Source organism: Oncorhynchus gorbuscha, linkage group LG10 (assembly GCF_021184085.1).
Source record: "Oncorhynchus gorbuscha isolate QuinsamMale2020 ecotype Even-year linkage group LG10, OgorEven_v1.0, whole genome shotgun sequence".
Lineage (NCBI taxonomy): Eukaryota > Metazoa > Chordata > Actinopteri > Salmoniformes > Salmonidae > Oncorhynchus > Oncorhynchus gorbuscha.
The window spans coordinates 27,084,643-27,207,165 of NC_060182.1; the positions used below are offsets into that span (position 1 = coordinate 27,084,643).

At 41.4% G+C, this 122,523-nt stretch overlaps 6 protein-coding genes and 1 pseudogene across 14 annotated transcripts; 5 read left to right on the top strand and 2 right to left on the bottom strand.

Annotated features, from left to right (window-relative positions):
- Window positions 1–8,978: 8,978 nt before the first annotated feature.
- LOC124045786 (myelin transcription factor 1-like) lies at window positions 8,979–27,703 on the bottom strand. 5 transcript variants are annotated; one of them, XM_046365409.1, is made up of 23 exons: window positions 27,567–27,703; window positions 23,861–23,955; window positions 23,679–23,733; window positions 23,487–23,517; window positions 23,171–23,236; window positions 22,416–22,654; window positions 21,175–22,242; window positions 20,944–21,063; window positions 20,736–20,826; window positions 20,506–20,631; window positions 20,047–20,261; window positions 14,082–14,290; window positions 13,565–13,783; window positions 13,093–13,247; window positions 12,808–12,870; window positions 12,424–12,492; window positions 11,929–11,991; window positions 11,730–11,813; window positions 11,339–11,563; window positions 10,950–11,041; window positions 10,594–10,697; window positions 10,290–10,433; window positions 8,979–10,149 (listed from the first exon to the last, which is right to left on the bottom strand). In XM_046365409.1, the coding sequence occupies exons 3-23, from the start codon at window positions 23,731–23,733 to the stop codon at window positions 10,006–10,008; spliced, it is 3,582 nt and encodes a 1,193-aa protein (XP_046221365.1). In that variant the 5' UTR covers window positions 23,861–23,955; window positions 27,567–27,703; the 3' UTR covers window positions 8,979–10,005. The 5 variants fall into 5 exon arrangements, with proteins under 5 accessions (XP_046221365.1, XP_046221367.1, XP_046221366.1 ...); XM_046365411.1 differs by lacking the exon at window positions 27,567–27,703 and adding an exon at window positions 27,260–27,560 and having other exon boundaries at window positions 23,171–23,233; XM_046365410.1 differs by lacking the exon at window positions 27,567–27,703 and adding an exon at window positions 27,260–27,560 and having other exon boundaries at window positions 8,979–10,146.
- A 6,625-nt stretch (window positions 27,704–34,328) lies between these two features.
- Window positions 34,329–40,829, top strand: LOC124045064 (protein-serine O-palmitoleoyltransferase porcupine-like). Of its 3 annotated transcripts, none has more exons than XM_046364291.1 (14): window positions 34,329–34,484; window positions 34,563–34,637; window positions 36,656–36,815; window positions 37,070–37,265; window positions 37,362–37,405; window positions 37,564–37,745; window positions 38,023–38,153; window positions 38,470–38,595; window positions 38,786–38,886; window positions 39,027–39,103; window positions 39,322–39,385; window positions 39,495–39,580; window positions 39,785–39,895; window positions 40,024–40,829. In XM_046364291.1, exons 3-14 carry the CDS (start codon window positions 36,683–36,685, stop codon window positions 40,123–40,125), a joined length of 1,353 nt encoding a protein of 450 aa, XP_046220247.1. In that variant the 5' UTR covers window positions 34,329–34,484; window positions 34,563–34,637; window positions 36,656–36,682; the 3' UTR covers window positions 40,126–40,829. The 3 variants fall into 3 exon arrangements, with proteins under 3 accessions (XP_046220247.1, XP_046220246.1, XP_046220248.1); XM_046364290.1 differs by having other exon boundaries at window positions 34,345–34,484; window positions 34,560–34,637; XM_046364292.1 differs by having other exon boundaries at window positions 34,345–34,484; window positions 34,560–34,637; window positions 37,073–37,265.
- A 1,883-nt stretch (window positions 40,830–42,712) lies between these two features.
- On the top strand, window positions 42,713–45,759 carry LOC124045065 (organic solute transporter subunit alpha-like). The gene is made up of 7 exons (XM_046364293.1): window positions 42,713–43,182; window positions 43,558–43,709; window positions 43,812–43,885; window positions 44,016–44,171; window positions 44,403–44,514; window positions 44,628–44,880; window positions 45,035–45,759. The coding sequence occupies exons 1-7, from the start codon at window positions 43,116–43,118 to the stop codon at window positions 45,457–45,459; spliced, it is 1,239 nt and encodes a 412-aa protein (XP_046220249.1). The 5' UTR covers window positions 42,713–43,115; the 3' UTR covers window positions 45,460–45,759.
- A 1,828-nt stretch (window positions 45,760–47,587) lies between these two features.
- On the top strand, window positions 47,588–52,886 carry LOC124045067 (histone-lysine N-methyltransferase SUV39H1-like). The gene is made up of 6 exons (XM_046364294.1): window positions 47,588–47,663; window positions 48,298–48,443; window positions 49,156–49,818; window positions 50,034–50,180; window positions 50,563–50,692; window positions 51,727–52,886. Exons 1-6 carry the CDS (start codon window positions 47,645–47,647, stop codon window positions 51,858–51,860), a joined length of 1,239 nt encoding a protein of 412 aa, XP_046220250.1. The 5' UTR covers window positions 47,588–47,644; the 3' UTR covers window positions 51,861–52,886.
- A 6,191-nt stretch (window positions 52,887–59,077) lies between these two features.
- LOC124045068 (probable G-protein coupled receptor 173) lies at window positions 59,078–71,088 on the bottom strand. The gene is made up of 2 exons (XM_046364295.1): window positions 70,104–71,088; window positions 59,078–60,471 (listed from the first exon to the last, which is right to left on the bottom strand). The coding sequence occupies exon 2, from the start codon at window positions 60,239–60,241 to the stop codon at window positions 59,078–59,080; it is 1,164 nt and encodes a 387-aa protein (XP_046220251.1). The 5' UTR covers window positions 60,242–60,471; window positions 70,104–71,088.
- Window positions 71,089–78,294: 7,206 nt separating this feature from the next.
- On the top strand, window positions 78,295–92,785 carry LOC124045069 (forkhead box protein P3-like). Of its 3 annotated transcripts, none has more exons than XM_046364296.1 (13): window positions 78,295–78,349; window positions 86,768–86,939; window positions 87,219–87,296; window positions 87,482–87,602; window positions 89,887–90,055; window positions 90,332–90,436; window positions 90,527–90,614; window positions 90,774–90,848; window positions 91,003–91,171; window positions 91,396–91,472; window positions 91,789–91,890; window positions 92,000–92,121; window positions 92,272–92,785. In XM_046364296.1, exons 2-13 carry the CDS (start codon window positions 86,775–86,777, stop codon window positions 92,327–92,329), a joined length of 1,329 nt encoding a protein of 442 aa, XP_046220252.1. In that variant the 5' UTR covers window positions 78,295–78,349; window positions 86,768–86,774; the 3' UTR covers window positions 92,330–92,785. The 3 variants fall into 3 exon arrangements, with proteins under 3 accessions (XP_046220252.1, XP_046220255.1, XP_046220254.1); XM_046364299.1 differs by having other exon boundaries at window positions 91,006–91,171; XM_046364298.1 differs by lacking the exon at window positions 78,295–78,349 and adding an exon at window positions 83,433–83,515.
- Window positions 92,786–111,758: 18,973 nt separating this feature from the next.
- The window catches only part of LOC124045787, a 42,178-nt pseudogene continuing 31,413 nt past the window's right edge, over window positions 111,759–122,523 (top strand).

The window sequence follows — 122,523 nt, forward strand, 5'->3', positions numbered from 1 at the left end:
CCGACCCCTCTTGTCTCAGCCTCCAGTATTTATGCTGCAGTAGTTTATGTGTTGGGGGGGCTAGGGTCAGTCTGTTATATCTGGAGTATTTCTCCTGTCTTATCCGGTGTCCTGTGTGAATTTAAGTATGCTCTCTCTAATTCTATCTTTCGTTCTCTCTCTCGGAGGACCTGAACCCTAGGACAATGCCTCAGGACTACCTGGCCTGATGACTCCTTGCTGTCCCCAGTGTCCCTGGCCGTGCTGATGCTCCAGTTTCAACTATTCAGCCTGCGGCTATGGAACCCTGACCTGTTCACCGGACATACTACCTGTCCCAGACCTGCTGTTTTCAACTCTCTGGAGACAGCAGGAGCGGTAGAGATACTCTGAATGATCGGCTATGAAAAGCCAACTGACATTTACTCCTGAGGTGCTGACCTGTTGCACCCTCGACAACCACTGTGATTATTATTATTTGACCCTGCTGGTCATCTATGAACATTTGAACATCTTGGCCATGTTCTGTTATAATCTCCACCCGACACAGCCAGAAGAGGACTGGCCACCTCTCATAGCCTGGTTCCTCTCTAGGTTTCTTCCTAGGTTCTGGCCTTTCTAGGGAGTTTTTCCTAGCGACTGTGCTTCTACACCTGTATTGCTTGCTGTTTGGGGTTTAAGGCTAGGTTTCTGTACAGCACTTTGAGACATCAGCTGATGTAAGAAGGGCTTTATAAATGAATTTGATTTGAACTTCATAGTGAAAAAAACTGGACATTTGTAAAAATAAAAAAAACTATATAATAATAATAATAATAATAAAAAATAAAAATAAGTTTTATCTATAAAAATTTAACAATTAAATAATTGTGTTGGATAACTGTTCCACTCTCCTTGTAATAGCAATCCTAAATTAGCTCAGGTGTAACCGATCACCTTCAAAATCACACAAGAGTCCAATGGCAACTTTCTTATTTTATGGTATTACAGCGGTCTGCAAATAAGCCAACGGCAACTTTGAAAGAGCTACAAGCTTTTATGGCTAAGATTAGTCAAAGTGTGCATGTGACAATATCCCAAAGCACTCCACAAATTTGGCATGTATGGTACAGTTGCAAGAAGGAAGCCATTACTCAAGAAAGCCCACCTTGAATCCTGTTTTTAAGTATGCAAAAATATACTAATTCTGTATCCATGTGAAACAAGTTGTGGTCTGACAAAATTGAACTTCTTGGCCTAAATGCAAAGCATTAGGTTTGGCGAAACCTAACATGGTACATCACCTAATGAATACCATCCTTACTGTGAAACATGGTGGTGGTAGCATCATGTTATGGGGATGTATCTCATTGTTAAGGTCTTATCCAGATAGAAGGGGAAATTAATGGAGCAATGTACAGAAAAGTCCCTGAGGAAAACCCAGCATAAATCCAATTGAACATTTGTAGCATGACTTGAAGATTAATGTCCAATGCTCCCCAATGAACTTAACAGAGCTTGAACAGTTTTGTAAAGAAGAATGGTCTGAACTGGCCAAATCTAGGTATGCAAAGTTGGTAGACCTATCTGACTCACAGCTGCAATTGCTGCCAAATGTGTTTCCACAAAGTATTAACTCGGGAGATATGCAGTTATGATATCAGTTTTGTATTTTTAATATATATTTTTAAAAATCCACACAAATCCCCTTAAGTGTGGGGTATGGTGTGTGTAGATAAGTGGGAAAAATCCTCATGAATGCATGAAACTGAGGCACTGGAAAATGTGAAAAAAGTTCAAGGGATTTTCTATAGGCATTATATATACAGTGCCTTGCGAAAGTATTCGGCCCCCTTGAACTTTGCGACCTTTTGCCACATTTCAGGCTTCAAACATAAAGATATAAAACTGTATTTTTTTGTGAAGAATCAACAACAAGTGGGGCACAAGCATGAAGTGGAACGACATTTATTGGATATTTCTAACTTTTTTAACAAATCAAAAACGGAAAAATTGGGCGTGCAAAATTATTCAGCCCCCTTAAGTTAATACTTTGTAGCGCCACCTATTGCTGCGATTTCAGCTGTAAGTCGCTTGGGGTATGTCTCTATCAGTTTTGCACATCGAGAGACTGAAGTTTTTTCCCATTCCTCCTTGCAAAACAGCTCGAGCTCAGTGAGGTTGGATGGAGAGCATTTGTGAACAGCAGTTTTCAGTTCTTTCCACAGATTCTCGATTGGATTCAGGTCTGGACTTTGACTTGGCCATGGATATGTTTATTTTTGAACCATTCCATTGTAGATTTTGCTTTATGTTTTGGATCATTGTCTTGTTGGAAGACAAATCTCCGTCCCAGTCTCAGGTCTTTTGCAGACTCCATCAGATTTTCTTCCAAAATGGTCCTGTATTTGGCTCCATCCATCGCCCCATCAATTTTAACCATCTTCCCTGTCCCTGCTGAAGAAAAGCAGGCCCAAACCATGATGCTGCCACCACCATGTTTGACAGTGGGGATGGTGTGTTCAGGGTGATGAGCTGTGTTGCTTTTACGCCAAACATAACGTTTTGCATTGTTGCCAAAAAGTTCAATTTTGGTTTCATCTGACCAGAGCACCTTCTTCCACATGTTTGGTGTATCTCCCAGGTGGCTTGTGGCAAACTTTAAACGACACTTTTTATGGATATCTTTAAGAAATGGTTTTCTTCTTGCCACTCTTCCATAAAGGCCAGATTTGTGCAATATACGACTGATTGTTGTCCTATGGACAGAGTCTCCCACCTCAGCTGTAGATCTCTGCAGTTCATCCAGAGTGATCATGGGCCTCTTGGCTGCATCTCTGATCAGTCTTCTCCTTGTATGAGCTGAAAGTTTAGAGGGACGGCCAGGTCTTGGTAGATTTGCAGTGGTCTGATACTCCTTCCATTTCAATATTATCGCTTGCACAGTGCTCCTTGGGATGTTTAAAGCTTGGGAAATCTTTTTGTATCCAAATCCGGCTTTAAACTTCTTCACAACATTATCTCGGACCTGCCTGGTGTGTTCCTTGTTCTTCATGATGCTCTCTGCGCTTTTAACGGACCTCTGAGACTATCACAGTGCAGGTGCATTTATACGGAGACTTGATTACACACAGGTGGATTGCATTTATCATCATTAGTCATTTAGGTCAACATTGGATCATTCAGAGATCCTCACTGAACTTCTGGAGGGAGTTTGCTGCACTGAAAGTAAAGGGGCTGAATAATTTTGCACGCCCAATTTTTCAGTTTTTGATTTGTTAAAAAAGTTTGAAATATCCAATAAATGTCGTTCCACTTCAAGGCAAGGCACTGTATATATATATATACATTTACATTTACATTTACATTTACATTTACATTTAAGTCATTTAGCAGACGCTCTTATCCAGAGGGACTTACAAATTGGTGCATTCACCTTATGACATCCAGTAGAACAGTCACTTTACAATAGTGCATCTAAATCTTAAAGGGGAGGGGGGGTGAGAAGGATTACTTATCCTATCCTAGGTATTCCTTAAAGAGGTGGGGTTTCAGGTGTCTCCGGAAGGTGGTGATTGACTCCGCTGTCCTGGCGTCGTGAGGGAGTTTGTTCCACCATTGGGGGGCCAGAGCAGCGAACAGTTTTGACTGGGCTGAGCGGGAACTGTACTTCCTCAGTGGTAGGGAGGCGAGCAGGCCAGAGGTGGATGAACGCAGTGCCCTTGTTTGGGTGTAGGGCCTGATCAGAGCCTGGAGGTACTGAGGTGCCGTTCCCCTCACAGCTCCGTAGGCAAGCACCATGGTCTTGTAGCGGATGCGAGCTTCAACTGGAAGCCAGTGGAGAGAGCGGAGGAGCGGGGTGACGTGAGAGAACTTGGGAAGGTTGAACACCAGACGGGCTGCGGCGTTCTGGATGAGTTGTAGGGGTTTAATGGCACAGGCAGGGAGCCCAGCCAACAGCGAGTTGCAGTAATCCAGACGGGAGATGACAAGTGCCTGGATTAGGACCTGCGCCGCTTCCTGTGTGAGGCAGGGTCGTACTCTGCGGATGTTGTAGAGCATGAACCTACAGGAACGGGCCACCGCCTTGATGTTAGTTGAGAACGACAGGGTGTTGTCCAGGATCACGCCAAGGTTCTTAGCGCTCTGGGAGGAGGACACAATGGAGTTGTCAACCGTGATGGCGAGATCATGGAACGGGCAGTCCTTCCCCGGGAGGAAGAGCAGCTCCGTCTTGCCGAGGTTCAGCTTGAGGTGGTGATCCGTCATCCACACTGATATGTCTGCCAGACATGCAGAGATGCGATTTGCCACCATATATATATATATATATATAGATATATATATGTAGATCGATCGATCTCTCATTTGCATGTGACATTGACATGGAATGCACTGGAATATGTATCCACCGTTAACATTATGGCTGGTGGGACGCACTCTTTGATGGTAAACAAAACGAAGTGGTTTTAATTTCATTGAACAATTGCAGATATGCTTCATGATATTAGCATTTCCTGAACTGGCCGACAGATGTCATCAGAGCTTAGCCATAGGTTATAAACCACCATGTAATATATGTCTGTTCTCCTTTAAAAAATATATATATTTGTTTTTTGTTGTTGTTATTTGTATATATATATATATATAAATAATATACTATTTTTTATAGCATAAAAAATAGTATACATACAAGTATACAAACAGACAATGATAACATATGCTAGGGGGTACATTAAATTACAGATTATACAAAGACCTTAAAAGATGCACCCATATTGATTGTTTTAACAGCTTTCTTATTAGAATAATGTAGAATGGTCTTAATGTACTGCTCGAATTCCTTATAGATAAATTGACATTTACATTTATGAATATGACATTTTGCCATTATCACAATTAGATTTGAGGTCAAATTGTTTTTCTTTATCCTTTTTATAGTTAAGGAAACCGAGCAGCACATTCACCCATAAAAATAAAAAAATCATCAAGAAATTTAACAATTATTAAGCTATTAATATCTTGCCATCATTTCTTTACATGTAGACAATGCCAAAATCAATGCAAAACTTTTTCTGGATTCTCAACACAAAAAGTATTGATAATGTTAATGCATTTTGAGTTCCTTCATGATTCGCAGGGTAATACTTATGGACCATTCTGAAAGAGACCTCTTTGACCTCTTTGACCCAGGTATTTGTGTGGTAATAACCAGACTTTTTTTCCCAACAGATATATATGTCTGTTCTCACCATTTCAATAGCTGCATTTCACAACCTGTGAAAACCTTTGGTGGTAAAAGGACTATCTTGCTGTAACTGTTGGTTTGAGATATAGAGGGCTATCGTGGTGGTGTGTCCATTAAAACACAGATGGTGGTTTGCGGTTCAATGGGCTGTTGCCCGGTTTGTTATTTCAATTTAATTGAGATTAAAGGATGCGATGGTTAACAAGGATATAAAAACATACATGCATAAAGCAAACAAATTTATCAAACAGTAAATGTTCTCAATAAAATTATAGTATAAATTAAGAAATAAGAACAAACTTACTTTGTCATAAACGCATCCAAAATACACAATATTACAATGGAAAAGTTGCCTTGTAACCAAACACTGAAACTGAAATAGTACAGTCTGCCACACTAATTATTCTTCTTCTTTGGGACTAGGTTGGCGGATCACATCCAACTTAAAGGTGCCTACACTGCCACCTACTATGCTAAAGTGAGGCCAGTCACGGCGTACCTAAATTCAATTATCTTAATTATTCCTGTTCCTAAAAATAAAATAAAAAGTGCAACACCAACTAACCCTACACCTATATACACCACTATTTCATAAAAATATAAATCACCACCCCATTAACTCTTCTCCAGTAAAATATCATTGAACCAGGTACTTCTCTGCAGTTGCCATCTACACTCAATAAAACCCCACTACCCCGTTCCACCACTTTGACCATATCTGCCCCTGCCAACAGCCTGGGAGGATGGGACACAAATAACTGATGATTGGCTGAGAGAAATTGATGATAAAAACATTGTGGAGGCTGTTTTGTTAAACTTCAGTGTGACATTAACGATCATAGTCTTCTGCTGGAAAAACTTATGCTTTATGGCTTTACACAACCTGCTACATTGTGGATAAAGAGTTACCTGTCTAACAGAACACAGAGGGTGTTATTTAATGGAAGCCTCGAAATAATCCAGGTAGAATCAGGAATTCCCCAGGGCAGCTGTCTAGGCCCCTTACTTTTTTCAATCTTTACTAATGACCTGCCACTTGCTCTGAGTAAAGCCAGTGTGTCTATGTATGCGGTTGACTCAACACTATACACGTCAGCTACTACAGTGACTGCAACACTTAAAGAGCTGAATTTAGTTTCAGAATGGGTGGCAAGGAATGTTAGTCCTAAATATTTCTAAAACTAAAAGCATTCACTAAACCCTAAACCTCAGCTAAATCTTGTAATTTATAATGTGTAAATAGAGCAAGTTGAGGTGACTAAACTTCTTGGAGTAACCCTGGATTGTAAACTGTCATGGTCAAAACATATTGATACAACAGTAGCTAAGATGGGGAGAAGTCTGTCCATAATAAAGTTCTGCTCTGCCTTTTTAACATCACTATCAACAAGGCCGGTCCTACAGACCCTAGTTTTATTGCACCTGGACTACTGTTCAGTCGTGGTCAGTTGCCACAAAAAGGGACTTAGGAAAATTGCAATTGGCTGAGAACAGGGCAGCAAAGCACAGAGAGCAAATATTAATAATATGCATGTCAATCTCTCCTAGCTCAAAGTGGAGGAGAGATTGACTTCATCACTACTTATATTTATGAGAGGAATTGATATGTTGAATGCACCGAGCTGTCTGTTTGATCTATCGACGCACAGCTTGGACACCCATGCATACTCCACAAGACATGCCACCAGAGGTCTCTTCACAAACCCCAAATACAGAACAGACTATGGGAGGCAGTACTACATAGAGCCATGACTACATGGAACTCTATTCCACATCAAGTAACTGATGAAAGCAGTAAAATTAGATTTAAAAACATAAAATACACATTATGGAACAGTGGGGACTGTGAAGCAACACAAACATAGGCACAGACACATGCATACACACACACGTATACATGGATCTTCTATTGTAGATATGTGGTAGTGGTGGAGTGGGGGCCTGAGGGCACACAGTGTGTTGTGAATGTATTGTAATGTTTTTCAAATTGAATAAACTGCCTTAATTTTGCTGGACCCCAGGAAGGGTAGCTGATGCCTTGGAAGCAGCTAATGAGGATTCATAATGAATAAAAATACAAATACACCACGCCTCAACTCACCCTGTAACGTAGGGGTCCTCGAGGGCCTGATTGGTGGTCCACTTTTTCTCCATCCCTGTGAAACACAGCTAATTGCATTCTAAACTGAAGATCATGATTAGGTGATTATTGGAGTCAGGTGTGTTAGCTGTAGCTGGGGAAAAACTGTGACACCAATCAGGCCCTCAAGGACTGGAATTGCCCACCCCTGCTGTAACGCTTCTGAAGTTAAATCTCATCTACCCAAATACTTCTCTGCAGCTGCCACCACAACATCTATTTTCTGTGATTTACTTTCCATTTCTGCGGTACAGTTGATAACCATTACTATGAACTCTAAGATGCCAACCTTACTGAAAAATAACTCACATGTTACCCTATCCCTCTGTATTGGCTCAAATCTACTTCTCACTGGGATCCTCTCAGGATCCCTCACCTTTGACCCATCCTCCTCCATTTTCTTCACTGCCTCAGCATATGACACCCTCTGCACTACTCTGACTCTGGCCACTTCTATCTGCCTCTCTCGCAGCTGACACTTCCGATCTCCAGCAACATGATCACCCCTACAATTGAAACACACACAACTTGATCCTCCGAACCTTCTCAATCCTCTGTCCTATGGTTGCCTCCACACTTCCCACATCTTGGAGTCTCCCTCCTCCATACTGCTGCAACATGACCATAAACATTGCACCTGAAACAGCACAGTGGAGTCTGGACAAAAGCTCTAACAGGATAATTGATGTATCCTAACATGACTTTGTCTGGTAGACTGACTCAAAATGACTGACAACGATTCCTCTATCTCACCATGCTCCCCACCGGGTCTGCGTCGCACCAAATGGTGGGCATCACAAACACCAGGAATTTTCAATTGCTCCACACATAACTCAGAAATCACTCTTTTCGATACAAAGTCTTTGTTGCCAACCGTGTAACTAAAATCCTGGATCACACATCACCTCAGGACTGGAGGTATGTTGACACACAGATCAACCCAGCAGATGACATCCCCAGAGGAAAGATTCTGGCTGAGTTGTCGGCTCCACACAGGTTGAATCATGGCCCTCCATTCCTTCCCCTACCCCCTAATCAGTTACCAAAGACTCCCTCTGTAGCACCACTGGAGTAACTATAAGAGTTGAGAAAAACACTGTGACTCCGCTGCCAGACGCCACTCACTTCAATACCTGGAATGAACTGATTGAAGCCATTTACAAGTCCATCAACTGAACTCCCCCTCAAAACTCTGGTTCTACAGCTATTGACGGTTCTCGATGTGAGACCCTGCTCCTCCAGCACTCCCAGAGAAATTGCTTCCCAGAAGACCTCCATATAACTGGAAAGTGGTAAAGTAGTCCCTTTGAAAAGCCGCCTCCAAAACCTCTCTCCTGAATTGGACAAGTCTACAGGTCTCATTCGAGTTGGGAGCATTCTCCGGAGAGCTGAGACTCTGGAACCAGAACCGGTGCACCCAGCAGTGCTGGATCCGAAGAACGCAATCACTCGCCTCATCAAACACTATGACAAGCTTTCCCATCCTGGTGCCGATAGGTTGTTTGCTGATATCAACTGCCATTTCTAGATTCTGAAGGGTCAACAAAATATCTGTAGCCATAAACAATATTCATACACTTTCACAGTAATTACAATTCAACATGAAATATTCCATGATGCTTAGTTATGTTAGCACAGGTTTTCCTTTATTTCAAAATCAACATATGGGCAAAGACTAATCCATACACAGCCATTATCACTAACACGTGACATAGACAATACAAAATAAATATACATCAACATCTCCATTCACTTTGTTCTTCATTATCAAATAAATATTAAATACGTTCATCATATTTTTCCTAGTTCATTGCAAAGGTGTCTCAAAATACTTTATGGAAATAAAAGAAATGATATAAACAAAAATCTAACTCTTTAAAAAATTATCAAAACTTGTCGGTTACAAAATATTTGCACTTAAAAAAGATCCCAGTATTTCAAATAAATAAGATATATAAAACAATTTATAGTTGATATTTTAAAATATTTCCTCTTTTTCAACAATGCAGAGGATAAACAAGTCCTCTCAGTTGCTGTTTAAAAATGTCTTCAGTGTCATTTTTTTTTGTAAAAATAAATAAGTCAATAAATAAATGCTGAATAAATAAGCAAAATTAACACAACATGAATAAATAATATATTAAACAGACTCAAATTCATACACAACAATAATAATGAAACCACAAACTATTCCTGGAAGTGCAATATCTATGCCCATAAATACTATCAACATTACTCAATAGGGTTGGAACACAAGTACACTATTTTGGAGTGTATGTTATGATGGGGTATTAGAGCCAGTATACTGCATTCTTAGTCTGTTCTGTACAATTAAAGTGGATGTCTTTTTTTATTATACCCCTCGTAAGTTTCCCAAACACCCACACCAACACAGTTTACTTCAATGCGCACAAAAAACACTTGTGTGTCCATTGATCCTGTTAACCTTCATGCAAACAGGGAGGGGAGCAACATGAAATGGACAACATATTTTCTCCAAAACAAATAAGAGAAAAACCAAGTATATATTCCAAAAGCAAGGGATGATTATTTATGGTTGTTGGGTTTTGTATACCCAGACACCATGTCACCTTGCCTCCTCTACCCTCTTCTACCTCCCTTTCGTATATTCCATTATGTCTCACCACACTTTTAGAGACTACACTTCGATGCCTTTTACTGCTTGGTTGATGGACTCCAACAGAGCGCGGTTCTCCGGGTTTTGGTAGCAATCTTTATTGGAGAACATATTGGTCAAGGTGTCCACGTAATTATCGAAGTTCTGGTCCGACATAGGTTCCTGCTGAAGTAAACACAAGTAATGCTTTAAAGACAAGTTGTATGCGTTAATTTGTAAGCGAGTGCCGTTGCATTTGTGGAGAGTATGTGAGTGTGTGTGAGTGCATGCATACTCTGAGTGATCCATCCCTATGTGTAACTCACCATGTGTGGCAGCCGGATGTTGGACAGGCTGCGGATCAGAGCTTGGCTCAGGCCAGACAGCTCCATGTACAGGGCATCGTTCCTCTCCTCAATCTGCTTGTTTTCCTCCTCCATACTCTTCAGGTTCTTCTCCATGGATGAGATCTGGAGCAGAGAACCATCAATCAATCAACCACAGTTCTTCAGTCAGCCACAAACCAGTCAGAAACACTTTTTATACAATCTGTTTTTGATTTTGAATTGAATTAGGAATGTATGGTCGGGACAGTATTTAGTGGGTATTGTTAACAAGTGTCAGACTCACTTGTGTGTGCAGGTTCATCATATCATCCTCCATCTCTGAGTTGGACTCACTCAGTTCCCCGATCTCTTTGTTCAGCTGCTTGATATCTTCATCATTATCCAGAACTGGGGAAATTAAGCAACCAGTAACAACCAATAAAACAACTAGAAACAGTCAAACATAATTGAAGATCATCCCGTTTTACTGATGTATTGTTGACTTGACCCAGAACTCATAATGTTGGGACAAATCCTAACTTCCACTGAAATCAATGCATGACTAAGTGAAAATTTGAGTTAAGTGGAAATGACGATTTTCCCTGTTATGCAGAAACTGTCAGATGAAACATTTAAGGTACTGTATACCCCCAGACTTACCATCGCTGGCCTTGAACTTTGCTGTAATGTACTCGTCTCCAGGGAACCTGGTTCTCTTCTTATTAGCGGAGGCTCTGGGACAACCAGAGAGACTAGGAGCAACAGAAGAGGAAAAGAGAGATGAGGCTAGTGATGGAGCACTGCTAGAATAGGGCCAGTTAGTTTAGTTCATTTTAATATGCCAATCAGTTTTTTGTCCAATATGTTTTGCTGTGCTTTAAAAACCGGACTAGATGTAAAAATCTATCGAATGAAATGAAATCATAAAATAAACAAACTCAATAATAACCTATAATAGGTTAATTATATTTCAGGTTTAGGCCCAGCTTTGTGTAAAGTGTTTGCTCGAACCCCGCCAAAAAACAATTGGATTTGATTGAGTGTAATACCTGCGGTGTGTGAGGAAGCTGCCGTTGGCGTGTCCTGATCCATCACAGCCGGGGGTGGGACAGGTGGGGCCCTCCGTCTTGAAGGACTTCCAGGAGAAAGGAGAACCGTTGAGGAGCCCCTCCTTCTGACGCCGCGCTGCCAGCGGGCACCCATATGCACTACGGTGGGTGGCATACTTCCCACTGATGTGGCCCAGGCTGTCACAGCCGGGCACCGGGCATCTACTAATGGAGGGGGGGAAGCCAGGGACGACAGGGAAGAAGAGGGGAAAGGATAGAAAGAGAGAGACAGAGGAAAGCAATCAGTAATAGTTTGAAAACTCGAGGCCCGAATAAAGGGTGGTCTGTTGTGTGGATGGTAAAGAAAAGGAATGGTTTGTCGTGGACCAACCTTAAAAGCTCAGGGTCTTCCTTGTCATCCTTGGTGGGTGTTGTCTTGACGGCACCTTTCTTAGCACGGGGGCATCCAGACAAACTGACAGAGACGTAAAGAGAAATTTGAATAAAGTCCTTTTTTAGATTATCCTCCAGTTGGATTTTCTAGGATTACATTGTTTTTAAAACAAAAGCAATAAATGATCTGTGCATACCTTCTATGGGAGGCGTAGTTTCCAGTGATGTGACCTGATCCATCGCATTCAGGGGTCGGACACCTGGGAGTCAACCAGAGAGAAGTCAGGTCAGCATAGCACTGCATGTGATATTCATATTTGTTGCAAATGTAGAGATGATATGAAAGCGCTTTGTCATAAAAGTAGCTAACACTTTCTCTATGGGATAGAATTTGTTTGATACAGATCGCAGAAGAGGGAAAACACATCCCCGCACATTGTAGTGACAATACAAAGGCTTCAGTCATGTCAGTATAAAGTAGGGTTAGAACAGGGATAGGAAACTCTGGTCAAGGAGGTCCGCAGTGTGTGAAGGTTTTTATTCCAGCCCAGCACTAACACACCTAATTAAAATCCTTGATGTCAGACAACAATTAAGATTTTAGGTGTGTTGGAGCTGAACTGGAACCATTGCCTGCACACATGCCTGGGTCAGAAAGAAGGAAGGAAGGGGTAATACAAGCACAGACATACTTCAGTTCAGCAGAGTGGGCAGCCATGAGGGTCCGAAGAGACTTATCAGCAAGAGGACAGCCTGACAGACTAGAAGATATGGAAAATATATATATATAGACAGAGTATATTGTGTAGTCATTTAATAAGGGCAGAATAAAGGAAAGATCTCGATCACAATCATAACAATGAATATTGTTTACAGGACTCAGAGTAGCACATGATAAGAGCAATAGAGTATAGTAATAATTGAAAGTTCACAATTTTTTATACAGATGTGTAGATTAGTTAACATTCAGTGTCAGTGCCTGAAAAACACTATGAATGCAGCTGTAAGACGTACAATGTGAATCAGCGCTACCGACTGCATTGGTTGTAATGCAGGGGAGTAGGGCTGTGTCATACCTCCGATGTGAAGCGTAGTTTCCAGTGATGTGCCCACTGCCATCACAACCTGGGGTGGGACATCTGGAGATAATTGGGAATGATTAGGAATTCATTAATTAATTCGTTCAAAAACATGAGGTTGGATGGCAGTACTACTTTGAACTGAATTCTATATAATGGTGATGGGTCAGCCTTGATATTAGAGTACTAGGTAGAGAGACATAGATAATTCAAATGTAGGTTATTTTTTACTTATAACGTTGTTATGAATGCTGGATTGAAGTTATTTTAGAGTATTCTTACAGTAGAACCTCTTTTTTGCAGTCTTTGGGTGAGAACTGGACCTTGAAGCTGGACGTGGTGACCTCGCCTGGGTACTTCTTGTCCTCCATGCTCTCCTGGGTGATGTCATCATCTTCTGCGTCAGAGGAGGTGTAGGAGTGGGCCACATAGTCCATCTGGCAGAAGGTCAAACAAACACAGGTAAGGATGGAGATTATAGTTTATCATTTAATCCACCCTTTATTCAAACCAGGATGTCCCATTAAGGAAAAAAGGTATTTTACAAAGTACATCTGGCAAAGATGACAGCTCCAGTATAAAAAAAATCATGCAATCAGAACATAATCACACAAGTCTCACCTTGCCATATTTCCAATTCTCGTGGATCACTGGAAGCTGAGGCTAGAACACACACTAACCTCTCTCAAGACTATTACATGATCATAATTCCAATGGTTTGGTGTTAGTCGCAGACTTGGCATAAAGCAGTTACCTCATCCTGCTCCTCCTTCTCTTTGGGACAGTTTGGCTTAGTGAAGTCCAGAGGCCCCTCCAACTCCTCCTGTAGGTGGCCCTGGGACGAGGGAACGTCTCCCGGGTGCTGCGAGGAGGAGGAAGAGCAGGGGTCTGGTGATTGCATCCCTTCCATCTTGATGGGCTTCTTCATGCTCAGGTCCAGCGTCCCATTCTCATCCACTTCAATATCTATGTCCTGAAGGTACAAGGACTATGTTAGTGTGTGTGTGTGTGTGTGTGTGTGTGTGTGTGTGTGTGTGTGTGTGTGTGTGTGTGTGTGTGTGTGTGTGTGTGTGTGTGTGTGTGTGTGTGTGTGTGTGTGTGTGTGTGTGTGTGTGTGTGTGTGTGTGTGTGTGTGTGTGTGTGTGTGTGTGTGTGTGTGGGTAGTAATGCAGTGTGTCTAATAAATCATTTCAAGAGGGAAGAATATATTCTTTATAAAGTCAACCACCAACAGGCTAGGCTGGGCTGTGCTGGGTAGCAGAGAGGCCTACCTTGCCAGCTGGGTCCTGCTGTTTGGTGCGAAGGTTCTCTGGACTCTCCCAGCAGCGTGTGGACAGGTTCAGAATGGCAGTGGCAGCCATGTGAGCAGCCTCGGCATCATGGGTGTAATCGTAGCCACTGGAGGACGAGGAGGAGCTGCTCTTTGCATATCCTCCCGAGAAGCTATGGCCCGGGGACGTGGCCTTAGGGAATGGTTTAGCTGTAGAGGAGAGAGAGGGTGGGTGTGTGCAAATTAGAATTTACCTTCACAGTATAACACGCACCAAGCCGCAATTACAGTTCTCCTAAAACCAGCAGGGTCGTGATCCTAGACTACCAACCAATTTCTCTCATGAATACTGATGTGAAACGAAAAAGTTATGTTTTGTTAGTTAAAGGGACAGTTCACCCAAATTACAAAATTACATTCGTTTCCTTACCCTGTAAGCAGTCTATGGGCAAGGTAAGACAGCAACAAATGCCATAGTTTAGTTTCCCTGGCACTGTTTTCACATGCTAACGTTTAAGGAAGTCATGAGACTTATGTTTGCATTTTTCATGCATCATGTTCAACTCATCTATGTGACTTTGTTGAGCTTCAAAATCAATTGGGGGGAGATGCTCTACACCCAAACAGCTACAGACCTATATCTATCCTACCCTGCCTTTCTAAGATCTTCAAACAGATTACCAACCATTTTGAATCACACCGTACCTTCTCCGCTATGCAATCTGGTTTCAGAGCTGGTCATGGGTGCACCTCAGCCACGCTCAAGGTCCTAAACGATATCATAACCGCCATCGATAAGAGACATTACTGTGCAGCCGTATTCATTGACCTGGCTAAAGCTTTCGACTCTGTCGATTACAACATTCTTATTGGCAGATACAACAGGCTTGGATTCTCAAATGATTGCCTCGCCTGGTTCACCAACTACTTCTCTGATAGAGTTCGGTGTGTCAAATTGGAGGGCCTGTTCTCCGAACCTCTGACTTTCTCAATGGGGGTGCCACAGGGTTCAATTCTCGGGCCGACTCTCTTCTCTGTATACACCAATGATGTCGCTCTTGCTGCTGGTGATTCTCTGATCCACCTCTACGCAGACGACACCATTCTGTATACATCTGGCCCTTCTTTGGACACTGTGTTAACTAACCTCCAGACGAGCTTCAATGCAATACAACTCTCCTTCCGTGGCCTCCAACTGCTCTTAAATGCAAGTAAAACTAAATCATGCTCTTCAACCGATCGCTGCCCGCACCCGCCCGCCCATCCAGCATCACTACTCTGGATGGTTCTGACTTAGAATACGTGGACAACTACAAATACCTAGGTGTGTGGTTAAACTGTAAACTCTCCTTCCAGACTCACATTAAACATCTCCAATCCAAAATTAAATCTAGAATCGGCTTCCTATTCCGCAACAAAGCCTCTTTCACTCACGCTGCCAAACATACCCTTGTAAAAAGGACCATCCTACCGATCCTTGACTTCGGCGATGTCATTTACAAAATAGCCTCCAACACTCTACTCAGCAAATATCACAGTGCCATCCGTTTTGTCACCAAAGCCCCATATACTACCCACCACTGTGAGCTGTACGCTCTCGTTGGCTGGCCCTCGCTTCATACTCGTCGCCAAACCCACTGGCTCCAAGTCATCTATAAGTCTCTGCTAGCCAACGTCTACCGAATAGACTCACAACCCGGTCGCATTCACAGGTTGTATCACATTTTCATCTCATTTCATTACAGTACAACGGTTTGATTTGTTTGATCGTAGCTAGCTACAGAGCTAGCTACATAGCCGTCTTTGTATCAAAGATAATTGTGTAATCTAGAGCGATTTTCTAGGTTAGCTAGCCAGCTATTGTCGTTCTTTTAACGCAACGTAACGTAAACAACACTGCTAGCTAGCCAGCTAGCCCCCGAATAGCAGCACTGTCGAAACTATTACACTCAACGGAACGACTTGATTAGTGTAGTGTCAACAACGCACCCACTGCCAGCTAGCCTACTTTAGCAGTACTGTATCATTTTAATCATTTTAGTCAATAAGATTCTTGAACCTGGAACAGGAACGGATCACAAAGGAATAAATAGGGAGTCTAATCAGGGGAAAGGATCGGGAACAGGTTAACTTTCTGAACATTCGAGACGTGTAGTCCACTTGTCATTCCAATCTCCTTTGCATTAGCGTAGCCTCTTCTGTAGCCTGTCAACTATGTGTCTGTCTATCCCTGTTCTCTCCTCTCTGCTCAGACCATACAAACGCTCCACACCGCGTGGCCGCGGCCACCCTAATCTGGTGGTCCCAGCGCGCACGACCCACGTGGAGTTCCAGGTCTCTGGTAGCCTCTGGAACTGCCGATCTGCGGCCAACAAGACAGAGTTCATCTCAGCCTATGCCTCCCTCCAGTCCCTCGACTTCTTGGCACTGACGGAAACATGGATCACCACAGACAACACTGCTACTCCTACTGCTCTCTCTTCGTCCGCCCACGTGTTCTCGCACACCCGAGAGCTTCTGGTCAGCGGGGTGGTGGCACCGGGATCCTCATCTCTCCCAAGTGGTCATTCTCTCTTTCTCCCCTTACCCATCTGTCTATCGCCTCCTTTGAATTCCATGCTGTCACAGTTACCAGCCCTTTCAAGCTTAACATCCTTATCATTTATCGCCCTCCAGGTTCCCTCGGAGAGTTCATCAATGAGCTTGATGCCTTGATAAGCTCCTTTCCTGAGGACGGCTCACCTCTCACAGTTCTGGGCGACTTTAACCTCCCCACGTCTACCTTTGACTCATTCCTCTCTGCCTCCTTCTTTCCACTCCTCTCCTCTTTTGACCTCACCCTCTCACCTTCCCCCCCTACTCACAAGGCAGGCAATACGCTCGACCTCATCTTTACTAGATGCTGTTCTTCCACTAACCTCATTGCAACTCCCCTCCAAGTCTCCGACCACACTACCTTGTATCCTTTTCCCTCTCGCTCTCATCCAACACCTCCCACACTGCCCCTACTCGGATGGTATCGCGCCGTCCCAACCTTCGCTCTCTCTCCCCGGCTACTCTCTCCTCTTCCATCCTATCATCTCTTCCCTCTGCTCAAACCTTCTCCAACCTATCTCCTGATTCTGCCTCCTCAACCCTCCTCTCCTCCCTCTCTGCATCCTTTGACTCTCTATGTCCCCTATCCTCCAGGCCGGCTCGGTCCTCCCCTCCCGCTCCGTGGCTCGATGACTCATTGCGAGCTCACAGAACAGGGCTCCGGGCAGCCGAGCGGAAATGGAGGAAAACTCGCCTCCCTGCGGACCTGGCATCCTTTCACTCCCTCCTCTCTACATTTTCCTCCTCTCTCTCTGCTGCTAAAGCCACTTTCTACTACTCTAAATTCCAAGCATCTGCCTCTAACCCTAGGAAGCTCTTTGCCACCTTCTCCTCCCTCCTGAATCCTCCACCCCCCTCTCTGCAGATGACTTCGTCAACCATTTTGAAAAGAAGGTCGACGACATCCGATCCTCGTTTGCTAAGTCAAACGACACCGCTAGTTCTGCTCACACTGCCCTACCCTGTGCTCTGACCTCTTTCTCCCATCTCTCTCGAGATGAAATCTCGCGTCTTGTGACGGCCGGCCGCCCAACAACCTGCCCGCTTGACCCTATCCCCTCCTCTCTTCTCCAGACCATTTCCGGAGACCTTCTCCCTTACCTCACCTCGCTCATCAACTCATCCCTGACCGCTGGCTACGTCCCTTCCGTCTTCAAGAGAGCGAGAGTTGCACCCCTTCTGAAAAAACCTACACTCGATCCCTCCGATGTCAACAATTACAGACCAGTATCCCTTCTTTCTTTTCTCTCCAAAACTCTTGAACGTGCCGTCCTTGGCCAGCTCTCCCGCTATCTCTCTGAATGACCTTCTTGATCCAAATCAGTCAGGTTTCAAGACTAGTCATTCAACTGAGACTGCTCTCCTCTGTATCACGGAGGCGCTCCGCACTGCTAAAGCCTACTCTCTCTCCTCTGCTCTCATCCTTCTAGATCTATCGGCTGCTTTCGATACTGTGAACCATCAGATCCTCCTCTCCACCCTCTCCGAGTTGGGCATCTCCGGCGCGGCCCACGCTTGAATTGCGTCCTACCTGACAGGTCGCTCCTACCAGGTGGCGTGGCGAGAATCTGTCTCCTCACTACGCGCTCTCACCACTGGTGTCCCCCAGGGCTCTGTTCTAGGCCCTCTCCTATTCTCGCTATACACCAAGTCACTTGGCTCTGTCATAACCTCACATGGTCTCTCCTATCATTGCTATGCAGACGACACACAATTAATCTTCTCCTTTCCCCCTTCTGATGACCAGGTGGCGAATCGCATCTCTGCATGTCTGGCAGACATATCAGTGTGGATGACGGATCACCAGCTCAAGCTGAACCTCGGCAAGACGGAGCTGCTCTTCCTCCCGGGGAAGGACTGCCCGTTCCATGATCTCGCCATCACGGTTGACAACTCCATTGTGTCCTCCTCCCAAAGCGCTAAGGACCTTGGCGTGATCCTGGACAACACCCTGTCGTTCTCAACCAACATCAAGGCGGTGGCCCGTTCCTGTAGGTTCATGCTCTACAACATCCGCAGAGTACGACCCTGCCTCACACAGGAAGCGGCGCAGGTCCTAATCCAGGCACTTGTCATCTCCCGTCTGGATTACTGCAACTCGCTGTTGGCTGGGCTCCCTGCCTGTGCCATTAAACCCCTTCAACTCATCCAGAACGCCGCAGCCCGTCTGGTGTTCAACCTTCCCAAGTTCTCTCACGTCACCCCGCTCCTCTGTTCTCTCCACTGGCTTCCAGTTGAAGCTCGCATCCGCTACAAGACCATGGTGCTTGCCTACGGAGCTGTGAGGGGAACGGCACCTCAGTACCTCCAGGCTCTGATCAGGCCCTACACCCAAACAAGGGCACTGCGTTCATCCACCTCTGGCCTGCTCGCCTCCCTACCACTGAGGAAGTACAGCTCCCGCTCAGCCCAGTCAAAACTGTTCGCTGCTCTGGCCCCCAATGGTGGAACAAACTCCCTCACGACGCCAGGACAGCGGAGTCAATCACCACCTTCCGGAGACACCTGAAACCCCACCTCTTTAAGGAATACCTAGGATAGGATAAGTAATCCCTCTCCCCCCCCTTTAAGATTTAGATGCACTATTGTAAAGTGACTGTTCCACTGGATGTCATAAGGTGAATGCACCAATTTGTAAGTCGCTCTGGATAAGAGCGTCTGCTAAATGACTTAAATGTAAATGTAATGTAAATGTAGGTAAAGCCCCGCCTTATCTCAGCTCACTGGTCACCATAGCAGCACCCACTCGTAGCACGCGCTCCAGCAGGTATATCTCACTGGTCACCCCATAATCAATTCCTCCTTTGGCCGCCTCTCCTTCCAGTTCTCTGCTGCCAATGACTGGAACGAACTGCAAAAATCACTGAAGTTGGAGACTCTTATCTGCCTCACTAGCTTTAAGCACCAGCAGTCAGAGCAGCTCACAGATCACTGCAACTGTACATAGCCCATCTGTAAATAGCCCATCCAATTACCTCTTCCCCATACTGTATTTCTTTATTTATCTTGCTCTTTGCACCCCAGTATCTCTACTTGCACATTCATCTTCTGCACATTCTACCATTCCAGTGTTTAATTGCTATATTGTAATCACTTCGCCACCATGGCCTATTTATTGCCTTTACCTCCCTTATCCTACCTCATTTGCACATGCTGTATATAGACTTTTTTTTTATAACTTTTTTTTTTAATGCTAATATCGGTCTCATGACTTGAATAAGATTGGTGCCACAAATGTGGAAACAGTGCCAGGGAAACAAACCAGAGTATGAATTGCTGTGATACCTTGTCCATAGAATGCTTACAGGGTAGAAAAAACTATGTCATTTTGGTTTCCAACAGAAATTCAACAAATGCCAAGATCATCTTACATTTGAAGGCTTTGGGTGAGGTTTGACTGGTGGCGGGTATCTTTGGAACCAGCAAAGGCTTCCCAAACACCTGGACGTCGAAGCTTGCATAGTCGAAGGAGACCTTGGAATATTTCTCCAGCTCTTTGGCCAGGTTGGCACGGGGTGTGGCAGGCACCATGTTGGGTCTGTAGCCGTACTGAGGGATCTCCAGCTGCTTCACAAAACACATAGGTCTGTAGGAGAGAGAGAGAGAGAGAGAGAGAGAGAGAGAGAGAGAGAGAGAGAGAGAGAGAGAGAGAGAGAGAGAGAGAGAGAGAGAGAGAGAGAGAGAGGAGGTGAAAGGTAAGAGACAGAGGTGGTAAAACAGTCAGAACATTTTGTATAAGAGAAGGGGTAAAAGATTAGTAAAATGCATCAGATGGACAGCTATTGTCATAAGTGGAGATATGGAGAAAGGGGGGACCAGAGAGGGCTCACCTGAGAACTCTGTCTGAATGGGGGCTCCCAGTTGGGGCCTCGCTGACTGAAGGCTGGGGGTGACTGGGGGTGACATGGCCCCCCTTGGAGAGTTTCTCTGCAGCTGCCATGGGACAACCGGAAAGACTGAGAGGGACAAAGAGAGATAGTGAAATGTATAAATTTTCTCATAGAATTCCACCGGAAATAGAAGGTCAATGTCAGGTTGTAATTGTTGGACAGTATAATACCTGCGGTGTGTGTTGCGATTGCTGTTTACGTGACCCTGGCCTATGCATCCTGGAGTTGGACACTTCAGCACGTTCTCATGCATGGCCAGTACTAGGGAGAGATAGACACAGAGATATAAGAATGTGTGTCAATTGTTCAAAGGAGTATGTGTAATGTTTCGCTATTAGAACTTTGGTATTAGAGTGTTAGTGCTCTGCTAGTACTCACTCTCAGGTGGGATCCTATCTTTGTGAGGACACCCAGAGAGGCTGCGGTGGTGGGGGTACAGCCCAGTCACATGGCCCGTCCCATCACACCCAGGGGTAGGGCATTTCACCTCCTTCTTTTCTGGATAGGAAGGGGAGAGATGTTGAGTGAGCAAAATTCCTAACAATTGGAACATGATTTTGATTCTATGGCGGGTTAAAAGGTATCCTGATAAAGCATAAACTGTCCTACCTTTGCTGTGGTGTCCTCTTTGTCGCATGGCTTGGTCCATGGCTTTGCTGGCCCTGTCGTCGGGGCTGTGGTAGTGCTGGTGCTCTGGAGACTGTTGGTCGACATGCGGCCCTCTCACCTCCTCTGCCTTCAGGGCGATGGCTTGCTCCAGCAGTCCCAAGTTCCCCCGGGTCATATCCCAGGTCTCTGAGTCATCTGTCACACCCGAACCCTGTGAGAGACAGTCATCTTCCTCCTCCTCTTCCTCCTCCTCTTCCTCTTCCTCAGATCGTATCTCAATGACCACTGTGGTAGGTGGGGCTTTGTGAGAGTCATGGTCCTCTTCTTCCACCTCCCCTGCTTCTGTTTCCTCCTCTTCTTCCTCCTCCTCTTCTTCCTCCTCCTCTTCCTCCTCTTCAGTCAACGGGGAACCAATCTTTACCTCCCCCGCTGCCACTTCTGTATCCTCACATTCCTGAGCAGGAGTACTAGGGGCAAGAGGGATGGCAGGCTCCATGTAGACCACCTCATCCTCCTCTTCCTCCTTTTCTTCCTCTACCTCCTCTTCCTCCTCTTCCACCTCCTCATTCTCTTCCTCCTCCTCCTCCTTTTCCTCTCCCTTCTTCTCTTCTTCCTCATCTCCCTCCTCTTTTGCCGGATGCCTGCTATAGTCGCCACTGGAATACTGGTGATCTGAGATCTCCTGACTCACAAATTGCCTCTCCTCCTCTTTCTCTTCCTCCCCTCCTCCCTCCTCCTCCTCCTCTCCTACCTCCTCCTTTTGCTTCTCCTCACTCTCTGCTCTCCCTGTTTCATTGTCGCCTTTGGGATGCTCTATTGTTCTGTGTGCATCAACTGTATCCTCATCTTCCTCATCCTCCTCCTCAGCGGCCTGTATCTCTGCCACTACTTGCATCTCCTCTTTGTGTCTGTCTGCCTCTGCCTCTGCTTCTTCCTCTGTGGAAGCTTGCTGTTGGGTTGTGGTGGCTGTGTCCTTCTGCGAAGTCCCTGCTCCAGGTGCAGCTATGGTGTCGGACTCAACAGATGTCTCTTTTTCGGTATCTTCGGGTATCACCTGTGAGCAATCGGCTGTGTACAGTGCAGAGTTGATAGGTTATTGCTAAATAATGAGCTCTCCCTGTATTTGTCTTTCCAACAATACTTACTTTAGTATCATTATCAATCTATACCACTGCAATAGCCAATAGCAATCCATGATAAATGTGATATGTTCCTTGGATTCTGGTCTTCTCTTGACTCACCTTTCATGGACATGGCTGGGTTTGGCATTTTGCTATTTTCCTTCTCTTTCTGCTCCTCCTCCTCTGACTCCTCCCCCTCTTTATGCTCTGCCTCACTGGCGGCGTCACTGTCTGCTATGTTGAAGCCCTCGTCCATGGCCAACTTCAGGGGCAGGGTCTTTTTCTTGGGGGCGGGTTGATTCTCTTCTGCCTCCGCCTCCACAAGTTTCCTCTTCTTCACTATTGGGCATCCAAGAATGCTATGGGTGCAAGGTGAGGAGATGGGTGTTAAAGTCTTACTCCAGTCTCCTTTTCATCTCATTTAACACCTGATTTACTTAACAAAAGGCACATCTCAATAGATGGTCCACGTATCCTCATGACATGGTCGCAAGTGGGGGGAGGAGCCTTTCCTCTTTGGTTCTCTACTGTTCCTTGAGCAAGGAGGGTGGCCGATGACATCACAAAGTCACCATCAGACCAATGCCCTACTCCTTGAAGTTTGCAGTTGTCTAAAAAACACTATATTGCTCAAAACAATTTTTTTTACCCTTTAGTGTATGTACTGTATTTATACATGGGATATTGTTTTTCAACAGGTAAAGTTAAAAAATCACTGGAGAACTGGAGAATGAATTACCCTTAATACCACTATATGTGGTATTTTTAATGGAGCTTTTTCTCAATTTAATAGTATCTGTATTTAAAAAACGGTGTTAGCAAAGGAACTTGAGAGCTAAGAGTTGGTGGTGGTTAGTCTAGTTAGTATATCATACCTTCTGTGTCGTGAATATCTCCCAATGACATGGCCTGAACCATCGCACCCGGGGGTGGGGCAGCTACTTAGTGATACAAACAGAAAACAAACATTTGTTTTATTCATTTTGCACAATGAATACGTTCAAACTTTGTATGTGCTTTTCAGTTCATTACCAGCCTAGTTTATTTACTCTGAATTTCTGCATGCTCTGGTTTTAGTGCACCCAACCAGTCTAAAGCCATATTGTATTTTTCAGGACTACATGTATACAGTAATAAGACAACTGTGTGGCTGGATTCAATACAGTAGCAGAAAAAAAACTATTCTCTCACCTTAACTCTGCTCCCACGAGTTCAACGGGTACTGGGGAATAAAAAGACAGAGAGAGAACATCATAAGACACACACTTATCCTAAATACACAACAAAGGAAGCCATTTCAATTAGTGTGTGTGAATGTATGGCTGTGTGCGGTGGCTGCGTGCGTGCCTACTGTATGTGCATGTGTGTTTGGCCCCAGCTCACCTCTGATGCCTTTTGAGCGGGTCCGGGTTCTCGTTTCTGCTGTGTCCTGACTCATCTGAAACACACAGAGTGTCATGACACTGCACTTACTATCTGTCTCTCTTTCTCTTTTTCGAACACACACACATACACACACACACACACACACACACTAAAACACACACACACACACAGCTTCTCACTTTGATTCGAAGGCTCCTCTTGGTCTCACAGAATCTGCTTATTCTGTCTCCTCGCGTCCACCTCTGGTTCAGCAGCTGCCCTCTGAACTCATGTTCTATTGGAGAGGAGAGACATAGGACACACAGTCAAGGTTATACAACAACAGCATACAGCATACATCAGGGTTGGGCAAACCTTTTGGCTCGAGAGGCCCATCGGGATTTCGAAATTCAATGGAGGGCCGCACAGAGGCCTAGATATTGGAACATTGCTGTGGGGACTTGTTTCCATTCAGCCACATTAAGCATTAGTGAGGTCAGGCACTGATGTTGGGCGATTAGGCCTGGCTTGCAGTCGGTGTTCCAATTCATCCCAAAGGTGTTCAATGGGGTTGAGGTCAGGGCTCTGTGCAGGCCAGTCAAGTTCTTCCACACCGATCTCGACAAACCATTTCTGTATTGACCTCGCTTTGTGCATGGGGACATTGTCATGCTGAAACAGGAAAGGGCCTTCCCCAAACTGTTGTCACAAAGTTGGAAGCATAGAATTGTCTAGAATGTCATTGTATGGTGTTGCATTAAGATTTCCCTTTCTTGTAACTAAGGGGCCTAGCCTGAACTATGAAAAAAAAGCCCCAGACGATTATTCCTCTTCCACCAAACTTTACAGTTGGCACTATGCATTCGGGCAGGTAGCGTTCTCTCCACCAAACCAAGATTCGTCCACTGGACAGCCAGATGGTGAAACGTGATTAATCACTCCAGAGAATGCATTTCCACTGCTCCAGAGTCCAATGGTGGCAAGCTTTACCGCACTCCAGCCGATGATTGGCATTGAGCATAGTGATCTTAGGCTTGTGTGCGGCTGCTCGGCCATGGAAACCCATTTCATGAAGCTCCTGACAAACAATTATTGTGCTGACGTTGATTCCAGAAGACATTTGGAACAAGAGAGTGAGTGTTGCAACAGAGGACAAGAGGATTTTAAGCGCTTCACGCTTCAGCGCTCGGTGGTCCCATTCAGTGAGCTTGTGTGGCCTACCACTTCGTGGCTGAGCCGTTGTTGCTCCTAGATGTTTCCACTTCACAATAACAGCACTTATAGTTGACCGGGACAGCTATAGCAGGGCAGATATTTGATGAACTGACTTGTTAGAAAGGTGGCATCCTATGACGATGCCACATTGAAAGTCACTGAGCTCCTAAGTAAGGCCATTCTACTGCCAGTGTTTGTCTATGGAGATTGCATGGCTGTGTGCTAGATTTTATACACCTGTCAGCAACCGGTGTGGCTGAAATAGAAGAATCCACTAATTTGAAGGGGTATCCACATACTTTTGTATATATTGTGTACATACTTAGACAGGCCTATACTGGTGACTTCCTAACCTAACCTTCCTTCCTAACCTATTAGGAATACTGTGTGACATGCTTTATTTTTTCTGTGTATGGAAATTTCATTCCATGATATAATGTAATATTAATTGTTGGTGTTCTTATTCGTTGTTCTTATTATTTGTGTACAACATGTTCTAAAAAGATTCAACACAAAACGATCCTTGAAGGGCACCCCTAGAAAATCATCACATGTTCAATCTGGACAGAGCTACAGGTAAAAACGGTCGATGGTTGATAACAGGGTGATAAATAACCATGACTGTTATTGTAAACACAACAAGCTCCTCATACACAATAGGGCTATGTGGTTGGGATTCTCCCAGAGAAATATAAGAGAACAATACAGTAGGCCGAAAAGTACAGAAGGCCTGCCCATGTGCTATCACTAGCGCTGTTAAATCAATGACATTACACTGTTCCAAGATTATGTTGCGTTAAACATGCAGCAATGTACAAACAAATATGTATCATATAGCATTTTAGGCATACCTATGATTAGGCCTACTTGGCCTATATAGTTGGGCGTTATAACCGCTGGTGATTATATTGTTTGAGGAATAGCCTTTAATGAACCAGACAATTAATCAGTATATACTAAAATATTAAACTGCATTTACAACAGAAATGCAACTAGCCTACCTAAAGCCTCCTCCTCGACCATGTTAGCCTATTTTTCATCTCTCTTGCACATAATGGAATTAGACCGAAAGGCCTAGAGTAGGACACATTTGAATACATTTAAATTATTTATGAATATGTGTTTAAAGAGAAAGAAAATGGCTTCGTGGCTTTGTTTATCGGCCTTGCACAAAAACACCACGGTGCTGTCCATGGTGCTGCTAACACGACCTCACACACTCCGCTATGACACAACGTCTTCAAGTTAATCCGTCTTGCTTTAGTGAGAGAGAGCCTTCAAATATCACGTTTGGGTGTGTTTTTCTAGTGCTATTATAATAATAAGGTCGTTGTAATGGCACTCTTAGCGCACATAGCCCTGGGAGATGGTGACATTTGAGGGGCACATGATCATCGGCTCTCGGATATGTAGCTCCACCTCCCCCAGTTTCCTACTGACACATTTTACAGTCATTGACTACAAACACAACCCCCTGCGAGCCGAGTAGGAAAGCACAGGCAAATAACACAGGCAAAGCAGCAGTAGGCCCATTGCAAAGCCACTTTGTAACCAAATAACATGCCGGTTTAGGCCTTGATCATCGATTGAACATCCACACACATAAATATAAAGACAAAAAACATACACGAGATAAGAACAAGAAAAGTAGGCTACATTGCACGTATAAAGGCATATGCCTCTCCGGATTGCAAAACACAAAATGACTTTCACAATAGAACACTAAACCGAAACAAATATGCCTAGTGGTTCAAATAATATTTTATATTATCACCCCGGTAGTGTACTTTTCTATAGACTCTTCGTAATGGAAAGAAAGGATAAACCATAAAATACAATTACATGGCTATGTACAATGCCACACAATAGGCCTGCAGCTTTCAAACTTATCAACATTAGATCTATATGTCTCTTTTCTCGAAGTTTCAGAAACCCTAAGCAACACGAAGTCCGATACAAATCTCACATGAATGTTTTTACAAACTGTGAACAATATAGCTTATCTGAAACTCATATCAAAACGATCAACGTTTTTTTAAAGGGGACTATCAAAAGAGTTCGTCATTCGTCCGAAATGACATTCTCTGGCCGTTTGGATTACTTTTGGATTACCAAAACAGAACTGTGTGTTCAGTTTGTTCATGCCATAAATCTATAGTACTGAAGGTTGTGTGAAATAAGATACAATTATGTTATATATGAATTAGCATCCTAAAGAGGCTGCATCTTTAAGAATTAAGATCCATTAGGCGATAGAAACCGACAGCAATGGATGTTCGCGAAAAGATAATAAATATGTTTACAATCTGATTTCAAATACATTTGAGGAACACACGCATTTAACTATACAACAGAATTGGAAACCATAATATGATTATAAATACCATTATTGAATGGCTCTGGTTGCTTCGTTGTTTTCAAGTAGGTAAGGCGGGCCTCCTGAATCCTATTTCAACAACTTCTTCTCAGCGTTGAATACTACCTCCACAATATCCCCGCAACTCTTTCATTGACCGTTAGAGACATCAAACATAATCCGGAGCTCAGTGCTCTTCCACCAGTCTTCAGTTTACAAAAGCGGCATTACTCCAACTTTAAATGTAGAATAGCCTACTCCAAAATCCATAAGCAAAAAAACATGGCTTCATTTGCCTTTGTCAGCGAGAACAGGCCTACGTAATATTGCCTTACCTTTCGCTCATGGGTCATTGTTCACCCCTCCCCCCATGCTCTGACATCACCATAGCAAAGCCCACAACATAGCAAAGCCCACAATCTAAGAGGTGGCTTCGGGTACTCCGGTATTTTTTTTAGATCAGTTATCACGCTGCAGCGTCAATCATAATTTGTTGTAGTCTACATCCTCCATCAGCATCAGTATCAAGGTCAATCTAAGCACCGTAAAAATATTTTGAAGATTTCAGTAGCCCGGGTGGTGCGTGCCTTAGTTTCAGCACCATGGACAGTAGCTAGAGCGCTCTGCTAAAACGCCGGTCCATAAACATACTATAACGTTGGTCCTTATAGATGTGGTAACTACTCTCAGAGCTAAATATAAACAATTTTCCAATTCACACCGATTTAAATTCCTTCAAAGTTAACTTAAATACCGATATTTTATTGAAGAAGAAAAAAACTATCGATTGCATGGTGTCTGTTCCAGGCAATGTCTTCGTAGCCTGTAGCACAAAAACTGAAACATTGGTTTCAAGGCAAAAAAAAAGCCCTCTCAGAGGGAACTAGTTTTTCTTGGCATTACTCCACAAAATATTATTAGGCCTACAGCCTTAGCGCCTCTGGACAATGTAGTAGTAACCCTACAGTGTTTATTTAACCAGGCAAGTCAGTTTAGAACAAATTCTAATATACAATTACGGCCTACCCCGAATGACGCTAGCCCAATTGTGCGCCGCCCTATGGGACTCCCAATCATGGCCGGTTGTGATACAGCCTGGAATCGAACCAGGGTCTGTAGTTCCCTCTAGCTCTGAGATACAGTGCCTTTGACCGCTGCGCCACTCGGGAGCCCAATAAGTATCTTTGCCTATATTTGTTATCTACTGATTTTGTTTTGATGAAAATCAAATTATGTTACATAAAAAAATCTACCTTAGAACAATGTATTGTTTAAATAGAGTAGGCTAATGAATGCTAATATAACCACGAATATATAGGTTATGACCATAATCTAGGTCTAATCACAAATCATGAAGCCTATACCTATACACATTTGGAAAACCAATCAATAAACAAAACGAATATGCTATTAGTAGTTTTATAGTAGTATACACTTTTGAATGCGTGTAAATAAATGCTTTTACTTATTGGGCATATAAAGTACCCTAGTATGCCTAGTTTATACCCCTCAAACGTCCGGTTGTAAATATGGTGAAAGAATTATCAAGATTTTGGCACTGTTAAAGCTGGAGAAACTTCAAAAGAGTTTTGCATATTTAAAGACTCAACTCCTCTTCGGTTACCAGCTGGGGCCTGTTTCTCCCCCATCTCAGTCACGTTTTAAAGCCCCAGTGCAGATGGACAGCCCTGCTCTGGAATACAATCAGCGTCGGATCTGCTATGACTGGGACATGCTGTATAAATATTACATGGTGGGTGACCGACGAGAGGGTAGGCTGCTCTCTCGACTCCCCAAAAACAGATGGACCAATCTGACAGACTCCCCCACCCCGCACAAAAATGTTTAATACGCCTGCAGCCTGACGTCTCCTATACAGAGTTAAGAGCCACTAATCCCTGAGGGGACAAAACTTTCCTTTGTCTAACAAAGTGTCTGAACAGAGTGTGAGTTCAGGAAATCTTTGGTCAGCACAAAGGGCCTTGTGTGGTTAGGATTCAACATTGTTTTTCTGTTAATATATATTCGGCCATATACTAAAAAACTTTTCATAAACAGCTGAACGGTTAAAAGGCCCAGAAAATGCAGAAACTGGGCACAGTCTACAAATCAACCTTTTTTATAGGTTGTCGACAAGCTTATAGCTTCCGTACATTTTGGGTTAAATTTAGACATTGTGTAAATATAGTTGATGAGTTTTTGTTAATGAAATACGAAGAAGTCACATTAACATAATTCTAGTATGTTTAAAAAATGTTGACGCCACCTGTGAGTGTTTTGTAGTGGGTGGATGATGCTTCTTTCTCATCACAAAAGTCAATGCAAATACTTATACTTTCTTTACGATTAATAGGCTACTGTGTTTTTAAATTACTTTGAATAGAGAACATGCAATTTTAGGCTACTACAGAAGAGCAGGCAAGGCCTATCCTAACAGTCTAAAAAGTGACAGATGCGTAGATCGTCACACCTGCTCCTAACCATATAGTTCAGTTAGCCATCAACACATTGCTTGCTGAAGAGAGAGCGAGAAACAGATGATAAATAGGTGACTCACCTAAAAAAGTTTTACACAGCTTCATCTTCATCTTTGCTGTGACTTTTCCCCTTGCACACCGCTTCCAAACACAGCAACTTTACTTCATACTAAGCAAAGTTGGGTAGAGAAACTTACGAGTCGGGAAGGGGGGTAATTATTGGGCAGCTGTCGATTTGAACCAATCAGAGGCCACCGGTCCTTTTATTGTTTCCAAAAACAGCCAATGAGAGCGCCGCACACTCTTAGCGTTCCAAAACAATGCATTTGAAAGGGAACACAAAGGGGTCGCGGTATCCCTAGTAAGTCACAAGTGAAATTCAACTTTTTCCCGGCTCTCTCATTGCAACTCCTCAAAGATGCTTGAGCTTTCAAAGTGTCTCTGAAAGGAAGCTTTCATTTCTTAGAATACCTCCCTCAGAATCTTATCAGCAGGTGAAGGGAAGGCATACACTACCAATTTCCCATAATATGTAATGAAACGAATTATATAATACTGAAGTAGCGTGTACAAATGCACAATCAGATTAATTTAGTCAATACAATTATGTTAGTAGCACTTTATAGAATAGCATGCAATAAAGTGGTTATAACATAGCAATAGTGTGGAAGCAAGTTATAGGCCTAGTATGCCTACTCATAGGCTAATGAAAACTCAGATAGCCTATACCCTTAATTTCAGTGTAATTATGTTCTTCTTTCAGGCTATTACACCACATGTGTTGTGCTATAGTACAGCAACATGCTACAGTAAGGTTGTGTTCTGTCAGAAAGGGATGCCAAACCCCGATCACTGAGTTCTAGTCAAGGTTTGACAGGTCTATCAATCAGTTAGTTACAAATCAATGAAGGACGTTTCTCAGACACATGCTTACCATTTGACACACTGTAGCATGACTGTCATCTACAAATGCCATCTCTCTCTCTTACTTGCTTCCCATTCTCTTATTGTGTTCAACTCTGTCTGTCTGTCTGTCTGTCTGTCTGTCTGTCTGTCTGTCTGTCTGTCTGTCTGTCTGTCTGTCTGTCTGTCTGTCTGTCTGTCTGTCTGTCTGTCTGTCTGTCTGTCTGTCTGTCTGTCTGTCTGTCTGTCTGTCTGTCTGTCTGTCTGTCTGCCTGCCTGCCTGCCTGCCTGCCTGCCTGCCTGCCTGCCTGCCTGCCTGCCTGCCTGCCTGCCTGTCTGTCTGTCTGTCTGTCTGTCTGTCTGTCTGTCTATCTGTCTGTCCCTGTGTCTCTGTTAGTCTGGCCCTTCTCCTCTCCCTGTGAATGGTGCTCTGTAACTTTATGGTTCACCATATGTCCTTCTCGTCCTGTGAGTGGAGACTGTGCGCCTCCATAGACCCCTATGACAGATGGCCTGCAGATATTGATGACCGCAGGCTGCAGGGCCCCCACCTTTCCGACAGCGCTTCTGGTTGTCGTAAAGGTATTCTGCAGGCTTAAACTTTTGAGAGTTGAGACGTAAGGCTGAGACCTGATTATGATTACCTTGAAATGTACTTTTTTTCCGATTTGTTGTTTTTCACATGGTTTTCATCAAAATAAACTTTATTTTGTAGTGTTTGCATCAGTAGTTGTTTTTTAAAATCTGATACTGTATGGGCCTACGGATGGGAGCTGTGAGTAGGCATACTGACGGATGGCCAAGTCTTGCTGCACTGCACACACGCACACACACGTACCCCCTGCCCCCTGCACACTAAGAGCCTGATTATAATAACAAAGGCTGCTCACACTTTGGGGAGGAGCCAGCGGGATGATTTCCAGGCCATTGGCTGCTTAATGAGGACTCTGTGTATATGTGTGTGTGTGTGTGTGTGTGTCTGCGTGTGTGTGTGTGTGTGTGTGTCTGCGTGTGTGTGGTTGTGTGTGAATAGTGAAATAAAGGCTCTTTGCCACAGCTGTCACTCTTCAGTGTAATATCACTCTAGTCTGTCTAAAATTAGTGTGAAAAGATCAACTGCATCAATATCCCTGGATCATTTCAATAATTATTTGAAGCTCAAATACAAAAAAAGACACGTCAGTATTTTCAAGTAAATTTTTCTGGAATTGTTTGTGTACAGCGATCTATGAAGTGACTCAAAGTTGTAAGACTGAAGTTACAAAGAGGGATAGCTTAAAAAGGTATGGTGTGGTAAACACAAACCGAACTTCAGATAAGTCGCTCTGGATAAGAGCGTCTGCTAAATGACTTAAATGTAAATGTAAATAATCATTTCATAAAAATGTTCTATTTGTAAAAATGCATCACACATAAAATACCAAAATATTGAGGACATATTTGGAGTTGTTAGAGAAACGCAATCAAGAGGAGTGTTCACCAATGGGTTTGTGCTCAAAGTTTTAGTACTGTGTGGATAGTATTCTGCCATGCCTTGCCGAATAAGCTCAGCAGATGTCGAAAAGTATAGGTTCACTTGTTTTGGTGGAGTGAATATGACAACGTGCCAATAGTCCTCTTTTTTCATTCATCCCTCAACTTCTCAATAGACCCCCCACCACACCCCTCCCAATAAGACAATTTGCCTTCTACTCTAGATGTTCATGCCACCTGCCCTCATACACCCTCCCTCCCTCCCACCCAACCCAGCCCCCCCCCATAATTAAGCACACTCACTTTCTAGTCTCCAGACTATTTTTGTTTCATCACCTTGCCTCCGGCAATACAGCAGCCACCATTCCCCCTCATTCAAAAAGAAAGCCAGAAAAATATCAAATCTACCTGCAGACTGCTGAAGCCCAGTCATTATGACTGTTAGATTAGACATTTGCAAAGATGAATTAGTACCGGCCCACACTCCGAAGTATCCATGGTAATTTTAATTCCACATTCCTGTCGCCATGGCGCAGAGCCAAAGGACTGGGTGAATTGTCCCCCCCCCCCCCTCTTTCTCATCCAACTAGCCAGGCTGAGTTGGCATCTGTATGCAAATAACCTTCATGGTATATAGATAATGTATGGAGGGTGAGGGGATGTAGGACTACCCCATACTTATGCACTAAGATATAAATTGTGTGACATTATAAGCAGCTGCTGGCCTGCTTTCTATGGCTGTCATCCAGAGAGGCAAAGCCCCTTGCAATTGTGATTTGTAAAATATTGATTATGAAATTGTTACAAATGAAAAAAAAATCTTAATTAAGTCAATCTGCTTACATTACCACATTGTGAACATCTTTTAAACAGTACTTCAAAACCGGCCACAAGGTTATTAAGCTGTTTCCCCATGCATGTTCCTACATCTGTTTCACACACACATCTAAAATAGACAATACAATAAATAAAAAAATATTGCAGACAATGTTTTCATGTAGTATTATAATGGCTGGAGACATTTTGATGTTTAGACCTGCACAAATTTAGGAAATGTATTAATGAATGATTTACTTATTTGTTAAACAATAATGTATGAAAATGTTTTCTGATGATGACCAACTTTTCACTCTATTCTCTGGAGGTCACAGGGAAACAGGACACCTCTCCCAGAGAAGAAGTGTCACGATGGGCAGCCACACCGGTCACTCTTTGACCCCTGACCTCACGGAGGTGCGTGGTAACAGAGGTCGCCACCCCGGAGAGGCTTCTCTTTCTCCTCCAGTGGGAGCAGGTGTTGCAAAAGGGCTGACCTCTTGAAGAGAATGAAAGGGCTGTTTGATTATTTACTGGAGTTGAATGTGCCACACGTGCCTCTCTCCCTAGGGGTGAGGGAGACACTGCCAACATAGACACTGCCAACACTGCAACTCAATTAAACAAACCTAATAATCACATATGGCCTGCTTATCATTTATTATATACTGCATGAACAACAGGCTTAAAAACATATTAGCTTAGTATATATTGAATGTATACATGTGCATCTGTTTGAATTGAAAGTATTCATGTCAATGCTCTCTGTTACCGCTCACTGACAAACTTCTCTCACCAGGAAAGAGGGGATAGAAGGTGAAATGTGGACCTCTTCAGGGCCTGACTGTTCTCAACGCAGAACAAACAAACATGTGCAAAGCAGTGGGTCTACAGAGCCGACCACCTGGAGGTAAACTCATTAAGAGTCCTATAAAAACCTTCTGCCAGCACAGCAAGCCTTGCACCATTTCCCCACCAACAAAATTATAACAACCACTACTACTGCACTGAAAAAAGAAACCTGACACAATAGGAGCCTCTTATTAGTAGAGAACTGCCCAGTCTTAACATATGCGCCTGGAAGAGAGAGGGAAAGAGGAAGTAGAGAGAAGAGGCTCGGTCCAGGGCTTTAAGACAGAAGGACAGGGGGGATACTGCCCAGGACCCTCAGAAGGAAAGGGGAGACGAAGGGAAAACATTTATTCTTTCCTCTCATCTTTCTTCCAGATCAGTTTCAATCTCATTTCTCTATGACAAAAAAATAGAAGTCTGAAGCTTACAGTTGTGAACACTGGTATTGAAATGGTGAATTTACAGTCATCTTTTGTTAACATACTAACAAAATTGGTTTTCATTGTTTCTTAGGTTGATGGTGTACAATTGAATAGAATCGGCTATTTCATGCAAAGACCCTCTCAACGCGTACATAAGGTTTATACAAAAACAGCTTGATCATTTGGAATATAGCATGTGGATTCCGCTTGCATTCAGTATGCAAACACACAGAGAGCTCAGAGAATGGTGTCCCCTGGTGGACAGTGTTGCCAGTGATTATGAAGAGTCGAAATACGAATGTCTTTCAAGGTAATGCGTTGCACGAGATTTCCTATTCCAAAACATTTTTTGAACATATTGATTCTAAAATAACTTCATTTTCAGTAGGAGACGAGAGGACGCGGACATTGACATAGTACAGGACGAGTAGGACACGAATCAGACAAGTGAAAACTATTTCAGGTGAGCTCTGGCTGGCTAGCGAGTTAGCTAGCGTTTCACTTCGTCTGCTTTATAAGTTAGCCAGCAATGTTAGCTGCATGTTAGCGAACAACTCACTAAAGTTTAAAGTTAGCTTGCGGAGGTTGGCGTTTCTTAAACTTTCGTATAGATATCGAGATTTGGCACAAATACTCTGCAAGCTTGCTAGCTATCCGTTCACTCATGCTGCCTCTGCCTTGTACCATTGTCTCGAGCAACAGGCAAGTTTGCTATTTTTGCCAACCCCGCCTTAAACTAGTAGCCACTGCCATAACATAACAAAACCTCTTTGGAAATTACAATGTTTTAGAGGATTTTACATTTTGTATTTCAACAGTTTGACCCAGCTATTGTAATGGAGTTCTGACATTACTCAAACATTTTACGTTATTTACAGTGTTGGGGAAACTACTCTGAAAATATAGTTTACCAAGCTTGCATACCAATGACTTCACACTGGAAGAAGTTAGCCTTTTAAACACAAAATCAGAATTAGGCAGGTCTGATGCTGAAAAAGAAAGAACATTATTACCTACTTCACCTATCTTTTCTTTTTGCAAAACAAGTAGAGTATAGTTAACTTCACCACTACATGGCAAAATAAACTACTGCAAACACTACCACGGTTTGAATTTAGTTAAACTACCACCAAGCTACTGAATATTTATTAAATTACTTGTTGAACTACATGTAGTTCACTTCTCCCCAACACGGATTATTGACAACACAAAATACCAGTAATACAAATCAAATTAAATCAAATGTGATTGGTCACATACACGTGTTTAGCAGATCTTATTGTGAGTGTAGAAAAATGCTTGTACTTCTAGCTCCGACAGTGCAATAATATCTAACAAGTACTATCTAACAAATTACACAACATACACCCAATATACACACATCTAAGTATGAATTAATTAAGACTATATACATATATGGATGAGCGATGTCAGAGTGGAACAGACTAAGATACAGTAGAATAGATTAGAAAACAGTATATGCAAGATATGTAAACATTATTAAGTGACTAATATACCGTAGAAGTATAGAAAACAGTATATACATATGAGATGACTAATGACTGACTCTGTGTTGTCTGTTCACACTGCTTTGCTTTATCTTGGCCAGGTTGCAGTTGCAAATGAGAACTTGTTCTCAACTAGCCTACCTGGTTAAATAAAGGTGAAATTAAAAATTAAAAATGCCAGATATGTAAACATTATTATTTATTTGTTTTTTAATTTAACCTTTATTTAACTAGGCAAGTCAGTTAAGAACAAATTCTTATTTACAATGAAGGCCTAGGAACAGTGGGGCAGGGGCAGAACGACAGATTTACCTTGTCAACTCGAGGATTCAATCCAGCAACCTTTCGGTTACTGGCCCAATGCTCTAAACACTAGGCTACTTGCTAAGATACCACAGAATAGAATAGAATAGAATACAGTATATACATATGAGATGAGTAATGCCATATATGTAAACATTATTATAGTGACTAGTGGCCACTATTCCCTATAGTGGCCAGTGATTTATAGTCTATGCCTATAGGCAACAGCCTCTAATGTGCTGATGGTGGCTGTTTAACAGTCTGATGGCCTTGATATAGAAGCTGTTTTTCAGTCTCTTCGTCTCAGCTTTGATGCACCTGTACTGACCTTGCCTTCTAGATGATAGCGGGGTGAACAGGCAGTGGCTCAGGTGGTTGATGTCCTTGATTATCTTTTTGGCCTTCCTGTGACATCGGGTGCTGTAGGCATCCTAGAGGGCGGGTAGTTTGCCCCCGGGAAATGCTTTGGGCAGACCGAACAAACCCTGATTACAACCTATTGTGGGCCATTGTACCAAGCTCATAATATATAATACGTTATACTCAAGAAAGCCAAGGCATTAATTGAAATTACATTGACATTTGAACAGTAGGACATTTTATACATTATGCCTTTTTAACATTGATCACTCCCATACAGCTGCATTATTTTCATGTTTCTCCACTCCAGTGAGAGCCAGGCAGTTGAGGCTACACCATGGAGTTCAGCAGGATAGAGTTCTTCCAGGAGCTAGGGGAGAGCTGTGTGCTCCCTACGGCACAGCAGGGAGTGGAACAGGTCTGGCAGCTACTGCTCCTCTGCCTGCTCTGTCGACTCCTCTGTAGGCTGGGTGAGTTCACTTGAACACTTGACCAATAACATTATTTAATGGGGATTTAACAGAGGATGTGCCAAACTTTAGATACAAAGACTGAATCGTGTAATGTATACTTTGCCATGACACCACCCACAGTGTGTTGGACATATGTAATGATGACAGATAAAGCATTCAGTATTACCTTACAGATCTCTAGAAAAGCACCCCAATTTGTACAAAGGCCTTTGGTGGTGCCAGCCTGGTACTTAGTGTTTCCTGTCCTCCAGTAGGTCTCTCATCCTCTGTGAAACACTTGGGTTCAGTGTCAGCGGGTCTATATGCCCTCTACCTGTTCTTTGAGCAGTCCATGGTGTGGGTGTTAATGCTCAGTATGCTCTGCTACACGGTTCTGTTCCTCAACCGCCACTCCAGCAGCCGAGGAATCTTCCTCTCTGCCACTATCCTCATCTATCTACTCATGGGGTAATGAATGAAAATGATAACTCCATCTATTGCTAATGCTGCATCATAGGCAATGTTGCTCCACTTAACTGTTTTCTCCTGTTTTTTTCTCTCTAGAGAGCTGCATATGATTGACACAGTGACCTGGCATAAAATGAGAGGTAAATGTCCTGTACAGATGTGAGTGATTGGATGGCAAGGCAGTATGAGACATATACATGATTTTATAGAGACACGGACATCTTCCTGTTACATTGTATTCGAGACCTTAGTGAAGGAACAACTGTGCATACTTTGCCTATCATCCCCACTTCCTCAGGTTCCCAGATGGTGGTGGCCATGAAGGCCATTTCTCTGGCCTTTGACCTGGACAGAGGCACTGTGCTCGCTGTGCCCAACCCTCTGGAGTTCACAGGCTACATTCTTTTTGTGGGCACTGTCATCTTTGGACCCTGGATTAGCTACTCAAGCTACAAAGAGGCCATTGAGAGCCGTAAACTAGTAAGCCACAGCTGAAGAGATGTGCTACTGTTTTGCAAAACAATTATGTATTCTCAGTCAACTTGTTAAAAGAACGCTGAATTGATTCCTGTATAGTATCTGAATTTACATTTGACATATAGGCCTATAACATATTGGTCCAGATTTACTAAGTGTTTGCGCTGATGCAAAGTTTACACCTCTTTTCACCGCAGTTAGATCCACATACTGCAGCTGCTTTAAGTCAAAATGGCTGCTAAAATCTGTCCTTTTTTAACTTGGCTTCTCTGTCCCCCAGAGTTGGTCCTGGCTCCAGAAGTTTTCAATCAGCTGGGTAAAATGCCAGGTATGCTTGGTGATATCCAACTGCATCGCCCCATACCTCTTCCCTTACTTCATTCCAATCCACGGGAGCAGAGGACTGCGCACGTGAGTGCACGTTTCACTGAACAATTCCTTGGTCATTCCAATGTCAGTCCTATTTTGATATGTGAATGTACACCAACTTTATGTTAGTGAGTTCCATTTATTTCTGTTTCTCTGCTTCCAAGAGGCACATAAGCAAGGTAAGGGCTATTGTGATGAAGAACATCAAACAAAGTTCTTCAGACAAGCTCTGATAGTAGCAATAGTGACCACTTCAAGATGGTGTCAGTGCATAATACTATTCCTGGCATTATTGCTGAATGAAGAAAGGCTATAAACAGTATCTTAGAGCTATCTTGTCTATTTCCCCTGTGTACAGGTGGCTCCATGCGTATGAGAATGCTGTATCCTTCCACTTCAGTAACTACTTTGTGGGCCACCTCAGCGAAAGTACTACTGTGCTGGCAGGGGCAGGTTTCACTGAAGACAAAGACAATGTCAAATGGGGAGTTCAGTTCATGCGATCTATGGTTCAATTAGTGGTACACATATTTCATATATTATCAATTTGCCTGTAGGCTAAGTTTATAATAGCAGTATTGTGATAGACACTGTAATATCTGTCTAGATAAGATATGTGAAAATAATGTGTGCGTGCATGTGCAAATCCATGAATGTACAAAATGTGTTTTTAGGGATCTGAAAGTGGTTAAGCCTCTGAATGTGGAGTTGCCCAGGTCCATGGTGCTGGTGGTGACCTCCTGGAACATCCCCATGTCTCGCTGGCTCAATATATGTAAGCATCATTACACCTTCAATTTACTATAAACAGATTAGACAGAAATGTTAGAACTATGGGCCCTGTTTAACCATATTTATTTTTTTACATATTAAAATGTCAACTGATTACTGGGTCTTTCCCCCATTTTGTTGTAGATGTTTTCAAAAGTGCTTTGAAACTTGGCACATTTTCTTCCATCATTGTGACTTACACAGCCAGTGCCCTACTACATGTGAGTATGAGTCAACCAACACAGTGATGTCATCTTACGTGATGATTCAGAAAAGGTCACTCACCATTGCACTTTAATACTGTTTTTTTTTGCTTTAGTAAGATTTGATCTGATTTTGAAAATGTCACTGCCTTAACCCTCTGGCTGAGGCCAAAGTGAATAGTTGGTTGATCAGCTTCCGATGTTGTAAAACCAATCTGCCATTTTGTTTTCTCCAGGGCCTCAGCTTCCATCTTGGGGCCGTGCTGCTGTCTCTGGGCTTCATCACCTACGTGGAACATGGTGAAGTTACCGTGCCTATCTGCTTTTCACATTCACATGCTTGCTTGTTTTATGTGAGTTTTGTTTCAAAGGTTGTACATCGCCTTATTATCTTGTCACCCTCTGTCAGTTCTGAGGAAGAGGCTGGCAGCCATCTTTAGTGCCTGTATCCTGTCTAAACAGTGTCCCAACAATTGCCATCATCAGCAGAAGAAGGTACATGCTTGTTGCATCCAGGAATGTTTTACACTCAAGTTTGTATATCATGTTTTGAAGGTGCTTTCCATAAGATAATCTATTGTCAATTGCACATTGAATAGGTCCATGTGGGGTGAGTGAGCTAGCTAGTGCACATTGCGGGGAGGTTTGGGATTCAGAACACATCCCCAGTGTAGTGACTGATCTGTGCCACTCTCGTAGGAGCTGTGGGTGTATGGCATCAACCTGGCCTTCAGTGCCATGGCAGTCTTCCACCTGACATACCTGGGCTCCCTGTTTGATGCTGAAGTAGACAACTTGGCTGCAGAGGAGGTAAGGCCCACCTGCTACTGCTGGCTGGGGCCAAGTTAATGGAGAACATTATAATTAAACAGTGGTCTATATGAACTGCATGAACGTATTACTTATACACATCTAGTCACCATTGTCCTCCTTCTCAGGGTTATGTGGCCAACCACACCATTCAGAAGTGGTCAGAGTTGAACTGGGCCAGCCACTGGCTGGTGTTTGGCAGCTGGCTCTTCTACCGCCTCATTCAGTAATCTCATTCTGCGAAGGTCTGTACTGAACAGAAGACAAAAGCTTGGTCCAAAAAGAACAGAAGACAAAAGCCTGGTCCAAAAAGAACCCTTAGTTCACAGGTGGGCCATCTTACCTAGCAAGGTCTGGTGTGGGTAAAGACTTAGTGGACACGGAGCAGCGAAGTGTAGAGCCAGGACAATTGTCCCACACCATCATGACTGGAAGAATGCTGCATTGTTTACCAGGGTCTTTCAGTATTTGTTTGTTGTGGTGAACACTAACAAACCAGTCACACACAAGTTCATTGCTATGATGCATCACACTGTTGAGATTGAGAACCAGAGGTAGGCTGAAGATTTGTCAGTGGCTTCTGTATAGGCTACTGTTCATCTTCAGGTCTTTTGGAGTTTGATCACACACAATCATTATGAATATTTATGCTTCTGTGTATATCAGTAGCACCTATTAGCCTTCTCACACTGCATTGTTCTTAGCCCCAGGCTAAGACTGGGCCCTGGGCTAGCTTATCCTGTGTTCATACAAGCACTTGTTAACCTGGGGCTAAGGTGCAGTGTGCCTTAAGTGAATGTATTATGTTGGACCATTGATGTTATATAATAAGGCGGGGGGGGGTGTATGGCCAGTATACCACGGCTAAGGGCTGTTATTTTGCATGACGCAACGTGGAGTGCCTTGATTCAGCCCTTAGCCGTGGTATATTGGCCATATACCACAAACCCTGAGTTATCTTATTGCTATTATAAACTGGTTACCAATGTAATTAGAGCAGTAAAAATAAATGTTTTGTCATACCCGTGGTATACGGTCTGATATACCACAGCTGTCAGCCAATCAGCATTCAGTGCTTGAACCACCTAGTTTATAATACATGATGTTCTCGATGGAGGTACTTTTTTTCTACTTATGTATCTGTTTTTCTATTAAAGACATTTTATTTCTAGTTCTGTGGCCCTACTTAAACACAAATCAATTAAGGTTTTATTTGGAAATGGGAGGTAAAACACACCCTAGTAGTTACATTATTTATTCAACAAGGTGAAGGATTGTACTGTATTTTTCAGCAAATTATAGAATTTAAAATGCCAGATCAAAACCATGATTAGTACATCAAGTATACTGAACAAAAATATAAATGCAAAAATTTCCATTTTTTTTTACTGAGTAACAATTCATATATGGAAATCAGTTAATTGAAATAAATTCACAAAGCCCTAATCTATGGATTTCACATGACTGGGAATACAGATATGTCTCTGTTGGTCACATATACCTTAAAATAAAAAGTAGGGGCATGGATCAGAACTAGTTAGTATCTGGTGTCACCGCCATTTTCCTTATGCAGTGCGACACATCTCCTGTGCATAGAGTTGATCAGGCTGTTGATTGTGGCCTTTGGAATGTTGTTGGAGGCGATTTATGGTAGAGAAATTAACATTTATCTGGCAACAGCTCTGGTGGACATTCCTGCAGTCAAGATTGCCAATTGCACTCAACTTGAGACATCTGTGGCATTGTGTTGTGTGACACAACTGCACATTTTAGAGTGGCCTTTTATTGTCTCCAGCACAAGGTGCACCAGTGTAATGATCATGCTGTTTAATCAGCTTCTTGATATGCCACACCTGTCAACTAGATGGATTATTTTGGCAAAGGAGAAATGCTCACTAACAGGGATACATTTGTGCACAAAAAAATTCTGGGATATTTTATTTCAGCTCATGAAACCAACACTTTAGATGTTGCATTTATATTTTTGTTCAGTGGAGTTAATCTTAACCACTCAGAAGGGTATCATGCTATTTACAAGTGTTGTGTACAAAGACATTTTTATATAATTTATTGTCTTAATCCTTAAGAGTCTGCATCAATCTAATTAACATAATACAACAATTCCCATCAAAATCCATCAGTTTTAAGGTAAAGATATCTGTATGGGCTTTTTTGCATGGGCTGCATCTCAATCCGCCGATGTCGGCCTTCCGCATCTGCGGTGGAAAGTGGCAGAGCTACAGCACTGTTTGTCAGACCAGTAGACATTGAACATTGGTCTTCTCACGAAAACGTAGCGTCCGAACGGTTTAGCCGGATAAATAATATGACCACTATATGAAAAGATGAGACTCACAAACACGATGGTGTACTCCGTTTTTCTCTACGACCCCCACAAGCCCCATGGGACTGGTCTAAAATCAGTACCGCCGATGTGCCAACGTCTGTCTGTAGCATCTGAACCGTTTGGGCTACAAACTAATATAACCCACAGGAGGTTGGTGGAACCTTCATTGAGGAGAGCGGGCTTGTGGTAATGGCTGGAGTGGAATTAGTGGAAAAACAAAAAAACAGGTTAAATATGTGTCCAAAAAAAGTAAAATATTTCCTGAGTGTTTTTATACTGTATCTCCTAGAGACACTTATTTTTAAATGTTTTTTGATTTAAAAAAAATACTTTTCCATTTATGAATGTCTTATTCAATGCATTTCTATGGGTTATAGTAGTAAAGCCCAAATCCAATATTTTATCAAATAATTTAAAACAATCCTAAACTTCTAAGTGTTCTAAATTCTAAGTGATACATGGTATGACAACTTTAAATCAATTTGTTACGTTAGTTTCACAACCGTGCTTGTTTAGAGCTCCCTCATAATCTGTTCAGAGACAACACAAGTTGACACATTCCAGAGTGGACTTGGCTCCCCATCTGTCGGCTAACCTTGGTTTAGTCAATCATTAATCACTGCTATCAGGAAAGCATCGTTCAGATGACAGGACGCCATCTCAACACGGAACTGACAAGACGCTCGTCAAGTGTCCGTCCTCTGAGAATAGAAAAACAAACTCTCGTCCTTTATTACATCAGTCTTTCTATACGAGGTCAGTTAGTTCAAAAGTAATTGTCCCTCCCTAAATTTGAGACCTACTCTAAATTTTGTCATATTCATAATACGTCTAGGGTTTGTGGTGTTAGTGGGAACTGTGCTCTCTGAGAGGATGAGGAGAGGAGTTAACTGCAGCTGGTTAGGAGCAGAGATCCCGCTGTCCTGGGAGTTCTTCAGTGGTAAGACCAGCATTTATGTATTCACATAAACTGTATGGGCTATGTTTTTGACTGGCCAGAGATTTTACAGTCATTGGATAAAGGTATGTGCTTGAAGAGACCAACATTTTCTTTCTATGCCAAAAACGGCACAATGCTTTGTCTATGTGCAATATTGGTGTTTGCCGTCTTAGATTCTGAGTGATGCTAACTGAGCCATTCTCTGCTACACCAACCCTGCTAATGTGTTGGGGCATTTCCGCCTGAGACTTACCTCACACCAGTGTGTCACCAGTGTTTATGATAATGTTAGCTCTAGTGTTGTTTTCTGGGAACTGTATGTGTTGTATATGATTTGTCCCACCACAAGTCCTTGTGTTGTGCGTTTGTACCCAGTGATCAAGGATGAGCTATGGCTGTTTCTCATTCCTGCTGGGTTCGCTGTGGTCATGCTGGCCCTGTTCCTAGAAGAGGTGGGCTTCTTCCTGCGTCATGTGCCCTACTCCAGACGCCGGCACCTCTACCTGTGGATACTGGGCATGTACCCGGTAAAGGGACCTCTCATTTTTGCCATACATTTCAATTGTTTCGGATAAGTATTTGTACATTGTGTCATTGTTGCCTAACTACACTCATTCTCTTTCGATCAGGTCTTTGGCTTAACCTCAATCATTGCGCTGTACGTTCCTCGCTCCTCCTCACTATGTAGCTTCATAGCTTCTCTGTAAGTATTGAGTACAACCTCTTTCTGACCATCACTTTGTTTTGTGTACTAATTTACATTGTTCACGTCATTCTGGGCTAAAACTTCCATCAGTAAAACTATCTCTCCATTTGTCGTTCTCGCTCTGAAGCTACCACTCCATTACTTTGCTAAAGTTTATGGGGCTCATCACAGACTTCTTTGGGGGTAAGGCCCGCATGCTGGAGATCTTAGCTGGAGAGCAGGTGTCTCCGGATCCGTTCCCATGTTGCTGCTGCTGTTGCCTCCCTATGATAGCCATCAACAGGTACTTTATAACTGGGTGTCCTCCTCATTGTGCGCATCCATATTGTGATAATGATAGATTCATAAGATGTGGCCACATCGCAATAATGATAGATAAACAATATTGCTGTAATGGCCCCATATCGCAATATTGATAAATGCACAATATATCACCATAATCTCCCATGTTGCGATAATGATAAATGAACATATATTGCCGTAATCACCTTGCCCACTACCTCTCCCTCCATAGGACCAGTCTGGGATGGATGATGGCTGCTGTGCTGCAACTGTCTGTGGTCAGAACCATCCTGTTCTTTGTCACTCTGGTCCTCTGGACAGATGAGCAGTATGACTATGGATATGTGAGTGGAATGCATATATCACAAGACATATTTGCATTGTAACCAATTTATTTGTGTCCTTAATTTAACCAAATGAGTACATTTTTTTACCATATCCATGCAATTTTTCACAGGTGGATTATGCCAATCCCAATATGTACATGAATGTCATCATAGGCGTGTCTACCTTCTTGTCCTTCTATGGCCACCTGCTGTTTTACAAGGCCACCAAAAAGGCCTTGCCTGGCTATGGGCTGAGGGCCAAATTTGTCTGTATCATTGTAGTGTTGGTGCTGTGTGGCCTTCAGAGTGGAATCCTGGAGACCATGGGGGCCCTGGAGGTGGTGCCCTGCACCCCTCCCTTCTCTGTCCTCATGCGTTCCCAGCGTAAGTGCACTGCGATGGAAGTCCTCCCCCATACATCTCCCTCTCAACATCATCTCCATGTCAATATTGTAACAGTGGAGATTCATGTTTATTATGAAATTATCAATGTGACATTGGTGGTAACTTTTTCTATTTTATTCTCTTCCTCTCTCAGTAATTTACCACTACTCTGTGATTGTGGAGATGTTCTGCATATGCCTCTTTGCCCGCCACACGTTCCGTAAAGTGGAGCCTAGTCTAGAGGAGGGCTTTGGGCTGGAGGAGAGGCCCCCCAGAGGCATGCTGATGGAGCAGGCGGTTCAGACTGAAGACGTGGTGCCACTCAGGGAGAACCCCTGGCCTTGCTGGGAAGGCGCCGGAGTCTCCAATCCCGACTGTATTAGGGACAGCAGTGAGGACAGTCTCTGTAAAGTCGAACACGCCCCTTTGGATTGCTTCCCTTTCCCTCTTCAACCGAGACGTCAAGAGACGGTGAGGCCAGAAAACGTAACTGATGAAAGTGGCACTTTGGAGTTGCCCAAACTGACTGTCACTGCTGACATCAATGTTGTAAAGTCTAGAAATTTTACTGTTGTATGACAACATGGAATGTACTGTCCTGGAATCTCCTGGTGGGAAGACAACATAGGGGTCACCTCCAGAAAATGGAAGAAACACACCATACCGCTTGAGGTAACCTTAACCAGTTTGTTCCTTTTTGCGTATATTGACTGAGACTCTGGCTCAATGCATTCTATCTATTCCTTAGCTGAATGAAGATGGTAGCTACTGGTGTGATAGGCTGTTTTTTCCTACCCAGAGTTTTTCCCTACTTTTTATACTCTACGTTTTGTTTTGCAATGTTATCTCAAAAAGCCAATAAACTCATCTTTAAATGCCTGTTGCACAAATATTGCATATTTATTCATCGGTCTCTACGTCTCGAATGCCGTCTCTCAAAACGTAAAAAAATCTTTGGGGTTTGATATGAATTTGATTACCTTCATGGGTTAATGTAATGTTCAATTCCAAGTAAGCACTAACATAATCTGTTCTCATAACTGCCCCATGGGGTAGATGATATTGGCTCCCTATGAGCTTCTCACACCACATACATAGTAGGCTTCTGGCCTAACCCTCCCTCTGAAGTGCCTTGATACCAAAGATACACTATATATACAAAAGTATGTGGACACACCTTCAAATGAGTGGATTCGGCTATTTCAGCCACACCAGTTGCTGACAGGTGTATAACATCGAGCACACAGCCATGCAATTAGCATAAACAAACATTGGCAGTAGAATGGCCTACTGAAGAGCTCAGTAACTTTCAATATGGCACCTTCATAGGATGCTACTTTTCCAACAAGTCAGTTCATCAAATTTCTGCCCTGCTAGAGCTGCTCCAGTCAACTGTACGTGCTGTTATTGTGAAGTGGAAATGTCTAGGAGCAACAAAGGCACAGCCGCGAAGTGGTCGGCCACACAAGCTCAAAGAACTGGACCGCCAAGTGCTGAAGCGCATATCGCGTCTGTTTTCGGTTGCAACACTCACTACCCAGTTACAAACTGCCTTTGGAAGCAACGTCAGCACAATAACTGTTGGGAACTTCATGAAATAGGTTTCCATGGCTGAGCAGCTGCACACAAGCCTAAGATCCCCATGCTGAATGCCAAGCGCCGGCTGGAGTGGTGTAAAGCTCGCCGCCATTGGACAATGGAGCAGTGGAAACGCATTCTCTGGAGTGATGAATCACGCTTCACCATCTGGCAGTCCGACGGATGAATCTGGGTTTGGCGGATTCCAGGGGAACGCTACATGCCCCAATGCATAGTGCCAACTGTAAAGTTTGGAATAATGGTCTGGGGCTGTTTTTCATGGTTCGGGCTTAGTCCCATTGAATGGAAATCTTAACGCTACAGTATACAATGACATTCTAGCTGATTTTGTGCTTCCAACTTTGTGGCAACAGTTTGGGGAAGGCCCTTTCCTGTTTCAGCATGACAATGCCCCCATGCACAAAGTGAGTTCCATGCATAAAATGTTTGTCGAGATCGGTGTGGAAGAACTTGACTGGCCTGCACAGAGCCCTGACTTCAACAGCATCGAACACCCTTGGGATGAATTGGAACGCCAACTGCGAGCCAGGCCTAATCGCCCAACATCAGTGCCCGAGCTCACTAATGCTCTTGTGGCTGAATGGAAGCAAGTCCCCGCAGCAATGTTCCAGCATCTTAGTGGAAAGCCTCCACAGAAGAGTGGAAGCTGTTATAGCAGCAAAGGGGGGGACCAACTCCATATTAATGCCCATAATTTTGGAATGAGATGTTCGACAGGCAGGTGTCCACATACTTTTGGCCATGTAGTGTACTGTAGGTCTCATATTGTCAAATATAATGTCAAACAAATATGAAGTAGTTTACGTCCCCCAGGCATGTAGTGAGAGCCACGTTTTGAAACAATGTGTCTACTGTGACCTCTTAGTGATTCACATTTTTCCAATGGTTTAATTAATAAATAAGAATATACATGTATTTTCCCCCCCAATATTATATTATCTGAACATTAGAGTGGGAATATGCATATTCTTCTCTTTCTATACCTTGCTGACCTTGCAAAAATACTTACATCCTTACAAAGCTTCGCATGCAGCAACAGTTTTTTGCTGCTCCAATAGAAATACCGCTACAATATGCTCCATCCAATCAACAGCATGAAACAGCTGCTTCCTCGAAAGTCTTTACCCCAATCGAAGGATTGTTCCATTTTGGCGGTGCGGAAAATATGGCGGAAGATTTGAACGGTAAGGAGGGTGGGAAGTTAATACATGTATATTTGTTGTGTTTTGAGGATATTGTGGCTGTTTGAACTGATCAAATGTTACACTTAATTCTGTGACCTTTAATACACGCTTGTCATGGAATATTTAGCATTGATAAAGCAATAACAATGACATTGAGTAAGCAGCTCTATCTGCGCACTTCGATTGTGTGGTCTTTTAAAAAATGAATTGTAGCGGATAACGTTTTAGTTAAAAGCTAAACGAATGCATACGGATATCGAATAACTAGTAACTAAATGATCGTAAGCTGCATGGCACTATAAAGCGTAAATTCGAGGAAAATCGGACCTGTTTTCAGACAGCCATAGCTACTTGCAAACAACGGAGAACTTCATAACGCGCCAAAACACAGACCTCGTTGAGGAGCTAGTTAGCTAGAAATGTCTGGCAGTGTCTGCAAGCTGTCTTGCAAGCGTTTCACATAACCCGTTAGCCTGCACAATTCCAAATTAAAACAAATAAGTATATGTTTAAGATGAGTATATTTAATTGTCTCGTTCATTTGTTGCCTTCTAAACCCAACTCAGTTGGCAACTATTAGCTAACGTAGCTAGCTAAACATGGTGGCTACAATTACACAATTACAACATTGCAGGTTGCAGCGTATCCTGCAAGCTGTCTTTGGACGACCTGCAGGCTGTCTGCCGCCGGGAAAGGCTCCACTGTAAAGAACTACAGGTGAACAAGCATAACATCGATGACTATGAGGTTGAGTACCTCTGTGACTACAAGAAGTCTAAGGTGAGTGAATTAATTCACAATGGGACTATGATGGCTGGGACAAGTCCTCCGTAGAGTTATCTCGAACATTACAACTGTCAGTTGGTGTGGTTCCTTTTAACTTTTGGTTTCGTATGGATACTGAGAGAGACAGCCGTTACAGCACGCAATAACTACATCAAGCTTGTAACTCGACAAATTTATGTGGTGCATTTTCAGTTTGTTTTGGTTTCAGATGATTTTGTACTCGAATAGAAATTAAGGGTAAAAAATGTAGTGCCGTTTTGGAGTACAGGCAATCCGGAATGAATTGTGAATAATGAGTGAGAGGCACGAAGGTCATAACCCCAAGACATGCTAACCTCTCACAATTACCAATAACAGGACAGGTTAGCATCTTTTTTTGGGGGGGGTTGTTGTGTATGATATTTATCCGTCTAACTTTCTCACTTATTAATAACTATTAATGTAGAAGTGTTTTGAAACATACTCTATTCATATTTACAATAAGTGGCTCCAAAATTACTATTAAAGCTGACAGTCTGCACTTTAACCTCATAGGCATTGTATCATTTAAAATCCAAAGTGCTGGAGTACAGAGCCAAAACAACAACAACAAATGTGTCGCTGTCCCAATACTTTTGGACCTCACTGTAAAATGTACCACGATTAATATAATTATTTTGTGGCTTAATACGCAATCCAAGTCATGTGTACTCTTGTCATCTATCAGGAGCAGGAGTTGTACCTGGTCAAATGGAAGGGCTTCCCTGAGTCGGCCAACACTTGGGAGCCCCGCAAAAATCTCAAGTGCAAGAAGCTGATGACTCAGTTCCATGAGGACATGGAGCGTGAGCTGAGGCGGCAAAAGAGACGGACCACCTGTCCCAAGCGGCTGGACAAGGACGTAGCCTGGATGCTGGTGCAGAAAGCCAAACTCCGCCAGAGGCTCCAGCGCTGGGAGGCCGACTTGAACAAGACGCGCAACCACCCAGGCCGCATCTTTGTCCTGAACGAGGTGGACCTGGACGGCCCGCCCAGGGACTTCACCTACATCAACACCTATAAGGTGGGCGAGGGCATCGTGCTCAATGAGATGGCCGTTGGCTGTGAGTGTAAGGACTGCTTCAGTGATCCGGTCGGAGGCTGCTGCCCCGGGGCCTCCCTCCACCGCCTGGCCTACACTGACAAGGGCCAGGTGCGAGTGCGTGCCGGGGAGCCCATCTACGAGTGTAACACCCGCTGCAGCTGCGGTTCTGACTGCCCCAACCGAGTGGTCCAGAAGGGCATTCCATTCGACCTGTGCATCTTCAAGACTGGGAACGGCCGAGGCTGGGGCGTGCGCGCACTACAGCACATAAAAAAGAACACCTTTGTCATGGAGTACGTTGGAGAGGTAAATAGTATAAAGTATTGGCTAATACTTTAGGTAAAATGTATTGGCCTATGTCAACTGCATTTACCAGAATGAGCTATTCTGTCATGAAAATGTATAAATTGGATTGGAGTAATGGACAAGGAACATTAGACAAACGTTGTACTAGTGCTGTGTTTCTATTACGGGTGTTTGTGAACAGTTTCTGAAGTGGTGTGTGCATCTTGTTTGTCAAGATCATCACATCGGACGAGGCGGAGAAGAGAGGACACCTGTACGACCGGCAGGGCGCCACCTACCTGTTTGACCTGGACTACGTGGAGGACGTTTATACAGTAGACGCTGCTCACCATGGCAACATCTCCCACTTTGTCAACCACAGTGTGAGTGGCACATTATCATATATGTTCACCTTTCAAACCTTGAGGCATACATGCAGAGTAGCCAAAGCACCATGTCGTACCTTTTTGGTAGTAGTATATTTTAGTATTCTAGGTGTAAATGAATCGTAGACACCGCAGAATGGAAGCGGTTCAACCCATGGATGTTATAGTGTTGCACTGTAATATGCTTCCTCAAACAGCATGAAGTGCAGCAAATTTGTCTATTATAGAGCATGTTTTCTCAAAGTTGTATGAAAATCTGAATAGAATTGTGTTTATGAATGTATTATAAGCAGTAGGCTATTCTGAAATAAAGCATTAATTGCTGTAATGTGTCCTTAAAGTATGGACCTTTTTAAGTTGTCTCTTCTCTGTTTTGCAGTGCAACCCCAACCTGCAAGTATACAATGTGTTTATAGACAATCTGGATGAGAGGCTCCCGAGGATAGCTTTATTTTCAACACGCCCCATCAGGGCAGGAGAAGAGCTCACTTTTGACTACAAGATGCAAAGTAAGTGTGAAGTTTTACTGCCTGACATGTAGGGCTGTGACGATACTAGGAAAAATATATTTTTTACATTTAAAAAATGTAAACACAAAGCAGACCAATTGCTTTGGTCCTTTAAAAACCTGCTATATGTAAAATATATAGTGTATTATAACTTAGAAAATAAATACATGGGACTCTGGATGACAACATAATGATGTTTGTTTCCAACATTATGGCTGTTTTCCTAAAGAAGGTAAATCTGCTTTGTGTTTTGTTTACTTGTCACGACACTAATGAGTATCGCGATTCTGGTTTCGTCCCGGCTCTACTAGCATGACCTCAACATGACAGTTTACACATTAAAGGTACAGCTACTGTTACTAATATCAACCGAAAGCAACAAGTCACTTGATTTTCCAACAGTTGATCACCACGTGGGTGATTCTTTCGAGCAGCAAGCCCACAGCACGATAGGTAGTGAATTTATCAACATCCAATATAGCATCGGCTGGAAGCTATCGTGAGCCTCTATTGGTAATTGTGATGCAATATCGCTGGAGATTTGCATAGAGTTCAGCTTTCTCAATTGTTTTGCATCGCTCTCTTCGCTTTGCACATTTCACCTGGCTCATTGAAAATGAATAGGCTCTTGTCATTTTGTCATCACCCATCACTGCTAGTGTGCATTGCAGGTAACTTGCTAGCTACTTTCACTAACTATAAAGGTGGGAGTGGGCACCAAATGTGTCATATTACCTAAACTCAATCCTTTCAGGGCTAGGTAGGAGAGTGCAATTGGGAAAACCCTTTTTTTGTACTACAGTAAAACATTAATTACATTGAGTTATGCAATTTCAGTGAACACTGGACATTTCAACATTAAACTTTATTTAGCGTTTCAGTCTTGAGTTTGTTTGATTGCTTGGGAAAAACAATTTTCATATTTGGCTTGTTAAGCAGTTTGACAATTATGTGGTGCAGGTGAGCTAACCATAATGCATATATCTCAGATGTGCTGTCTTGGCTGAATTTGACTCTTGACATTGTCATTGCAGTTGATCCAGTTGATGCGGAGAGCACACGGATGGACTCAAATTTCAGTTTAGCGGGACTCCCAAGCTCTCCCAAAAAGCGGATTCGGGTGGAGTGCCGGTGTGGATCTGACACATGTCGGAAGTATCTCTTCTGATATGGATTGTAAACGGAACATCAAAGCTTGAACAGACACTGTGTAATATTTCGGGGAGTTATGAAAATTGTACGGCTTTATTTGTATTTGTCAACTTTTTCTTTTCTTTTTTTACTTTCATCAACTTTTAAGCCTCGTTGGTGCGTTGGGTGATATGCTGCATTTTTGTAATATTATTCTTTTTTTAACTTCATTTTAAATGTCCCCAAATGTATCTAGTATGTTGGTAAACCATTTTAGTAAAACAATGGCCAATATGACCTAAATGAACCCGCTTAAACATACATTTTACACATCTGGATTTTAGAATTTCTTCAGCGCTTACATATCTGTTGTGCACTTGTCATTTTGTCTGTGTTTGAGAATTCAAAATCTCAACCTATAAATTCAGTGGAACATAGTCACTGCAAATTCTATGGTGCCCAGTCATTTTCACTAGCAGTTCTTCCTGTCTCAAGTTTATTGAGCTTCAAGCCTCGTTGTTGGAAAGAAACACTATAAGGTGTAAAAGGTGTGCTTTTATACTGATATGCTTTCAATCACTTGAGAAAATGATTAAGTTGCAATTCTTCCCCACTTCTTGTAGATAGTGCTGTATTTTGTCCTGAAATAATGTTTTGGAATTTTGTGTACCTCCAAACTGTCCTAGTGCTTTTTTTGTTTTTGAATTGCCCTACTTTTTCTTAAATGTGAATGAATCCCCCCCTGACACTCCCGTTTTGTTGTCCTTCAATTGGTTGTTTGTGAGCTGCAGTATAATTTCACAACAAGCCACACCATGAAACAGCTCTCCATGGTTTAACCTATTCGTGAATCAGATGAGAAATGTCCTTTGTGTGGAAGTCAATATTATTGTTCATGTAGTAATGTGATGGCCAAACAAAGCTGTTCCTTTTTTTTTCTTTTTCTTTTCCGTAGTCATTTATATTTAACTTTTTTTTTTTTAAATTCACGTTCATTTGTATCAAAAATATTTCTTAAGGTTTACAGCCAGCAAAAACATTGTAAATAAAAGTTTTAATCTGATTTATTCTTCTGGACAATATTTTGAGTGATGCAGCACTAAAAGTGTAATGTAAATGTAGCTGAATCAAAATGTAATGTTTACAATTCATTTGAGTACAACCTCCACACCACTAGATGGAGCAGCTGCATTCCTATGACTTCACATCAAATCCCCCAATAATATGGTGCTGCTGTAGCTACAGTGAGTGTACAAAACATTTAAGAACAACTTACTTATATTGAGTCCCCCTCTTGTCCTCAGAACAGCCTCAATTTGTCAGGGTATGTACTCCAAAAGGTGTCAAAAGCATTCCACAGGGATGCTTCCCACAGTTGTCAAGTTGGCTGGATGTCCTTCGAGTGGTGGACCATTCTTGATACACATGGGAAACTGTTGAGTGTGAAACCTAGCAGCGTTACAGTTCTTGACACAAACCGGTGTGTCCGGCACCTACTACAATACTCTGTTCAAAGGTACTTAAATATTTTGTGTTACCCATTCACCCTCTTTTAAGTGGCACACACAATCCATGTCTCAATTGTCTCATGGCTTAAATCCTTCTTTATCCTGTATGTTCCCCTTCATCTACAGTGATTGAAGTGGTTTTAACAAGTGACGTCAATAAAGGATAGCTTTCACCTGGTCAGAATGTAGATATTTTAGGTTTTTAAACTCAACATCAAGCAATGGTATTCTCATTTATTATTATTATTATATAGATTTTTTACATATCTAAAAACCTGTAGCATGATTTCTATACTGGTGATACCCAATAACTGAAAATGTATACTTTCCTTTTATAGTTGTCCTGACATTAAGTATTAGCACTAGCTCAATTGGCAAAAATATGACATGTCTGGGTCGACAGTAATTTTGTTCTATCAACATTTAGACAGCAATACCTGTATTTTCCATCTGCCTTTCAGTGAAGAGTAGTGCTTGTCCCTCTATGTATGTCTCACACACAACACCTCCCTCTATGTCCCTCCACTGCCTGTTCTTACCTCCCACTCTAACAGATGAAATCACCAGGCCACAGCTCCCTCCGCTCTTGGTTCAAGGATATGTACTGGAGCTCTTTTTAGTCAAGGATGTATAGGCAGTAACTGGCATTAGGGAGCACAGCACAGGGCCTTTTCCCTTCCCCTCAACGTAGAGGAACTTTTCCCTTTCCCTCTCAATTTAGAGGAACTGCACGTGTAAAAAATGTGCAATTCAATGGTTTAAGAAGACACACTCGTTGCATCAGGTTTTTGAATGAACCTCATTGGTTTTAGCACATTCAATTTTCTGTGTCAGGAACAGGCTGAGGGTGAAAAATACTTGAATAAGCATTTGCAGGACTGACATTTTTCAAAATGCAACGAGGCTGCTCCCTGTTAGCTATCATGGACTATCATATCTCAGTCCTCAGAATCTTCTGGTCAGGCAGTTGGCTCTGGTTAGCATTAGCTTTACTTAGGAATTCAGATGTCTGCAGCAGGATATCCATGGGGGGCTGCATTAGGCTAGGTGTCTGCTGGGTGAGAGGGCATGCCTGGGACCCTTATTGAATTGGCTGGATTTATGGAGGATCAGAGATGGAAATGGAGAATTAACCAAAGCACCCAGATTGCCCCTGTCTGGAACAGGCATGTGCAAGAACAGGGATTTGATTATATGAATGGACTGACTAGAGAGTCGTTTTCAGGTTGCTCATCAACAATGAGCAACCTGTATGAGGATATATGACAAATATTAATTCCCTAAAGAACCATTAGAAATATCTAGATTTGTTTAATACTTTTGTCATATTGAAAAAAATCTATACATTATTTTAACCTTTATTTACCTAGGGAAGTCAGTGAAGAACAAATTCTTATTTACAATGATGGTCTACCCCGGCCAAACCTGGACGACGCTGGGCCAATTGTGTGCCGCCCTATGGGACTCCTAATCATAGCCAGATGTGATGCAGCCTGGATTCAAACCAGGGACTGTAGTGAGTCCTCTTGCACTGAGATGCAGTGCCTTAGACCGCTGCGCCACTATGTACAGGTATGTCTATTTAATTTCAAGCATGTGGGATAGCATCAGTTGTAAGTTAAATTGAGGGGAAGCTTCCCAAGTTTGATGCCAAAAGTAGGTATAAAGGAAAGATGACATCAAAAGTTGAAACAGTTAATATTATGGATCTGCGAACTGATCATGAGCTTCTTTCTACCCACAAGTGCTGATCATCTAAAAGACAGATTAAATGACAAAATGTATGCTAATCTGGGGCTTTGTAAACTCTTGACAACTTGGTGACCTTAAATATGGATAACAAGGCATGGAAAAGGAAGACTGTATGAACCCTGTGAACTCATACTTTTGTTGCAGGGTTATGTCCTCTTTCTGTTGCGTGGGCTAAAAAACATTATGAGTGCAATACACAAAATAAGTGTTAGCATTAATATCCCAGGTGAGGAGCAACATACTCTAGATGAGAATGTTTTATGCCCTGAATCAATATTCAAATGAATGTGACGTTACTCTTGACTACTGGTTGTAAATTTGGGTGTCTTGTCTTTGGTTTCAAGGCATATAATAAAATGTTGTACTTGCTCCTTACTTTTACATCTTGTGTCCATATCCGCACATAAGGAATGTGTTACATTTAGTAATTGCAATCTGTCAATAGTTTCAAAGGAAATTTATTTTTTCATTACAAAAACCAACAACAAAAATCCTAAATGGCCAGAGACATGCTTAACAGCTCAACCATTTTCTTTTTAAATAATACAAGAAAGAAATGGAAATCACACACTCTGACTTGCTGCTTCCATAATATTTAGGGGTTTAAAGACATTTATATAGGTATCCTTCAAACCTCCTCTTGTATTTTACGTTTGATATTCATCTGCAGATTGTTCTGTGAGCTTTGACATTTTGGGGTCCAGTTTAAAGGGTAAAGTTTTTAAAAAAGTGTTTAAGTTCTGAAATTCAGGATTTGTTCTGCTATCCAGAGACTATTCTTATGATTCTGTATTTTCATAGATTTCATGTATAATAACACTGTGGATGCACACGTGAAATTTCTTATTTTAAATTCACAACATAAGTATGTATGTACTCTCTCCACATACAGGGTCATAATAACTACAGCTACACTGTAAAATCCATGAACTTAGATGAAACATTCAATTAAATATTAAGAAGTCAAATTGTCTTTTGGATGGCTTTGGGCTTTTACAAAGCCCAAACACTACAGAAGAGATAGAAATTGAACCAGTTCTATGACTAACACAATGCAGTGTATTTCAAACCAAACAAAAATCATGTATAACATTATTTTATATGATGTTATTCCTTTCACTGAGACACATTGGAAATGAATAAGAGTGCAATAATCATAGTGTCTGTGTGGATAGAACCACTCACCCCAAGACAATCTCAAACTGTCTTCAACCTTTATATTCCCATACAAGCAATAACATAATCCCCATTCAGACAGAAGGCTCTGTAGTCCAATTTAGAGGAACTGCACGTGTAAAAAATTTGCAATTCAATGGTTTAATTAAGAAGACACACTCGTTGCATCAGGTTTTTGAATGAACCTCATTGGTTTTAGCACATTCAATTCTCTGTGTCAGGAACAGGCTGAGGGTGAAAAATACTCAAATAAGCATTTGCAGGACTGACATTTTTCAAAATGCAACGTGTTTCTGGCCATTCCTATTCCCCAAATATCCTTGGTTTTCATCCCTCTAGTCTAGCCTCTAAACATACACACCATCATACTTACGTACAGAAACACTCACACACACATGCATGGTAAAAATATGATGACCGGGACCCCCCCCCCCTCCCACCCGCCTTCAATTCCAAGTTAGTCCATGGTCCATATAATACACATTAAATAGTACAGAGGTCACAGTTAATTTACAAAAGGTAGTGTGCCTGAAGCAAAAAAAGCACTGTCAGGCATTTCTGCTTATCAAAAAATCACTCCCTCCTTCCCCCCCAACACCAACCAACCCCAAAATTCACACATCTTTTTTCATTCCTTGTTTTCACAGATCAATACACAACACCAGACTCATCCCCTCCCACTGATAAGAGAAGAAACAACAACAAAAATTCTGAAAGAAATCCACAATAATCCAGGAAGGGCTTTTGTTAATTCCATTAATTGTCCGTTTTGGATTAAAGTTTCCTCTGTCCTTTGTACACTCCAGTGTTACAATTTGGCAAGTGTTTTTTCTCTAATACCATCCTTGTTAAAGTTTTTGACAGGAGCTTTTACTTTTAGGTTGCGAGGGGGAGAGTTATGTGTTCCCACCGAAAGTCATTAATTACACAGTGTTGTGTTTCCCCATTAGTTGGAATAATCCCTTGATGTTTATTACTTCAACACATAGAGGCATACAGCTGTCAACTCTTTCTTGCATTGGTTAGAAACAAACCTTTTTTTCTTTTTCTTTTACAGAGTAAGGCCATAACCCAGATAATAGAAATAACAATTCAAAGTTATGTTGCTTTTTCACTGTTATTGTTAGTTTGTGTCATTGTTATTGTTTGCAGACAACAGTGGACAATTAGAAAACCAAAAGAAACGTACAGTTGTACCCACAAAGGGATAGTATCACGTTCCAAACCTCTCCTTGACATTCACTTAAAATATTACATTCTCTGTGTCCTGGCCTACACCTGGTTAGCACTCTGGTTCAATTCTAAATCATGTTAAGAAAAAAACAATTGATTTATCATACTCCAATGTGCAAAAACATAAATGGGCAAGTTTCCCCCCCACCCCTCTTCCAAGACCTTCGTGTGAAGTGATGATGTCATCAAATATAAAGAACTTTATCCTATCTGAAGATATCAACATTCTTATTTAGCTTTTATGAACATTACTATCAACTGTCTTTTTAAACAATTTGCGAGATTTCCAAGGTGTTCAATCATCTGTAACAATACCACCTGCAGCAACAGGAATTTAGAAAGAGCACTGAGCATTTTCTGTCAATGTATCATTGGTTTTCTGTTATAAAATGGACTCCGATTCTCATAGTTTGTCCTTGATTGGGGCATTGTTTTGTTTAAAAGTTATCCTCAGGAATCATGGGATAACACAAATATCACCTAAACATGCACTTCATAATTCTGTCTGACTATTAACACTTCACAATTAGTATCTGCTCATTTCTGTTCAACGCTAACGAACACAAGATCAAACTTTTCTCCACGGCAGCTCTTGTTAACACGTGTTTTCCTCCCATCTCCTATTGTTCGCTGATTTGAGGTGCTCGTTAGACCAAATGAGAATGTTACTTGCACATTTTCGTAACGTATGACCATGCCAGAATAACTCGTGCTGACTTTCTATGATAGCCTCTTGTCAGTTTCTACTTCCGCCGACTTCACTAAATCTTGCATGTTTTCTTTCAAGGGTATTAGTTGTTCAAATCATCAAAATGAATGTAGATCTCAAGGTGGACAAATAGATAAACATAATAATTCATCTGAGAAACACCACATAAACCCGTGAGAGTGCAGGAATATGCTATTCGTACAAAACTCATGTTTTGTATGTTTGACTGATGCCTTTGATTCAAGCAGTTGAAGGAAGCAGTTTCATATTTGTTCCACATTAAAAGTAAGAATACATACATGCATCTGAGATGGACACTTTTGTTGTTGGTTCAGTCTCCTATTCTTTCTGTGTGGAGAAGGCCATTTATATAAATAAATAAAAGTTTTAAAAAATGTCAGTTAGCAGTTTAATATAACTGATCTAAAAATTAATCCAAATCTATAAGCTGAAGTCAAAGGTGTTTTTGGTTTGATAATAAAATGTGGAAATAACACATTCTTTCTATAATAATTTTAGACCAACAATTGGTTTCATGGTTTCTACACTGCAGCAACCACATGCCTGTTACTGTGTGTAATAATCCCCCAATAAGACTTTAGAAAAACAATTTATAACATCTCAAATGAGCTTGAAATACCTCTGCTCTCCCCTGACAAGGAGAAACCCAGATACATCACATGGAGGTGAATGGAATTCTGACATTTTAACCTCTCCAACAGTTCCAGACTGACACAAACCCCTTTTAAATCATATTGCACTGAATCAAAGGCCACAACAACTCAAATGGTCCCTCAGCCAACCAAACAATTCCCAGACATCCCTGCCCCCCCCCCCCTCCCCCCATCCCCAGGTAACGACCGCCCACCGTCCCCCTCACATGACGCGATAAGGCTCTCGGGGCAGATGAGGTTTAGTCCTACAGCTGGCTGGCAGGTGTGCCAGGAGCCCCTTCTTCAGGTCCTTGTTGAGGAAGAAGCAGACAATGGGGTTTACCCCTGCCTGGGCAAAGCTCATCCATACGGTGGTGGAGAGGTACCGGTGCGGTATGGTGCAGGCCTTGACAAACACCCGCCAGTAGCAGGCCACTATGTAGGGTGACCACAGCACCAGGAACAACAGGGTGATCACGTAGAACATCCTGCCGAGCTGCTTCTCCGCCTTGAACTCCTCCATGCCCAACAGGCGCCGGTTCTGGTTGTGCAAGTTCTGCCGGATGCCCAGCAGGGTTGGCGGCATGGGGCCCCGACCAAAGCCTGCGATCCAGTTGGCTGCTGCCTGGCCGGTGGCGCCAGGCCCGTGGAAGGTCCAGTTTTGGCTAATAGCTGGCACCATCTGAACGGGCTTCATCTTGCGGTGCTTGTACTCGAAGAGCAGCAGTTTCATGTAGACCACATGCGTGGCCAGGATCAGCACAGCCAGCATCAGCATAAAGCCCAGTGTGTCGTTTGCCTTGAAGTAGCGGTGCTCGAAGATGCACTGATCCTCCTCACGGATGAACTTGTAGGTGCCCACATCAAAGACAGGTGGGAAGGCCATGGCCACTGACAGCGTCCACACCATGCACACCACCGCCACGCATGTCCAGAAGGTCATGCGCTTGGAGTAGAAGCGGTGGTGGGCGATGGCCATGTAGCGCGTCACGCTGATGCAAAACAGCATGAAGGCGGCATGGAAGCAGAAGAGCACGGCCATGAAGGCCACCACCTTGCAGCTGAGCACGCTGTAGGTCCAGGCCGAGCCGTTCTTGATGGACACCAGCACGAAGGGGAAGCAGACGGCCGAGCGGATGGTGTCGGCCAGGCACAGATCCAGCAGGAAGTAGTAGGGGGCCTTGTGCAGTGCCCGGTCCCTGAGGACCAGCAGAGACACCACCAGGTTCCCCACCAGGCTGATGCAGATGATTAGCCCCAGTAGGACCAGTTTGATGTAGGTGGACACAGCTGACGATGGGCCCCCGACTGCCATTCCTCCCGTCGTGGCCACCACCGCCGCCAGGGGACCGCCGAGCCCCTCACTGGTCTCGTTGCCATTGGCCATCCCTTTGTCTCCCAGGTTATGCACACTTCTCTCCTGAAATCCACTCCTCCTTCTCCCTCTCCTCCTCCGCCTCCTCCTCCAGCTGCCCTTTTGTTCGTCCTCGTGGTTGCCTCTCCTTTTGATCTCACATGGAACCGGAGCACTTCAGTCCGCATTGCCCCATTTTTCACTAAGCCCCTTGTTTCCTGTAGCTCTACCTCTCGTGCCTCTTCTTCTCACAGCTTCAGCTCCTGTAAACAGGAAGTAAGAACAGCAAGCATTAAACGTTTGGATGGACTTCCATGTCTGACATCAGTGTGGAATAATACAGTGTAAGCGTTTGCAGGGAGTATACTGTATAAGGTTAATATGAGAGGTGTGTGTCTCTTGGCTTTTCTAATAGTAAAATACAATGCTTTTATGATTCCAGCATTGGCCTAGCTGGACTGCAGCAGTTGTTTTGTAAAATGTCATAATTTCCAGGAAGTGGTGGTTATGATATGCAATGATTACCTAACTGTCAATATCATGCTAGGCCAATATGGAGTTAGGTAAGAGTATGAAGTGTTAGACATAGCAACCGTGTAACTAGCTATATGTAGATGATTAGCCCTAGTAGCCCCAGTTTACATACAGCGGGTTCCAGAATGATTGGATCCCTTGATAAGGATGAGCAAAAAATACGATATCATATAAATAATACAAATACTGAGCTAAATTGTATGCTCATTTAATACAAAAAATATGGAAGATATTTGTCAAAATTATTATTTGTCAAAATTGTTTTCAATACTCCAGCAGCATTTTTTACATTTCTATGTATGTCATTTAGCACAGTGGTTCACAAACTCTGGGGCCTGTGGGTCCCCCCTTCCCCCAAAATAAATAATACAACAAACTCACGCTGGCTTTCAATTTACTCTTAAAAGTTATAATAGTAGAATGCACAAGGTGCAATTTTGAAATTGGGTAGTGCATCATCAGTTCCTCTTGTCATGTCAGTCATTGCAGACCTTAGAGAGCTGTTTATAATTTTTCAGAAATGTCCAGATCAACTAGCCCATGTCAGCTAACATTTTTTTAGCCCATACATACTGTTGTAAATTTTTTGTCACTCAAATATCACATTACATGGCAAAATGTATAGAATTGCAAGAAAATTTGCTTTAAAACTGAAAAATGTTCTTTGCACCCTGACAAAATGTGTAGAATTGCAAGAAATAAGATTTAAACCTGCAAGATTCTCTGAACAGTGATGAACAGTGATGGTGCCCATAGAAATAGACATGATGTTCCCCAATGCTGGAAAGGGGGGCCCCGAATGAAAAAGTGTGGGAACCCCTGTTTTAAGAGAGCTATTTATAACTATTCAGAAATCTCCAGATCAACTAGACCATGTCAGCTAACGATCCCTTAATAAAGATAAGGACAAAAGACTGTATCAAATTAATAAAACAAATACTGAGCTATACTGTATGCTACCAAAAAATATAACAATTATATTATTTTATACTAATACAATTGCTCAGAGAAAGAGGTTTTGTTCAACAAGTAATAAAAAATATAGAAAAGATATTGATCAAAATGATTGGATCATCTGTTTTCAATACTCCAGCACCCTCCACCTGGGAGGATAATGACACTGAGCCTATTCTAAAATGTTTTATGACATTAAAGAACACATTGGGAGGGATCTTAGACCATTCCTCCATTCAGAATCTTTCCAGATCCTTTATATCCTTCATCTGTGCTTATTGACTGCCCTCTTCAATTCAAACAACACATTTTCAATGGGGTTCAATTCTGGAGACTGAGATGGCCATTGCAAAATGTTGATTTTGTGGTAAATTAACAATTTCTTTGTGGATTTTGGTGTGCGCTTGTGGTTATTGTCTTGCTAGAAAATTCACTTGCGGCCTCCGGGCAGAGGCAACCAGGTTTTCGACTTGGAATGGTCTAATGTCCTTTCCAATATGTTCTCCAATCTCATAAACATTTTAGAAAAAGGTTCAGTGACTTTATCGAAAAAGGTTCAGTGACTTTATCCTCGCAGGGGGAGGGTGCTGAGCAGCAGGGCAAAAATGGAGGAAAACTACAATTCCGGAGAACATATTATCCTTTCACTCCCTCCTCTTTATCGTCTCTTCTGTATCCTCTGCTAAAGCCACTTTCTATCACTCTTAATTCCAAGCCTCTGCCTCCAACCCTCGGAAACTATTTTCCACCTTCTCCTTCCTCCTTAATCCTCCACCTCCTCTCCCTCCTTCCTCTCTTGATAAAAAGGTTGATGACATCCACTCCTCATTCACTCAGCATACTGAGTCCACTGGTCCCACTCCCACAGAACTCCCCTACGCCTTGACCTCTTTCTTCCTTCTCTCTTCAGCTGAAATCCAGCTGCCCGACAACCTGCCAACTCGACAGCCATCCCCTCTTCCCTTCTCCAGACCATCTCTTGAGACCTTCTCTCATTCCTCCCTCATCAACTCATCCCTGACCACTGGCTGCGTCCCCTCTGACTTCAGGATGGCCAGAGTATCTCTTCTCAAGAAACCAACACTCAACCCCTCTGATCGGTATCCCTTCATTCTTTTCTTTCCTAAACACTTGAGCGTGCTTTCTCTGACCAACTCTCTCGTTATCTCTCTCAGAACGATCTTCTTGACACTAATCAGTCAGACCTCAAGACGGGTCACTCAAATGAGACTGCTCTTCTCTGTGGCAAAGCTGACTCTCTCTCTGCTGTTCTCATCCTCCTCGATCTACTGTATCTGCTGCCTTTGACACTGTGAATTACCAGACCCTCCTCTCCACCCTCTCAGGATTGTGCGTCTCATGCTCTGCACACTCCTGGATTGCATCCTACTTGGCATGTGCTCCTACCAGGTGGCGCAGAGAGGATCTGTGTCTGCACCATGTGCTCTCACTACTGGTGTCCCCCAGGGCTCAGTTCTAGGTCCTCTCCTCTTTTCTCCATACACCAAGTCACTCGGCTCTGTCATATCCTCTCATGGTCTCTTCTATCATTGCTATGCGGATGACACTCATCTGCTTTTCTCATTACCCCCTTCTGACACCCAGGTGGCAACACGCATCTCTGCGTGCCTGGCAGATATCTCTGCGTGTCTGTCAGCCGGCCACCTCAAGCTCAACCTCAACAAGACGGAGCTGCTCTTCCTCCCAAGACCTCTCCATCACGTTTGAAAACTCTACTGTGTCCTCCTCCCAGAATGCAAAAGACCTTGGCGTAACCCTGTCGTTCTCTGCAAACATCAAAGCAGTGACTCGCAGGTTCATGCTCTACAACATCCATAGAGTACAACTTTTCCTCACACAGGAAGCGGCGCAGGTCCTAATCCAGTCACTCGTCATATCCCTTCTGGACTACTGCAACTCTCTGCTGGCTGGACTCCCCGCTTGTGCCATCTAACACCTACAACTTATCCAGAACACTGCAGCCCGTCTAGTGTTCAACCTCCCAAGTTCTCTCTTCACCCCACGCCTCCATACTTCCACTGGCTTCCAGTCAAAGTGGGCATCCACTACAAGACCATAGTACCTGCCTATGGAGCAGCAAAGGGAACTGCCCTGCTCTACATTCAGGCTATGCTCAAACCCTACATCCAAACCCGAGCGCTCTGTTCTGCCACCTCTGGTCTCTTGGCTGTCCCACCCCTACGGGAGCAGTGGTCAAAGCTCTCCTCTGTCCTGGCACCCCAATGGTGGAACCAGCTTTCCCCTGATGCTAGGACAGCACTGTACATGCCCATCTTACGAAATTGTCTGAAAACCTACCTCTTCAAAGAGTATCTTAAATAATTCATCTGCCTTATGTCTCAGCTAGTTTAAGATGAATGCACTAATTTGATCTGGATAAGAGTGTCTGCTAAAAAAAAAGAAGACTAAAATGCAAATGTAATTATATGGTTCTGGAGTATTGAAAACAGGGGATCCAATCATTTTGACCCATATCTTTTTTATATATTTTTTGTATTACTTGTTTAACAAATGAGCATACAATTTAGCCCAGTATTTGAATTATTTATTTTATACAGTATTTTTTGCTCATCCTTATCAAGGGATCCAATAATTCTGGACCCCACTGTATTTAGTACATCGTAATAATAAGGTATGTTATTCTATTTCAGTAAACTCTTTACGGGATAGTTTGGGATTTTGACAATGAACCCCTTTATCGACTTCCCCAGAGTCAGATGGACCCGTAGATACAATTATTATTATTTTTCACTAAGCTAACGCTAGTTAGAATTGGCTCGCAAAACTACCTCTAACTTCCTTCATACTGGACGCAGAGACATACAAATGATATCCTGAACTATCCCTTTAACTCATTTTCCATCTTTATGTCCAAGTCTGTCCCACCTTCCCCACCCCAAAATAAAGTTCTGACTGTAGTTGTTTACAACATTAATACATTGTATTATAGCCCCTATCTTCGCGCATTGTACAAGGCCTGTAATACAGAATCAAATGTCATAATAGTGGAGGGAGATGTTCAAGTCATCATCCTCGGAATTACAAAAATCATTTGTCCCATGGAATTAATCACTTGTTTCTACAAGGGGCAAAACAGGGCTCACATAGGCATCTGCTGTAGCATGCTGTGGAACATCTTCTCCTTCCCCCTCAACACCAATCATATCAGCTGTTTTCTCCACACGCTACATGGCATGCCAGCAACTAGTCTGTCACGGTAATTACCTCGCTTGTTGCTAGGCTACAACACCTTACATTATTTGTGTGTGTGTGTGTGTGTGTGTGTGTGTGTGTGTGTGTGTGTGTGTGTGTGTGTGTGTGTGTGTGTGTGTGTGTGTGTGTGTGTGTGTGTGTGTGTGTGTGTGTGTGTGTGTGTGTGTGTGTGTGTGTGTGTGTGTGTGTGTGTGTGTGTGTGTGTGAGAGAGAGAGAGAGAGAGAGAGAGAGAGAGAGAGAGAGAGAGAGAGAGAGAGAGAGAGAGAGAGAGAGAGAGAGAGAGAGAGAGAGAGAGAGAGAGAGAGAGAGAGATCGACCGTGTGTGCAGAGAGGGGGTTGTGTGTGTGTGTGTGAAGGAGATGGGGGGAAAACAAATCACTTGTGAAGTTGAGATGGCATTTGCTTGATGAAGCCTCATTGGTGCAGTCACTTTGGGGACCACTGACCGGGCATTTCCAAAAGAGGTTGAACAGTAACACTTTAGATGTACAGTATGTCTGATAGCTCAGTGGTGTGCATGTGTAGGTTTCTGTGCTCTCTTATGTATGAGTGGGTGTGTGATGGAAGTCAATCGGTATTGACCCCTCCACCACCATCATTTGTATTGATGTAACCTTCAGAAGTGATCGGGGGAATGCACAGGTGATGATTATGGAGTATGTGAGTCCTACAGGAGAGAGAAGGGCTTAGAACCATTGTTTCACCGCAGGCATACTAATATATTTCTGTCACAGTAATTACAGCCACTTGTTGCTAGGCTACAGGACCATTCTGCCTTGTGCTGTGTTAGTCTGTCTGTCTGTCTGTCTGTCTGTCTGTCTGTCTGTCTGTCTGTCTGTCTGTCTGTCTGTCTGTCTGTCTGTCTGTCTGTCTGTCTGTCTGTCTGTCTGTCTGTCTGTCTGTCTGTCTGTCTGTCTGTCTGTCTGTCTGTCTGTCTGTCTGTCTGTCTGTCTGTCTGTCTGTCTGTCTGTCTGTCTGTCTGTCTGTCTCTGTCTGTCTGTCTGTCTGTCTGTCTGTCTGTCTGTCTGTCTGTCTGTCTGTCTGTCTGTCTGTCTGTCTGTCTGTCTGTCTGTCTGTACTATTGTGATGAATGGTGGGGGCATTGATAGTTTCAGATGGAGATAGCTATGGTTTTGTTTTTTCTGGGGAGTGCATTCCATATGAGAAAGCCAATGAAGGTATCACATAATAAACTGTTTTCAGTTATTAGTGCACCCATAGTTAGTTCTCAAAGTCTATGATTACACTTCAGAATCATTTTCTTAGTAAACAATGATTTAGACGTAGAGTAAAATTATTCTACACATTTAGAATAATTTCTAAAACATTTATAAGCATACCTGAGTATTTATGATGGCGTACTAATTAAAGTTATTATAAAGTGCAAACACATTTACTCATAATAACCCAGTGGTCCCGGATGAACCCAGTTTTCCTTCATTTAAAATAACACCCATATTATTGAATAATAAAGCTTATATTAATGAATAAGAGCTGAAATAAATAAATGTACACTACTGGTCAAAAGTTTTAGAACACCTACTCATTCAAGGGTGTTTCTTTATTTTTACTTTTTGTTATTACTATTTACCATTGTAGAATAATAGTGAAGATATCAACACTATTAAATAACACATATGGAATCATGTAGTAAACAAAAAAGTGTTAAACAAATCAAAATATATTTTATATTTGAGATTCTTCAAATAGCCACCCTTTGCCTTGATGCCAGCTTTGCACTCTCTTGGCATTCTCTCAACCAGCTTCATGAGGTAGTCACCTGGAATGCATTTCAATTAACAGGTGTGCCTTGTTAAAAGTTAATTTGTGGAATTTCTTTCCTTCTTAATGCATTTGAGCCAATCCAGTTGTGTTGTGACAAGGTAGGAGGGGTATACAGAAGATAGACTTATTTGGTAAAAGACCAAGTCCATATTATGGCAAGAACAGCTCAAATAAGCAAAGAAAAACGACAATCCATCATTACTTTAAGACATGAAGGGCCAGTCAACCCGGAAAATTTCAAGAACTTTGAAAGTTTCAAACTGCAGTCGCAAAAACCATCAAGCGCTATGATGAAACTGGCTCTCATGAGGACCGCCAAAGGAATGGAAGACCCAGAGTTACCTCTGCTGCAGAGAACAAGTTAATTTGAGTTACCAGCCACAGAAATTTCAGCCCAAATAAATGCTTCACAGAGTTCAAGTAACAGACACATCTCAACATCAACTGTTCAGAGGAGACTGAGTGAATCAACCATTCACGGTCAAATTGCTGCAAAGAAACCACTACTAAAGGACATCAATAAGAAGAAGAGACTTGCTTCGGCCAAGAAACATGAGCAATGGACATTAGACCGATGGAAATTTGTCCTTTGGGTTGGAGTCCAAATTTGAGATTTTTAGTTCCAACCAGATGGTCTCCGCATGTGTAGTTCCCACTGTAAAGCATGGAGGAGGAGCGGTTATGGTGTGGCGGTGCTTTGCTGGTGACACTGTCTGTGATTGATTTAGAATTCAAAGGCACACTTAACCAGCATGGCTATCACAGCATTCTGCATCGATACACCATCCCATCTGGTTTGTGCTTAGTAGGACTATCATTTGTTTTTCAATAGGACAACGACCCAACACACCTCCAGGATGTGTAAGGGCTCTTTTACCAAGAAGGAGAGTGATGGAGTGCTGCATCAGATGACCTGAACTCCACAATCACCAGACCTCAACCCAGTTGAGATGATTTGGGATGAGTCAGACCGCAGAGTTAAGGAAAAGCAGCCAACAAGTCCTCAGCATATGTGGGAACTCCTTCAAGACTGTTGGAAAAGCATTCCTGATTGAGAGAAGCTGATCGAGAGAATGCCAAGATTGTGCAAAGCTGTCATCAAGGCAAAGGGTGGCTATTTGAAGAATCTCAAATATAAAACATATTTTGATTTGTTTAACACTTCTTTGGTTTACTACATGATTCCATATGTGTTATTTCATAGTTTTGATGTCTTCACTATTATTATACAATGTAGAAAATAGTACAAATAAAGAAAACCCCTTGAATGAATAGGTGTTCTAAAACTTTTGACCGGTAGTGTACCTTTAAACCAATTTCAAATGGCATATTAAAAAAAAACCTATAGGGGCCTATATTCTTGTTAATTGCCCAATCTCTCATATACATATATTTTTCCATTTTTGATTTGTTATAGTAAATCCAATATTTCAGATATTAACAGGGGCTTACCTAATTAGTCATGAGACATTTTTAAACCAAAGTAATGTTACAGTTTTGTATTGCTAGCTATAGAAAGGGACTGTGGTATCATTTGACTCTGTTCACATGATGTAATACTATGGTCATGTAGACATAATGTCTTCTATATTACCATTCCCCATGGTTACATTTGTGGAATACTATAGATTCCAACAAGCGACCGGGGGCCCTGTTACTGCTTATGTCGCTTATGCCTGGGGCCAGCCCTGGGTGGCACCTGATATGTTGAGTTAGTAGATCAACAATAGCTAGATGAAGTATGTGGTTGAGTGTCACTTGTCTGCGTCAATAGCAGAATCACAGCAGAAACACACACCTGTCCTAGGCTAATAATTGGTCAATTATTAGAATCGTTCTTTTTTTAAATTGTAGCATACACTATTGGTGTCTCCTATTCAATCACCTCATTACACGTTAGGCCTAAGTTATTTAGAATGAATTAGGCTATTCCAGAGCCTTATATTTAGATAAAGAATCTATAATCCAAATATAAGGCTCTGGTCTATTACATTTCATGTGACTTTATTAGTCTATGTGGCATGAACCTTGGTGGCTAGAGCATGAGAACAGTTTGTAGAAGCCCTATAGTCAGGGCCGGCTCTAGTCTTTTGGAGGCCCTAAGCAATATTTGGTTTGGGGGAATGCTAACAAGCAGAGAGTTTTAAAGTTAATTTCCTGCAATTCTATAAATTTTGCCTCGGGGCAGGGAGACATTTTTGCTGTTTTAAAGCAAGTTTTCTGCAGTTCTACCCATTTTGCCATGGGGCGGAGAGAGCATTTAGCAATTTTATAACACATTTCTTGCAATTCTACTCATTTTGCCGCTTATGTTGCTTATGCCTGGAGGCCAAAAAGGTATAAAAGAAATAGGCATATGAAGAATAGATTATTAATATACAGAAAGAGGTGAGTGGAAAAAGAGTTCAAAGGATGGGAAAAAAAACAAAGATATTGATGAGGTAAGATTACATCATCATGTGTAGGCCTATATAATTTTGATTGCAAAATTAATATACTGGCTATAGGGATATAAGAGCTTCACAGGAATACCGAAAGGCTATACATCATGAAGGGAGGGGCCTGGAGAAATTGGAGTGGGTTGTTGGTAGCTGAGCCATTGTCAAGAACTGGATAGCAACAGCAATAGAGTACCGCTGCCATGGTCGCGGTGGGAGGAGGCGACGCGGAATTCACCAACCAAAGGAGCCGGAATCACTCTGACACTGTTCAACACCGACCGAATGCAATTATAAACAACCGTATTAGAATATGAATAAACACATCCGGGGCTAGGGAAAATACAATAGGTTTAGTGGTGGGCTTGACACGTCATGTTTGAAGTTAAGTAAATGCATGAACAATTGCGAATAGGCCTAGAGCCTATGGTAGACTGGGTCATTTGAAGCATTCAACTTGATTCGATCCTTTCAGAATTCATGAACAGATGATGTTGATAATAATTCATCAACGAGGGCTGATGACGAGACCCCAACACCTCAGTTGCATCGCATTCGCAAATGGGTAGACCTGTATCGATGCTGTCATAACGGAAATTCGCCCAGTGAATAATATAGCTACCGATTGTTATAGCCTCGTGTCCATAATGCGGTTCCCTGTTGTAATTTACCATAGGGGATAGATCACACAAATGGCACTTAAATCTGCAGTGGTGTGTGTCGACTATAATAACCAGATGATATTACGAGCCTTCGTGTACAGTTTGTCTATGGCATGCGTCATGGGGCTGCATGAATCATAACAGAAATAGGCTATGTTGTAGCCCCAAAAAATGGGTTTCACAACGTTAACGAATTAACCAGGTACCTGAGGGGAAAAAAATAAGGCTACGTGGGGCCTAGAAGTAATAACAAAAAAATGACATAGGAAGGTGAAAGGAAATCTTACCTTATTTATTATGCTTGTCCTCGAGACAAAGGCTTGGGATTTTATTATAGGCCGCTTGTTGCAGTCCACATTAAATATAAAATGATTCAAAGATCATGGTAAAGCAACAGTAAATGGCATAGAGGGGTCAACAAAACGAGCATAAATTCCAAATATAATCCACAATGAATGTCGACATCCTTCACAATTAAATGACAGAAAACATCATTTATACAGGGTATTGTCACCTCAGTAGAATCAGATCTTAATGCACATATACTTTTACTTTTGCAAGGCTCCCCCGTCAATTAAGCCTGTTGCAGACTTCTTAAATAAACACGGGTTTTAAAGAACAAAAAGGATCGTTTCCTCTTTTTTCGTGTGCATGTCATGTCTTCGGGTTTTCCATAAAGCTCTCCCAATGTTCAGCAATACATTCCCATCACACTGACAGAATAGAACAAATGGGTACATTCCAATTCTGACAATATTTTCTGTTTTCAAATACTTATTTCTCGGTGTCATCAACTGGATCCTATCACTGGTAAACGCATCTCAATTTTGAAAATAACGGTGTTCATATTACAGAACATCACGCTTTTATTGTGGGTCTTGCTCTGCTTGTTGGATTCTCCATCAAAAAAAGAGACGCCTTTTTTCGACCATTCTAGTCTCCTGTGATTTTATACTTTCAGTGATAACCCATCCGCTTCCATATTCAACTGTAGGCCAATATGCGGACTCCGTTCAGAGTGCAGTCATCCTTTTTGAAAATATGTACACTGTGTCTGTAGGCGCCCTATATATTTAAAAATGCACCCGTCTGGTTTGGTCTTTGATGGGATTGAAAAAACGATTCATTGTTTGCGGTGATAAATCCCAAATCCCAGGTCTTTCACGGACATGTCAAGTCGTTCGGAATCCATCCTCAGTCATTGTATAAATAATGAAAACTAGAAATGACCTAAATGAAATGGCTGTTAGCAATGGTGAATTGGAAACAGCGGCTCTCGTCTATGCGCGGAGCCTCGGGTTTCCCTCGGTTCCCTTCGGAATTAGCGAGGTAAAATTCGGGATCTTCCGGAATAGGACAGGCGCGAAGTACCGTGTTCGAGAGAAAAAAAGAATCCGTGTGATACACAATCTGTCACATAACTTCACTACACGGAAAGGATATTGGAAATATTATCTCCCCTCTTCATGATGTGACAGTTTGAAGTTACTGAGCCCCCTTTTTTTAACAAAGCATATATTTCAATTGCTGTAGGCTATTGTTTTTAATGTTGTTGCTTTCCCATCATGGTGGTAGGCCCTATAATAAAGTATTACTTGACCTGATCATGTGATAGCAAAGTATATTTATATGTAAATATAGATTGTTTATATAGTGAACTCCAAAAGTATTGGGACAGTGACAATTGGATTTGAAATGATATATGCTACCAGGATTACGGATAGTCCTGAATGAATCGTGAATAATGATGAGTGAGAAAGTAACAGACGCCCAAATATCATACCCCCAAGACATGCTAATCTCTCACCATTACAATAACAGGGGAGATTAGCATTTTATATCATACCCCAAGACATGCTAACCTCTCTCCATTACAATAACAGGGGAGATTAGCATTTTATATCATACCCCAAGACATGCTAACCTCTCACCATTACAATAACAGGGGAGATTAGCATTTTATATCATACCCCAAAACATGCTAACCTCTCACCATTACAATAACAGGGGAGATTAGCATTTTATATCATACCCCAAGACATGCTAACCTCTCACCATTACAATAACAGGGGAGATTAGCATTTTTTGGTGGGTATGATATTTGTGCGTCTGTTACTTTCTCACTCATCATTATTCACGATTCATTCAGGACTATCCGTAATTCTGGTAGCATCCACAGTAATGTAGAAGTGTTTAGAAACATATTCTATTCTTATTTACATTAAAAGTGTCTCCAGAATAACACAATACATTATTTACCATAGCCATTGTATCATTTCAAATCCAAACTGTTTTACCTATGCCCAAAGAGGAACAGGGGTAGATTCACTAGGAACCCAATAGAACCAAACGGAACAGAGCCAAACCAACAAAAAATATGTCACTGTCACAATACTTTTGGAGCTCACTATATATCAAGGGTCAGACTGAAGCAACAGCTGCCACTAGAGAGCTAAAGTAAAAGTCAGGTGCACTGCTATTTCTCATCTCACTGCTATTTCTCATTTTGGACTTGAATCATCCTCATCCTCATCATCATAATAATAATCATCATGGTAATTATAATCATAATAATAATCATTGTCATCCTCAACCCCATCCTCATCCTCATCATCATAATAATCATCATCATGGTAATTATAATCATAATAATAATCATCGTCATCCTCAACCCCATCCTCATCCTCATCATCATAATAATCATCATCATGGTAATTATAATCATAATAATAATCATCATTATCCTCAACCCCATCCTCATCCTTATCATCATTATTATCACCATCATCACTGTCATCATCTCTACAAATACTTCCATAGTATTAGTGAAGGTCAGACTGCATTGTGGATGCATCAGACCACACGGCTTCACCAGGTGATGTTGATATTGACATAAAAAGCGGTGCTGTAAGTCACTTCCCTTGTAAGGCTCTTGGTGCCCAATCATTTAATCCTGCTCTAAATCCATGGTAAAAAGGTGTTTTGTCTCGGCATGACACAACACTGTGCCGAGTGCCGTCATGCCTGCCTCGACAGCTGTCTAAACCGCTGGAAGCTAGGCGACCAGATGGCATCGCCTGACAAAGGGAAATATTTAGGAAAGAGAACCGGACACAGAGTAACTCTCCCAAAAATCATAGCAACAATCCATTGGAGGTTTTCGTCATTCTCTGGGGCCAGGGAAGAATGTAAAAATGTATCTTTTAAATTCAATTTGTGTCCTAGTATAAGCTTGTTCAGCCAAGGTCAAAGTAAATGGTGAATATGACATAATAATGAACTTCTAGGAACTTCTTGCCATTGTGTGTATGGCAAACGAGGCATATAGTGTGCATCCACCAACCGGGAAGCCTGGTCCCAGGTAAGATCTTGGCTGGGAGGCAAAGTGAACTGTAGCCTGTCCCTACTGGTCATGATTCCTGGACAACTGTTCCTATCTTTGTCGACAGACCATAAAAAAATAGCTGAATATCATATGGAGTAGTCTAGGAACCTGCAGTCTTTGATGTGTAGGCCAAGGATCTGGCGAGTCTATGATCCAATGCTATCTGGAAGATCTGGGCTTATTACCCCCCATTGTTTTATATTGTATGATACTAATATTAAGATGAGAATATAGTATTAAGCTACGCAAAACTATGGATTGCAGATTCTGTATGTCTTTAGAATACTTTATTAATACAATTACTTAAAGCTGTAATTTGGGTGAACTTTCCCTTTAACAGAGATGGTTCATCTCTCTCAATAGCCTTGTACTCACATGTTTATGGTTCATCTGTTGGTATGACAACAGTGTTATCTGAATGGTCTGTTAAACTGATGGGTATTTCCCTAGAAAGGGGGCCAGACTTAAGTTTATATTGAATGAGAATATAAAATACTGTTGTGTAATGTTTACCATTGGGTAGTTAGAATTAAATCAAATGACCTCAAGGTTGTTATACTGTATACGGTGGTACTGGAACTAAGACATCTCAATATGAGTATTACCAAGTAAAGTCATTATCTAACTCTATATAACCCTGTACTAAATTACTAATATTGTATGTTGGCCATTGTCATAAAATAGTAATAGAAAAAGGCCACTTTGAAATTTGATGAGACTATTGTCAATGACAAGCTATTAATACAGCAAGGCTAATTAGTTCTGAAATATGTTTTAGGACAAAACATTTGGTCAATCTGCATTCAGTCAAAGTCATGTGATATCAATGGATATATTTCTGTAATTTTCAGTGTATTTTGTTGCTTCAGTTAGCAGATTAAACTCTTGGTTTAAAACAAAAAGATTTGTGATGATGAATGAAAATAGGTCTACTATCATACAGTAGCTGTTACAGAATTTCCAAATTATATCCTAACATTTTGAAAAACACACCATGGCATTAATTTAAAAAAAACAGTTATGAAAAATAAACCCCACAAAGGTTTTTGTCAAGGCCTGTAATTCAGTTGTTATCTAATAAGGGTAACGTTTGATAATAATGTATTGAAAATGAAATTGAGATGCTCAAGTCAACAGCTTCCTTGCAACTTCCTGTGGTGTATTTTAGATAGATGACCTTTGAAAACTTGAAAAAGAACTTTTCAGAACAAAGTGTTTACACCTGCTTAGAATGCCGTACTTTACCTCGCGTGGGCTTCCCCGTTGCGTAATGGACTATTTTTCGTTGGTTATGCTAATGTTTCCTCTGTAAAATGCCTTGCTAACAATTTTCGGTGGTGATGGTGGTATTAATGATAATGATGATCATCATCTTTATTACAGCATAAAAGATGAAGTAAAGTAGACACCACAACAGCAAGAAATTACATTTCTCATAAGAAATACACATTTTGATGTCATCAGTTGTAACATTGATATTTTCATAAACTGTTTAATTCGAAAATGATACTGATGGTAAACATTGCACAACTTCTTGCAGTAGCTTATATTCTCATTCAATATAAACCTACGTCTGGCCTTCATTCTAGGGAACTTTTCATGCTATTACTGTTTTGAGCATATACTACTGTTTGTCACAATGAAAATGTAACCTTTCAGCAAGTCACGATTATGACACACTTGAGGTCAACAACTGCCTACTTTCACCACCACTCCTCTCACGCGAGGAAAGAGGAAAAGTTGAATCAGAGACATATTAATTTCATTATGAATCACTTTCAAATCAATATGTAGGAGGTAAGGATGCAAATTCACAAAAAAGTACTTTTCAAATGTCTTGTCAGCAAGTATCAATACACTATGTGTGGTCAGGAATGTCAGAATGTGTGGTAAAAAACAGAACAATCTGTGTCCTTTCTCTGTTCCACCGCAGAATGAGGTTAATTTCATTGTTTTCCCTCAGCTGTGTTTTACATTCACACGAGAATACAAGTTTCAGGCGAATGTGTCTTGGTACATATGATAAATCCTACTCCTCATAGCCAGTCCAATAGTTAAATGGGTAAAAGGAGCTAGGAGAGTACTCTGGAAAGTTATTTAGGGATCTGGTTTGGAGACAGTGCTGGGTAATTGTAGGCTAGATGCAGGGTTTAGAGCCTGCAGAGGGCACTGCAGAGAGTGTAGGCCCCTCAGGGTCATTGTGTCCCGTAATGTGGTCTGATAGACTAGACATAACATAGTAAATATAAATCCAGGACACTCAAATTTGTCAAATATGTTACATTTGGTATGGTTACATAAGACAGATGGTTACTTAAGACAAAAATGAAAGTGGTTGGTCAGCGTGGATGGGTGGGTGTATAACTCGAATGTCTAGCAAACCAAATGTTGCAAGTTCTCATCACGAGTAACTTTAGCATTTAAGCTAATTAGCACATTTTCAACTGCTTATTACTTTTTAGCTAGTTTGCAACTTAGCATGTTAAGTAACACAAATGTCTAGCAATCCAAAGGTTGTGAGTTCGATTCTCATCACAGACAACTTTAGAATTTTAGCTAAGAAGCAACTTTTCAACTACTTACTACTTTTTAGTTACTTTGCAACTACTTAGCATTTTAGCTAACCCTTCCGCTAACCCAAACCTTAACCCTTTTAGTTAACCCTTCCCCTAACCCCAACCCTTTAACCTAACTCCTAAACTAAACCCTAACCTTAACCCTAACCCCTAGCCTAGCTAACGCCAGCTAGGTAACATTAGCCACCTAGCTAGAATTTGTAACATATCATAAGTTTTGCAAAATTTGTAACATATTGTAAATTTAGCAAATTCGTAACATACACTGAGTATACCAAACATTAGGAACACCTTCCATGTCGCATGCAGACAACCCAGGTTCATTTAACTTACTTATGCTAATTCAGTGCAATACGGTGGATTACCCAGTTAATCAACAGTATCACAACACAAACTCTTTCTGTACACTGTCATTGTCACACCCTGGTCTTTTCACCTGTCCTTGTGATTGTCTCCACCCCCTCCAGGTGTTGCTTATCTTCCCCAGTGTATTTATCCCTGTGTTTCCGGTCTCTCTGTGCCAGTTCGTGTCAACCAGCGTGTTTTTCCCGTGCTACTGCTATTCTTTCTTTTACTAGTCCTCCCGGTTTTGACCCTTGCCTGTTTTCTGGACTCTGTACCCGCCTGCCTGCCCTGACCTTGAGCCTGCCTGCCACTCTGTACCTCCTGGACACTGAACTGGTTTTGACCTTTTGCCTGTCCACGACATTTCTCTTGCCTACTCCTTTTGGAACTAATAAATATCAAAGGCTCAAACCATCTGCCTCCTGTGTCTGCATCTGGGTCTGGCCCTGAGCCCTTATAGCCATTGTGGCTTGAAGGATTTGTTTGGAATGAAATAAGTTGTGTTTCAGACTATTGAGGGTAGGGTAAGTCACTTAAATCATGCAAGCCCTATTTGTGTCAAACCTGTCCCAGTTACAGTTACAGTCACCTCCCAAATTATTGGAACGCTTGATAAAGATGAGCATAAAAGACAGTATAAAATAGAAATTCCAAATACTGAGCTATATTGTATGATATATATATTTTAAATTATATTATTTTAAACGAATACAATTGATCAGAGAACTTGTCAAATGTATTCCCTCCTCAAAAAGATAGGGGTCGAAATTATTGGCACCCCTGTTTTCAGTACCTTTCTATACCTCACCTTGCGAGGATAAACGGCACTGAGCATTTTTCTAAAGTGTTTTATGAGATTGGAGTACACATTGGGAGGGATTGTAGACCATTCCACCTAAAAAATGTTGATGTCAAAATATTATGACCTTCCGTAGCTTCCTGTTTCACTGGGGTATAGTTCTTTGGCCACGCAGTGTTTGGCCTCAAATGAAGGATGCATATGCTGAAAAGAACCTCATACCTATTGTAAAATATGGTGGTGGATCTTTGATGTTATGGGGCCGTTTTGCTTCCACTGGTCTTGGGGCCCTTGTTACGGTTAATGGCATCATGAACTCTACCTAGTACCAGGATATTTTAGCCAACAACCTGGTTGCCTCTGCCAGGAGGCTGAAACTTGGCCGCACGTGAATCTTCCAACAAGACAATAACCCCGAGTACACATAAAAATCCCTAAAGAAATGCTTAATTGACCCACAAAATGAAATTGTTATTTTATTATATTGTTAAACAAAATATTATTTTCTGAGCATTGTACTAGTATGAAATAATATAATTTTAAAATGTTTTTGAGGATTCAATATAGCAAACTATTTGTATTATTTATTTTATACAGTCTTCTTTGCTCATCTTTATCAAGGCCAATAATGTTGGATGTGAATGTTTGTAGTACATTTTTATTCTGTTGGCAGGCTCAAACCTTTTTGAGAAGGTTTTTCTTACCTTCAGTAACTTCCAGGTATAAATACAGACTGGATTCTGCAAACACACATTTCACACATCTGTTCCCTCTCACACATTGCGTGAGGCATCTTTAGGTGAGTGTTGAATGAAGGGGATCATGATTTTGTTCATGGTCTCTGTAATCTTAATTTGAGCATGTTATTGCTTTTATGCAACTTTATTTCAAGAATGCAACTCCTCATGGCTACCCACTGTGTTAACACACACTGAATTATACAAGGCCACATGATTATGTTTAGTCAGTATCAATAACTTTCAAATATAGCTATTGTAAAAGTTACCTGAATCTGATGTATTGGAAATGTAACAATAAGATACTTTTGAAAGAGATTAGCATCAATGTTAAAATATACTTAATCAAAAGACAAAACATGCAGATAGGTTTTTGTTTACTTGCCTAATATAGTAATAATTAATGATGAATTAAAATATGAAGTAATTGTAATATCATCTCATCGCAGAAATATACTATTGATAAACCTTACATTGTGTATATTTATAAACCTGTTTCAATAAACATTTCAATTACTGTATATATTGCTGGTAGTATAAGTGTTCTTTTACGCATAATAGACGTCAAACATCATTAGTGGAATACTACCCCCCCCCTTCCTCTGAGACATTTCTTACCTTTTTTCATTTTCTAGCATCTCTTCCTCCTGAGAACAGGAAGACAGAAAGTGAGCAGGAGATACAGAGTAAGGTGAGAAAACTGTCTGTTTTAGTGTGTGGCCTTTGCATTTTAGGAATGTACTTCTTTGCTTTCAGCTAGAGTATTTGTTGGCAAACCATTCTGAGCATCAGAAGGGAGATAATTCAGTAGGCAAGTGTCTATCAAATTGGGGTGCGTGTTCACCAGAGGTATGCTAGGTACGCAAAACTCCAGACCGTGGTGTAATCTGGAGTGGTGGATTGTATGTAGCTGTGGTGTATGAGCTATTTTATAGTGTAGTCTAATGATCATGGACCTTACTCATTTAAAAATGTAAAAAGTATCAATATTGTATACCAGTTGGGTAACATAGATGAGCGATTGTAGGCATATAGCAACAGAGTGAAAAATGCATGTTTTGTGAAAAGCGGCTGATAGATTTGATTAAGTACACACGAAAAGTTTGCAATGGCTGATGTAGTGATGAACCTTTTAAAAGATGTTAACAGGTGTAAAAGTAAGCATTTAAAGCATCACTAATCATTTAGGCTAAAACAATCCAATCATTCCTCTACACATTGAAACATTATGTTCAATATCTTTTTTTTAACTTTATAATAATAATAATAATAATATATGCCATTTAGCAGACGCTTTTATCCAAAGCGACTTACAGTCATGTGTGCATACATTCTACGTATGGGTGGTCCCGGGAATCGAACCCACTACCCTGGCGTTACAAGCGCCATGCTCTACCAACTGAGCAACAGAAGGACTTCTCAGTGAATGGATTATTCAATGACACCACAGTCGACACAGTTCTGACACACTCATTCACAAATTTGAAACGACTCTGGAATGATATCTATTACATTTTGGGTATATTATTTGAATTCAGTATGTTCAAGAGAAGAATAAATATAAAATGATTGACAATCTCATCCAATATAATTCTTAAATTGATTTGGGTTAAGACCCAAGACCTGATATTCATAACACAATGAACTGTTGATGGATTGAACTCTTCACTTGCATGGTAGTCATGATGCGAAAAGTCCTTTGTGACTAACATGGGGTCTTGTCCTGGATGTGTCTTTTATTATTAACCCATTAATGTCCATAATGGACATTTCTAATTGAATTTGGTTAACTTGTTCTCTGAGCTTACTGATGGACAAATCTGAAGATTTTTTTTTTAAATCGACCAAAGCGTTCGTCTACTATGTACTTTTTTGATATTGTACAATATTTAGTCCTTGGATACATGTGGTTACAGTTTTTACACATTTCATGAATCAAATCATGTGAATGAATACATGTTCAAATCATCAGAGCTTAAACATGTTTGGTATATATGTTGCCTGGACCAATATACAGTGCCTTCACTAAGTATTCATAACCCTTGACTTATTCCACGTTTTGTTGTGTTACAGCTTGAATTCAAAATGGATTAAAAAAAGTGTTTTTCTCTCATCCATCTACACACAATACTCCATAATGACAAAGTGAAAACAAGTTTTTAGAAATCATTTATATAAGTATTCACAACCCTACACCCCTACTTTGTAGAAGCACCTTCGGGAGTGATTACAGCTGTAAGTCTTTGTGGGTAAGTCTCTAAGAGCTTTCCACACCTGAATTCTGCAACATTTGGCCATTATTATGAAAGAAATAGTTTGTTTATCATTGCTAGACAACCATTTTCCCAGCCCTTAACAATTACAAGCATACCCTTAACATGATGCAGCCACCACTATGCTTGAAAATATGGAGAGTGGTACTCAGTAATGTGTTGTATTGGATTTGCCCCGAACATAACACTTTCTATTAAGGACAAAAGTTAATTGCTTTGCCATATTTTTTGCAGTATTACTTTAGTGCCTTGTTGCAAACAGGATGCATGTTTTTGAATATATGTATTCTGTACAAGCTTCCTTCTTTTCACTGTGTCATTAGGTTAGTATTGTGGAGTAACTACAAATGCTGTTGATCCATCCTCAGTTTTCTCCGACCACAGCCATTAAACTCTGTAACTGTTTTAAGGTCACTTTTGGCCTCATGGTGAAATCCCTGATCGGTTTCCTTCCTCTCCGGCAACTGAGTTAGCAACGACACCTGTATATTGTAGTGACTCGGTGTATTGATACACCATCCAAAGTGTAATTATTATCTTCACCCTGCGCAAAGGGATATTCAATGTTTACCAATAGGTGCCCTTGTTTGTGAGGCATTGGAAAACCTTCTTGGTCTTTGTGGTTGAATCTGTGTTTCAAATTCACTGCTCGACTGAGAGAATATATAGATCATTGCATGTTTGGGGTACAGAGATGAGGTAGTAGCATAAAAAAAGAATGAAACAAAAACTATTATTGCACACAGAGTGATACCATTCAACTCATCATGTCCCTTGTAAAGCACATTTTTACTCCTGAAGTTGTTTAGGCTTTCCATAACAAAGGTGTTGAATACTTATTGACTCAAGACATTTACGCTTTTCATTTCTCATTAATTTGTAAAACATATTTGAAAAACATTATTCCACTGATATTATAGGGTATCTTGTATAACCCCATGCCCCAAAATAATCAATATTGAATCAATTCTAAGTTCAGGCAGTAACACAACAACATGTGGAAAAAGTCAAGGGGTGTGAATACTTTCTGGAGGCACTGTAAACATATCTAAAGAAATCCACAAACACTCTTTCTCTCACACACACACGCACGCACGCACGCACACACACACACACACACACACACACACACACACACACACACACACACACACACACACACACACACACACACACACACACACACACACACACACACACACACACACACACACACACACACACACACACACACACACACACACACACACACACCTGGAGTGTATATTAAGCAATATAAGCAAATCCATCGTTTTTACAACGTTTCCTCTCCTTCTCAGATCTTAAACATGTTCAGATCTTAATACATTTTGGTGTATATATTGCCTGAACCAATATATATATATAAAAACAATATCTAAAGAAATACACACACACACTCACACTAACACACACTCCTAGAGTATATTGTACAGTATAAGAAAATCCAATGCACATCAATAGAGAATGAGGCATGCTAAATAATTCGCCCTATTTATCTCCCTCTCTCACAAGCACGTGTACACACACATACCACAGACTTGATCCATGAAATGTGTAAAAATACAGTAACCATATGCCCATAGACTAAATATAGTGTGATACAGAAACGGCTGTATTTCACAATCGACAATAAGTTGAATCCTTCATTGAGTGTACAAAACATTAGGAACACCTTCCTAAAATGGAGTTGCATCCCTTTTGCCTTCAGAATAGCCTCAATTCACCCGCCAGTGTTGACTCCAAGACTTCCCACAGTTGCGTGAAGTTGGCTGGATGTCCTTTGGGTTGTAAACCATTCTTGATACACACAGGAAACTGTTGAGCGTTAAAAAAAAACAGCAGTTGCAGTTCTTGACACCCTTAAACCGATGCGCCTGGCACCTACCTTGTTCAAAGGCACTTCAATCTTTTGTCTTGCCCATTCACCCTCTGAATGGCACATTTATACAATACTTTTTAAAATCCTTTATTTAACTCGACAAGTCAGTTAAACACAAATGTTTATTTTCAATGACAGGTTAACTGCCTTGTTCAAGGGCAGAACAGCAGATTTTTTACCTTGTCAGCTCAGGGATTTGATCTCACAACCTTCCGGTTATTAGTCCAACACTCTAACCACTAAGCTACCTGCCGCCCCAATATGCAGTCCGTGTTTCAATTGCCCCAAGGCTTAAAAATACTTATTTAATTAACCTGCCTTCCCCTTTATCTACACTGATTGAAGTGGATTTAATAAGTGACATCAATCAGGGATCATAGCTTTCACCTGGATTCACCTTGTTAGTCTGTCATGGACTTAGCAGTTGTTCCTAATGTTTTGTACACTCAGTTTATATTTGGCATATTTGGGCTTAGAACAGGTCAAATAACAATAGTATTTGTTTCTTTTGTATTTTAAAAAATAAATGCTTTAGTATTTTAGATTTTTTCATATTTTCTCTAAATCCCAACTTTGATTGACACTGGAAGTGTGATCGATAATGATCATCTTAAAATCCAATGTGGCCTGTCTAGACACTTTTACTGTTGATGCCAAATTTCATGTATTTACACCAAACATAATTTGTTCTGTGGCACATTTGGATATTATACCTAATTATAAACTGGGTGGTTCGAGCCCTGAATGCTGATTGGTTGACAGCCGTGGTATATTAGACCGTATATGTATGACAAAACATGTATTTTACTGCTGTAATTACATTGGTAGCCTGTTTATAATAGCAATAAGGCACTACTGGGGTTTCTGATATATGGCCTATATACCAAGGCTAATGGCTATATCCAGGCACTCCGTTTTGCGTCGTGCGTAAGAATAGCCCTTAGCCGTGGTATATTGACCATATACCACAACCCCTCATGCATTATTGCTTAAATATAGTACAAGAATGTCATTTTTTCAAGAATGTGTACCGTTATCATCTCTTGTTGCGGTGTAATCAAAATTACCCTACATTCTGGTTTATCTGACTCTGTCAATAACTGTACTTTTTTACCACAAAAAAACATATGATGGAATATGGTAATGTTTTCGGTACATCAATGTCAAAAACTATGAATCACCTTGCAGAATTTGTACTGCTATACTTTGGTCTTCAATTGTATTACTTTTGATCTGTGAGATATACATTTTTAGGTTAGAAACCAAGAAAGCATTTAGTCTCTATGATTTATTTGCAGTGATTCTAAAAATAAAGTATTGAGGCTTCACAACATGCATTTAATCAGAAACTCATCAAAACATTTCAGGACGATCAGGTTGTGTTTCTAATGGACATATTGATGCTTAACCTAATTTAAAGATCAGATTAGGATGAACAGATTAATACATGAGGGAATGAGCACAATTCTTTGTATTGTAGTTTATAGAATAGTAAATGTAGGTTAAATTCTGGTAAAAGCCAATAACGATGTACTAGCCATAGTTATAAATGGAAGCTCTGAGTCAGTGTGACATGATTGTAGAGTGTGGGTTCGTAGAATGTGAGAACTGCTCATTCCAGCATTTACACACCTCACTTGTTGTGGCTGGATTTACGCTGCATGCTAATGCCACATGAGTAATCGTGAGTAGTCGTTTATGTTCTATCTCTATTGCTTTTTAAACGTTCCTTTACAGCCCAACATCTCGAAATATAGAAGCTGGACATAAATGTTCAAGAAATATCCTGACTTTGTCATTTAATCTGCAAAAATGTTAGCAAATTGCTAATTTGCTCAGTATGTTATAAAAAAGCTGTAGAACTGGTATTACATGAATCTGGTATTACATGAAGATCAAATTCATAGTTTGGTTTCATACTGATTTTTCTATTTAGATTCATTCAGTAAATTTTGGACATGATAATGTCATCACTCCAGTATACTCAAATGTATTTTTATATATGTTTTGTTCTCATTCAAATAGAACATTTTAATTTAAAAGAAAACATATTATGAGTTAAAGGTAAAAGAATTGAGAAAAATATACATTTCAATCATGTCTTTGTGGATCAAAGATTAACAATAACATTTCCTCTGCTTATAATTTCTCCCTCCCCTAGTGTAGTGTTATAGGCCAAAAAAAGCTCCTCTTCAAATCAATGTCACCCACAGGTTCATACCAAAGCGCCAACAACAGACAGATATCTTAGATATGGGAGATTAGTGAGTAGTAAGAAAACTCGAAGAGAAATACTTTAGATATGACACACGATGAATAGCTTTATATACAGTACGTAACTGAATGCAAATATGGTATTTTGATCATCAAACCCACTCCTAGACTACAGTAAAAGCGGAATGTCATTGCACTCAGTTGAGAGAAGTGTTGAAAGAAATGTTAATATCTTCTACTTGTAATGATATTGTAGCACATCCATTCATCAAATCACACTCTACGAATCTGTGTGATATCAACATGTAGCTCTCAATTCCAAATAAAAAAGATTTGCTTATTCATTTAATGCCTGTTATGTGACTTGTTGATTCAGTCTTCTCTTTACTTTGATCTGAGCTCTCTCTACAGGAGATATGTTTGGTTTTGCTCGTGAAGTGGAGATAAAAGCGAGAAACCACAAAGAGCTTCAGTACTTTCTATTTCTACTGAATTCCTGTTTCCTCTTCCTGGGTTGCTGGGTAAGAGCGTGCATTTGTAATTGTATACGGTGGTCTGGTCTTTTTCCACATCTTGTTATGTTACAGGCTTATTGCCTAAATAGTTTATTTTCCTCGTCAATCTACACACAATACGCATAATGACAAAACAAAAACAGCTTTTAGAATTTTTGCAAATGTATAAAAAAACAACTGAAATATCACATTTACATAATTTTCAGACTCTTTACTCAGTACTTTGTTGAAACACCTTTGGCAGTTATTACATCCTTGAGTCAAATCAAATCAAATCAAACTTTATTTGCCACATGCCCCGAATACAACAAGTGTAGACTTTACTGTGAAATGCTGACTCACAAGCCCTTAACCAACAGTGTAGTTCAAGAAGAGTTAAGAAAAAATATTTACCAAATAAACTAAAGTAAATCATTATAAAAAGTAACACAATAACATAACAATGACGAGGCTATAAACAGGGGGTACCGGTACCGAGTCAGTGCGCGGGGGTACAGGTTAGAGGTCATTTGTACATGTAGGTAGGGGTGAAGTGACTATGCATAGAGGGGGGGGGGTCAATGTAATAGTCTGGTGGTCATTTGATTAATTGTTCAGCAGTCTTATGGCTTGGGGTTAGAAGCTGTTAAGGAGCCTTTTGGTCCTAGACTTGGCGCTCCGGTACCGCTTGCCATGCAGTAGCAGAGAAAACAATCTTTGACTTGGGTGACTGGAGTCTCTGAGTATTTTATGTGCTTTCCTCTAACACCACCTATTATATAGGTCCTGGATTGCAGGAAGCTTGGTGCCAGTGATGTACTGGGCCATACGCACTACCCTCTGTAGCGCCTTATGGTCAGTTGCCATACCAGGCGGTGACGCAACCGGTCAGTATGCTCTCGATGGTGCAGCTGTATAACTTTTTGAGGATCTGAGGACCCATGCCAATTTTTTTCAGTCTCCTGAGCGGAAAAGATTTTTGTCGTGCCCTCTTAACGACTGTCTTGGTGTGTTTGGACAATGATAGAGCGTTGGTGATTGTGGTCCGCAAGTTACTTGAAACTCTCGACCCACTCCACTACAGCCCTGCTGATTTTACTGGGGGCCTGTTCGGCCCGTCTTTTCCTGTAGTCAACGATCAGCTCCTTTGTCTTGCTCACATTGAGGGAGAGGTTGTTATCCTGGCATCACACTGCCAGGTCTCTGACCTCCTCCCTATAGGCTGTATCATCGTTGTCGGTGATCAGGCACACCACTGTTGCGTCATCAGCAAACGTAATGATGGTGTTGGAGTCGTCATTGGCCACGCAGGCGTGGGTGAACAAGGAGTACAGGAGGGGTCTAAATACTCACCCCTGAGGGGCCCCAGTGTTGAGGATCAGTGTGACAGACGTGTTGTTGTCCACCCTTACCACCTGGGGGCAGCCCATCAGGCAGCCCAACTATGTACAAAAAGGGATGTAATTTCTAAACGGTTCACTCTATATGGATGAAAATACCCTCAAAATAAAACTGACAGTCTGCACTTTAACCGCAAAGTCATTGTATCATTTCAAATCCAAAATGCTGGAGTACAGAGCCAAAACAACAACTAATTATGTCACTGTTCGAATCACTGTATGTTTTTGAGATACCTGCTGCTATCAGTTCTGTCTCTGTACGCTTCAATGACTGTGTAGTTGCACCTGTGCACAACCACAACATCTCTCAGCCCAGACTGTGTTTGAACTCCTTTACCTTTCATTATGTCTGATAAGGGAACAAAAGACGCCATGCCTCCAAACCTGCTGCTGTCTAACATTTATCAAAGAGCACATTTGTATGCCCCACCCCCCTTTCTCTCTCTCTCTCTCTCTCTCTCTCTCTCTCTCTCTCTCTCTCTCTCTCTCTCTCTCTCTCTCTCTCTCTCTCTCTCTCTCTCTCTCTCTCTCTCTCTCTCTCTCTCTCTCTCTCTCTCTCTCTCTCTCTCTCTCTCTTTTATTGTAGCTATGTGTTGTTTAATGTCATATGTTGAAATATATGCAAGACTAAATACAACATATCCTTACAAATATGGACATCTCTACATAATTGGTGCCCTGTGTGGGGATGATCTACTGTGACTTGTGATTATTTGCAATTGTTTATGTTGTCTACACATTCACAACTTTTATCCACCACCACCCATGCATTCCTGGCGGTAGCATGCACTTAGCACTAACCATCCATTTCCTCTCTTCTGCACCAAGCCCAGGGATGCCACAGACTGAGAGTGAGAGGTTGAAGAGTGGGCGGCTGAACAGTGGTAGACAGCAGCAGCAGCGAGATCGGCGGGGTGAACACGGAGAAGAGCCAGACACACGTACCAAGCCAAATGATTCTGTCTCACCTCGGCTCTATGCTCGTACCTCTGTTACTCAGGTATTGGTTGAACTGCTGCTGTGGTTTCAATCAACATGTAACACATAATTGGAAGAAGACTAAAATAAATATCAATGGAAAGTATAGAGCTAAAGTGTAAATCAAGTCAGTTCCACACAGTTGGCTTTTTCATGATTTTTTTTTGGTCTCTTATATTTTGTATAATAATGCTAATTTAAAGACAAGTTCCCAGGAGGCAATATCTATATTTTCATTACATGGAGTTTTTCCTAATAGTGAGATAGATGAATGATATAAATAAATGTCCATTATTTATAGATGGGTTTCCCATTGATGATTGGACCTGGAGGTCCACTTATGGCCTCATCTCAGCTCCAGAACATACTGTTACAGCAGGTAGGATATTATCCTATTCTTATACCTCCTATTATAACATGTTTCAAGGCCCTATTCTGACCAGAGATTCATGTAATGCATACACTGATATTAGCAAAAAAGCTGCTTGAGTTTGCTCAGAGCACTCCCTGCTGGTGAAAGGGGGGTACTGTAAGTGTGAGCATGTTGTTATGCGTCCTTCCTAGTGTTCCAGTGAGGAGGAGGGGAGACCTTTCCTGCAGCGGGTGTCTCGGTGCCCCCAGTTGAGCCAGCACAGACCCTCTGTCCTACGCCAGGCTGTCCTGGCTGCCCACGTACGACCACAGGGTAAGCTCTGCTCTGACTGACCCTCTGCAGCAGCACCCTTACAGTACATATACAACTGAACTATCACGTCGTATGAGAAGATAGAATAAAACAGCTCTTGATGGAGAAACAATGTCCTTGACACTGCTGTGTAATAATGTAGAATGGATGTAGAATGGATGTAGAATGGATGTATAGAATCCAAAACCAACTCCATAGTTTACTTCTCTCCGCTCTTCTCTCCTACTGCAGCATCCTTACAACCAAACCATTATAGCTTTTCATTGTCAAAACATTTTTTAAATTCCCCCTTCCCAAAATAGGTCATTTTTATTTAACTAGGCAAATCAGGTAAGAACAAATTCTTATTTACAATGACGGCCTGGGAACAGTGGGTTAACTGTCTTGTTTAGGGGAAGAACAACAGATTTGTACCTTTTCAGCTCAGTGATTTATTCTAGCAACCTTGCAGTTACTAGCCCAACACTCTAACCACTAGGCTACCTGTTGTCCCAGGTAATGTGGGTGTAGGGTCGCACTTTTGAATGGAAACACTGGTGGCTTAAAAAAATAGTGTCATTGCATATGTTGTACACAATTCTATACAGTCATTATGCGTAATTCATATAGGAGGTTCATGGAAAGTGTTTCTACAGTGGCAAGAAAAAGTAGGGGAACCCTTTGGAATTACCTGGATTTCTGCATAAATTTGACAAAAATTTGATCTGATCTTCATCTAAGTCACAATAGACATACACAGTGTGCTTAAGCAAATAGCACACACATGATTGTAGTTTTCTTGTCTATATTGAATACATAATTGAAACATTCACAGTGTAGGATGAAAAAAGTATGTGAACCCCGAGGCTAATGACTTCTCCAAAAGCTAATTGGAGTCAGGAGTCAACTAACCTGAAGTCCAATCAATCAGACGAGATTGGAGATTGGATATTGGTTTGAGCTGCCCTGCTCTATAAAAAACCCTCACAAAATTTGAGTTTGCTATTCGCATGAAGCATTGCCTGATGTGAACCATGCCTCGAAACAAAATAGATCTCAGAAGACCTAAGATTAAGAATTGTTGCCTTGCATAAAGCTGGAAATGGTTTCAAAAGTACATTCAAAAGTCAGTCTACGGTAAAACAATTTCTCTATAAATGGAGAAATTTCAGCACTGTTGCTACTCTCCCTAGGAGTGGTCGTGCTGTAAATATGACTGCAAGAGCACAGCGCAGAATGCTCAATGGGGGTAAGAAGAATCCTAGAGTGTCAGCTAAAGACTTGCAGAAATCTCTGTAAGATGCTAACATCTCTGTTGACAAGTCTACAATACGTAAAACACTAAACAAGAATGGTGTTCATGGTTGGTCATCATGGAAGAGCCACTGCTGTCCCGAAAAAACATTGCTGCACATCTGAAGATTGCAAAAGAGCACCTGGATGTTCCACAGCGCTACTGGCATAATATTCTGTGGACAGATGAAACTAAAGTTGTGTTGTTTGGAAAGAACACACAACACTATGTGTGGAGAAAAAAAGGTACAGCACACCAGCATCATGGTTTAGGGCTGCTTTGCTACCTCAGGGCCTGGACAGCTTGCTATCATCAACGGAAAAATGAATTCCCAAGTTTATCAAGACATTTTACAGGAGAATGTAAGGCTGTCTGTCCGCCAATTGAAGCTCAACAGAAGTCAGGACAACATCCCAAAAGACAGAAGTAAATCAACAACATAATGGTTTGAACAGAAGAAAATACACCTTCTGGAGTGGCCCAGTCAGTCCTGACCTCAATCTGATTGAGATGCTGTGGAATGACCTTTCAAGAGAGTGCTTCACACCAGACATCTCAAGAATATTGTGAAACTGAAAACATTTGGAAAGAGGAATGGTCCCAAATTCTGTTGTGCAGGTCTGATCCGCAACTACAGAAAATGTTTGGTTGAGGTTATTGCTGCCAAAGGAGGGTCAACCTGTTATTAAATCCAAGGGTTCACATACTTTTTCCAACCTGCACTGAGAATGTTTACCCGGTGTGTTCAATAAAGACATGAAAAAGTATAATTGTTTGTGTGTTATTAGTTTAAGCTGTGGTTTGTCTATTGTTGTGATTTAGATGAAGATCAGATACAATTGTATGACCAATTTATGTAGATATCCAGGTCATTCCAGGTCATTCCAGGTCATTCCAGGTCATTCCAGGTCATTCTAAAGGGCTCACATACTTTTTCTTCCCACTGTAGGTCTTTTTCAATAATATAAATATTTCTCTATCTTTCTTTTCCAACACTGTGCACTATAACAGCGGCCGGTTCAGCTCAACCCATATCACCGTGCAAGGTGGAGGTGGACACAGGGAGCCGTGGACAGTCCTCACCCCCACACTCTGAGCACTCTCCTGGGCCCACTCGTCACCCCTCTCCCCTGAGGAGAGCCAATCCTAAGCAGAGTTCCATCATCACCAGGCATCATGAGTGAGTAATGTGTTTGTGTCACAGGAGGTTGGTGGCACCATAATTGGGGAGGATGGGCTTGTGGTAATGGCTGCAGAGGAATGAGTGGATCGCATAAACTGCATCAAACACATGGGTTCCATGTGTTTGATGCCATTCCATTCGCTCCTTTCCAGCCATTATTAGGAGCCGCCCTCTGTGTGTGTGCATGTGTGAACAGACACGGCATAAACAATGCAAGGCTGGTTTGATTGCGTTCAGTCCTGAGTTGATAATATTCCTCCCTTCCTTCTGCAGGCCAGGTCACCCAACCCTACAGAGCTCCAGTGCTCTGTTTCTCAACGGACTCTGCTGCTGGCCAGGCTGCGATGCGGTATTTGAAGAATTTCCACGTTTTTTGAAGTGAGTCATGAGTACCAGTATATTTCATTGGTCATTGTTATGCAGTTGGGGTGCTGTTCTTTATAGTCATGACTTTGATTACATCTCCAGACACCTCCACTCTGACCATGGCCATGGAGACAGAAGCATTGCACAGTGGAGGGTACAACAAGACATGGTGCAATACATGGAGACCCAGGTTTGTTCCTGTAGTTCTACATACAGTATAATAGACAGTTTTACAGAAAAGTCCCAAATAGTGAACACTGACAACAGAGAAAGGTTGTAAAGCTCCAAGTCCAACTAAGTGGAAATGTGGCCCCTAATGAACCTTGATTCATCTTCTCTCTTTCTTTAGCTGACTGTGGAAAAACAGAAACTCTTTGCAATGCAACTCCATCTGCACCTGTCTGAACACAAATCAACTAACATGGTAACTCCTCAAGGATTCCCTATTTTGGCTAATGCCTTCAAATGCCTATAGTAACCTCCCATGCCATTGCCCATTATCCTTCCCTTTTTAAGAAATGTACCCCAACCCCTAACCATATTGAATGTCTGTGTTGTTGGTTGTCTCTCCCTGTCAGAAGGCAGGTTCAGATCGGCCCTACAGCCACAGCCTGGCACTAGTCCTGCCCCAGAACCCATCCCCGGCCCTGGCAGCAGATGGAGTGCCACGCTGCTCCACTAAAGAGCCAGAGGAGCTGGCACAGCATGAGCATTGGCCCGCTGCCACTCCCCACCATCTACTCCCAGGTAACACCATTTCACGCTCATCTTCAACACGGAGTAACATTCACATAACATTCACATAGCATGACTGCTGATTCACTTTTCTTAAGCTAGAGAAAGTTCCACTCCATTTTGCATTCCTCCAAGTGTTTTGCTTGTTTGTTTTGGTGATGATGCCTTTCGCGTTGCCACGAAATCTGATCCAAACTCAAGACCCAGCATGTTTGCTTTCGTTGGGCACCCCACAGATCTTGTCCCGAGTGTTGAGTGTTACAAATACAACAACATCCGGCCTCCGTACACCTACGCCTGCCTGATAAGATGGGTGAGTTGTCTGAATCAGACAGTAGAGTCCCTCTGAACACTCAGGTAAAGGCACACTTGAGTAAAGGAAAAGGTAGACTGTCGAGAGTCTGGCTGAGCGGCTGAGCAACTAATACAGTTTGATCTGTAGTTCATGCATCTTTGTTGAACTGAAAGACAGCAACATTCTACCTTTTTGTCTACACAAGTGGGACATTAATATCGAGTCCATTGTATTGGACTACATGAGTAGCAAGACTTCTATTTATGTCTAGACTTCATGTGAGCTGTTTCAATTGCACAAGTCTACTGTGAATGTCCGCCATGTCTGTCTGCAGTCTATCCTGGAGTCTCCAGACAAGCAGCGCTCTCTGAATGACATCTACAACTGGTTCACCACAATGTTCTTCTACTTCCGACACAACACGGCCACATGGAAGGTTTGGCTTCTCCTTGGATCATTATGTTAACTTGGAATCTTCCATTTGAGTTCTGAGGAATATTGACTCCCGAGATCCTAACACAAGCTGTATTCCTTTGCCACCACAGAACGCTGTCCGTCATAATCTTAGCCTCCACAAGTGTTTTGTTCGAGTGGAGGGAGGCAAGGGAGCTGTCTGGACAGTGGATGAAATGGAATATCAAAGGAGAAAGGGACAAAAATATCACAGGTAGGCCTCTGCTCTGGATGTGCTTTCTTGATTCATTCTTAGTGTTGCAACTTCATTCCAACTCAACAAGTGTTTGTGATATTGTTAACCCCACCCATTAACAAAGGCATGTTTTTTATTATATTGTAATAATATGGAAAACTATTTCAGGGATCATCATGTGAAATGGTTGGCACCCTTCTCCTTATTCCGTCCAGAGGAACCTTGAACATAGCCATCCCTTCAGTGAATGAAAAACTACAGGAAAAGGAGGTCACCATGACCTATAACTGAATCAGGTATATTATAACAGGGCTGGACCAAAAGAACTCCATATTAGTTCTCCAGGCGGAGACCAGTCCTGGTCTACAGTATCTACAGCACCCAGCACCACATTCTTTGTTCAGCAGCAGATGGTGCTATAATACATAGCATAGCCCCGGACTCTTTTGCCTCTCTAGACTGATTATGAAGAAGTGTGCATGGCTGGAATGGCAATATATTCTGCAGCCTTTGAAATAAAAATATACACTTAAAAATGATTTGTCAATAAAAAAACAGTGAAAACGTGAACAATCATTTTGTTTTATAGTGTTGGCTACATTTGTGTTTCAGCAAGCAAGTACAAATTGGACATTCTGTCAAAAATTCATAAAATAATGAATAAAATTAATATTTGAATGTATCTCTGATTTTGGATCACCTGTTGCAGTCATTACTTTATTATTTTTTGTAAGAAAACAAAATCAGTTTACCCACAAACCTTTAAATAACAGCTACCCTCCACAATCCCTTTTAGATCATTCTCCATAAATCCAGATTAACTCTGTGAAAGACAAAGGTAGAATGTATCTTCCTGCAATGTGAAAGCCCTGTTTAATAATGTTTTCACCTGTGAGTAGCAGCCTGCTGCAGTTCTCTCAGCTCCCTGGTGAGTCTCAGTCAGAAGGTGAAGTATAAATAAAACCCATTCTCCTCGCTCCCACATGCATGATTCCTACAGTACATGTACTCCTCAATGCTCTTCACAACCTTTGAGAGCCTCCGCATTGTTTCAGTGCCTTCAGCCTCTTTGGTTGCTCCTGACACTCCTTCATTGCCATTGACCTTTAGCCACTTAATCTTTACCACAAACTGAATAATATCTCATGTACACAATGGGTCTAACATTCCACAGTGTCACTGACATCAAGCAAAAATATTGCCTATACATTAGCCCTACGGTTTCTAAACGTCTCCATTGTGTTTTTCATATTTCACAGATATTAGTCAGTTTTTCCACAGACCCAGCAGTTGTCCCTCTGTATGAATCAGTCTTTCCACTCGAAAGGAATATCCAGTTATTTATATCCAGAGCCTTTTTTCTAAAGGACAAAAGTTATTTATTTGGTGTGCATGGGTAAACATGAGACTTTGCGATATGAGGCTAAAACATAACTCCTTACTCTAGGCACACCTCAGGCTGGACCAGATCCATTTCCCAGGCCTGTCATTTAAAGCATTTCCTTTAGGAGAATCCTGTACAGTGTTACATCCTCTAAAACCTCTACTCTTATGGTTCATGCTGGCAGGTGCTTATTATTACCCATTCAACTTCCTCTGTAAACGCTAGCCATCAAAACCCTTGGCAGCATTTACAATGACACAAACAGACTGCCAATACAAGATACAATCGAAAGCTATTTCCTTTTGAGGAAAACACACCATCTCAAAGTATAAGGTGTAGTCTTGAAAGTGAGGACAGTTTGAGCTAATCACAGTGTTTTCCTCATCTGCTTAAATAAGCACTTGGACCAGTGTTTTGTTTCTGTGGAGATGTGAAGTATGGAAAGTCCAATATATCCAGATGTTCAGTATGAAGTCCAATATAGCCAGATGTGCAGTATGGTCATTCATGAGTAGACCTATAGTAGTTGTCACATTGACCTGATCGAATAAGATCACCTTGGAAGTGTTTTCATATGAGATTACTTTCATAGGAGATTACATTGCACATCTTGTCGATGTCTGTTTTATGTGCAATCCCAAAATGTAATTAAATTAAATTCAAGACTACAGTATCAAGTGTTTTTACAATGTACTTCTTAATATAAACATGCATGACAAAAAATATGCTCAATCATTGGGTAATGCAAATAATTATATATGGTGTAGATCTCTTTTTCTTTTGACTTGGATAATGCAAGCTAATAATGCTTTCTGAACGCAAAAGTATACTACAATGTAAAAACCATTTCTGTGTAATTCCATATGAGGTGGGTCATTTTGCACATTCCTTTTCGCTCTCTCTTTCCGGAGATATATGCATATTTCCCCCCATATTTTGTTTCAAGTCTAAAGTGTCTGCCTCTTATCTCTCACTGACAATCTCACATCCACAAATCTGCTAGCTCTCAGAAAAGTGCCTCAGGCAAGGTATTTTTGACAGGACAAAACAGATATGGAGTTCTGTGGAGATGACACTTTTCCACTTTTCAGACCTTGAGTCGTAAATATAAAAGTGTTCACCTGTAAAATAACCATCCAAAATATGGAAAATTGTTAACTAGCAGATACCTGTTCAAGGCAACCGCTAAATTATAAAAGTGTTTGCCTGTAAATCAATAACAAACTAATCTCATATCATGATTGACATTTTTACTCTTAACTCAGATACATATACTTCAGATTGTTTGAGGGGGTATGGAAACACAATAAATAAACAAAATAAAAACACAAAATAAAACTAGAAAAGTACATGTAGAAAAATACAGGAGTTACTTTTGGTGAGTTATATTATGCAAAAGTATGCACATTTATATATTTAAAGTTGATAAACATTTCTTAAGAATTTGAAGTTAGGATAGCCTGAACATGTGAAAGTTGGTTTGGTGTCTCTTGAAAGATTTTATGCATATTTATGCAAATGTATATAGTTATAATTGATCAAGTAAAAACTAATATTGAAGTTAGAATAGCCTGAACATGTGAAAGTTAGTTTGGTATTACTATAGGTGAGTTATGTTATGGTAATTTTGCTAATACTAATTTTGGTAATAAAAAAAGTTTATAAAGAGAATTTGAAGTTAGGATAGCCTGAATGTTTTAAAGTTGGTCTTGTAGCTTAATTAACAAAGGAGCAGGATAATTCTGAATAGCTACCACTTTATTCCTATGGTTCTCATTCAAACCCATATTAATGTATTACAATTTAAAATGGTTATAGTTCCAAAAGTATACATAGTATCAAATATCCTTTGGCAAGCAATCTAAGTTTGGGCAGTCTGAACATCTCAATGTTGGTTTGGTATTAATAGTTTAAACAATGTAGAAGGAGATAGTTCTAGAATGTTTAGTTTTTTTTTTTTTACATTTAAGTCTATGGGACATTGGGAGCTCATTTAAATAATGTTATATTTCAAAAACTATAAATGCTATGATTTGTTTTCTTCTCAAGCAGTTGGGTCAGTCTGGGCATTTGGAGTTGGTTTTGTATTAATTACTTAAATAATTTAAGCTCTAGATCGAACTAAAGAAATCAAATAATAATATGACTATGTAATAAATCTAGAGTTGTGTTTTGCTTTGCAAGCACACCTAACATTTTATTAAATAAAAACACAATAAAATGGCCCAGAAATGCCCTCAGAGAGTATTTACAACCTTCAACTTTTGAAGCACCTTTAGCAGCAATTACAGCCTCAAGTCTTTTTTGGGTAGGACGCTACAAGCGTTGCACACCTGTATTTGGTGAGTTTCTCCAATTATTTTCTGCAGATCCTCTCAAGCTCTGTCAGGTTGGATTGGGAGCGTCTCTGGCTATTTTCAGGTCTCTCCAGAGATGTTTGATTGGGTTCAAGTCCGGGCTCTGGCTGGGCCACTCGAGGACATTCAGAGATTTGTCCCCAAGCCACTCCTGCGTTGTATTTGCTGTGTGCTTAGGGTCTTTGTCCTGTTAGAAGGTGAACCTTCGCCTCAGTCTGATTGGTGGATTGCTGCAGAGATGGTTGTCCATCTGAAAGGTTCTCCCATCTTCATAGAGGAACTCTGAAGCTCTGTCAGAGTGACCATCGGGTTCTTGGTCACCTCCCTGACCAAGGCACTTCTCCCCCGATTGCTGACTTTGGCCAGGCGGCCAGCTCTAGGAAGAGTCTTGGTGGTTCCAAACTTCTTCCGTTTAAGAATGATGGAGGCAACTGTGTTCTTGGGGACCTTCAATGCTGCAGACATTTTTTTGGTACCCTTCCCCTGATCTGTGTCTTGACACAATCCTGTCTTGGCGCTCTACGGACAATTCCTTCAACCTCATGGCTTGTTTGTTTCTCTGACATGCACTGTCAACCGTGGAAACTTATATAGACAAGTGTGTTCCTTTCCAAATCATGTCCAGTCAATTGAATTTACCACAGGTGGACTCCAATCAAGTTGTAGACACATCTTAAGGATGAAATAATTACATTATGGCAAATTAAACACTGGGGTGATAGATGTGCAGAAGATGAGTGTGCAAGTAGTGTTACTGGGGTGCAAAGGAGCAAAATAAATAAATAACAGTATGGGGATGAGGTAGTTCGATGGGCTATTGACAGACGGGCTATGTATTGGTGCAGTGATCTGTGAGCTGCTCTGACAGCTGGTGCTTAAAGTTAGTGAGGGAAATATGAGTCTCCAGCTTCAGTGATTTTTGCAGTTCGTTCCAGTCATTGGCAGCAGAGAACTGTAAGGAAAGGCGGCCGAAGGAGGAATTGGCTTTGGGGGTGACCAGTGAAATATACATGCTGGAGCTTGTGCTGCGGGTGGGTGCTGCTATGGTGACCAGTGAGCTGAGATAAGGTTGGGCTTTACCTAGCAATGACTTATAGATGACCTGGAGCCAGTGTGTTTGGCGATGGATATGAAGCGAGAGCCAGCCAACGAGAGCATACAGGTCACAGTGGTGGGTAGTATATGGTGACACAACGGATAGCACTGTGATAGACTGCATCCAATTTGCTGAGTAGAGTGTTGGAGTCTATATTGTAAATGGCATCACCGAAATCAAGGATAGGTAGGATACTCAGTTTTACTAGGGTATGCTTGGCAGCATGAGTGAAGGATGCTTTCTTGCAAAATAGGAAGCCGATTCTAGATTTAATTTTGGACTGGAGATGCTTAATGTGAGTCTGGAAGGAAAGTGTACAGTCTAACCAGACACCTAGGTATTTGTAGTTGTCCACATATTCTAAGTCAGAACCGTCCGAGTAGTGATACTGGATGGGAGTGTATGTGTGGGCAGCGATCAATTGAAGAGCATGCATTTAGTTTTGCTTCCATTTAAGAGTATTGAATCTCGTCTGGAGGTTAGTTAACATAGTGTCCAAAGAAGGGCCAGAAGTATACAGAATGGTGTCGTATGCGTAGCGGTGGATCAGAGAATCACTAGCAGCAAGAGCGACATCATTGATGTATACAGAGAAAATAGTCAGCCCGAGGTTTGAACTCTGTGGCACCCCCATAGAGACTGCCAGAGGTCCGGACAACAGGCCCTCCGATTTGACACACTGAACTCTGTCAGAGAAGTAGTTGGTGAACCAGGCGAGGCAATCATTTGAGAAACCAAGGCTGTTGAGTCTGCCGATAAGAATGTGGTGATTGACATTGTCGAAAGCCTTGGCCAGGTTGATGAATACAGCTGCACAGTATTGTTTCTTATCGATGGTGGTTATGATATCGTTTAGGACCTTGAGCATGGCTGAGGTGCACCCATGACCAGCGTGGAAACCAGATTGCATAGCGGAGAAGGTACGGTGGGATTCGAAATGGTTGGTGATCTGTTTGTTAACTTGGCTTTCGAAAGACGTTAGAAAGGCAGGGTAGGCTAGACATAGGTCTGTAGCAGTTTGGGTCTAGAGTGTTTCCCCCTTTGAAGAGGGGGATGACCGCGGCAGCTTTCCAATCTCTGGGGATCTCAGACGATACGAAAGAGAGGTTGAAAAGGCTAGTAATAGGGGTTGCAACAATTTTGGTGGATAATTTTAGGAAGAGAGGGTCCAGATTGTCTAACCCGGCTGATTTGTAGGGGTCCAGATTTTGCAGCTCTTTCAGGACATCAGCTATCTGGATTTGGGTGAAGGAGAAATGGGGGAGGCTTGGGCAAGTTGCTGTGAGGTTTGCAGGGCTGTTGACCGGGGTAGGGGTAGCCAGGTGGAAAGCCAGCCATAGAAAAATGCTTATTCAAATTCTCAATTTTCATGGATTTATTGGTGGTGACAGTGTTTCCTAGCCTCAGTGCAGTGGGCAGCTGGGAGGAGGTGCTCTTATTCTCCAAGGACTTTACAGTGTCCCAGAACATTTTGGAGTTAGTGCTACAGGATGCAAATGTCTGTTTTGACTTAAGTCGTCTTGAAGATCTATGGCAAGACTTGAAAATGGCTGTCTAACAATGATCAACAACCAACTTGACAGAGTATGAAGAATATTTTAAATAATAATGTTCAAATATTGTACAACCAAGGTGTGCAAAGCTCTTAGAGACTTACCCAGAAAGACTCAACGCTGTATTCGCTGCCAAAGGGGTGTATTGACTCAGGGGTTTGAATGTTTATGTAAATAAGATAGTGTTTTTGGATATCCTTTTCAATAAATTAGCAAACATATCTAAATCCATGGTTTCACTTTGTCATTATGGGGTATTGTGTCTAGATGGGTGAGAAAAAACATCTATTTAATCCATTTTGAATTCAGACTGTACATATCCTTTAAATTTTTAGCACTGTTTTTAGTAAATGTTTTCATGGCTATTTCCAATAGTTTACATGTAAACACTCTACAAAGTTATGAAGGTGTTCCCTGAAGTCTACTGGTTGCAATGATATATAATATGATATTGTGTTTTGTTTAAATTTGAAGTAAAATTACAGGAAACCTGCTCTACCTGTACCTGTCACTTTAGGTAAAATTTCATAGGAATGTATTATGTCCAGCAGAGAGACAGGTAACCCATTTTAACTAAATACTTTTATGATGAGACCTTTCAGCCATTACACAAAGTAAGTGAAAGTCTAACAAAGATGTCTAGCTATATTGCCATTGCAGATTGAACCTAATTCTCAGTAGTGTAGTACTATGCGCCTTAACCTGTTGAATAATATAATTTTATATGCATAAAACGCATCATACAAATGCAGTATCTGCCATTGGCTACACACACTGACTTGAATAAATGTTTGGACATTTAATACCCCCAAACGCCAAATTAGGCAAACCTAATTTCAAAATAGGCCATCATCACTGCTAATCATGAATGATAGGCCTAATTCTTCTCATTTTAAAGGTGAAACATCCAAGCTGCCAACTATGCCAACCATAACCATTTGATCTCACGCAGTTTCATGACAATATGCATTTAGATCTTCTTGAGTGATATGAGTAAACACTCTTTGATCGGATTTCAGAGCAGGTGACATTAACAAGCTATAGCTTAGCCAACCTGTATTGCTTCCATCAAAGCACATTTATCCTATGTCGCGTGCTGTTTAGTTTTGGCCACACTATGAGAAAAAACATGAACATTCAGCACAATCATCCTTAAGTCTAATAACAAATGATGTGTTGTTTTTCGTCTTACAGTTACGTTATGGTATGTTACGCTATACCGTGCATTCGGAAAGTATTCAGACCCCTTCCCTTTTCCCACATTTTGTTATGGTACAGCCTTATTCTAAAATGAATATAAAAAAATCCTCATCAATACCTCATAATGAAAAAGTTCAAACAGGTTTTTGGAAATCTTTGCAAATGCATTCAAAATTGCAAACAGAAATACTTTATTTAGATAAGTACTCAGACCCTTTGCTATGAGACTCGAAAATGAGCTCAGGTGCATCCTGACAGAAGCCACTCCTCCGTAAAAGGCATATGACAGCCCTCTTGGAGTTTGCCAAAAGGCACCTAAAGGACTCAGACCATGAGAAACAAGATTCTCTGGTCTGATGAAACCAAGATTGAGTTCTTTGGCCTGAATGCCAACCATCACCTCTGGAGGAAACCTGGCAAACCCAAAGCATGGTGGTGGCAGCATCATGCTCTTGGGATGTTTTTCAGCGGCAGGGACTGGAAGACTAGGATCGAGGGAAAGATGAACGAAGCAAAGTACAGAGAGATCCTTGATGAAAACCTGCTCCAGTGCTCAGCACCTTTAGACTGGGGTGAAGGTTCACCTTCCAACAGAATAATGACCCTAAGCACACAGCCAAGAAAACGAATGAGTGGCTTGTGGACAAGTCTCTGAATGTCCTTGAGTGGCCCAGCCAGAGCCCGGACATGACACAATCGAACATGTCTGGAGAGACCTGAAAATAGCTGTGTTGCGACGCTGCCAATCCAACCTGACAGAGCTTGAGAGGATCTGCAGAGAAGAATGGGAGAAACTCCCCAATTACAGGTGTGCCAAGCTTATAGCCTCCTACCCAAGAAGACTTGAGGCTTTAATCATTACCAAAGTTCTTTCAACAAAGTACTGAGTAAAGGGTCTGAATACTTATGTAAATGTAGTATTTTGTTTTTTTATTTGTAATACATTTACAACATTTTCTAAAAACCTGTTTTTTCATTGTCATTGTGGCATATTGTGTGTAGATTGATAAGGGGGGAAAACGATTGAATTTTAGAATAAGGCTGTAACATAACAAAATTTGGAAATAGTCAAGGGGTCTGAATACTTTCCGAATGCACTGGATATACAAAAGTAAGTGGACAGCTCTTCAAATTAGTGGATTTGGCTAGTTCAGCAACAGTGGTTGCTGACAGGTGCATAAAATTGAGCACACAGCATGCAAACGCCATAGAAAAATATTGGCAGTAGAATGACCTTACTAAAGAGCTCAGTGACTTTCAATGTGGCACCGTCATAGGATGCCTCCTTTCCAATAAGTCAGTTCGTCAGATTTCTGCCCTGCTAGAGTTCCCCTGGTCAACTGTAAGTGCTGTTACTGTGAAGTGGAGACTTCTAGGATTAACAAAGGCTCAGCCTGCGAAGTGATAGGCCTAACAAGCTCACAGAACGGGTCCACCGAGTGCTGAAGCGTGTAGCGCGTAAAATCGTCTGACCTCAGTTGTAACACTCACTCCCGAGTTCCAAACTGACCCCAGAATCAACTTCAGCACAATAACTATTCGTTGGGAGCTTCATGAAATGGGCTTCCATGGCCGAACAGCAGCACACAAGCCTAAGATCACCAAAGCTCGCCGCCATTGGGCTCTGGAGCAGTGGAAATGCATTCTCTGGAGTGATGAATCACGCATTACCATCAGGCAGTCCGACGGACGAATCTGGGTTTGGCAGATGCCATGAGAACGCTACCTACCCAAATGCATAGTGCCAACTGTAAAGTTTTGCGGAGGAAGAATAATGGTCTGGGGCTGTTTTTCATGGTTCGGGCTAGGCCCCTTAGTTCCAGTGAAGGGAAATCTTAACGCTACAGCATAAAATGACATTCTAGACAATTATTTGCTTCTAACTTTGTGGCAACAGTTTTGGGAAGCCCCCCCCCCCTTCAGAACAGCCTCAATTTGTTGGGTCATGAACTCTACAAGGTTTCGAAAGCGTTCCACAGGGTTGCTGGCCCACGTTGACTCCAATGCTTCCCACAGTTGTGTCAAGTTGGCTAGATGTCTTTTGGGTGGTGGACCATTCTTGACACTTGGGAAACTGTTGAGTGTGAAAAGCCTAGCAGCGTTGCAGTTGTTGACACAAACCTGTATGCCTGGCACCTACTTCCTTTAAATATTTTATAGAAAAGTGGTTAAAAAGTGTTCAAAAATCTACCAAAATGACTGATTCTTGAACATTTTGTTCTTCGGCACTTTCAGGATTTGACATTTAAACACTTAAAACTGTCAAATTGGTGTTCCTTAAAGTCCACTAACTACAATGGTATAAAATATAATATTCTGTATTTTGTCAATTTCAAGAAATGTGATTTGTACAGCATTTTGGGCCATATTTTCATTATTATTTTTCAAAATATACATGATCCAATTGATAGCATTTCCACATTACCTTGTTCTTTTTAAGTCATCATTAGGCTTAATATGCCACTTATTAATTAAGTTATAGCCAAATTCAAATTACTGAACAGTAATTTAGGAGACATTTCCACTACATTTCTGCATAAAGTTTAAAGGACACAAACATAAGCCATACATGGGTCCATTTGTGTTCTCCACACCACCGTGAGCATGTTAAGCCACCATTGGCTTAATGTACCAATTATTTATGGAGATATGGCCATGTGAATCTTGTCGAATTAGAACCAATGTAGCTGGTTGGCGGTAATTTTGGAAAACTTAATGTAATGTCACGTTTACATGGTACAAGGTAGACGGCAAACCGGATGTCATTGTTTTCAATGAGAGCACAATGTTAAATGCCCTTGAGGCTGGCGGTGAATGCCGTCAGTTGCCACGGTAGACGGGTCTCTCCACCAAAGTACAAATATTTAAACTTTTGACGTCTGCCATAGCATTGTTTTCAACCGGAGGTTAATTTGCACTGTTTGTTTACTGAAATCACCATAACAACGTTTGCTGTGGTCACAGACAGAACATTGAGATTTAGTTATGAAAATCTTTGCTTTCGTGTTGGTTTGCTTTTGCAGTCACCATCTGTCTTGCTTTCTTGTCCGGTTATGCCGACTGTTATGACAGTGTTTGCGTCCTTCGTCTAAACGCAGCATAAGAGATAAATAATGGGAATTTATTTTTCCAAAGTAATGTCCAGAACAAATGTGGTTATCCTGCTTATAGGACAATTGCCAATTGAAACCATATGAAAGCCCACATTTACCAGTAGAAAAAAAATCATTGATATTATAATTTTTATAAGCAAATTCATACTTTCTCATGTTTTGGTTGAGACGCGACCCAGACGTTCGTTCTATATGTTCCGTTGCTATGCTCGCTGGCAACGGTCTTATCCCTTGCTTGCTGTTATCTCGCCAGCTAGCCAAGGGTAACAGTCTCGACCTCGGCAGACAGAATAACAGCAAAGTAGCTGTTTTCTATTGACATTTGGATACATCCATAACAATAAGCTGATAATGCTGTCATCGGTAGAAAGATTTGCATTCTCGTCAGGACACTCGCCAACACTGACTGTTAATTATGCAGAGATGGCAATGCATATCAAACACTAGGCTAGAAGCTAGCTAAATAGCTTGTTGCTAGCAAACCTCCCGACATGACAACCGAATTCCAAAATATCAGTTGCTGAAAACAGCTGGTCAAACTAGAAACATGTGGGAGGATTTGACAGCTTTTGCAGTGGAGGGGACCAGAGAAATTCATGTTCATCACATGACACATTAGGTCATCAGATGCTCCAAAGAAATATGTGGGCAAAACAAATCAACGCTAGCTAGTTTGCTAGCTACGTTTTTTCCTCTTTGGACTAATTTCAGTTTGTGTAGTTGTTGGTTTAGCTTTCTTTAACTTTGTAGCAATTACGGAATGCATGTGTAGGTGCGTATTGAGTCATGATTGCATGGAGTCCCAATATATTTTCCAACTGTCCCGTAATCAGTTTTTACAGTTTTTTACAATCGCTAGGACCCATTTCTCAATATTTAGGTCACTTTTTCAAAACTCTTCACACAGTGAGCATAACAGCAGTCTATGTGTGCTAAACTATGGATCATTTTTCATTGGTTTGGCACAAAATGCATTCAATGACTACATCTTTCAATTTTCATGAACTCTTTTCTCACTCAGACAACCACCACCAAAACTCAAGGCATGCCAACTCTGTACCTACAGGACAATTTACACATGTTTACATACTCTTTTCAAAACTGTTAATTAAACTTAAATTCAAAACCCAAAATTGAATAAGACATACATTTGCTACATTTCTACAGTAATACTGTATTGAAATATATTCTAAATCTAAAAAATGAAATACTATCAAAACAATTAGACCAACCACAGCTGATTCCCATTGTAGCTGAACACCTACACACATTAGTCATTCAATTACATTACCATCTATATAAAAGGGGACATCTTAGGAATAATGATATACTGTAATGTAAACATGGACCCAGCCAGAGATAGAGAAGTGGCTGACAGAGGAGGAAGAGTGGCTGGGAGAGGAGTACGTATGCATGGTGGAAGAAGACTGAGAGGAAGATCAAGAGCTGTAGTCTCAAATGAGATTTAGGTCTACTATAATTGATCATGTACTAAATCATGATCTATCAATGGGAGAGGCTGGTCTGAGAGTGCAGCCAAATCTGCAAAGCTCAACAGTGGCATCTATTCTGGGAAATTTCCGGCAAAACAACAGGTAAGATGTGCATTCTGCAAGGGCATCTGACTGAACTACGCATTACATAAGTAAATTGAGCAAAGCCTCCTAACCTACTTGTGTGTAATTGCTTTTGTATTTCTGCTTAGTACCCAATGGTTAGCTCCTACAGGCGGGAGAGGTAGGATTTTCACTGCTGGGCAGGAAACTGCAATCGTTGATATGGTCATCAGAAACAATTGAATAAAACTCACAGAGATTCGGGACAAGTGTTGGCAGACAATGTAAGCATATCAAATATTTCTAGAGTCCTGAAACAACATCAAGTCAGGATGAAGCAGTTGTACACTGTCCCCTTTGAGAGGAGCTCTGAACGAGTCAATCAACTCAGAAACCAATAAGTCCAGGTAAGATGACTATAAAATACAGAACTGGTGTTGTACAAAACCAAACAGGGCAGAGGCACACAATGGTATGTTTTAAGGTATAATGTAAACGACTGTAATAGTCTAACTCTTATGTTGCCTTGTGGATTTATTTTAGAGAGTCATGGAGATTGAAGCCAGGCAAACACCCCACATATTCATCTTTGTTGATGAGGCTGGTTTCAACTTGGCCAAAACACGGCGGTGAGGAAGGAATGTGATTGGAAAAAGAGCCACAGTGGATGTCCCGGGCCAGAGGGGTGCCAACATCACAATGTGTGCAGCAATATCATATGGTGGATTGTTGTTACACAAACCGCTATTTGGGCCATACAACACCGAGCATCTCATTTCATTCCTGGGTGACCTCTATGGAAGGGTTGTGTCAGGTGAGGAAAGGGTTACAGTGAGGCGAAATCGGCCGACATTTGTAATTATATGGGACAATGTGGCATTTCACCACTCCCGTGCAGTCACAGAGTGGTTTGCAGCCCATCCCAGGATGATGTCACGTTTCCTCCTTCCTTACTCTCTATTCCTCAACCCCATAGAGGAATTATTTTCCTCATGGAGGTGGAAGGTTTATGACCACCATCCACATGATCAAATGTCCCTCCTGGATGCAATGAATGCTGGATTCCTGGACATATCTGCAGAAGATTGCCAGGGATGGACAAGGCATGCCAAATGATTCTTTCCTAGGTGTATTGCCCAAGATGACATAAGATGTGATGTGGATGAGAACCTGTGGCCAAATGGATAAGACAGGGTTGACTAGTATTGCTACTGTATCTGTATTGGTAGATGGTGTATATACAAATTATTGTATTTTGGAATCACTCAATGCCATTCAATGACATAAAACATATTGAAGCATATTGCATCACGTAGAGAGGTGTCATTCTTGATTTGTAAAGAAAACATTGTGTAATGTTACCTGTTAGTGTTGTTTAGGTCATTGTTTTATGAGTGACAACGTGTGCTTGTTGTGTGACTTATTGATTTAAGACATGTATGAAGTGTTTTGGTAGTTTTAGGGCATTTTGAATGTGAAATTAACTGCTGTCCTAAGCTGAAAGTTAGTTAGGAGAACTGTGTGAAGAGTTTTGAAAAAGTGACCTAAGTTTTGAGAAATGGGTCCTAGCGACTGTAAAAAAAAAATCCATTCAGTCCATTCTAGAATGCCGTTCTAGCCAATCAGAAACAAGTATTCAACAATGCTGTGGTATATTAGGTTATTACATCTGCAATGGCACTATAGCTAGACATCTTTATATACTATTTTATTAACTTTGTGTAAAGACTGAAAGCTCTCCTTATAATGGGTCACATGTCTCTCTGCTGGACATATGGGATTTTAACTAAACTTAATATATTATTGCAATCAGTAGACTTCAGGGAACACCCATATATATTTTTTCAGCATTTACAAGTAAACTATTGGAACTAGCCATGAAAACATGTACATAAATTAAGTTGGCACATGTTTTTGCCACTTTTCTACTCATATTTTTAAGGATATGTACATTATCGTTCAAAGGTTTGGGGTCACTTAGAAATGTCCTTGTTTTTTAAAGAAAAGCACATTTTTTGTCAATTAAAATAAAATCAAACTGATCAGAAATACAGTGAAGACATTGTTAATGTTGTAAAATGACTATTGTCGTTGGAAACGGCAGATTTTTAATGCAATATCTACATAGGCGTACAGAGGCCCATTATCAGCAACCATCACTCCTGTGTTCCAATGGCACATCATTTTAAAAGGCTAATTTATCATTAGGAAACCCTTTTGCAATTATGTCAGCACAGCTGAAAACTGTTGTCCTGATTAAAGAAGGAATAAAACTGGCCTTCTTTAGACCAGTTGAGCATCTGGAGCATCAGCATTTGTGGGTTCAATTACAGGCTCAAAATGTCCAGATACAAATAACTTTCTTCTGAAACTCGTCAGTATATTGTTGTTCTGAGAAATTAATGCGTTAAATTGCCAAGAAACTGCAGATCTTGTACAACACTGTGTACTACTCCCTTCACCGAACAGCGCAAACTGGCTCTAACCAGAATAGAAAGATGAGTGGGAGGCCCCGGTGCACAACTGAGCAAGAGTACAAGTACAAGTACAAACTAGAGTGTCTAGTTTGAGAAACAGACACCTCACAAGTCCTCAACTGGCAGCTTCATTAAATAGTACCTGCAAAACACCAGTCTCAACGTCGACAGTGAAGAGGTAACTCCGGGCTGCCGGCTTTCTAGGCCGCAATGGATTCAGATTCAGAGTGTTTAATAGTCACCAGAACAATTATTTCACCCATCTGCTGGACTACCCCAAAAATATAATGTTCAAATAATTTGGTTTTGCAAGATAACATTTAATTGGCGGGTATGTTTGTGTATACAATCCTAAGTGTACCCTTTAGATAAGTTTACTGTTTGGATAATGTGGTTCTGTTATACTTCTGTCACAGCTCAGAAGCATACTGCATGACCTGGTGGCTGCAGTTTTGACAGTTGTAGTCCTTTCCCAACTCTGTGTTTTGCTGTTGGGGATTATGGGTTCAAAGGTCATGCTTAATCCCCAACGAGTTAGTCTGAATATCAAAGCCCTCCAAGCCAAGCCCATCCTATGGGGGACACATTGAAACCCAATCTTCAAACTAAATGCTTCAAGATGGTTCTCAGTATTTTCCAGTTTTTCCAGGAAACTACAAACTATAAAGGGATTCATGTGTGATATGAATTCCTATAATGATTGCAAAATACATATTCAGGATTTAGTTCAGAGGAATGACATTGTCTGTGTTTTCCTCTGTTATGGTGCAGCTCCCACTGTCTTTGAGAGAGAAGATGCTGTATCTGAACAGAGAAAATGAACAGAGAGATGGTTTCCATTTCACTGGATGGGGTTATCCCACCGGAGGGCCTGACAAGCTCCTGATGCTGTCTGACAGGCCAGGACTTTCCACCACTTTGATGCCATGACATTTGAATGGAGCAGCCTGGGGGGAGACGGATGATAACTTGCATGAGTTCACCCATTTCTCTGTCTCCTGCTGGCGGGCTGTAGAAAATATAATTGCTCAGAGCATGATTAAAGTCCCTCAGCAAAGTGTGAACACATTAAACACACCCGTTGAACACACTTAGCAGTCAAAAGAGAGGTGCAACACTCTTGTGACTTTGAAACATATCTCATAGAAAATAAAAATAACTGTGCTGTGCTTGACAACAGTGAACAAACAGGGACAGTTTGTCCTATATTGAAGATTTATCCCTTGGGTGGATTTACATGTCCACCGTTGGTTCTGAGATAGCAGTGGAATTGTCCCATTTTGGCACTAAACATGCTTTTGTAAACAGCAATACTACTGCCTGTGATTTCACACAGCAGAACTACACATAGTCATACATCCACAGTCATTGACTCACAAATACATATGCACACAAATACAGAAAGACAGACAACCCCCCCCCCCCCACAAACGCATATTCTAGTAGAGAGCAGAATGGTTCGTAGTTGGGTAATTAGCCCCATCTCCTTTGATATGACAGTGTTATGTACACCAGAAGAATGGCTTGATCTAACCTTCCAACCCCCCATTGCCTAAACTCTACCCCCCCCCCCCTCCACACACACACACCACCACCACCACCATTCCGCTAGGGTGATAGGTTGTTTACGTTCAAAGAAACCACAGTGGCGTCTTTTGAGTTGGCTAAATGAAGTCCATTGTGGTAAGATGTACAGCTACAGATGACCTTCATCCATGTCTAAATGTAATGGACGTTTTCTCCCAAAAAGGAACTTTTGAATTATATCCATGCACAACAAGATTTTCCCAAGACGTTTTTTAAAGCCTATTGATTTGTTGTAGCTGCTTTGAAAAATTTCCCATCCCTGATAGCCTACTGAGATGTCAGTGAACATGATATAAACCATTACAGTAATCCAGATGAATTTGGGCTTCTCTGTCTCATTACTTTTCAAGAGCTATCTTGGAGAATTATCTATGCCAAATGAAAAGAGCATACATCATTAATGAGTTAAAGCATTTCCAGAATCTTCTTTTTTTCTGCGGTTTCCTGCACTAATGTACTGTAAGGAGTGAAAGATTTATCGTTTCATTGGACAGATATCCCAGACTCTCCATTCCATCTCTGCAGCCAGAGTACTATCATGAGTATGCTTTAGAGCAGCTGCGAACAGTAGGACTCTGTTATGGCGATTCTACTGAAGAAAAATGTATTGTGTAGTATTTTGTTCTCAACAATTAAAGGGATCCTGTTGGGAGCACATTTCTGAAAACAGCTTGGAGTCCCAGCCCAGTGGGGGCATGGCTAATTTATGCAGAACATTATAGTTAGAGCCAATTAGGATTTGTGTCACGTAAAACACAGCTTGTCTCTGTTGTTTTATTTCATAAAATGTTTTTACATAATTAATGCTTCCATGTAGGACACCTGTTTGTCACAAAATACTGTTTTTCTGGCCACATTGGAATATTAGCTAACAGCTATGGATATACATGTAGCTTTCCCTTGAGGTAGTGTTTACACCATATCCTGGGATTAAATGTGAATTTAGAATGCATGTTGGCATAGTGAACATGAATCTCCTTTCACAACACTGGTTATTCAAACTCAGAGAAGTTAAGGTCTGTGGAGGACAACAACAACAGTGCATGTCATGTCCACAATACATAGAACAGGAGATACTTGAGTGTATTTTTCCAAAGCACATAGAGGTTTGGTTCAAAAACAGATGGGGATCATTTCAGTATGGAGTCAGCAAGTTATGATGGGGATGAGTTTGTGAGAGAACACCCACACACAGAAGTGGGATGTCAACTCTGTGTTTCCTGTTCTACATCTCGTAAGGGATATTGTTCATTTCCAGCTCAGGAAACTCTGTCACACACACCCTGAATGTCAGTTACACAAGAGTCAACCAACCCAAGGTACTAGATTCACTCCAGCCAATGAATCACTTATATGATGACTTTAGGAATTCATTAATTTGATCAATTAATGATATTTTACAAAATCATTTGCATTTGTTTATCTCTACTATCTACAGTATGAGTTCTTTTTAGATTATAATACTTCCAGGAACATCAGGTCTGCTAGTTTTAATGAGTAATTATTCATTATGGGATTTTTCTGCAGCTTCTGTTTTTCACCCAAAGGACAACCAGGGCTAAACTGGTTTATAATTCATGATAATATATCATCTTAAAACACTAAATCTTAACATCTTAACAAAACACTATAACTTGATATATCAGCAGCGTGTAGATTACTAAAGGGGGAGAGTATAGCTGTCATTACGTTCAATTAAAGTAAAATTCTCCATGGTTCTCTGTCATCCCAAAATGAATAAAAGCAGGTGGTAGCCACAAATAATACATTTCCCTTTGGGCTAGTTGACATAAGGATCACACAAAGTCACAGCCCCATCATCAGTCACTGTAGCTTTTGTTCTATGAAACGTCAGGATGATCTCCCCTAAGATGTGGCTATATTTATATTCCTACACTTTCAGGGGTACACTGACTCAGAACAAAATGCATTAAGATTTTGTTAGATTACTGTTTGCTGGGAAACGTTAAAACAAGTGTAAATAGTTAAGCCAGTACTAGTACATAGTAAGTGGTGTTCACTACCGATTCGGAACTGTATCCTGTAATGGACAAGTCACTTCCTCAAAAAGGAAAGCTTAGTTCCTAGTGCACAATACTTCCCAGGACTGTAGTGTGTGGAGCGGATATGGAAGGCTGTGGAGTAGTCCCTCAGTGCCTAGGTGGACCAAGAAATGACACGCTTGGTCACAATGATGATGAATCCTTTTTTAAAGGGTTCCAAAAGGGTTCTTCGGCTGTGGAAAGGGTTCTACAAGGAACCCAAAAGGGTTCTACCTGGAACCAAAAGGGTTCTACCTAGTACCAAGAAGGGTTCTACAAAGGGTTCACCTATGGGGACAACCAAAGAAACCTTTTCGAGATACCACCTTTTAAAAATCTAAGTGTAGTAGATAAACACAGATGACATCAAGGCACCCCCCATTTGTCATTGCCTTTCAGTTATTCACTAAGGAAGATGTTTCACAAAGATCTTGCTTCGTAGTGTTTAAGGTTAGCTATGGTGCAATTTTGCACAATGAGCAATGGAGACTGCTGATTTGTTTTGGGAATACACAGGCAGGGGACGAATGGCTTTGCAGTGTGTGAATGCCCATCTTATCCCCCCCCCATGGTTGCCCTGTCTCACCTCTCCCGTTTTGTGGAGACTCCAGCGGAGCAAAGTGTTTCTGGTTGCATGCCACCAAGCTGGACCGCCATGCCGGAATCTCTGGAATTCCTAGACACTGGCCTTTTCCCAGTGCCCTATAGTGCCAAATGAACAATGACAGCAGCAACATCTTTCTTGAATTGCACAGCATGAACTCAGGGGCCTCTCTCATTCCTCCCTTTCTCCCTCATTGTCATATCCATCTAAACTCCTTAAGAAGGGACAACAGACTCCATGTTGATGAGAGGCCCCTGAGTTCGATGTTGATGAGAGTGTTTGCTAAACATACATGCTTTAAAAAAAATAGGGAACTGGTAGGCTACCTATTTCAATTGTTTGTTAGGCTTATTAACATTACAATTATCATGTACATCATGTGGTCAATTAAAAAGTCTGCTTATTCCTATAAAGCAGTAATTCACATTTTGATTTATCTGGATTAAGTTGTCTTTTCTGATTACCCATCTTGTACAGATTTGATAAAACATTTTTTTTCAATATAGTTTAGTTTTGAAATGCAAATAAAAACAGGACAGAAAGAGCGTCTCACGTTGGTCTTGCTAGAGGGGAAAAAATGGCCAGTTCTACAGTTTCACTCTGACTGGCACTGAGGTAGTTAATTAACTGTGACACGGTTGGCTTGAGAGGTAGCAAGAATGGGACAAGCGGCTTGAACACTAGAGCTCAGATAGCGGTGGAGGAAGAACAAACGCATAGAGCCTAACACCTGCCAGACTATTTGACTATTTTAAGTGTTAATATATCCTGGATTTGTCTATGCCTGGATTTGTCATTCCGGAGTTTTCAGGGGACGATGACTTAAATGAAAACGTGAGAGATTTCTAAAGCATCACGTAATTTCCATGCATGTAATTTGAGGAAAAGTGCTCTCTGCATGAAGCAAACTTTTTGACAACTTGCGAAACCTTACCAAGCAGTGGGTCTACGTGAGGCAGTATTACACGTTTACATTGCCTACGGTGATACACATTTTCTACTATTAGTTTGGAGTCAGATTTCAAACGTTATCATTTTCGGAAGGCTAAACAACGCCACAGAATGTGACATCTACTGTCTCGCGACGACGCCGACTGAGCATACCTGCATTGCAAGTGAGTTTGTTATTCATTTCTGTTTAGAGCACCTTTTGTCACGGGTAAAGTCCCATTTTTGTCTGCAAAACTAGGCTAGTTACTTTTCTTTCAACCCCATTGTAGTCCATATTGGCCTTTGACATCTTCAGTCGCAGTTAGAGCATAAGCTACGCTATACTTATAAAGCTTATGTATAACTCATAAAATATTCATATCATCAGAAATAATTTGTAAATCATACAATAGAAATGTTGTTATAAAGAAGGTGTAGACCTACGTGTATTGCTTTGACAAATGTGGCAAAACCCCTTACCATCCTTATAGCATGTATATGCCGCTTATGAATGACATGAAGCGTCTATTAAACCATTATGGAAATGTTATAAAGGCTTTATTAAGCTTTCAAAGATGGGGTTCAACCTTAGGTTTTGCCCCATCAGCCTCCCTCAACATGATCAAATTATGGCAAATGATACCACATGCTCTGACATTTCCTCAGCCCCCACATTTTCAAATATGCCAACTTTCCTGATGATGGGGCATTTATTATGTTCTCTATCATCTCATTTTAGCTTCACTGATCTGACTGATAATTCTGGTAGTAAACTAGGCTATGAATTCACTCCCCACATGGCAGGCACACATCCACCTGAGTGATGTTATTTTCATTTAACAAACTCACGAGCAAACTTTTTGAGGACCAGAGATGAGGTTTCAAAATGCACATGATATGTTTCCCTCTTAGTGGGCCTATGTATAATTCATACTCTGCCTCCCTGGCAGAAGTGCTTATGAATAATGCATTTTAAGTTAAAAGCACAACACTTTTTTTGTGACATAGGCTATCTGCCCATCCTCAAATAATGTCAGAACATATTATTATCCTCTTAGCTATACTATTATTAGTACAGGGCCCCGTCTGATAGTGTTGTTTATGTTGTGTTTAATCTAAGAGATACATAGGGGCTTTGTTCAGTGCTGGCCTACTAGTTCTTCACAAGTTGTGTGGTCCTGTGACCTGTGGTCATGCTGCAAATTGTTCCCTACCTACACACTATCCCCTATGACACTGGTAAGTCTACACCAGTACCTATAGGAACAAATGACATAAAGCTGAAAAAACACCAGCAGGGACACAATCATTTCTGACAAGGAAATAAAGAAATACACACATCTATATGAATTTACAGCAACAACAAAAAATCTGCTACATTTTCTAAGCTGCTCCTTCTATATTAGTGTGTCAAACAGTGTTCTAGCTTTGTGCTAGGTGTGAGGGCCTCCACAAATACACAAGGAAAAACATGAAAAAGCTCTCAGTGGTTTTCGCCCTCTACAGCCACAGTTGGACATCTATCATTTTAGTGAAATCATGGAATGGTTTTGCATTTGAAATGTGTGGTGGAAAAGGGGAGTAAATAAAGTAATTATAGCTTTAATTGCTCACCCATGCAATCCATGGAAAATGTATCTGAATGGTTCAATTTCAGATTATGACCCTTAAATATTTACGTTGTAGCTACCGCTACAAACATACCATTAATGACACGGAAACCATATTAACACCGTGCACTTTCATATTGCCATGGTTGTTTCACAAATACATTTTCCTCTCATATTCGACATCTGACAATACAGCAAATGTTAATGTCTCGTTTTAGTAGTACTAGTCAGACATTAGCTTCAAATGCAGCGATACAACGCTCCTATCAATTCTGAATGTCTATGAGACCTCGTTATGTTGTCTTGACAGGTGCTTTAACACTGCACATGTCATAATGCTGGCAGCTGTGAGTTTTTGCCCCTATTTGTGGAATTAACGTGACATTTTTTATCACATTGTCGCTTCAAAATTGAATCATTGTGTAAATGAATCAGTGTGAATATTCCATTCTATTTCTCAACATCCGTGTACATTACATTACATTACATTTAAGTGTACCAGTTGGATTCTGCATTATTCGTGCATTTTCTTTGCCCCCAGAAAGTTGTAAATATGCTAAGGTTAGGTAAATGCTTGAAAGTCAGGTTTGAAAGTTTGAAAACATGAAAGAAATCATATGTTAGGTGTATTGGAATATAGAATGAATTATGGAATTGAGTTTGAAGTGAAAAGATTATCGGAGTGCAAAGGGGTATTAAATAAATTGAGTGTAGGATTATGAAATGTCTCTCTGCAGCTTTTAAAATGCATTATTTTCAGAACCAGAATTTAAAACAATCCATCTCTGTATGGTCATTAATGTCTCTTGTTAATATGCACTTCTATGAACATTTTCCTCTTATCTGAACAGCAAACTTTTACTTTTGTTTAGCATGTCTTTCTGTATAGTCTATACTCCAATCTCTCATGTTGAGCCTTGCTTGACTCAAAGCCATTCTGTTTCCTAAAACTTTATCTCCTCTTCTGTTTGAAATAGAAACAGGCTATGTGTAGGTTCTCATACTCCAGTGTAGGTTCATTTTATTTAGCAAAACCACCTATCCAACTTTGACCTATCGTTGAGTCCTGGCACAGTCGCCTGGCAATGGTTGGTTGAGACATTGTGAGCGACAATTTTCATTGCTACTATCTTTATGGCCAGCTCCTAAGTCATGTTTGTCCAACTACAAAATATCTCTATTTTTATTTGACAGTTTGACCTTAAACCTTTAACTTTTATCTTAGTGTTTATCTTAGCTCTTCAAAAGAGATTGCCATAACATCTCCAAGAATCCCTGAGGATGAGATAGACAGGTGAGAGTGTAAGGAGAAAGAAAAAGAAAAGCAATCTGTCTGACATTTTGCAATAAATAGTAGAAATATATTTTGACGTGTAATTTACAGTCACACCTGATGTATATTTGTGGCATTATGCTTTTAATTATGCTACACCCTGTCAGGTTAGAATGTTGGGCCAGTAACCGACAGGTTGCTAGATCAAATCCCTGAGCTGACAATGTAAAAATCTGTTGTTCTTCCCCTGAACAAGGCAGTTAACCCACTGTTCCTAGGCTGTCATCGTAAATAAGAATTTGTTCTTAACTGACTTGCCTAGTTAAAGAAAGGTAAAATATATATATATATTTTAACATTTCAGTTTAGGGGGAATCTCAGCATTTACAAACTTTATTGCAGGGATAAACAATTGTTAGGTTTACTGGAACATATTTATCCTTACTTTGCAAACCTTGGCAAAATGATTTTTTTCATTTTTGTACTATATGTAAATAATTTTGTGTTGCGTGTCAGAAGGTGCTATACTAAGGAAGTTGTTATTATAGTTAGTAGCACTTTACATAAAGTAGAGCGGTATAATGCTGTATTACTTGTTATAACCATGTTTAAGCCCTTATAATGTCTTATTATAAGAAGAATGCAGATGGAATCACCAAATCCATACATTAAAACGGAATTCAACACTAATCAAAAATGTATTGAACTTAGTAGGAATAAACTAAATGTATTGAAAATGTGTTAATTTGGCCAAGTTTATCATAAAGCATGAACCGAATGCATCAGTGATTCGTATTTCCTGCAACTTTCTGTAAGAGACAACGATAATTCCCTCTCTATGTGCATGTGCGGTGGGTGAGAGTCTACCCCTTTGTGCAGCCGTTAGCGATGATGCTAATGAAAGTCTTCTGGTAGATGGAAAGGCTTTCTCAAAAACCGTCTAAATTAAATGTTAACTACAAAGTAGCCTATGCTTACATGGCAGAATGATATCATGATTATCCAGTGGGTATTTGTTTCGAAAACTCTACCATCACATGTGTGCTACAAAAACACAGCTAAACAACAGTCTCTTGCTAGGTGCACACTGGAATTAAAGGGTAACTACACCCAAAAATCAACATTTTATTTTGTTTTCTCCCAGACCTCAAAAGTGGTCTCCTGATGTTTAAGCATTATTGTCGACTTAGAAAGTGTCATTTTGAGAGCCAAAACCTGAAGGAAAAAAGGGGAAAACGGGAACCTGGAAAAACTAAACGGTGAAACTGGAACACAGGGAAAACAAAACGGAATCGAGCAAAAAATAAAACTGATTTTACAAGGCCCTATACATGTATAAGGCGTATAATATGCCTCTCTATGTAGCAGATTTGCAACTAAGTACATTAATGGAAGGTAGACTCAATGATATGACATAGATGCAGAAAGTAAACAGCATAGGCTCAACTTCTCAGCTGTTTTGGTACCCTGGCTACCACACTGTGAACAGCGTGAAGTGAACCCTTGCATCTCACTCATCTCAATATCTGTGGTGCTGCTCGTGGCAAAATCACTTCACTGAGTCTACCTTTAAATGTTCCATCTTGACGTTTGATGTAGGGTAACAACTGGAGGTGATCCACAGTGCATCAGAAGCCAACCACAAAGCTGGTGTCATGTAGATATATGTTCAGATAGGGACCTGGCTATGGTTCGTCATCACTTTCCCTGACACTCTCCTTGTCATCAAGGATTTGGGGCATTCAAGCAGTTGCCAGGCTCCAACTCACCACAAATACAACCGGTCTCTTGAGACGGTTGTCATGACAGCCTCAGTGAGTTTTGCTGGGGTCAAATGAGGGCCAGCCTGGGCCCTAGAGGTTAAGAGGAGGGGGAAGGGGGGAAGAGAGTGATTGTTAGGTATACCAGTGAGTGTGGTAGACTTAAAATATATAGGCCCGCTACTGTTGGTGCCGTATTTAATTTTATGAGCAGTACCATGGTTAAATCATTTCTCAAATGTTTTTGTCGTTTTTGTCCTGGGGTTTCTTCCCCCCCAATTATTTTGTGACTAAACACAATACCCTAGATGTACTAGGCTGTATGATACAGGAAGAGAATTGCAGAACCTGGCATGTTCTTTGTATTACTCCGGCATCAAAGACAATGTGGCACTTAATGAAAAAGACAAGTAGCTCTCAGGTGAGCAAGGGGCAGAGTTCTCTTTTATTATCAGTCAGCCCAGTGACAGTCAGAGATAGTATCAGACTGATTATATACTATTTATACCATATAAATATTGTATACCGCCAGCCAAACAGCACTTGTGCCTGTCACCAGGACTTCAAAAGCAGAAGCACCTGACTTGACTTTAGAATGTTATCCCCCTCCCTCTCCCCTCCCTACCATCCTTCCTAAATCTGGTGCCACTTTTACAGGGAAAGGCACAATACAGGGGGCGTCAATGACAGCAGGCAAGGGGAGCTAATCCATGCAGCTGTCAGCCCGCGGGGTATTAAGCCTCCATTCTGAAGATTCTTGGCGACCTGCCAGAGGTAGAGACAGTCTTTTTCAGACAGGCATGGAGTATAGGCATGGAGGGCCTGGTGCTAGGCCTCTGTATCCACTGTACTCGAACTGAAGTAAATTCTTGGAACCCAATGGACCATCCTTCAAGCCTTTTACCGAGTGAAGATGTAGCCAGCGACTGTGTAAATCTAGAGAGCCATTCATCATGTCTGGTGTCGCTGGGCCTCACTTTGATTGGCTCACTTGTTCACTGGTCTCAAGCTCTTGTGGACTTGGATACTATGTACTGTTGGTTCAGAGTTCAGTGTTACATTTTCTATATTCTGATTTTAGTAAAGAATGTTCTATTAAACATAGAATTCTGGATGCGTAGTGCAGCCTTGACTGTAATGTGTGTGAAATCTATATCTAAACACGGCAACCTTTCTGAAGGTCTGTTAAGCCAGGATTTGGGTCTGGCAAAAACAAACATGCATGTAAAAAATAAAACAAATAAAATGATGTTCTGTCATAAGCCAATCCAATGCTGGAAAACAGCTGTAGGGTATAAATAGTAGGGCAAGAAGTTTTAGTAATTGCAAAGGAATCCAGTGTTTATTGTGTAAATCAAAAGAGTAAGCCCATTTGAAACAGGTGTTGGAATGTGACAGGAGGGTGTCCATAGATCGCCCTCTATTTTTTTGCAAAATAGCCCTCTAATGCTCCCTCGCTCATTTTGTACCATTACAGCACACATGACCTCCACTTTGAGGGAATGAGTTCTGGGGGGCTGGATTACCAACAGAGACAGGAAAGGGAGGAATGATGGACTGCATAAATGTGGGGTGACGCAAATGCTCCCCTTTTGTGCTATCACATAAGGGGGAGGGCAGGGGGCATCCACGTGTTGTCCCCTTGCCCTCACTGTCCTTCTAGATTCAGGGAAACAGCAATGTTTGCCAACATTGTTTGAGACTATCTTTGGAGCTCTTTCGATTTTTAGTTGACGCAAACAAAAGCAAATGCAAATGTATCTTCTAAATGTTTTTGGTTTGTTGTTGCTGCCAGTAGTCTTGTAGCCAGACACCGTAATCTTGTGGATATCATTTTGTCAAAGAGTGGGTTTAGGCACAGTGGAATAAGTATATGCTGGCTAACACATATAGCTCTGGTTACACCTGAATGATAGGTGACATTTCAAGGACTATGACTTAGCTAGCTAGCTAGTATGTTCAGTCATCGTTTTTTTATGTTCAGTCATCGCCAGCAGCTACCAAGCTTTTTGTTGTAGTTGAAAATTGCCAAGTGTGACACTTTCCTTGTGAAATAGCCTAGGAATCAAGGCTATGCTGCCAGTCACACTTTGAAGGAAACTGGATCCTTTCAAATGTTTGTAGTTATTTCTTCTCGAAAAGTAACACATTAGTTTCAAATTGAAGTTCAGTCAGTTCGTCTCTCACCCACTACTTGTCCTGAGTCTTGTGCTTGCTGACAGGCCTATTGTGGAGCTACAGGAGACATGGTCATGGAAGTGTAGTACTTCAAAGAGGAGCAGATAAGACAGCGGGAGCTTAACAGCCTTTGAAGGGAGGTGCTGAATCCAGTATTTAGGCGCGCAGGAGCTTAACGGTCAATTCCAAAGTTCACCACTTGGCCTGGATTACACATTGGACCCTGGACCTGTGTGGAGGGAGCCTGGTTACAGCTGCTACTGGAGAGGAGCCACAACACACCCACTGTAGGACCCTCCGGACAGACCATAGGATAGCAGCACTTTCCTCTCCTCAAACACACTATTGGGTTCTAGAACACTGGGCTCTTGATTTAGGCAATGAAGTCATAACACATGGAGCCAAAAGTGACAGAAAAGACATCAGATTAACAGGAGACACTCCCTACAAACATAATACCCTATGTATGCTTTGGATGCATGGTGTCATGGTTCACCAAACAGACTGTTCTGTTCAGGAATAGGAATCATGATTGATTAAAAGTCTCAGGACTACGGCACAGGTGCGTCTGCAAGTGGAGTGGAGGCATTGACAGTCTGTGAATGAAATATTTCTGCTGTGAGTCGGAGGCCCTCTGACTGGCCAAGCATTTGTCCCCTGAGCGAGGATGAAACATGCTGTACCCTCCACAGAATTAAATAGGTGTTGACACGTGCTGATACTGAAACAGACCAAGAGAGAACAGGCAGGGAGGCACAGGTCAGTCACTCCACACAGTAATGTTGTACGGTTCCTGACAGGTGATGCAGCATTGTATTAGAAAAAGTTTCACAGGGGTATTTGTTTGACTTTCATTATCGTATGATCTATATGGCATGTGCTGTTGCCATTCCAGAGATAGATAGAGAACGAGACAGACAGAAAGACAGAGAGAGAAACCCACCTGGTGTTGGGGAGATGGCGCTAACAGCAAGGGTTGGGCTTAAGTAAATAATGATTAGGTTTTCGGCAGACGATGTGGAAACATGACCCCCATTGACCCGTGCTGGCGGTCTCCGTCCCTCCTGGGGCCGCCCTCCAAGCCTGTCGCAGCTTTCTTTCCAAGAGGCCGTGCTAATGAGCTCTCACGTTGACAGCCCTGTCCCCGATCGGCGCGTGTGGAGAGGTGCTGCATGGGGACGACCACTCGGACCAACATCAGGGACTAATTGTTGGCCAAGCTAGCAGGCCCAGTCATAGAGATAAAACACTCGTTTTGTATGGCTAGTTTTATCTCTATGGTCCCTGTACTGTTGGAGATGCAGTATGCATGGTGATATACACAAGCCTCTCGTGGGCACCTCTTTCCTTTTCCCCTGTGACCATGTGCCCTAGAAAACCATATGCAATCTGTCACTTCAACCAGCTCCTAATCTGCACTTCAAATCTGCAGGAAGGATTCAAACAGCCTTATGACCCACACATTTTATGCCTTTATATTTTTCCGTCCATATCCACAGCTTTCCAGACAGGAAAGTGCCTTTAGGAAAAAATAACCTCCATAAACCTGTCGGTTATACAAAACAAATAAAACCAAGATCAGGAGGATTACTATGAATGTTGGCTCTTGGAAATGTATCACCATCCTTTATGGACACTAAATCCTCAAAGTCCTGGGTAAACTTCTGCCCTCTTTAGTCTTTGTTTGTATACTAGTGCATTCTGGGTCAAATTATAGTTTGTATACTTAGTGGATTCTGGGTCAAATTACAGTTGCCCAGATGAAGAATGATGAGAGTATGCACAATCAGGGAGCAGGCTGCAAATGATAAACTCAAGTACAGTACTCTATTATCTCTGGTTATACCAAAGTGAAGGTCATTGATTAAAAAGCAAATGCTTGAGACAAATAGAAATCAATTTGATATGACTTATTCAATACATTCATGCCTCAAGGAAAGCCATGTATGTTGGCAAATTCCTGTGCTGTTGCAACATCCATTTACTGTGTAACTGTTCGTGATTAATGTTATCATTATACAGTATGCTAAGATCGAGGATTAGCCCTCAAGTATAGCCTGTCTCTGTTTTTTTTATGGGACAATAATGGTGTGAAAAGTTGTATCAGCTGTCGCAGGTTTTCAGGCCCCAACATGTTTTCTCCAGGGTGCAGCACACAGCTCTTTCAGCACTACTTTAATGACTCTGATTGCATCGTGAGATGTGGACAGACAGTAGTGTGTGAGATAGATGTTGACATGTTTTCAAGAGCCCTTCTGTCGATTTAAACCTATGACAGGTTGGATTACGGGATCCAGGATTTTGTTGCAATGCCAACATGGCGTGTTCACTCAATCAACTAACGTTGAAGAAACACATTTTATTTTTGACTTTTATATGAGACAAATATTTTTGGGACTGAAATGGAATCTCAGACAAAATAAACATGTACAACGTTGCTTGAAAAGTCTGTACGAGCTTGTTTAATTTCATTCCTCTTTCATTGAGTTCCATATGAGGGATCCTTTGATGCATTCCTTTGTTTGTCTCGTTCTGTGGATCTGTGCATTCCTTATCGCAATTGTGGTTTGCATTGATAGGACCACCCCTATCTAGACTTCTAATGTGAACTGTTAGTCATTTGGAACTAACTCCAGAATACAGCTGTGAACCCCACATTATTTCCATGGACTTTTCACCACTAGTCATTGCATTGCCTATGAAGCAACCACATCTGACCACACAGGAGCATCTATGACATCATAAGCAGAGCTAGTGCTCAATTGTCCATTATGATGTTCCCAGTGTCTAGAAATGACTGTTCTTTTGAAAATGTTTCACCCATCTTTGCTCCATGACATACTTCTTCTGCTATCCAGTCACTTGAAAGACTGAATGCCCTTTGCAAGCCACTGCAGGCAATTTTGCTGGTTTCACAGAAACTACATTTATATTTGAGGAGAATTTCACTACGCTACAACCCAAAACTGAGGTTTAGCTTGCTTCTCGTTGTTTGTCTTCAAGCTTACACTTGGCAGAGGAATTGAGGCAGTGGAAAGGAACTTTATGGCTTTTTGTTGTTTATCTACTGTGGACACAGGTCCAAAATCATGACTCAAACGTGAAAATCCTACCTTTTTCGTGTAATTTGTTTTGCTCTCCCAACATGTTTTGTGTCCATTCCCTCTCTCACCCTACTCTCTTGCTTTCTCTCTCTCTGTCTCATTTTTTGATTTCCTCCTCCCATCCCTGTTATGTGGCATGGATACGCTTGTCCAGTCTGGCACATCTCATTAGATCTATGCACTAGTCCTCAGGTCGAATAGATCAGTTGTAAAACATGCTGAACCAGAAATAGCTAATTGCAAATTGTACAGTAAGAACCAATGTTTCATGAATATGCTTGACTCAGGTTGGACTTTAGAGAGAGTAAACACACTCAAGTACTTAGTACCCTGCTCTTCTTTTCCTCTGAGGTTCTAGTAGTAACCGTATTTGTTGTGCATTCTTCATAAAGAGTTGTTTTTTTCCTACCCTGCGACCATGTATCTGACCATCCAGATCTCCTCTTATCTTCAGCAGTTCAACCTATTTGAGAGTATGGTCTGTTTGCATTGGCGAGGCCCATTCTTCTGTCTCCACTCTCCAATATGCAGGTGGAACGTCAGGCGTACAGAGGCCCACAGTGAAGAGGTGACTCCGGGATGCTGGCCTTCTAGGC

Excerpts from the sequence above, each read along its gene's own strand:
- LOC124045786 (XM_046365409.1), bottom strand. The coding sequence starts at position 23,733 with ATGAGTCAGGACACAGCAGAAACGAGAACCCGGACCCGCTCAAAAGGC. Across the intron at positions 21,064-21,174 it reads AAGAGGACACCACAGCAAAG|AAAAGAAGGAGGTGAAATGC; the intron begins GTAGGACAGTTT and ends CTTCCTATCCAG. Across the intron at positions 12,871-13,092 it reads TGCAAAAAAGAGGTTCTACT|ATGTCCCACCCCAGGTTGTG; the intron begins GTAAGAATACTC and ends AATTATCTCCAG.
- LOC124045064 (XM_046364291.1), top strand. The coding sequence starts at position 36,683 with ATGGAGTTCAGCAGGATAGAGTTCTTCCAGGAGCTAGGGGAGAGCTGT. Across the intron at positions 39,581-39,784 it reads GCCATCATCAGCAGAAGAAG|GAGCTGTGGGTGTATGGCAT; the intron begins GTACATGCTTGT and ends CCACTCTCGTAG. Across the intron at positions 39,896-40,023 it reads ACAACTTGGCTGCAGAGGAG|GGTTATGTGGCCAACCACAC; the intron begins GTAAGGCCCACC and ends CCTCCTTCTCAG.
- LOC124045065 (XM_046364293.1), top strand. The coding sequence starts at position 43,116 with ATGAGGAGAGGAGTTAACTGCAGCTGGTTAGGAGCAGAGATCCCGCTG. Across the intron at positions 43,183-43,557 it reads GTCCTGGGAGTTCTTCAGTG|TGATCAAGGATGAGCTATGG; the intron begins GTAAGACCAGCA and ends GTTTGTACCCAG. Across the intron at positions 44,515-44,627 it reads AGCAGTATGACTATGGATAT|GTGGATTATGCCAATCCCAA; the intron begins GTGAGTGGAATG and ends AATTTTTCACAG.
- LOC124045067 (XM_046364294.1), top strand. Across the intron at positions 48,444-49,155 it reads GTGACTACAAGAAGTCTAAG|GAGCAGGAGTTGTACCTGGT; the intron begins GTGAGTGAATTA and ends GTCATCTATCAG. Across the intron at positions 50,693-51,726 it reads TTTTGACTACAAGATGCAAA|TTGATCCAGTTGATGCGGAG; the intron begins GTAAGTGTGAAG and ends TTGTCATTGCAG.
- LOC124045068 (XM_046364295.1), bottom strand. The coding sequence starts at position 60,241 with ATGGCCAATGGCAACGAGACCAGTGAGGGGCTCGGCGGTCCCCTGGCG.
- LOC124045069 (XM_046364296.1), top strand. The coding sequence starts at position 86,775 with ATGCCACAGACTGAGAGTGAGAGGTTGAAGAGTGGGCGGCTGAACAGT. Across the intron at positions 90,849-91,002 it reads AACACAAATCAACTAACATG|AAGGCAGGTTCAGATCGGCC; the intron begins GTAACTCCTCAA and ends TCTCCCTGTCAG. Across the intron at positions 92,122-92,271 it reads AAGGGACAAAAATATCACAG|GGATCATCATGTGAAATGGT; the intron begins GTAGGCCTCTGC and ends AAACTATTTCAG.